This window comes from Phyllostomus discolor, chromosome 5, assembly GCF_004126475.2.
Source record: "Phyllostomus discolor isolate MPI-MPIP mPhyDis1 chromosome 5, mPhyDis1.pri.v3, whole genome shotgun sequence".
In the NCBI taxonomy this organism is placed as follows: domain Eukaryota; kingdom Metazoa; phylum Chordata; class Mammalia; order Chiroptera; family Phyllostomidae; genus Phyllostomus; species Phyllostomus discolor.
In genome coordinates this window covers 92220089-92359427 of record NC_040907.2, presented here as the reverse complement: position 1 = coordinate 92359427, position 139339 = coordinate 92220089, and the positions used below count along the sequence as shown (strand labels likewise).

At 42.4% G+C, this 139339-nt stretch overlaps 2 protein-coding genes across 11 annotated transcripts; one reads left to right on the top strand and one right to left on the bottom strand.

The window, feature by feature from the left end:
• Positions 1-22710: 22710 nt before the first annotated feature.
• Positions 22711-91117, bottom strand: LOC114496976 (eukaryotic translation initiation factor 1-like). The gene is made up of 2 exons (XM_036027497.1): positions 90976-91117; positions 22711-23251 (listed from the first exon to the last, which is right to left on the bottom strand). Exons 1-2 carry the CDS (start codon positions 91115-91117, stop codon positions 22824-22826), a joined length of 570 nt encoding a protein of 189 aa, XP_035883390.1. The 3' UTR covers positions 22711-22823.
• A 7178-nt stretch (positions 91118-98295) lies between these two features.
• Positions 98296-120870, top strand: TFAP2A (transcription factor AP-2 alpha). Of its 10 annotated transcripts, none has more exons than XM_036026557.1 (8): positions 98296-98422; positions 107455-107508; positions 107651-107971; positions 110921-110972; positions 112967-113198; positions 115104-115222; positions 117129-117270; positions 119200-120870. In XM_036026557.1, exons 1-8 carry the CDS (start codon positions 98390-98392, stop codon positions 119300-119302), a joined length of 1056 nt encoding a protein of 351 aa, XP_035882450.1. In that variant the 5' UTR covers positions 98296-98389; the 3' UTR covers positions 119303-120870. The 10 variants fall into 10 exon arrangements, with proteins under 10 accessions (XP_035882450.1, XP_035882449.1, XP_035882444.1 ...); XM_036026551.1 differs by lacking the exon at positions 98296-98422 and adding an exon at positions 102732-102860; XM_036026549.1 differs by lacking the exon at positions 98296-98422 and adding an exon at positions 104885-105188.
• The last annotated feature ends 18469 nt before the right edge of the window (positions 120871-139339 follow it).

The following is a 139339-nucleotide window of genomic DNA, read 5'->3' as shown; positions in this document are numbered from 1 at the left end:
AGATCACATGAAGGGTCATCAGTGGGGAGCAGGAAGGAAAGAATGGGGAGAAAAGGTAAAGGGCATAAGAAGCATAAAAGGTAGGCAAAAATTGGGGCAAGGTTAAGAACAGTATAGGAAATGGAGAAGCCAAAGAACGTATATGTACAACCTGTGGACATGAACTAAGGAGTGGGGGAATGTTGGAGGGTGGGGGGCAGTACAGAGAGGAGGGGCATAAATGGGAAAAATATTGGGATGACTGTAATAGGATAACCAATAAAATATACTTAAAAAATAAAAAAAAAATTTTAAACTTTGAAAACAGTTAGCTACACTAGACCAATGTCCACCACTGAGAATTGTGATTTTCCTTGAACTACAATTTTTCTCCTTAAGGTCATCTTCATTGTCCTCAAAGGGACTGCATTAAGTTCAGTTTTAATTTTTGCCTGTTCACTTGCATATACACAAGAGCAACAATCAGTCACATAAGATCCTTAAATCTGCTTTGCTGGAACTCACACAAAGAAACTTTAGATTGAGCCTTAGTGAACTCTTCATTCCTGCCATCAACTATTCCTGCAGTACATATCTTCCTCAAGTCCCTGAGGTTCCTGTCATGCCTTAATATTCTTCCTGGCCATCTTTCAGGAAAGCAGCCTTCGTTCCTTCTTTGGAACCACTGCCATGAACCAAACAACCAACCAATGTCCCAGGCCTTTTCTCCAGTGGGTTTTTATTAGCTTTGAACATCAATCTTGGTTCTTCAAGGCTTTCTGGTAACAGAGTCCAGTCATGTATCCTTCAGGCATGACATTCCAGTCAGTGTCTTGATTAATAAAACCACTGATGGCAACTGGTCTTACTGGTTTTATATGAAGAAACATTATGTCATCACTCACTGCTTCAGAATGCCAAATTCTGGAGGGGTCAGGTAGGGGGAAAAATACAAAGCATGAAGGAGTCCTTGTCCTTCTAATGTCTCCTAAAACTGTGTTTCCATGCCTTATACCTGCCTATTTTTTCCTTTCCTGCTTGATGTAAAGTTTTAATTCTTCTGGGGAACCTCATTTTTTTTCCCCAAACTGAAGAAAGGCAAAGTCCAAAATAAAGACAGTTGTAAAAAAAAGGGGACTGGGACTAGCCTTACAATCTTGTCTTGTTTCCCACTGGTCTCACTCACTGGTTGCACACGTGACCTTTGCTAGGTCCCACATGGCCCAGAACCTCACTGGCAGAGGTAATCTCTCATCTACCAGCTCCTCCACTGGTCTGGCAGAGACATGACCTCTTACCACCTGGTCTCATAGCAGAGACATGCTCTCTTGCCCCAGGCCAATTCCACCCACACCAAATAACTCTTCTTAGTTCCCAAATGGCCAAGACATTCTCTCCAACCAGTTTAACAGGTGACTGCTCCTAGGTCTCACTGGCCAAAAAGCAGAGACAGAGGATTCCGGATGTACCTAAAACAGCAAAGTTCAAACCACATCCCCATAAAGCAAATAAAGAATAACTACTCCCAGGAGCTCAGGTTTCCTATCCTCCGGGTTTAAAACTTTCTCAACCTTTTATACATCTCTACTCATTCAGATTTAACCATAATCCATTTCAGTCCTTGTTCTTTCCTACACTGGGAAGGACCATACTCAAAATCAGTATCTGGCAGCTAATAATCCCTAGATGTACAAGCACATGAATAAAGTAAAAGAAACATTGTCAGCTGCATTTGCACATGAAAAGATACCTGACAATTGAGGCTTTATATGCTAATGGCTAAAGGAGGAGTCGGAGCACAAGGACCTCAGATGTTTTAAGTCTAACTTCTCTTTGCTCAGAGAGTCCTCAAGTTAGAGTTTTGGGTGGATTTCAGAAGGTGGTTGTCACAGGAAGAAGGTAAACCGGGGGTCCAATCCCAGTGCAAGTGTGCCTTTTTCACCTTTCTAGATTTCTGCACTTTCTTTCCTCAACAAAGTCTGTGGATGAAAAAGGGGCCACATAGTAAACCTGACAAGCTCAGGGGAGGCCTACATGGTGGCCTTACAAACTCAGAGACCTAAAGTACCACATTGGATGGTCTTAGGGCAGGACAATAAGAAGCTAGGAAAATTTCTTGGCAAGTAGAATGGAATACTGACAGACAGCTGAGCAAGCTGGTTGAGGAATTTGTAGCCAGGTACAGAAAGTTATCTCCCTAGAGATACCATCTAGGCCTCAGTTGTATTTCAGCTCCAGGCCCAGAAAAGCAGGAAAGCCAGGTGAGCAGTGCCAGGACCAGCAGCAACAACCAATAACCTTCCTGCCCTCACACTGACCAATCAATGGAGACCACAACCCTGAAGGAACACATTTGGAAAACTGACAAATATTCTGCTAAAACCCTCCCCTGATACCTCCCCTAAAACCCCCTCCTGTAAGAGAGATAAAAGCCTCAAGACAAAGGTCCCAGCATGTGCTCTCCCACTGAGGAGCACACCTGCACCTTTTCCTTTCCCCTCTCCTTCCTCCACAGACACACATCACCTAAACTCTAAGGGATCCCATGAGACTTCCAACTAGGGGAGCAATGGGCAAAGGCAGCTTGACCCAGACTTACTCCCTGAACCTGTCCCCAAAGCTCCATTTTCTCTGACTTTCCAGTGAGTTAACGCAGCCCAGCCTTGGTTCATTTCTGTCCTGCGACATTTCTAGAGAACCAAAGCAGCCCCTCCTAAGCTCTCTCCAGTTGCTTCTACTATCCTAAGCCCTTTCTTATTTCACTGTCCCCAGCTTTAATAAATATACTCTCAAAATCACCTAGACTCCTGTTGTGACATTTTTCCTGCATGAAGTCAAGAACCCACACACTATTGGCTGGCCCTAGGCAGACCCACTCAGAGCCAGGTCCCCAACCAGTAATCACCTGAAATGAAAAGTTTCTAACTAAAAATGGTTCACAGCAGGCAGTCATGTTCTAGGCTGGTATTTTTCCCTAATAAATGCCAGTCTTTACCTTAACGGGCCTGTCTGTCATGTTTTTGCATCTAAGATAACATACCTCAGAAATGCCGGAGTGATCTTCTCCACCAGAGTAAAATCTCCCACCAGAGCAGGAGACCAGGAACTCCTCGTTGTTCTTTTGTTCCCCTCATTCCATCTCTATGTGTGATAACTGTTCATTGTCAACTACCCTGTGCCCACCTCTGTAAAAGAAGCATGTGTCCCTCCATTTTACTTTTTATTTTTATTTTTTTGAGATCCATTTTACTTTTTATCTAATCCCCGAGATTTCCACCTTTTGCTTTCCCCTGCCTCCCTAATTTATCAGCAATGAGTTTTATGTAACCCCCTTATGTCTTCCCCTTTGATTCTGATGTATAAAGCAAGTACTAAAACTGCCATTTTCCAGAGCATTTTCTCAGTCCATTGAGATTTTGCTTCCTGGAATTTGTTGTCAGTTTGGCTCAAATAAATTCATAAAAATTCTCTACAGGTTTGAACATTTCTTATATTGACAAGTTCTTGACTAGATTGTGAAGTTAAAGAAACTTAAGGTCACTGATGCAGTGAGTGTCCACCCTGCAAGGGAGACCTGGAGCTTCTGAGTGCTGAGAATAATGTGCTGAGTGAATGTAGCCATCCTTTCATCTGCATTGTGCTGTACAATCAGACAGAGTGCGAAGAAATAGGTCCCCAGGCCTTGGAATTTCCATGTCCCCATTTCTTCCCAAAGCTCACAATCTATAAGGAACTCACCAATGCCTCTTCTTTGCTTGGCCAAGCCACCATTGGATGGGGAAAGACCTTTACCAGAGACATGATCAAAGGCCCAAATTGAAAAAATAGGGATAATAGAAAAGTAGCTTTGTGTTTGGCAAAACCTGAATTTACTTAGTAAATCTAAGTAAATCTTTAGTAAATCTTAGTAAATCTCTAATTGTGGAAGATGGGTTTTACTGGAATTGCAAAACTACTTCATTTTTTATTTTAAAGATAGTCCAGGACTTCATTTTCAGCTTTATCTATTATCAAAGGAAATTCATACCTCACAGGAGTGTTGTGGGGAGTGACTAATTAATGAAGTATGTTTTAAACACCAGACAGGGCCAAGTACTTCATTTAATTCTGGAAACATTTCCCTGTGCCCAAAGTGTTACAGGGTGCAGTCAAGAGAGGGGGCCCAAACATGGATTTGGAATGGGGTCCAGAACTCAAGGTGTCCAGGAAATATTAGGATGTCCTCACTCCACCCTGCCACAGGTGTGAGTTGGGGGAAGGGACACATGGAGCAGGGTCATTGAGAGCTGTTTTGCATAGCAACAGCTTTGCAGCTAACCTCTAGTGTGGTCATTTAACATATCTATAACCTTTAACTGGTTGCATAGATATGTTTAATAGCTGTGGCCATGCTCTGAGCCAGGGGAATGGAAGTAACTTGCCCACCAAGATGTAACTTGGGGGGCAGGTCCCCCGAGTTACAGCATCTGCATGGGAGCTTGGAGAAAATTGGCTCCATGACATGAGGCCATGCCTGCCCAGACTCACTATGGCAGCCCAGTAAAGCTGGAAGGATATGGGAGTGCTGGCAAGTGTACCCAACTGTGGGAGGAGTTGGAAATGGGGCTGCAGAGGAAGATTGGTGCAGGGATTTAAACCGAGACACAGCAGCCATTGAAGGGAGAACCACGTGGCTTTGCCAGAGTGGGGACTCTCGTGGCCCTGGGAGAGAGAACCGTGCAGCTGTGGCAAAGCAGAGAGAGGACCACTCGCCTGTGGCAGTGCAGAGAGAGGACCACTCAGTCTTTGGCAGAGTGGAGACTCTGCAGCTTTAGAAGGGGGAACCACCACCTGGCTTTAGCAGAGATCCCAGCAACACAGCTGATGGTGCCGAGACCTGAGGGAGGCCTACCAGCCGAGATGGATTACTGGGAAGAACTGGGGGCTGCCTGAGCCACGGACTTCTATTTCCTTTCCTGAGATATGGTACCACAGACTGGGCAAAGGGGGAAGGAAGGACTGTGTGTTTGTGGGTGTTTTAAGGGACTTTGGGATTTTGATGAAGACATTAGGTCACTACTTTAAGTCTGTATAGCATTAAATAAAAATGTCCTTTCCTTTCCTTTCCTGGAATCTCTGGCACTGAGAGATGTCTTTCCTATAAGGCGGCGGACATAACAAACCTGGGGGCTTCCTTTCAGTAATAATATATTGCCTTTGGCCCCCGCCGTGTTCTGTAACAAAAGGGAATGGAGGAACATAAGCAAACTAGTAAGTTAGAAATGAAATGGTCCTTCCATGAAAAGTAAAAGTTGGGTCTAAGATTTATATGGATACTAATGATTTAACAAGAGAAGTAAAAAGCCATAGTCCCCAGTAGGTACATCACAAAATGAAATACTACACTAACACATGCTATTTTTTCTAAAAACCTTGGAAATAAAATCTCATGTACCATAGTCAAATGATTCATTCAACAAACATTTTTTTCTGTGTATTTACTGTATGTCAGACTAGATTCTGGAAATATGATGTAGCCCAAATAAGTACCCCAGCCTATGGGATATTAAACTGCGGTGGGGGGGTTAAATAGAGGTAATGTTTCAGGAAAACCCTCTCCCTCAGATCTCTTTCCTGTAATTTTCCAGCAAGCTGGCTCCTCCCTGCCTTCTCAAGGGGTTCCCAGGAGGATACAGTTGCCGGGAAGCGGGAAGCGTCCTACAGTGAGTGCTTCCTGCTCTTTCAGGTAAAGACAGGTTGACTGAGTTAACCATGGTGTTTAGAAGTGGAATAACAAAAGCTGGAATGTGGATATACAAAGTTCTGTGGCCTTTAGTCCCACCCCCAAAGGCCTGGCCTTTGCAGGCTTGAGAACTTTATCTTGATGTCTCAAGTTACTAAGGCCTAAAGTTACTAAGGCCTAGGTGCCACCACTACGTGCTTATCCCTCCCTACAGAATCCTGCAGGGCTTTGAATCTCATATTTCCAAACCCCAAAATGTTATAAAAACTAGCACAAGGAAATCACTGCCATTGATGTAGCTGGATTGCTCACTAGGACATGTGAATATAGAGCTCATGATCATTATTCTCAGCTATTTCCCTGACAATACCCTCCAATCTACCTACTTAGAGTCCCCTCTTCCCAGAGAAGGAACCTTTGGATTCCCTTCACAGACCTTTTCTGCTTCAGGTTCACCCTTAAATTTAGTTCCAGGTGGGAAATCCTATATCTTCAGATCCAAAGTGACCTTTAACAGATTTAGGCGTGCCTAGGAGGGAAGAGAAATCCCAGGTGGAAACACCAGGGGCTGTGAGTTAGAAGACTAGATTCTAGTCTCCATAATGCATGTTTTATATCTTGAGCAAGTCACTTTTCCCAGAAACTGAGGTTCCTCCTAGGCCAGCCAAACAGGAGGCCTATGTGTTCTTCACATACTCTTCCAAAAATGAATTATGATTCATGTTCCAGGGAACAGCCTACATGTTAGTATGTATTTGTGGGGCTTCGTTCTAGTCATGTCAAGAGATCAGCCATAATCTCTTTTGACCCACCTATATGGCAGGGTGAACTTCTATTTACTAAACATCTGCTTTTCTTACCAAGCTGCAGTGATCTTTGGAAGCCCCCAGGCCACCTTACCCCATTGCTATCTCAGGAGGTTATGTATACCATGTTCCCTTTCTGTCTCTGAACCTCTCCTGCATGTGGGGTCTCTGACTCTAATATATGTGGGGCTTCCATACAGATGCGTACATTAAATTTGGTTATTTTGCTAATCTGTCTCCCATCTATTTGATTATTAGACCAGCCAGATGAACTTTGAGGGCAGAGGGAAGTTTCTTCCTCCCTCACATATTTATCCAGATTTCATTCCCATTCATTCCCATAAATGGTTTGAGGCAACTTATAAAATTTGATGGAGTTAAAAAGCATTTTTTGTAGGAGTAGAGCTAAGAAAAAGCAAAAGAACAGTAAATCAACAATTCTCGATATTACCAATTGCTAGAAAGACTAAAAGAAGCCCAGCTGTTTTAACGTGTTGATGTAAGAACATCCAAACCTGTAGAAAAATTTTATGAGCTTATTAGAGTTTATTTGAGCCAAACAGAGGATAGGTCTGAAAGCAAAATCTCAACTGAGAAAAATGCTTCATAGATTGAAAGTTTGCAGTGTCCTTTATGCATTTGAAATTAAGAGAAGATTAAACAAAAGTGGGAAAAAGCAAGGTGGGAGTTGGATTATAGGATAGTTAAAAAGATTACTTGCTTTCCTGAGGGTAGTTAGCTGCAGGGGTCTGAAATAGAGGATTACTCTGGCATTTCAAAGATGTGTTAACCTAGAGGTATAAGAACAATGGACAAGCACACTTGCTAAAAGCGTTATATGCCTGGGGATGACTACCCACCATAACCTGCCCACTTAGGAATTTACTTCCCAAAACAGGACTTTTCAGTTTTATTACAGAACCCCTTTATTCCCACAAGAGTTTTCTTTTGAGTATTGGGATAATGAGAAATTACTGTCTTTTATATACTTTTCCCTGTTTTCTATATTTTCTAAAATGCTCATGAATTATTTTTCTAATTGGAAAACACAAATTTTAATGGCCTTGACTGTTTATCTTTTCCCTCATTCTGCGTATGCTCTGTTGCTTGTTTTAGGCCTAGATCTACACTTCAGCTTCCTTGTTCCAGAATCAAACCAGCAACACTTTGGTTTACAGGCCAGCACTCAATCTACTAAGCCACACCAGCCAGGGCTCCATATCCCTTTAGCTCCGATTTAGTATAACAGCCTCTCACTATGTAGAGAACATAGCTCTACATAGAGAACATTAGAGTCAGGAAAAGGAAGACATCATGCAGGCAGAAGCCTCCTTTCTGGCTACACAATGATGGGGAATAGACGTGAGAGGAGGTGAGCAAAACAGGCAGGAGGAGTCCCAGACTTCCCTCCTCTGGCCTTGGGCCTGGAGGGTGAGAGGTATGACACGCTGAATAATACAATAAGTAGAGATAACCAAGGGCCAAAGGCACTCTTGCCCCTGGTCCCATTTGTAATTCTAGGAAGATATCCAACTGGCTGCTCCTACCAACCTCTCTCACCCGCCCAACGTCTCTGCAAACTGTTTCTGTCATAAGAAACACCCATCTAAATCTTCCCTGTCACCAGATATTCTCCATCAGTACTCACGTCACAAAGATATCCCCTCCTCCAAAACAGCCTTCCACCTCGACACATGACACAGCTTTCCAGTGTCACAAGAAACTCCTGACCACCGACTGAAACAGAGAAGGAAGCTCTTGGAAACAAAGATCGCTGATTCGAGAAAGATAGTTATCATAAGAGTCTGTTCCAGTGACTGGGCTAGTTCTCATGAAGCTAAACAAATGAGTATTTGTAACATCAAGATACTAAGAGGGCTGGGGGATGAGCAACTTCTGACTAATTCTGCACATAGACATTCTCATCACTAAAGGAATATAACCTGTTGCCTAAAAATTACTGAAACAACCACTCTGCTCAAAACTACCTCCCCAAGGAGATAAGGAAGGCATTCATAAAAATAATTATTTTTTTATCAAAAGATTTGTAAGAATTTTTTGTCTGAGACCATGGCAACCAGAGTTTGAAGTTCTACCATCCCCTTGGACCTTTGCTGGTATCCAGATGTCTGCTGTCATCAATCACCCCCTGACCTCAAACCCCTCTTGTTCTTCTCTTTCCCTGACGTAAAACAAACCTGAATTCTGTACTTTCTCAAGATGGTTCTTTAGGACATTAGTCTGCCAACTTCTCAGCTTGCTGTCTCTCCAAATAAAGTCATTTTCTTCCCCCAAATTGCTTGCCACTTGTCTTACTGGATGTCATGTGATCAGTTTGAGCTTTCGCTTCATTGAAGCAAAAGCATCTACTTTTTTAAAGTAAGGTACAAATCAGATAGATAGGTAATCAACTAAAAATCAATTCCAAATGTTTTGAGAATCATTGACTGTGGCCTTTCTTCATCAAGTTTATGATAGCCAGGTGGATATTGACTCACAGTGGTCAGGGCAGTATTTTAAAAATGAAGAAAAACAAAGGGAAATAGTGAAAAGCAGTAATATGGCATCATCTGCTGGTTAATCTATGAATTACAACAATTTGTTTGAACTGAATGAAATTGCCATTTTTGTTTTCTGTTGGAGTCATTCCAGATCACATCAAAAGCTAACAAACTGGAAATATTAGAGGAAAATCCTAACCCCTTGTTTCTGCTTTAATATACTTGAAACACTTAGAAGCCAAAATAGCCCCTGCAGGATGTCACCCTAAGCTGGAGTCCTAGCAGCACCCAGGTACCTAGTAGTATCTAGCGGAATCCATCTCAACCTTAGGTCAGGATAGTAGATTCTGGGTGGGCATATGGACCAGCAGATCTCATGGTTGTGCTCACCTCATTCATTATTGAATGGATTATTTGGTCCAGGGCTCTGTTAGTCTGGATCCCAAGACTAACTCAGACACTCAGTGGTTCCTAGGAAAGGTTATTGATGTAGTGGATGAATGGGATATTCTGCATGATGTCCTTCAGTGTTTAAATGTCCTCACATGTAGTTAACACAGTCTTGGGGCAAAATGTGAACATGTATTATTAATTGCAAAGGAATGTATAATGCAAATGCAAACTGTTTCTAGTATTTTCTGACAGATATAAAAGAGGCCACATTTGCCATTGGGCTGCATCCCAAGTACCTGAGGCGATGTGATTATGCTCTAAGAAATATACCACATCTGGCCCAGTGTAGGCCTGCTACTTGCTTGAATTGCAATAGTCTACTCTTCTCTAGGACCCACCTGGATTCTGCAGGAGCCAGACAGGTTAATTTAATGAAGATAGAATTTGAAACACCCACTTGCCATTTTTTAGTTCCTTAAGGGTAGCACTAACTTCAACCATCTCTTTCCATCTCCTCTTATGCATCACATAATCCTCTGTCCTCGCTGTCCCCATATTTTCCTCTTCCCCCAGGAAAAAATATACACAGTAAATATTCTTCATTCACTACCTTGACTATGTGAATGGGGGCAGTTTCAGAAAATTCCACTTGGCTTTCTTCCATTGATCTCTCTCATCCCACAGCCCAAAGACCAAAAGTGAGGGTTGTGTCAAGTTCTAACATTATCTATCCCAGTTATACATTTGGAGACTGGGGAAATGACCTGCAGTGAGCTGCAAGAGCATGGGTAGGACTCCATTTACTACTTGGCTGCCATCTACCCACATCAAAAGTGTGAGAGGGTAATGACGATGCTCCAGGTCTCCATGTATCGATGCCACTTCCAGCGGCTCTCCAGTTCCCTGAGTTCTTGGGTCCATTTGTGGAAGGACTCAGAGCACCATGGCTGTGCCTATTTTTCCAGGTTTTGCAAGGTCCTCCCTCTTGGAGACCCAGCCCTCCTCCCAGTCAGGGATCCAGGGTTTTCAAACCCTGGCTCATATTTGGAAACTGGGCAAGTGATCTTGCCTTTTATTGGGGTACCCACCATCAGCCTCCTGACTTTTATCCATCCTTGATTTCTTCTGATGGTATAACTTGCATGGTGACCTTGTTGACATGTATTTTGCCCCTAAGCATGTGATGTTCTATCAACCATCTCTGTAGCTTTCTGTGGTCCAGCCTTCCTTAGCTGTCACTCTGACTTCTGAGGTCTAAGTGTCACAGCCTAGCCACTCTTGTTCCAGGGTCCCATTATCCCTGTTTCTATCAGTGAGCCCAGCTCTGTAAAAACCTCTTCTACAGCCTGCAGAGGAGAGCCCCTACATGGCTTCCTGGTGATGTGGTGCTCGTGCCTCCGAGAATGGGATTTTCTGAGTGCCCCTGTGGAACACAAAGATATGGTCAGTTTTCTGGCCTCACATAGTACATACAGTCTCTCCAGGATGCACACTTGTCTGCCATGGCACTGATGGCATTTTGACATTAGTTGGCATGAGCGCCCTTTCTATATGGTCTGGAAGCCATTGGCATTAGTTTTCTGTGGCTGCCATAACCAATTGCCACAAACCAGGTAGCTTAAAAACAGCAGAAATTGTTCTCACACTCTGGAGGTGAGAATTCTGAAATCAAAGAGTCAGCAGGGTCACACTCTCTCTCTCCAGGAGCTCGAGGGGGAGAATCCTTGCCTCTTCCAGCTCTTGGTGGCTCCAGGCACTCCCCTGGCTTGTGGTTGCATCATTCTAAACCTGCCTCCATCTTCACGAGATCTTGCCCTCTTCTCTATGTGCCTCTTATAAAGACATTTGTCATTAAGTTTATGGCCCATCCAGATAATCCAGGACGATCTCATCTTGAGGTCTTTAACTACCATATTTTGCTGTGTATAATGTGCATCCAAGTTTGGGGCCAAAATTTTCAGGAAAAAAATGTCATTTTGATTTTTTAATTCAATTTTAATGTGTATTTAGAAACAAAACTGGTTATCATATTCCAGGGTATCATTTTGCATATGGTTATTGTTCTTGCTTTTGAGAGTTACACTTTTAACTTACAAGCATAAATAAAAAATTAAAGGTGGATCTGCCTTTTGACCCAGCAATCCCACTGCTGGGAATATATCCAAAAGAACTCAAAACACTAATTTGAAAGAACATAAGCATCCCTATGTTCGTTGCAGCATTATTTACAATTGCCAAGATATGGGAGCAACCCAAGTTTCCATTAGTAAATGAGTAGATAAAACAACTATGGGGGAGCTCCACCTGCAGAGCTGCCCCACCCTGGCTGCCACAGATGAGAATAAGTCTACCAAGACATGATCTGCCTGGGGAGGGAAGGTGGCCAGTCTCTCGAAGGAGGAGGACCGAGAGCCTTTTCCTCAATGGACTTTTATTGGGTTCAATTTGCACAGGAATACAGGTAAAGCTCATCAATCATTGTCAGGCAGTAAGGATCAAACAATAGATAACATACAAAGAACTACCAGGGCTTATTCTGAGTCAGGGTCAGTTAGCTAAAGGGTTATAAAACTTTGGGAAACAAACTCATTTTCTGCTCGGACGCTTATCAGAAAATTGAGGGCATTTTTAGCAAAGCAGGTTTCACAGGATTTTCTGTATTCTTTCTTAGGCCTGATCACCCTGTGGAACCTGCCCTTTCCAGCATAGGGCTGCACCGCCCTCTGTCATTGTTTAAGGCTTAAGTCAGGCAGGGGAAGTAAGGCAGCCAAGAGATTAACAGACTTCCTGTAGAATGAGGCCTCAGGCTCTGTTGAAGCCAGGGGCGAAGGTCCATCATCCCCTTTTACTATAGCCCTCCCAAATCCTTCCCTGAGGGCCCCTGTGACTGTGCCTGTCTTAGGTCATCCCTCCCTTGAGGAATCTTACCTGTCATTGGCTAACCAGTCAGGCACTGGGGGCCAGGCAGGATGAAATAAAGGGAACAGAAGCAGTGCCCCTGCCAGGGAAATAAGCTTTGTCTCCTTAGTGGCTTATGGTTCCGAGGTCTCTCACTTAGCCTTAGCCCTGGGGGGTCACAGCTTCTGAAACCCGGCAGGGCAGTTCCCAACACCATGGGACATTTACACAAGGGAATTCCACTTGCCCATAAAAAAGAAGAAAATTTTACTCTTTTTGATGGTATGGATGGACCTGGAGGACATTATGCTAAGTGAAATAAGGCAGTCAGAGAAAAACAAATGCCATATGATTTCACTCATATGTGGGATCTAATGAACAAACTGAACTAACAAGCAAAACAGAGACACACTCATAGTGGGAGAACAGATGACAGCTAGTAGGAAGCAGGGGGGCAGACTAAGGGGTGCAGGGACTGAGCAAAAAAGAAAAAGGATTCCTGGACATGGACAGCAGGGTGTGAATGGCTGGAAGGAGAGGAGTATGAGGACACTAAATGGTAATGGGAAAAATATCATAAAGATTATATATATTTTTTAAAGTATTCAAAACATTTACATAGAGACAGAATTAGTACTATCCATGTATAATGCGCACCCTTATTTTTCCCTCAAAAATGTGGATTAAAAAGTGCACATTATACATGGCAAAATATGGTAAATTATTTCTGCAAAGATCACTCCCTTACATTTTTTTTTCAAATAAGGTTATATTCACAGGTTCTGGGGTTTAGGATATAGATGTGTGTTTGGGGAGGGGAGTACCATTTAACCCACTACATCATTCTAGTAGTGAGTTTATACCATCTTCTGGGGGGGTTACCAAGTGGTTAAATCCTGTATCTCTGAGCAGGGTTCTAAATTCAATAAATTCTCCCTTTTCCACACTTTTGTTCTGGCCCCTTGATCAAACACCCTCCAGATCCCAGTCCTGTATCTAGTCCTCTCTGCATTGCTGACACATGCTGGCTGGGGTGTAGAACTTTTAGGGACTTTAGCCCTTTATTTTCTTTGAAGGCCCAGCACAAGGTTGGCTAGGTTATGCTGCAGTTTACATTTAGTCGTATACCTGGGGGCCAGGGGGGGAGTTGGGGCATATCCTGGTGGTGAGGAACATAAGCTATCTCAAAGGCAAGGTGTATCTGCATTATCTTCAAGGAAGGAAGAGAGTGTTAGCTCTTAGAAGGAAGAATAGTCCACTTTTTAAAATTATTTTTTATTGTTGCTCAAGTAAAAATAGCCCACTTTTGTGGGGTTGGATAACTCAGAGAAAACTAGAAGTTCAAGATGGGGAAGGGGGTTATCAATACAGAAATGTCATCCTGTATGTCACAGGCCCATGGTTCCCCAGCTAAGGCTTTCACCTTGGCACAGCCGTCCTGCCTCGGTTGGGAGTTCAGTCTTCTTTGGGCTCAGATGACTCATTCCTAGGCCTGGTCCTCAGCTTTCTCTGGCCTCCAATGCAGATGACAGTTTCCCTGTAAAGTTCTCTGACTTTGGATCCTAAATTTCAATTGCCTGGCAATTGCTTTCTGTTTTTTTTGTTGTCATTTTATCATTTTTCTCCTTTAAAAAAATTGTGGTAAAATATACATTTTCTTCTCAAATGCACATAATATTTATTATCTTAACCACTTTTAAGTGCACTGTTCAGGGGTATTAATACATTCATTATGTTGTACAATTTAGATCTCTAGAACTTTCCATCTTATAAAATAGAAACTCTACACCCATTAAATAATCCCTATTCCTGCCTTCCTTGAGCAACCATCCTTCCACTTTTGTCTCTGTGAACTTGATACTCCAGGTATGTCATGTAAGGGAATCATACAGTGTTTGTCTTCCTGTGACTGGCTCATTTCACTTAGTGTAATGTCCTCAGGGTTTACCCATTTTGTAGCATATGTCAGAATTTCCATCTTTTTAAAAAATATTTTTAAAATTTATTTTGAGAGAGAGAAAGGGAGAGAAAAAGAGAAAGAGAAACATCAACCCAGGCATGTACCCTGACTGGGCATCAAACTGGCTTCAAGTTCACAGGCTGCCACTCATCCCACTGAGCCACACCAGCCAGGGCAGAACTTCCTTTTTGAGGGTGAATAATATTCTATTGTATGTATATACCACATTTTGTTTATTTATTCATCTGTTGATAGACACTTAAAGGGTTACTTCCACATTTTGGCTACTATCAATAATGCCGTTAGATATGTAAGTGCGAAAATATCTTTTTAAGACCTTGTCTTCAATTCTTTTGAATACATACCCAGAATGTCTATGGCCATACCGTCCTGAATGCAGCCCATCTCAACTGAATACATACCCAGAAACAGAATTGCTGGATCATATTGTATTTCTTTCTATGTTTTTGAGGAACCACCACAGTGTTTTCCACAGCAGTTGTAGTTTTGCATTCCCACCAGCACTGCACAAGGGTTCCAATGTTTCCAGGTCCTTGCTCATACTTGTTATTTTTTATTATACTAGTCATCCCAATGGTGTGAGGTCTCACCCATGTTTTTTAAATGGCTGATAAATGGCACCATCTGGTGAATTCCTTGCCACCAGGGCACACTCTTGAGGTGGGGGCACTGTCGGAGGAATCTGAGCTGTTGTGGAGCCACCCACCACAACTGCAGCTGAAATTAGAGACAGGCCCAGGGACATGATGCAGCCTACCCAAATCTTCTCAACTCTGTTCACATTCCTGGTTATTTCATAAATGTCAAAATCTTAAAATTTCTCCATCTACTTATGTTTCTTTCTAGACTTTAAACATTAAATCAGCTGTGCATAGGTAAGTGGCCTCCCACTTCCCTATGAGAATAAGTAGCATAGATGGTAGGTAGACAATAGACAGGGGGAGGGTGAATAGTATGGGAAATATAGAAGCCAATGAATTTATATGTATGACATACAGACATGAACTAAAGAGGGGAAATGTGGGTGGGAGGGGATGTACAGGGTGGAGGGGAGTGAAGGGGGAAAATGGGACAACTGTAATAGCATAATCAATAAAATTTATTTTTTAAAAAAACAGCCGTGCATTGGAAAGGAGAATTATTAGGACGCTTTTAGGATGAAGTTTAAGGAGAAAATAAAAGCAAAGAAAGAAAAGAAACATTGAAAGAAAATGAGGAAAAGAAGGAATCTTTAAAGTTTAGAAGAGTTTTTGTTTTAGTACAATTGGGGAAGGTGTGTTTCCCAGACATGAACATGAACATGAGCCTCCAGAAACTTTCTTATCAGATTCATATTTTGGGTAACTGTTTTTTCAGGATCTTTTGGGCTCTAATGACCAAACCTGGACCTTCTGCTGTTTATTAAAATTAGATTTGTTTAATGTGATGTAGTGCTGGAATTAGGTTTTAAATTTTTTGTGTTCTATTGGAAGAGAAGGAGTAGGGTGAAAATAACCAATAACCCTTATAAAATAACCAATTTAAAAAGGTAGGCTCTAAGTGTGCTAGTATATAGTGTTAAAATAAGTTTTCTGTCATTTTAAAAATTGTGGTAAAGTACACATAACATAAAATTTAACATCTCAACCATTTTTTTACCCTCACCTGAGAACATGCTTATTGATTTTAGAGATAGGGGAAGGGAAGGAGAGAGTGAGGGAGAGAAACATTGATGTAAGAGAGAAACATCTATCAATTATCTCTCTTGTACATGCCCTGAGGAACCCAGGCATGTGCCCTAACTGGGAATTGAACCCATGGGATGATGGATGCTCCAACCAACTGAGCCACACCCACCAGGGCATCATCTAAACCATAAATCATTTTTAAGTCTACAGTTAAGTAGTGTTAAGTACATTTTCATTGTTGGTGACCAATCTCCAGAAGTTTTTTTCATCTTGCAAAGCAGAAAATTTATATCTGTTAAACAACAACCATTCCAATCACATAGTCTTTTGACTAGAACATTTAATCCACTTGCATTTAAATTAATTGTTAATAGATATGTATTTATTGCCATTTTATTATTAATATTTTTATCCTTTAAGTCCTTTTAAAGCTAAATGATATTCTATTGTATGTATACACTATATTTTATTCATTCATTTCTCCATTGATGGACACCTTGGTTGTTTCCACCTTTTGGCTACTGTGAATAATGCTGCTATGAACATAGAAATGCAAATATCTCCTCAGGCCTTGCTTTCAATTGGTTTGGGTATCTACCCAGAAATGGAATTATTGAATCATATAGTAATTCAGTTTTTAATTTTTAAAGGAGACACCATACTGTTATTCATAGTGGTGTTACCATTTTACATTCCCACTGCAGTGCACAGGGGTTCCAACTTCTGTACATCCTCACCAACATTTGTTATATTGTGGAGGTTTTTAGATATAATTGACACATAAGATCATATTAGTTTCAAATGTACAACATAATTGTTCAATATTTGTATATATTGAAAAATGATCACTCTAAAAAGTCTAGTTGACATCTACCACCATACATAATAACAAAAATATTTTCTTCTTGTGATGGGGATTTTAAGACCTCCTGTCTAAGCAATTCTCCACTATGTAATATAATAGTAACTATAGCCACCATGCTGTACATTACATCTATTTTCAGTTCTTTTTATAGTAGCCATTTTAATGGATGTGAGGTGTATCTTGTGGTTTTAATTGGCATTTTCTTATGACTAGTGATGTTGAACATTTTTTTCGTGTGCTCATTGGCCTTTGTATACCTTTTTTGGAAGAATGTCTAATCAGGTCTTTTACACAGTTTTAATTGGGTTTTGTTATTGTTGTTGAGTTATAGGAGATTTTTGTGTATTCTAGATATTAATCCCTTATCAGATATATGATTTACAAATATTTTCTTTCATTCCATGAATTACCTTATCGCTATATTAACTGTGTCTTTCAATGTACAGAAATTTTCGGGGTCTTTTTTTTTCATTAAATTTATTGAGGTGACATTGGTTAATAAAATTATATAAGCTTTAAGTGTACAATTCTATGATACATCATTGCATTGTGTGCCCACCATCCAAAGCCAAATCTTCTTCCATCATGATATATTTGATCCTCCTTTACCCTTTTTTACTCCTAACCCTTTTCCGTCTGGTAACCACCATACTATTGTGTGTGTCCATGAGTTTTTTTGTTTGTTTGTTTTCTTGTTTATTTGTTGCTTTCAGTTTTTTACCCCATATGAGTGAAATTATATGGTTCTAGACCTTTTCTCTCTGACATTTTGCCTAGCATGATATTCTCATGATTCATCCATGTTGTTGCAAATAGCCGTATTTCATCTCTTCTTATGGTTGAGTAGTATTCCACTGTACATATGTACCATGTCTTCTTTATCAATCATCTAAGAAAGGACACTTTGGTTGTTTCCATGACTTGGCCACTGGAAATGATGCTGCAATGAACACAGTGGTGCATATATCTTTGTGAATAAAAGTTTCCAAGTTCTGGGGGTAGATACCCAAAAGAGGGGTTGCTGGGTCATATGGTAACTCTATGCTTGATTTTTTGAGGAATCTCCAGAATTTTTGGTTTTGATGTAGTCCAATCTATCTATTTTTATTTTGTTGCCTGTGCTTTTAGTGTCACATCCAAGAAATAATTTGCAAATCCAAAGTCATGAAGCTTTCCCACTATATTTTCTTCTAGGTGTTTTATAGTTCAGCTCTTACTTTTGAGTTATTGATCCATTTATGTTCCTTTTTGTACATGCTGTAAGATAAAGATATCCAAGTTCCGCCAACACCATTTGTTGAAAGGACAGTCCTTTCCCCATTAAATGGATTTGGCATCCTGGTCAGAAATCATTTGACTATATAAACAAGGATTTATTTCTGGGTTCTCTACTATATTCCATTGATTGGTATGTCTATTTTTATGTCAGCACTATATTTTTTTGACTGCAGTAGCTTTGTAAGAAATTTTGAAATCAGGAAGTATAAGACTTCCAACTTTGTCATTTTTCAAGTTCATTTTAGCTATTAGAGGATTCCTTTACAGTCTACATAAATTTTAGGATAAGTTTTTCTATTTCTGCAAAAAAATGTTTTGAAGAGTTTAATAAACATTGTACTAAATCTGTAGATGGCTTTGGGTAGTATTAACATCTTAGCTATATTGTTTTCCAATTCATGATTGTGAGATGTTTTTCCAATTACTTGTGCCTTCTTTAATTCCTTTCAGCCACATTTTCTATTTTTCTATGTATGAGTCTTTTGCCTCCTTAGTTAAGTTTATTCCTAAGTATTTTATTTTTTATGACATTGTAAATGGAATTCTTTCTTAATTTCCAGAAACACCCACCCTCCACACTCCAAGCAGCCCTGCATGACACACAATGTCATGGGTAACTGCATTACCCATACTTTTATAATAAAATAAAATACATTAAATTCACAACATGAAAAAATGTGTTGTTTGTTTTCATGTTTTGACAAGTAATGCAGTCAGATGAACAAATAAAAAGAAAGAGAGGATGTCTGAGTATGAATATTTGTGTATATACTTCATTTGTTTGCTGGCTCAGAATCTCATACTTGGAGAAAAAGTTCATTCTTATCCATGTGACTTACTGTGGCTATCAGATCACTAGAAGAATTAAGCAAGCAGAGGCTTCATTAGTGCTTGCACATTGCACTTGTGCTTTTCAAATCCACCTGCCATGGCATAAAGTTATCCTCCTTGAGGAAGACTGTGCAAAGAGGCCCTGGAGAATGAAGCACCCTGTGAGGAAAGAATCCATGTGGACCACCAAGGTGCTCTAGCTGAGCTCCCAACTGAGAGCAGCTGTATGAGTGAGCAGAAAAACCACTTCCCAGGCTGGCTTAGCTACTGCCCCTGTGAAATGTGAGAACTTCCAGCAATGAAGATCAGTGTAGATCTGTTGATACACCATCATTCCTCAAGGAGACTAATTGATGACCTGATGGAAAGCTAATTACATCAACTTCCATGCTGGAAGGCAGAGATTTGTTTTAACAAGACTAGATACACATTCCAGATATGAATTTGCCTCTCTTGCCAACAAAGCCTCCTCCAGAATCACTATTTGAAGCTAAAGGAATTGGAAGCTAAAGGAGTGTTTGATTCACTGACATGGGATTCCATAATCAGGGGTGTCCAACTTACAGCCCATGGGCCGCATGCAGCCCAGGATGGCTATGAATACAGCCCAACACAAAATTGTATTTGCAACTTAAACTCACTTAAAACTTTGTGAGACTTTTTGTGATTATGTATTACAATGTATTTAATGTGTGGCCCAAGACAACTTTTCTTCTTTCAGTGTGACCCAGAGCTGCCAAAAGTTTGGAAAGCCTTGCATACATTAAATATTGTGTCATAACAGTGGCCACCATGACAATGATATCAATTATATCATGTGTTGCGCAACTCAGAAGCTGTGCCTTGTAGGGCAATGGAATAGCTTGAAGAAGTCACATTTAAAGCACCAACTTAGAGTCAATACTCTATGAGATGGGTCATCATTTGCCATGATGCATTATTTACATCAAATCAAAGACCTTTTTATATGTAGCTGTCTCTCTAGTAAGAAGCATACATTGTTCTGTGAATCAGGGAATGAAGCAGGTGTGATTCACTTACCATCATTCCAAATGACCCTCTGGAGGACTCTGTGTTCCTGTCTCTAAAACTGTAGTTTCTGAAGTGCTAGAGATCCTGGAACTGAAAAGGGACACATTTTTTTGCAGGTGACACAGAAAGAGTGCCACTGAATTACAAGCTATGCCAGCTGCCTGGGTGCTTTGGGTTTCTTGTAACCAGGGACCAGCAATAGAAGAGAAGTTATTGTCTTGCAGGGGTAATTGACCCTGATGAACAGGAGGGAGAAAGAGTGCAGTTACACTGTGATGAAAGGAAAAAAGATGTGTGGCACCTGTGCTCCACTTGGGCAACTTGTGGTACTCTCTCACTCAGTTGTGGTGATAAATGGACAAGTACAGTAACCTTTTTGAAGAGGGCATGGTGACCAGAATTTAGACTTCATAAGGTTGAAGATCAAGGTCACATTACTGGGTAAACCACATAGACATGCAGAGGTGAGGGGAGGGAATCTTGAACGAACAGTGGAGAGAAGAAATGATGAATATCAATTGTAGTACTGAGACCAGCTACAGCAATAGAGGTTGTAATTCATGCTTCTAAAACTGCTTCTTTTGTTTCCCCCCAGGAAGAGAGGCCCACTGGAATGCTGGAGGAGCTTCTCTTCAAATGTAGATGAAGAAGTGTATTTGAGCAGCACAGTGATGCAGCAACTGGAGATGAACATGAAGATTCCCTTCAAGAAAAGACCCATCCCAGCTGCTGGGAATGCTGCGAGCAGACAGCCTATAGCTATCAAGTCTTTCAGAGTTTGCCTGCAGAAAGCTGCCTTGACCAAAGTCATATTTTGTTATGTAGCTCATTTCCAGTGGCTAATGGCTACATGGGCATAAGAGTCCAATGACTTTAGCCAAATGTTGGACAACACTGAAAGGCTGATTAAGAACTGGACTTCCTCGTGGGATTGGCCGATGCAATGCACTTTGACTATCCCTCTGCCCAATTCTACTTCTTTCCCATTCCTCCAGAAGTGTTAAATAAACATCTTAGTGAATATCCTGCTTGACAAACTCTCTCAGTGTCTGCTTTGAAAGACAGCTGCTGCCCCATCTTAGTAACTGGTAATGAGGCTGTAGCTAATAGTTTTAATTTGTTTGACATTCAGTGGCTCCTTTGCCTCCATCCAGGACCTCAGCTGGTTGAGATTATTTACTTAGTGGGGTAACCCAAACACATATTCCTGAACCTTTGATGGTCTAGCCTTTTTTTTTGTTGCCATAGGTTTTTATTAACTTTTTCTATGGGACAAAGAAGTATTAAGAGGCATTTGGGGAATCACTTGGGTTCCAGACACAGTCATCTGTATTTTCCAAATACAGCTACACAATTTTTCCTGTCTCATATCCTCTTCAGTGTGGCCTTGTTACCTTTCCATCAAGCGGTGAAGTCTAATTTCCTCTCCTTATTCTGGGTTGGTCTTACTAAGTCCCTTGTAATCGATAGAATAGGCAGGAGTAATACTGAGTAACTTCTGTGATGAGGCTGGAAGTGGTCTTACAGCTTCTGCCTTAGTTTCTTGGATGCCCCCTCTTGAAACTTTTCACCATTCTGAGAAAAACCCAAGCCACAGTGAAGACTGTATGTGCTATGGTTGACCATCCCAGCTGTGTTCAGCCTTTAAGTCATTCCAGCCCAGTTATCAGACGCCAAGTGAAGAAGCTCACAGATGATTCCAAGACCAGTTTATTCAAACAGTTTATTCAAGTCATCCTTAGCCATTCAAGGTTTCTTGGTGAAGGCCCCAGTCATGGAACAGAGACAAACCATCTCTATTCTGCCTTCTCTGAATTCCTAACCCACAGGATCTGTGAGCATAACAAATGGTTGCTTTCTGTCACTCAGTTTGGGGCAGTTTGAGTACAGCTGGAGAATACCAGAACTTTCTCTCTGCCCCTGTTATGTGAGAATGCCCAATTTCTTTTTGGTAGTCAGAGTAAACACCCCCAGCCAGTACAATAACTTCCTATTTTCTCTAATGGTTTAGTGGCATAAGGAGTCTCAGATGGCCAGATGACTGTCTCAATTTCCAGTTAAATGGAGCCTTGGATGTCCCATGATGGAAGAATTCCTTCCCTGGGAGCAAAGGCCTAAAAATAAGCAGAGTCTAAAGTTATGGATGAAAAGCAAAAATTCTATAACTGGGTTATTAGATAGCATAGAGAAAGTAGCCCTTTCTTTCACCTCTTGATAACTGAACTTATATATCCTGCTTATGGAAGAAACAGTATGTAAATTGACTGTTAATTTAAAGCATAAACTACATTCTGTAAGAGAGAATCCTACCTTTTTGGTGTGTTATCTCTCAGATGGCATCATAATTGGGTACTCAATAGGCCATTCCACCTTTTATTAGGTTGGTCTTCCAAGTGAAATAGCAGCAGTTAGTGTCATGTGTGAATCCATTACTGTATTTTGTCATTGTGTCATTGTGGTTTCTTTCATGTGCGTTGTGTGTTTTGTGTGTGTGTGTGTTGCCTCCCAGTTAGCATCACAGCTGGGTCTTCAGTAGGTAATTTCACCATTTTATCAGTCTTCTGAGGTTAAAGCCAGTGAATCCCATATGTATGAAACTACTGCTGCTTCTTTTTTTTTTGCTATTAAATTAATTTATTGATCAGAGGCAAAACTGTAAAGAATACCATGATGGCAAGCAATGCATTTTTGTGTGTGTGGCTCTTTTCAGTCTATTGTATGACGGCGTTACACTAGTCCAAGTTAAAAGCAGATCCCAAATAGTTACATCATACAAGCTGCGAGGTTTTTAAACTTGTGACAATGGACAGAAAGGAAATTCTACTCATTGTAAGGAAATCCTTACTTAAGCTTCAGTGAGCCAAAAGCACTTAAAACCCATGAATCTTAACCAGTCCAGTCTCTACCAGGAACTGGCATACGTTCTTGAGCTGGTCACCCTGTAGCTGAATTACTTCTCCACATGGCAGATGCCCAATTACAGTACCATTGCAGGCTAATTTCTTCTTAAACGACTTCACTAGTTTCTTTTTATCATAATCAGCTGCGATCCCTTGGACAGCAGTAAAGCTCTTCCTGCCGTTTCTCTGTTGAATTCCTATGTGCATATAATTCTCCGTGCCAGCAGGAAGTAGATTATCGCTCTTACTTGCATCAGCAAAGGGGTCGAAAGAATGGAAGTTCTGCATAGCGGACAATTCCTTTTCCTGGGTGGAAACGGCCTGTGGGAGGCTGTGGCGGGAGAAGGTGGGCAGGCGGGGCAGAGTGTCGGGAAATGAGGGTGGTCTTAAGGGGAAGGCTGCCAAGTCCTCGGAGGCCTCGGCGGTTCAGCAACTGGGGCCTAAGTAATGCATTCTTTAAGTTAAGAATAGCAATGTTATAAGAAGCATTGTGTGTAGGAAAGGCAAATTATATCCCAAAACACACATCTTTTCTTATGAGGACAAATCCTTGCAGCCTCCATAATATTTACACTGTTGATGCCACCAAGTGATGCCTCTCTTGTTTAGTGATAGGCATCTTGCAATTTGGAGGAAATATTTTTTAAGATTTTATTTATTTATTTTTGGAGAGGGAAAGGAGGGGGAGAGAGAGAGAGAGAGAGAGAGAGGGAGAGAGAGGGGGAGAGAGAGAGAGAGAGAGAGAGACATCAATGTGCGGTTGCTGAGGGTCATGGCCTGCAACCCAGGCATGTACCCTGACTGGGAATTGAACCTGCGACACTTTGGTTCGCAGCCCACGCTCAATCCACTGAGCTACGCCAGCCAGGCCTGGAGGAAATATTTTAACATGCTAAAAATACTGGAACCCCAGAAACTTAAAGTTGTTGGGCTCTGAATTCCATAGGGTTTACCTCCCACCTTATGGCACTCAGGTTTCTAAGGCATCCAGCATCCTTGTCACTGATGCTCATCAGGTTCAATTGGCATGTTTCGTCAATGTAGTAGAACAGTGTGATGTACTGAGATATCAAGATAGTCGAGATCTCTGCAAATTAGATTATGGCAGGTAGGAGAATTGACATTACCTTGGTATGATAACATGAAAATACACTATTGTGCCTACTAGGTGAAAGCAAACTGTTTATGGAGGTCCTTGCAATTTGGTTATTAGAAAAATTGCATTTTCTAGATCAATAGGTGCTTACTCAGGTCTATGTGCTGAATTGTTCCAATAAAGATACCATATTTAGGCCCCATCCAGGCAACTCAGAGCATTGTCCCAATGCAACAAGGTTGTGGGTATGATCCCCTGTCAGAGCTCATACAAGAAACAACCGATGAATGCAATAAGTTGTTTCTCTCTATCTCTCCCCACCCCCTGTCTCTCTCGTCAATAATAATAATTTTTTTTAAAAAAAGATATTATATCTAGACTAACAGCTGCAACAGAAGTCACCATCTAGTTACATTTCTAATGAATAACAATCATTCTCCCAGGTCTATATGCCTTCCATACAGGCCAAATAAATAAGTTAAATAGAAATATATTAGGAACCATCAACCTTGCATTTTTGGAATCTTTGATGTTGTCATTAATCTCAGCAATTCCCCTAGGAATGCATTATTGTTTATAATTTTTTTTTAATTTACCATGTTAGCAGGAAGGAAAAATCCCAGGATCTTACTCTTGGCTCTTCCAATCATAAGAGCTTTCATTGAATGGATCAGAGATAAAGTGGGGATTCTTCCAGATACTGCTATATCAGCTATATTGGGGGTTGGCAAACTATGTTGTAATTCAAATCTGGCCCACTTAGATGCTTCTGTAGATGTAGTTTTATTAAAACATAGTCATGCATATTTATTTACATACTGTGGCTGCTTTCATGATAAAATGACAAAGTTGAATATTTTCCACAAAGACCATCTAGCCTGCAAAGCCTAAAATATTTACTCTCTAAGCATTTATAGAAGGTTTGCCAACCCCTCAATTATACATTCAAGAATGACAGTAAATACGACAAGGTTGGTCCATAGATTCACTGTCATCACAGTGAGATGGACCTGCTTACAAACCCAATTTACCACTAGAAGCCCTTTGAACTGCAGCAGAGTTATATATGAGATCTCCCAGAATTCTCAGCAAGTCAGAGCCAGTATCTATCTACTAATCTACAAAAGATGCAGGCAATGGATCTGGATATTTCTCTTTCTAGATTCATAATATGTCTAGTAATGGTCACAGGGGACCATTACTGGGGAAGGCTTGGAGGAAGAAACACAACATTAACTTATGGCAGTGTTTCTGGGTCTTTCTCAAGGTGGTGTGGCCTACTCTTCATCAAGGGCTCCAGGTTTAATAACTGACAGTTCTAGAAACTGAATCAGAGACTGTGTCACCACCCAGCCTCTGACCCAGACCTAGAGTTTCTCTTGTAATATTTAAGTAAGCCATCATCTTTTTTTATTTCTAGGGACAATGTGAATGATTAGCTATCATCTAAAATCTCTGTGGGTCAAAACATTCTGATTAGCACTTCATCCCTGTTGTCTATTATGGCATGTATACCCACTTTGGCTCTGATAGTAAAGTTGGCTCTCATATCCAATATTCCACTGAAACCAGAAAGCCCACCTTGATGGCAACATCTTCCACTGTTACTTATTTATGGAGAGCACTCATTTTCTTTTCATTCAGCTTTTCAAGAATGCTGATGTTCCCACTCACATTTCTCAGTGCAATACTGTGGAAAATAAAATGTTTGAATTTTTTGGTGCTTCAGCAAAAAGCACTAGCCTATTAAAACACACACACACAACTGTACAATATAAAGATGAAGTTTTTTCACTTCCTTTAGAAATATTTTACTCTTTTCGTTCCAAGAGCCATTTGTCCAGTTAACAGCTCTAATCTGAAAGGGTAATAAAACTCTTCTTTCCTCAGAAGGACCAGATCATTACAGCCCAGAACACTGCCTTTGGCTAAGCCCCAAGACACTGGCAAAACTGAAGCACTACCTCCTTAGGAATTTGCACATTAAAAAGGGTGAAGCCTAGAATCTGGAGCCATCTCTGGGTTATAACAGCAAGTTTTAGATTAATGGTAGATAGATAGATCAGGTCATTGAAAAGACATATTTACATTCCAAAAGGTTAGGGTAAGACTAAGGACCCCTATGTTCAGTCTCCAAGGAGTTATTTTTTTTCCCCTCTCCTTTTGGGAGAGGGGAGGAATGACTATCCTTCTCTTGACAAAGACAAAATCCATTGATCTCCAATCTTTGTCTATAAGCTATAACCTGTTATGACATAGAAAGTTTCCATAAGCTCTCATTGCCCCACCTGTAGGACTAAGGTGTGGGGTATTGAATACTAGTGCTTCAATGTTACTCTGGCTGTTGATCTGCCTGTATCAATGAAGAAGAGCTGTTTTCCCTGGCCCAAGTGCCATGTGTTCCTGCCGTGTTTGCAAACAGAATGTACATAACTGTGCATGTGGAATAACATCTGAGATATTCCACAGTGCGTACACACAGTGAAGGGAGTGTCCTCTGGGCCCTCTCGGGGTGTGTGTTTGGGGAGAGGGGTATAGTAGCACGTGTTTAACCTTCCTGTCCATTCCAACATTTCTCTCTTCCTTAGCCTTTATTTAAATTCCTTTCAGTGTTACACTAGGAGGGTTTGGCATCTTAATTTTGTTGACTATAGACCACCAGTGAATCCAAATTTTAACCAACTAACCACTTAAATTGTTGAAACCACTCCCAAGTGCTCGAGCTAAGACACTGAATACAGAATCCCCAGTAAGTGCTCCCATTTCGTAAGGTGGCCTGAGGCCATGCCATGGTTTATTCAAACATTCCTAAAATCCAGTTCCAAACATATTTCCCAGGTCCCTACCAATATATAACAGTGAAACCTTGCAATTTTGGGAGAGTGTAAGTTCTCTTTTCCTAGGATGCACTTTGGGCTTTCCCCCATAAAACATGCTGAACTCTGACTCTAGAGCTCTAAAAGCAAAAAGGAGTGAAGAGGCAGATATTGGAAAGAATAAGAATCTTCCTGCAAGGTAAATGCCTCAGACAAAGTTATTACAAGGAATAACTTATTCCTATGCCAGGGAAAGCTTATTTCCTCACACATATGAGGAAGTGTTGCTTCTATTGATGAAAAAGACTGGGAGATTCAAAGTTCTCAGCTTTATCTAAGCTTACCCAGACACCTTGGTCCTTCCCAACCACTGCTCTTTCACCTGAAAGGCTTGAGACGTCTGTGAAGTCAACTTACATTGTAAATTCCACAATCCACACAATTAAAATTTTATTTTCAGTGAGATATGCCTGCAGCTAAAAAAAAAAGAGAGAGAGAGAGAGTATTTGGGGAGGGGGTTTCTCATAGATACACTCTGATTCTAGTTTGAGCTGAGTGTTCAGTAGTATTTTTTTTGAAAGCCTAGATATGTTTTATTTATTTTTTAATATATTTTATTGATTATGCTATTACAGTTGTCCCATTATCCCCACTTTGTTCCCCTCCACCCTGCACACCCTTTCCCACCCACTTCCCCCCTTTAGTTAATGTCCATGTGTCATAAGTTCTTTAGCTTCTACATTTCCCATACTATTCTTGCCCTCCCCTGTCTTTTTTCTACCTACCATCTATGCTACTTATTCTCTATACCTTTTTGCCCTCTCTCCTCCTCCCACTCCCCTGTTGCTGACCCTCCATGTGATCTTATTCCTGTGGTTCTGTTCCTGTTCTAGTTGTTTGCTTAGTTTGTTTTTGTTTTTGTTTTAGGTGTGGTTGTTAATAATTGTGAGTTTGCTGGCATTTTACTATACATGTTTTTTATTTTCTTTTTCTTAGATAAGTCTCTTTAACATTTCATAAAATAAGGGCTTGGTGGTGATGAACTCCTTTAACTTGACCTTATCTGAGAAGCACTTTATCTGCCCTTCCATTCTAAATGAAAGCTTTGCTGGATAGAGCAATCTGGGATGTAGGTCCTTCCTTTCATGACTTGAAATACTTCTTTCCAGCCCCTTCTTGCCTGTAAGGTCTCTTTTGAGAAATCAGCTGACAGTCTGATGGGCACTCCTTTGTAGGTTACTGTCTCCTTGTCTCTTGCTGCTTGTAGAATTCTCTCCTTCATTTTTACTTTGGCTAATGTAATTATAATGTGCCTTGGTGTGTTCCTCCTTGGCTCCAACTTCTTTGGGATTCTCTGAGCTTCCTGGACTTCCAGGAAGTCTATTTCCTTTGCCAGATTGGGAAAGTTCTCCTTTATTATTTGTTCAAATAAATTTTCCACTTGTCGTTCTTCCTCTTCCCCTTCTGGTACCCCTGCAATTCGGATGTTGGAATGTTTAAAGATGTCCTGGAGGTTTCTAAGCCTCTCCTCATTTTTTTGAATTCTTATTTCTTCATTTTTTTCTGATTGTATGTTGTTTTCTTCCTTCTGGTCCACTTCATTGATGTGTGACCCAGCTTTCATTCTATCACTATTGGTTCCCTGTGCATTTTTCTTTTTTCCACTTATTGTAGCCTTCATTTTTTCATCTAATTTGTGACCAAAATCAACCAATTCTGTGAGCATCCTGATCACCAGTGCTTTGAACTGTGCATCTGATAGGTTGGTTATCTCTCGGTTGCTTAAAAGTACCACTTGCGGTGCTTTCATTTGTTCTTCTGTTTGAGCCATCTTTTTTCCCCCCTTTTGTCTGGTCACACCTGTTACATATGAGGGGCGGAGCCTTAGGTGTTCACCAGAGCGGGGCACCCTAGTCGCTGGGTTGTGATGCTGTATGTGGGGGTGGGGTCCAAGAGGGGAAAATGGCGCTTGCCCTGCTCTCCGTCAGACCTCAGTCCCTTCCACTGTTTCCCCCGAGCAAACTGGGCCCCTCTGTTGCCAGTTCCCATGTGGGTGGGCTTGTGCACCCCATGAGACTTTCCAACGACCTCTCCTGTGAGGCTGGGAGTCTCTCCCTGGGCCTTAACCCCCACAGGTGTTTTCAACTAGTGCTCCAAGTCTCTATTTCCCAGCCCAGTGATCCTGGGTTGCGTTCAGTACCTTGCTTCACAATTGCCACCTCGCTGGGTCTTCTGGTTGTCACTCCTCAGCCAGGGCCTGCCAGCTGCTGCTTGCGCACCCAGCGTCTGCCTGCTGCGGTCTTGTGTGCCCCGGATGCCTTATGTGCCAGGTCCCAAAGCTCTCTGCTCTCTGCGCTGCAACCCTTGACTGGCTGCCTGACTCTGGCCCTCCTACCAGTCTGGATGAACGTGTCTATTTTAACTCCTTGGTTGTCCAACTTCCGTACAGTTCAATTTTCTGTCAGTTCTGGCTGTTATTCTGTTTCTAAATTATTGTCCCTATCTTGGTTGTGTGAGGAGGCACAGTGTGTCTACCTATGCCTCCATCTTTGTTCAGTAGTATTGAAACCAGAAAAGACACTGGTGTTCAGGCTGCCTGTCACTACCACACCCAATAAGTAATGACAGCAATTGAGTCTTTATGGTTGCTTTATTCCCATGGTTGTTGATCTGAGAAGATGGTGGGTTCATACCCTAACAGACCATCTTGTCTTCTCTTTCCAGGCCAGACTTTTTATAACAGGGGGAATAAACAAGGTGCAGTGAGGGCTTTGAGATTCAGAACCAGCAACATTCCTGTTCTGGGCAGTAAGCTGTTCCCAGGGGAGGGTGGTCATCTGTCTCTCCCTGGAACACAAAGATCCAGATGCCTCCAGTTGTCCCCAGGTGGTAATCTTTAGCAGTGCCCCAGGAGGTCAGCTGTTGTCCCAGGAGCTAGGTTGGGCCTTATCTGTAGTTTCTGAAATGAAAGCTTTAACATACACATTACTTGCTAGACTTAAAACTTTCTACCTTAGCTAAAATTTTCCAAGTCTTGAGTCTCTTATGAGTATGAGCTTGTCTTTTTTACTCCCTGGAAGCTGAGCAGGGTAGTCCAAAGTAGTCATTCTATCCATGGTTGGCAGAATTCTAAGATGGCCCCCAAGACTCCCACCCCCCTTTTGTATATACCTTATATCATTTCCTTCCCTGAATGTGGGTGGGACCTGTGGATATGATGGGATATCAGTATCGCGAGGCCAAAAGAATTTTACAGATGCAATTAAGAATACTCATCAGTTGGCTCTGAGATTATCAAAAAGGACATTATCTAGGGGGCCTAACCCCATCCTACCAGGCTTCTAAATCTGGGTCAGAAGTCAGAGAAAGAGGGAGCCAGAGATCTGAAGCATGAGAGGAATTCAGTGTAAAGGAGATTCTCCATTGCAGGCTTGAAACTGGAAGGGGTCACACGCAAGGAATATGGGTGGAGCATGGGAGCTGGAGATAGCTCCTTGACCACACCTTGATTTTAGCCCCATGAGTGTGTGCACAGAGATCCCAGCTATGCCCTGTCTGCACCACTTACCTACAGAACCCTGAGCAAATGAATGAATCTTGTTCTAAGCTGCTAAGTGTGTGGTTCTTTGTTATTTAGCAAAAGAAAACTAAGACACCAGTTTACGGCCCTTTTCAGATTATGGCTAATAAAGTGTAGCAGATACTTGGTCTCCCAACACTTGCTTCATTATGCATTGCAGCACAATCACAGGAGCTAATAATGTAATTCATCATGAGGCCACAGCATGACATGGGTTACTGTTACTCTTTTTAAAAATTTTTTACTTTTAAATTATTTTATTGTTCAATTACAGTTGTCTGCATTTACCTCCAACTCCCTCATCCCAGCCAAACCCTCCCTTGTTTCCACCCTGCTTTAGTTTTGTCCATGTGTCCTTTATAGTAGTTCCTGAAAACCCTTCTACCATTATCCCTTCCCACCTCCCCTCTTGTTACTGTAAGATTGTTCTTAAGTTCAATGTCTCTGGTCATATTTTGCTTGCTTTTTTCTTTTGTTGATTAGGTTCCTGTTAAAGGTGAGATCATACAGTATTTGCCCCACCTCACCTGGTTTATTTCACTTAGCATAATGCTTTCCAGTTCCATCCATGCTGTCACAATGGGTAGGAGCTCCTTTTTTCTTACTAATGCATAGTATTCCATTGTGTAAATGTACCAGTTTTTTAATCTACTCATTTACTGATGGGCACTTAGGTTGCTTCTACTACTTGGCTATTGTAAATTGTGCTGCTATGAACATTAGGATGCATAGGTTCTTTTGGATTGGTGTTTCAGTGTTCTTAAGGTATAATCCCAGCAGTGGAATTGCTGGGTCAAAAGGCAGTTCCATTTTCAGTTTTCTGATGAAATTCCATACTGTTTTCCATAGTGGCTGCACCAGTTTGCACTCCCACCAACAGTGCACTAGGGTTCCCTTTTCTCTGCATCCTCTCCAACACTGGTTTAATTGTTTATGATGGCCATTCTGACCAGTGTAAAGTGGTGTCTCATTGTGGTTTTAATTTGCAGCAATCTGATGGCTTAGTGATGCTGAGCATCTTTTCATATGCCTCTGGCCCTCTGTATGTCCTCCTTGGAGAAGTGTCTGTTCAAGTACTTTGCCCATTTTTAATTGAGTTGTCTGTCTTCTTATAGTGGAGTTGTGTGAGTTCTTTATATATTTTGGAGATCAAACCCTTGTCCTTGATAATGTAATGGTGGCATTGGTAAATATGTTTTCCCATACAGTTGGTTCTCTTTTCATTTTAATGCTGTTTTCTTTAGCCATGAAGAAGCTTTTTAATTTGATGAGGTCCCATTTGTTTATTCTTTCCTTTATGTCCCTTGCTTTAGGGGACATATCAGTGAAGATATTGCTACATGGAATGTCTGAAATTTTCCTGCTGATGTTTTCCTCTAGGACTTTTATGGTGTCATGACTTATATTTATGTCTTTTATACACCTTGAATTTATTTTTGTGTATGGTGTAAGTTGGTGCTCGAGTTTCATTTTTTTTTTTTTGCATGTAGCTGTCCAGTTTTCCCAACACCATTTGTTGAAGAGGCTATTTTTTACTCCATTTTATGCTGCTGCCCCCTTTGTCAAATATTAATTGACCATTGAGACTTGGGTTTATTTCTGAGCTCTCTGTTCTGTTCCATTGATCTATGTGTCTGTTCTTATGCCTGTACTGAATTGTTTTGATTACAGTGGCCTTGTAATACAATTTGATATCAGGTATTGTAATCCCTCCTACTTTGTTCTTCTTTCTCAAAATTGCTGCAGCAATTTGGGGTCATTTATGGTTCCATATAAATTTCTGAAATGTTTGTTCTATATCTGTGAAATGTGTCATTGGTATTTTAATAGGGATTGCATTGAATCTATACCTTGTTTTGGGTAGTATGGACATTTTGATGATGTTAATTATTCTAATCCATGAGCGTGGTACATGCTTCCATTTGTGTCTTCCTTAACTTCTTTCTTCAGTGTTGTGTACTTTTCTGAGTACAGGTCTTTTACTTCCTTGGTTAGGTTTATTCCTAGGTATTTTATTTTTCTTGTTGCTACAGCAGATGGGATTTTTTCCCCCTGATTTCTGTTTCTGGTATTTCATTGTTGGTGTACAAAAATGCCTTTGATTTCTGAATATTGACTATGTATCCTGCTGTTTTGCCAAATTCACTTATTAGGTCGAGTAGTTTTTTGATGGAGTCTATAGGATTTTCTACGTACACTATCATGTCATCTGCAAACAATGACAGTTTTGTCTCCTCCTTTCTAATTTGGATTCCTTTTATTTCTTTTTCTTGTCTGATGGCTGTGGCTAGGACTTCCAATACTATGTTCAATAGGAATGGTGAAAACGGGCATACTTGTATTGTTCCTGACCTTAGTAGGAAAAATTTTAGTTTTTGCCCATTGAGTATGATGTTGGCTGTAGGTCTCTCATATATGGCCTTTATTATGTTCAGGAATGCTCTCTCTATTCCCACTTTGCTAAGTGTTTTTAAAATATTTGGGTGCTATACCTTATCGAATGCTTTTTCTGCATCTATTGATATGATCATGTGATTATAAGCTTTCCTTTTGTTTATGTGATGTATTACGTTTATCGATCTGTGAATATTGTGCCATCCTTGCATCCCTGGGATGAATCCCATTTGGTCAGGGTGTATGATCTCTTTAATGTACTACTAGATGCAGTTTGCCAATATTTTGTTGAGGATTTTAGCGTCTATGTTCATCAGTGATATTGGCCTGTAGTTTTCTTTCTTTGTTATGTCTTTATCTAGTTTTGGGATTAGGATGATGCTGGCTCATAAAAACAGTTTGGGAATCTTCCATATTCTTGGAGTTTTTGGAATACTCCGTGAAGGATAGGTGTTAGCTCATCCTTAAATGGTTTGTAAAATTCTCCTGTGAAACCATCTGGTCCAAGGCTTTTGTGTGTGGAGAATTTTTTGATTACTGCTTCAATTTCATCTGCTGTTATTGGTTTGTTCAGGCTTTCTGTTTCTTCTTTTTTCAGTTTTGGAAGATTATATTTTTTCTAAAAATTTGTCCATTTCACCTAGGTTTTCAAATTTGTTGGCATATAGTTCTTCATAGTAATTTCTTACAGTCCTTTGTATTTCTGTGGTATCAGTTGTAATCTCTCCTCTTTCATTTCCGATTGTGTTTATTTGGGTCCTCTCTTTTGTTTTCTTGATGAGCCTGCTTCAAGGCTTGTTGATTTTGTTTATCTTTTCAAAGAACCAGCTCCTGGACTTACGGATCCTTAGAATTGTGGTTTTAGTCTCTATGTCATTTAATTCTGCTCTGATCTTGGTTATTTCCTTCCTTCTACTTGCCCTGGGCTGTCTTTGTTATTGTTCCTTGAGTTCTTGTAGGTGTAGGGTTAGGTTGTTTATTTGAAATGTTTCTATCTTTTTTTTAGGTAGGCCTGTATTGCTATGAACTTCCCTCTCAGGACTGCCTTTGCTGTGTCCCATAAGTTTCGTGTTGCTGTGAGTTCATTTTTGTTTGTTTCCAAAAACTCTTTGACTTCTTCCCTAATTTCATTCTTGACCCATTCATTGTTTAATAGCATGCTATTCAATCTCCATGAGTTTGAGTGTTTTGGGATTTTTCCTTTGGGGTTGGTTTCTTGTTTCAGTCCCCTGTGGTCAGAGAAAATGCTTGATATGATTTCCATTTTCCTGAATTTGTTGAGGCTTGTTTTGTGTCCTATCATGTGGCCTATCTTTGAAAATGTTCCATGTTCATTTGAACAGAATGTGTATTTAGCTTCTTTGGGATGAAGGGCTCTATATATATATCAGCTAAGTCCATTTCATCTAGGGCATTGTTCAATGCCACAAAATCTTTGTTGATATTTTGTTTGGAAGATCTGTCCATTTTTTACAGTGGGATGTTAAAATCCTCTAATATAAATGTGATGTTGTCAATATCTTTCTTGAAGTCCTCCAACATTTTCTTTATGTATTTGGGTGCTCCTCTGGTAGGTGCATATATTTTTACAATGTTTATATCTTCTTGATGGATTCTTCCTTTGAGTATTATGAAGTGACCTTCTGGGTCTCTTTTTATGGCCTGTTTTTTGAAGTCTATTTTGTCTGATATGAGTATTGCTACCCTGGCTTTTTTTTTCCTGTCCATTGGCTTGGAATATTTTTTCTTACCCTTCACTTTCAGTCTGTGTAGGTTTTTTGTTCTGAGGTGGGTCTCTTGTGAGCAGCATATGTGTGGGCCATGCCTTCTTATCCATTCAGCTATTCCATGTCTTCTGATTGGAACATTTAATCCATTTATGTTTAAGGTTATCATTTATAGGTACTTATTCATTGCCATTCTTTGTACTTGTGTTTCTCTCTCTCTCTCTCTCACTGTTTTTCTTCCTGTTCTTAAAGCAGACCCTTTAGCTTCTCTTGCAGAGCTGTTTTGGAAGAGGTAGATTCTTTGAGGCTTCTTTTGTCCAGGAAGCTCCTTATTTGGCCTACCACTTTAATTGAGAGACTTGCTGGATAGAATAGTCTCGTTTGCATACCCTTAGTTTCCATTACTTGGAATATTTCTTGCCATTCTCTTCTGGCCTAGAGCATTTCCACTGAGAAGTCAGCTATTAGTCTTATCGGGGTCCCTTGTATGTTACTTCCTGTTTCTCCCTTGCTGCCTTCAAGATTCCCTCTTTGTCTTGGAATTTTGCCATTTTAATTATAATGTGTCTTGAAGTGGGCCTTTTTGGGTTCCTCTTGATTAGGACTCTCTGTGTTTCCTGGATTTGTGTGACTTTTTCTCTCATCAAATTAAGAAAGTTTTCTATCAGAACTTTTTCAAACAGGTTTTCTATCTCTTACTCTTCTTCTTCTCCTTCTGGTATTCCTATTATAAGGATATTATTATGTTTCATGTTGTTGGGAATTTCCCTTAACCCCTCTTTGTTCTTTCTCAGACTCTTTTCCTCTTCTTGCTCTTTCTGGTTGTTCTTTTCTACCTTGTCCTCCAGCTCACTGATTTGATCCTCTACTTCATCTAGCCTTCTTTTGACTCCTTCTACTGTGTTCTTCATTTCCTCTTGGCTCTTGTTGATATTTTCTATTTCCTTTTTCATGTTGGCATAGTTTGCAGTGAGTTCAGTATAGTTTCCCTGTAGTTTTTGGTAATTCTCTGTGAGTTCATTGAGCTTCCTTATAACAATTGCTTTGAACTCAATATCCGGTAGTTGACTTGCCTCTATTTCGTTTAGCATTCTTTCTGAGGCTTTCTCCTTTCCTTTCATTTGGAAATTGTTTCTTTGTCATCCCATTGTTTGTGAGACTCTTCTTGTTAGCCTCTGCTTCTTAAATTGATCTGGCTCCCTGGACTTATGGTGTAAATTTCTATAGTAGGAGACCTGTGAGATTCAGTAGTTCAGTCTCCTTGGTCTACTGAACTTGCCGGTCTCGGGTTGTTGTTCATGTTGGCTCTCTGTATGTCTTTGGCTTTTGATTATTGTTGGATCTTTCTTTGGTGGGTCCTTCCCCCAGCCGGTTAACTGAGGCTCACTCCATCCATCACATCTTGGATTCTGTTGTGTGGGTGTGGACAGGTTGTGTTGAAGCTGATTCTTCTGTCTGTATGAGGTTTTGAGGCTTCTCTCTTGCTCTTGTTCAATTGTTTATTCTGGGTACTTTCTCCAGCATTTAGTTGTATTTGCAGGCTGGTCCTGGGTGGAAGTTAGTGTGACTTCCACTCACTCCTTCACTTTCTTCCATTATTATTTGTTGGTGGTTCCTTTGTTGGTGGGTTTTCTCTTCCAATAGGTATACTGGTGTTCACAGTTCCCACCTACTCTTTTATGTAGTCAGTTGGAGGCAGAAGGTAAAATGGATTAATATAGCAGAAGTGTATTATATAGTATTTAAAGTACCCATAGAGAAGAGATAGGAGATCCTTTGGATGTGTATAGTGTTAACCATGATATTTCACCCAACTAGCCACTTTTTAGAAAGGGTGGAAAAAAGATAAGACTCTTGTTAGGAGGGGGAAGGTATATGAGTTGGATCTAGAAAGCAGTGAGCTTGTGGGATGTCAGATTATGAGATATATTGAGCGTAAAGGATAGGAAATAGGTGTAGTGTGCAAGAGAATAGAGTTAACCACAATAGTAATAAAGTTCCAGAAACAATGAAGTGAGCTAGGATCTGGGAAGGGTGCTGTGTAGTATTTACAATTGTATGGAACAGCAATTATTTACCATGGTAATAGAGCAACAATCATATGACATAATCTATGTGATCTGAGTAGCAAGAATGGGAAGTATGTGACCTAGAGTAGTGCGCGATTAGAACAGAAGTGAAGAGAAAGACAGAAAATTAAAAATACACTATGAAAGAGAGAATAAGGAAAACCAGTCAAATAATGAAATTTAACAAACCAAGTGGAGAAGACTAAACAGAAAGAAGAGAAATAAGAAATACTAATAAAACAAAAGATGTAAAAATAATGAAAAAATACAAATATACAATAACTTGCAAGTTCTCTGGAATAGCAAAGTGAAATTTGTCTTGCTGTCTCAGTTGTTGGGATGACCCCTTTTTGGGTCTAACTCTGGTCTTTTCACAACTCCAGGTTTTATTGTCTCAGTTGCAGAGATTTAAAAGAAGGAAAGAAAGGAATTAAGAAAGAAAGGAAGGAAGAAGGAATAAAAAAAAATATTTTCTGCTGGCTTTAAACTGGCCCAGCCAGTTCTGCTGGTTTTCCTGGCTGCAGCAGGTTGGGGTGGGGGGGATTGGTTTCGCTTTCCTCCCTTCCAGTGGTTTTGTGGGGATGCGGGCCAGGTCTGAGCCGCACTCTTCACGGTTGCCCAGCCTCCAGCCCAGTTTCTCAGTTTGCTGCCAGGCCCCCAATGCCCTTATGTGCCCAGCCTATACCTCCAGTCCACCAGTTGTGCTCTCCTTGAGGTGCACCAATTAGGGGCAACTCACACACGACTTTCTTACTCTTTGCTGTCTTAGATGCTAGGGACTTTTAGAGTCTTTTCAGAGTAATTTAGCTCCCCCACTGAGTTAAGTCTTTCTGGGGATTGCTGACTCTCTGAGCCCTGCTGCTCCCCTCTGCGGGGGCATCTCTATCTTCCTCTCAGTGGGATGTAGGGCAGGGGCCCCACTGTGGCTGCTGTGGCAGACACTGGTGGGAGCCTTCTCTGATGCTTTGCCCTGGGTGGTGGGATTGGGTGGGCAGTGCCTCTGGGTGGCAGAGTCAGGTGTGCTCTGCCCGGGGGATGTGGGCATGAGCCCTGGGCCTCCGCTGCTGGGGCAGGATGGGCAGCTGATGGGCAGCTACTGGGCCGTGGGTTTGGGCACAAGCTGTTGCTGGGGCTTCTAGTGTGAGGGTGCAGCCTCCACTGTTGCTGCGCTGCCTGTGAGGCGTTCTGCCCCTGGGCTGTGGGCATGAGCACTAGGCCTCTGCTGCCACAGTGGGAGCACAGTCTTGGGCCATGGTGTCAGGTGCATGCCAGCCTCTGCTGCTGTGGGGACAGTGGGGTGGGGGCAGCTGGGTCTGTGGTACACCACTAGGGTCATGGGCCCGGTTGAGTGCTCTCTGCTGCTCCAGCCAGGGTTAGGGGCATAGCCATAGTCCTGGCAGCTGAGATGGGCCCACTGCTGAGGCTGTGGAGGCTGCATGGGCTCAGCCAGTGTTGGTGGGGGTGGTTGCTGTGGGAGAACTCCAGAAATAGCCACTGAGTACCTCTTTTTTTTTTCTTTTTGAAAAATTCCTCCTATTCAAGCCCACTGCTCCAAACAAGCACCTGGCCTCTCACACAGCCCAACTCTCCAACCAGAACAGGGACTGTCCAGGTCAGGGTCCCTCACAGTCCAACTTTTTCCAACCAGCATCCACAGTCTCAGCAGGTGCACACCACCCCTGTGTGTTTGCTACTTCATCCTTATTCCCCCCAACAACTTCAAGCATCCAGGTTCATCCTGGTGCTGCTCAAACTTCCTTGTTTGGCAGGGGAGGGAATCACTGGCCTGGCTCTCTCCTGAGAACCCTGTGTCAGACCTGGTGGGTGCTGGGCCTGGGGCTGCAGCTGCCCCAGTCCCTGAGCTGGTCCCAGGGACCTTACTGTCCTGGAGCACTCTCCTTACCATCTGATTTTTCAATGTCCTCTACAGTTTTGGCCTCCAACCTTCATATATGCTGTGATACCTCAGAAGATCATCTAGGTGTTCAACCTGTGTGCAGGGAGAAGTGGACTCCACTACCACCTATCTTGACGCCATCTTACCTAATTTCCTTTTTTTATTTTTCCAAATATATTTTTGATTATGCTATTACAGTTGTCCTATTTTTCCCCTTTATTCCTCTCCACTGTGCACCCCTCCACCAGCACCCCCCTCCCCCCGCTTAGTTCATATCCATACATATAAGTTCTTTGGCTTCTCCATTTCCTATACTATTCTTAATATCCCCCTGTCTATTTTCTGCCTACCATTTATGCTTCTTATTACCTGTACCTTTTCCACCATTCCCCCCACTCTTCCTCCCTGCCGATAACGCTCCATGTAATCTCCATTTCTGTAAATCTGTTTCTGTTCTAGTTGTTTGCTTAGTTTTTGTTTTTGCTTTTTTTAGGATCAGTTGTTGTGAGCTTCTAGTCATTTTACTTTTCATATTTTTTATCTTCTTCTCTTTCTTAAATAAGTCCCTTTAAAATTTCATACAATAAGGGCTTGGTGATGATGAACTTCTGGAACTTGACCTTATCTGGGAAGCACTTTATCTGCCCTTCCATTCTAAATGATAGCTTTGCTGGATAGTCATCTTAGATATAGGTCCTTGCCTTTCATGACTTGGAATACTTCTTTCCAGCCCCTTCTTGCCCGCCAAGTTTCTTTTGAGAAATCGGCTGATAGTCTTATGGGAACTCCATTGTGGGTAACTGTTTCCATTTCTCTTGCTGCTTTTAAGATTCTCTCCTTATCTTTAATGTTGGGTAATGTAATTATGATGTGCCTTGGTGTGTGCTTCTTTGGGCCCAACTTCTTTGGGATTCTCTGAGCTTCCTGGGCTTCCTGAAAGTCTAGTTCCTTCACCAGATTAGGGAACTTCTCCTTCATTATGTTTTCAAGTGAGTTTTAAATTTCTTGCTCTTCCTCTTCTCCTTCTGGCACTCCTGTGATTTGGATATTGGAATATTTAAAGCTATCTCAGAGGCTCCTAAGCCTTTCCTCATTTTTTTGAATTCTTGTTTCTTCATTCTGTTCTGGTTGAATGTTTATTACTTCCTTCTCCAAACCGTTGGTTTGAGTCCCATTTTCCTTCCCCTCACTGTTGGTTCCCTGTACATTTTCTTTTATTTCACTTTTCATAGTCTTCACTTTTTCCTCTATTTTGTGACCATACCCAACCATTTCTGTGAGCATCCTGATTACCAGTGTTTTGAACTGTGCATCTGATAGGTTGGCTATCTCTTCATTGCTTAGTTTTATTTTTTGAGCTTTCATCTGTTCTTTCAGTTGGGCCATATTTTTTTTTGTCTCCATGCACCTATTCACCATGGCAGGGCAACACATGCTAATGTGTTGTGCCTCTGTATGTGGGGGAGGAGTCTGAGAGGGAACAATGCTGCTTGCTCTGCTCTGGTTCAGCTTTCAGCCACTTCCTCCACTTCCCACAAACAAATTGGGCTCTTCTGGTGCTGATTCTTGAGTGGGTAGGTTTGTGTATGTTCTAGGACCCTGTGGGTCTCTCCAATGAACTCTCCTGTGAAGATGGGAGTTTCCCTTGCCACCACAACCTCCACAGGTTTTTATGGTCACCAGTTTTGAGGCTTTATTTCCTCACGCTGGAGCCCTCGGTTGCATGGTTTTTCTTGCTCCCTAGTTGTTCCTCCCGGTTTATCCACACACAAATGTGGGACTTCCCAGTTAGACAGCCACCACCTAGCCTGCCTTGGTCCTCTAGCTGCTGTCTTCCCACAAGTCCTCTCCATACTGGCTGCCCATCTCTGCCCCTCCTACCAGTCTGGATAAATATTTCTTAACTCCTTGGTTGTCAGACTTCCATACAGTTCGATTTTCTGGCAGGTCTGGTTATTTTTTGTTTTTAAACAAAAACAAAACAGTTCAATTTTCTGGCAAATCTGGTTATTTTTTGTTGTTATTTTGTTGTTGTCCTTCTTTTGGTTGTGCAAGGAGGCAAAGTGCAACTACTTGTCTCCCTCTTGGTTGGAAAGTTGCCTAGGAGCCTATCTTTCTTTCATTGGCCCTAATTTGGTTGCTGTCCCATTCATAAACTAATCACTGTGATGACAGTGATGAGATTTACTGAGTGACCTCAGCCAATCAGGGCCCATTCCTGGATCTGCAGATAGGGTGTTATCCCACACAAACTACCCAGCTATGAAAGGGAATGGGTTAATTCTCCACATCCCCATAGAGAAATCTTACCATTTCCCTGCCAATCTTGGTCTTATATATTTTAACTTTATTTGGCAAATATTTAATATTTTACAACCACTGACCACAGGTGATTTCTTATGTGCTTCACAAATATCAATCCTTATGAAATCCTTGTTCTACAGACAAGACAATGAGCATTAAGTGGTTAGGTAACTTACCCAAGATCATACAGCTAGTAAGTAGCTGAGCACTATACAATGTCAGATCCAAGATATGGACACAGGTGATCTTTGGACAAAGTTCCTGCTCTTACCCTGTCTCTCTATTTCACCTTTATGACTCTTTTTGCTAATACATCCTTATTAATGTTGGATGGTTATAAGCCTAATTTCCCAGTAAGTTATGAGTTTCTGGAGGGCAGGTGACACCACAGTCACATCTGTAATAACCAAGATTTGGAGCAGAATATAATGAACTGCTTATTAATTACTTTAGAACAGAAAAACTTAGCTCACATATATTGTTTTATTTCTACACACAATATATAAGTCCTATAAAACAATCCCCAAGAATGCTCCCAAAATGCCTGTTTGTTGGACAGTAGAGTTATTGTCCTACAGAAGTGGTGTCTGCCATATTCACAATGTTAGGCAGTTTGGTATGCTCTCTCTCAGATGACTCTTCTGTCAGGGTCCGCCTCCTGGACTTACTGAACAGCCTCTAATCTACACCTCTGTTGCCTAGGGGATAGTCTGAAAACTAGCCCAAAAAGCATTCTCTATACTGAGTGGGTCTCAAATCTTTATACAGTAGTAATTCAGTTAATAGTCCAAAATATTCCTCAGTCCTTTGAGCCTAACCACCCTACTTTTTGATAGAAAAGCAATCTATAATGACAAAGACACAGCAGGACATAGTGAATATTCAAATATTATTTATATTATAGTATAAAAACAGTGTCCTATACACTTTAATTATAACTATAATAATCACCTTGATATCAGGTTCAAAATTCTTAACATGTGTATAAGTAGCACAGCAGCCATGAAGTGTCCCTGTCTTAGCACAACTTGAAAAATTGGTATATACTTGCTTTAGCAAGAGGGGCATGGATTGCTCCTATTTCAGCAGCAATGCATACAACTTGTCTTCTAGTTTAGTCATTGAAAAGTATAAATCAGGGGGGAAGGGGGGAGGGTTGGGTGGGTGGGCTGGAATGGGAGTAGGGGGGAGAAAAATGTACTTGAACAATGATTAAAATAAAAAATATATATTTTTAAAAATGAAAAAAAAAGAAAAGTATAAATCAGAATTATACAAAGGTGTTTTGCTACACATTGTAGGGTTCACGAAACACACTATAAACTCAACTTATAAGCACAGAGAAAATGGACAGTATCAAGTAATTAAAAATCAATACCAACTTTGACCAGCCTTACCCTGGTCAACAGATGTGGACATAAAAATGCCTAAGGAGGTCATGCACACAGGGATGACCAAATGTTCTCTTTCAGACAAGCTAGTTTCATTTTCTAGATTATCTTTTCTGAGAGGGAAAGGGAAGCAGGTGAGAAAAGGGGAGACCAAGTATTCTGAGCCTTACTCTGGCCCAGGTATCTGGTCACTTCCCAAGAAGAACAATAGCACAAGGCTTCAAAAACCTTTCCTCATGGTGTGGGGAAGACATGGGCCCGCTGGGGATTATATCCCCCAGACAGCACCCAACACCCAACCAGACTTCTAATGTTAGTTCATTCCACAAGAGGGGTTAAGAAGTGTCAGTCATCTTGAGAGTACCCAGTTAGCTGCCTATAACTTAAGGGAAATGTTCCTAGAAATCTTTCTAAAACAAGGCCAGTTGTACATGAAAGATGTAGATACTATAAACAGATATTTTTGCTTTTAGATTCTTCATTCTGCAGGGGTTGGAGAAAAGGCAACAAAGAACAAGATATAAATCACCCCTAGGAAAACGCAGATAATGCTCCATCATTGCCGTAACACCTCCCTGTTGTTTATAGTTACTACAAAAACCATTTCCATTTGTTGCCTGAGAATGTTACCTTTTAATAAAACTAAGAGTATTTATTTTAAGTAATATAAATACGGGTACATATAATGAATGAAACATGTAGTGACTATAAACACTTTCTAATTTATACCATATACAAGCTACATAACAAGTTATACTTGACCAGATCTTTTAGTAAGTTTTGATACCCATGTCACAGGGTATTTAGAATTGCAAATCAGATCCTACCTCAAGATAAGTATTTTCCATTGAGCCACTATTGTTGTGCATTTTGTAATGTGTTTTATAGGGAACATTCTCAGGCACTAATAATTAGTTAAAACTCACAGAAAAAAACCCTTCTAATTGAAGAGACATTAGTTTCAGGAATAAACTACATTTATTAACCTAAATAAAGTGTTAATGCTAGGCTTTTACCTCATCTAATTAAAAAAATTACAGGTGTATGTCTATCATACCATACTTTTTTAAAAAAGATTTTTTAAAATTTATTTTCAGAGAGAGGGGAAAAGGAGAGAGAAGAGAGAAATACCAATGTACCGTTGCCTCTCACACACCCTCTACTAGGGACCTGGTCCGCAAACCAGGCATGTGCCCTGAATGGGAATCAAACTGGTGACCCTTTGGTTCACAGTGTGACTCAGTTCACTGAGCCACACCAGCCAGGGCCATCATACCATGCTTAAGACAATGGTGCCTGATCCACTAGCACAAACCAATAGATGCAAAACTGTTTCTTTAATATCAGTATTTTTAAACAAAATTTAAATAACAATAACAGCACAGTAGCAATCATTGAGAACCATAAAAATTCAAGATAACTCTGGCATGTTACCTGTTCAAAAGTCTCCTCTCCCATTGCTAGAGTTCAAAATATCTATGTGAAAATACACACAGCAGAAATGCAAAGTTGTCAAAACCTTCTTGCTGGAATATTGATTCAGAATGCTCAATAAATTGATTTTGATTTATCAATACCAAGGTTAATAACATTTAATAGTTTATTGCTTTGGTTACCATTAAAGGGGCCTAAGTCATACGTTCAATTGAAAGTTTATGTAATGGGTCTTCAGATCCAAAGAAAGAACTTCTGTTCTGAATCATTTCAAGGTTCCTCAAGATGATTCTTGTGGCTGAACTTGAAAATTAAGTCTTCAAGACTGAGGGTGGTTGACCAAAGCAATCTGACCCAGAAGCAGGAAACCTGCTTGAATCACCACAAGGGCTGCCTGCTGTGAGGAGGCATAAAGTTGACTTCCTTGGAGCTGGAATGTATTCAGGTGTTCTTGTGCTCTTTACTTTTTTGTGCATCCTGATATTAGATATACCACCTGACAAAGGTTGGAGATTCTGGTTCTTGTAACCTGAAATATCCTAACTTATGAATTTTCATTCTTTTTTTAAAATATATTTTATTGATTATGCTATTACAGTTGTCCCATTTCCCCCTTCACTCCCCTCCACCCTGTACCCCCTCTCCCACCTACGTTCCCCCCCTTTAGTCCATGTCCATGTGTCATACTTATGAGTTCTTTAGCTTCTACTTTTCCCGTACTATTCTTGCCCTCCCCCTATCTATTTTCAACCTACATTCTATGCTACTTATTCTCTATACCTTTTCCCCCTCTCTCCTCCTCCCACCCCTACTGCTAGCCCCCCATGTGCCCTCCATTTCTGTGGTTCTGTTCCTATTCTAGTTGTTTGCTTAGTTTCTTTTGGTTTTGCTTTAGGTGTGGTTGTTAATAATTGTGAGTTTGCTGTCCTTTTACTATACATGTCTTTTCTTTATCTTCTTTTCTTAGATAAGTCCCTTTAGCATTTCATAAAGTAAGGGCTTGGTGATGATGAACTCCTTTAATTTGGCCTTATCTGAAAAGCACTTTATCTTCTCTTCCACTCTAAATGAGAGCTTTGCTGGATAGAGCAATCTGGGATGTAGGTCCTTGTCTTTCATGACTTGGAATATTTCTTTCCAGCCTCTTCTTGCCTGTAAGGTCGCTTTTGAAAAATCAGCTGACAGTCTGATGGGAACTCCTTTGTAGGTGACTGTCCCCTTATCTCTTGCTGCTTCTAGGATTCTCTCCTTTGTTTTTACCTTGGCTAAAGTAATTATGATGTGCCTTGGTGTGTTTCTTTTTGGGTCCAACTTCTTTGGGGCTCTCTGCGCTCCTTGGATTTCTTGGAAGACTGTTCCCTTTGCCAGTTTGGGGAAGTTCTCCTTTATTATTTGTTCAAATAACTTTTCCACTTGTTGGTCTTCCCCTTCTGGTACCCCTATAATTCGGATGTTGGAACGTTTAAAGGTGTCCTCGATGGTCTTAAGCTTTTCTTCGATTTTTTGAATTCTTATTTCATCATGCTTTCCTGCTTGGTTGATTCTATCTTCCTTCTGGTCCACTGTGTTGTTTTGAGACTCAGATTCCTTCCTTTCACTATTGGCTCTCCTCCGTATATCTTCCTGCATCCCTTTTATGGTAATCTGCATTTTTTCATGTAATTTGCATCCAAAGTCAACCAGTTCCGTGAGCTTCCTGATCACCAGTGTTTTGAAATGTGCATCTGATAGATTGGCTATTTCTTGGTCACTCAAAAGGATGAGTCCTGGGGGACTGATCTGTTCTGCTGGAAACATATCTTCTGTCTTTTGCTGTCTCTCCTATTATTTTATTTATTTATTTATTTTTTCTCCGGTCTGGTCGCTCTTGTTATGGTAGGGGGCGGAGCCTTAGGTGTTCACCGGGGCTGTGCGCCCCAGTCGCTAGATTGTGACGTTATATGTGGGGGCAGGGGCGGGAGCGGGGACAGGAGGGATCAATGGCGACTGTTCCATACTCCTGGAGCCAGACACTTCCCTGGGCTTCTGGGCCGTGAGCTCTGCCCTGGTCCACAATCGCTGCCCCACTGATTCCCCCAGCCACTGCTTGCGTACTCAGGGATCACCGCTGCACCGCTGCGCTCCCACACCCCAGATTGCTGTCGTGCCGATTTTGTGCAAAATTTCCCCCGACCTACGCGCGCCTGCGACCTGCACCAGCCCCGCGCCTGCTCGGCTAGTCGTCCCCTACCAGTCTGGATGTACGGGTCTACTTCAACTTCTTGGCTGTCCGACTTCCATTTAGATAAATCCTCTGACAGTTCTGATATTATGACTGCAAATCATTGTTGTAAATTATTGTTGTTCTGTTCTTGGTTGTGCGAAGAGGTACGGTGTATCCACCTATTCCTCCATCTTGCCGGAACCTGAACTTGCATTCTTAAACATAGTTTCATCCTCACCATCTATTTTTCACTTGAGAGACTGCTCTGCAGACTTTTAAATTGTTTGAGCTTTGAAAAAGAAAATGTATTCATGTATCAATGTGTGCAATAAAAAGAAAGCAAGCTGGCTCCAAACTCTGTTTCTACCAAACCATCTACCCACTGGAAAAATTGCTTGTCTTAGAAAACTTTATGTTACACCCAACAGATATTTAAGAAATTGTTTTAAAACAGTGCTTCTCAAATTTTGTGGTTCAAATGAATTACCTAAAGATCTTGTTCAGGTGCAGAATTCTGAATCAGTAGGTCTGGGACAGGCCTGAAAGATTGCCTTTCTACAAGCTCCCAGTGGGTCTCAAGGCTGCTGATCCACAGAGCAAACTCTAGGCAACAAGGCTTTGATACAGCTGCTGCTCTTGAGGCATTTCTCTGCAACCCAGAGCATCAGTGTCTCCTGCCCTCCCTCACAATCACGTGCATTCACCGTTATAGGGGCTTCATATGTCCAGAGGATCAGAATATATGTGGTGGAAAATTGGCTGAGTTGTATCAAAATGCATTGGTTTGGCCTCCATCAACATGTTGCCTGTATCTGTAACTGTATTTCAATTCTAATAAATGCACACACATGGGTCTCAGGTAAACATATTGGTTTAAATGAAAATTCACTGGTTGGGAAACAAAAATAGGGTTGCACTGAAAACACATTGCATTAAGTATTTTGCATAATTCCCGCAAACAGATGCTAGAAAATAAATGTTTTGGTTTCAGTGGCAGTTCACTGAATTCATTGGCATGCTATTTGTTTCACTGAATATGTATGAGCTTTGATGAAAATGCATTGCTTGGAAGAAATCAGTCTGGCTCTTCCTCTACAGTCCAGTTGTAATGTCCTTTTTAATTTTATGGTACCATACCATCTTGGCTCTTGTTTATGAATACATATTACTTGTAATGTTCCATGTTGCTTACTGTGGCAGTAGATAAAACAATTTGAACTGTTTCTTGAGTTTCTAATGCCGTGGATACATTGAACACTAAGGAATATAAATGTAACTAAAATCTATGTTAGAATAACTATAAGACTTTTTTATCTCAAAATATTATTTTTTCTGAACCAATTTTTGTACAGAAAACTACATTCTAAAAATGTTGGACTAAATCTAGAGCCAATTTTGAAATCACAATATTATTAACAATATTTGATCAGATAGATGATGTAATTACAGTAAAGCTGCACTAGAAAGCAATACATTGAATGAAGGACAGAAGCATAATTGGTATCAAATCAATGCCCTGAAATGAGCCTACATTAAATAGAGTGCTCATTAGTATATTGCTAATTCCTATTGCTACCCAAAGATATAATAGTGGTGAGAGGGGAAAGAGCAAGGAAGTTTTCTTTATATTGTTATACTGTTTTTCTATGGTACTTTAGATACTTGAATGGATCACATATATAGCACATGTTCAACCAGGGGCCTGGTGCACAAAATTCGTCTGGATTCAGTGTAGAATTTAAAGGGGCAGGGAGTACAACCTACAGAGATATAGCTAGTTATACGTACTTATTTTATCCATGAAATCTAGCTTGATAAGAAACTCTTAAGCTTGAACATGTTTCACTGATAAACAAGCTAAATAGTACTTCTAGGATTTGGGAATATGGGTGTCATTTTGTTGTGCTAGTTATAAATTCCAAGTCTAGTTAAAAACTGCCAGTTCCCTGGCTGTCTGACTTACAGCCTATCTTATCCTTACAATTCTATGCCCCAAACACAGAGTCTCCATTAATGACCCAGAATAGCTAAACAACAACAAAAGCATCACTTTTCTCTTCTCAAAATCTAGCCTTGATGTATTATTTTGAGGAGATGTGTTATGAAATACAGTATTCCCCTCTTATCAGTGGTTTCACTTTCTGCAGTCAGAGTTACCTGCAATCAACCAAGGTCTGAAAACATTAAATTTCTGAAATTTCCAGAAATAAACACTTTATAAGTTTTAAATTGTGTTATTTTCTGAGTTATTTGAGGAGCTCTTGCACCATCCCACTTGGAATGTGAATCATCCTTTGTCCAGCATCTCCATGCTGTATTCTCTCCCCACCTGTTAGTCACTTAGTAACCATCTCAGTTATCAGATCCACTATCTCGGCATCACAGTACTTGTGTTCCAGTAACCCTCATTTTGTTTAATAATGGCTCCAGAGCGCAAGACTAGTGATGCTGGCAATTGAGATATGCCAAAGAGAAGCTGTAAAGTCCTTCCTTTAAGTGAAAAAATGAATACAATACAATAAGATATTTTTAGAGAGACCACTTTTACATAACTTTTATTAAAGTATATTGTTATAATGGTTCTATTTTATAATTAGTTATTATTGTTAATTTCTTAGTGTGCCTAATTTATAAATTAAATCTTATTGTATGAATGTACGTATAAGAAAAAACACAGCAAGACTTCCAGTCAAGTCACAGCATAGGCAGACATGACTAGCCCCTTCACACAACCATATCAAAATTACAATTGAAATATAGAACAACCATCTCTCAGAGCTTTCTGAAATCAAGCTGAATGGAAGTCTGACAACTAAAAAATTAAAGAAACCACATCCATTCAGACTAGTAGGAGGAGCACAGATGAAGAACAGGCTGGTCCCACAGTCACATGTGGTTGAAAAATTTGGAAGAAATATTTTGGGAGTGGCGAGTCTCAGGCCCACACCAGGCACCACAGCCCAAGGTTCCAGTGCCAGGAAGATAAGTCCCCACAACTTCTGGTTGCAAAACCCAGGATGGATTGAGTTGGTGGAAGAAACTTATGGAGCCCCAAGCATTTCTTCTTAAAGAACCCACACACAGACTCATCTACTTAGACTCACTCCCTCTGAGATCCAGCACCAGGGTAGTAGCTTGAAAGGCACTAGTGTCTAGAATCAAGGCAAGCAGGGGTCATTGTCCCTTTTCTAAACCCTTTCCCCATAGATCCACTGAGCCAACAAGCTGATGCCATATCTGAGACTCCACCAACCTGGTTAACACTGTTGATCCACCTTAGAGATCCCCAGAGACTCCACCCCATCCAACTTACAGACCCACCCGAGCTGCTTTTCCATATGAATAGCTGGTTTTGGCTCGTGCTGTACAACTTCCTAAATCCTCTCCAACAAACAACAGCTAGCCTAGATTCATAGCTTGACTTTGTTTGGGAATCTCCAAGCCCAGCACAAATAGCAGCCATCTAGATTGCTTTATAGGTAGGCATGATGACTCCAGGCAAAGCACAAGTGAGGACTGAACTTGGTCTGTACCACCTCCCTGTCCCTGCACAGCTGATCCTGCAATGAGAGCAGAGAATGGTGATAAGTGGTCACAGCAAATCCTTGCAGGTGGATGGCATGACTAAATCCCTCCCATTGACCTTCCAAGAGCAACCAAGGCTCAACTACAAGAAGAGGGTGTACTCAGCCCACATAAAGGGTGCAACTCCAGTACCCAGCTTGGGTGATAGAGGAGGCTATGCTACTGGATCCTACAGGACACCTACTACATTAGGCTATGGTACCAAGACAGGAATCATAGCAGCTCTACCTAACACACAGAAACAAATACAGGGAGGCTGCCAAAGTGAGGAGGTAAAGAAACATGGACCAAATGAAAGAACAGATCAAAACTCCAGAAAATTAACTAAACAAAATGGAGATAAGCAATCTGTCAGATGCAGAATTCAAAAAGGATGATCTAGGGATTTAGTGAGGACCTCAGCAGTACAAAACGGTCTAGTCAGAAATGAAGGATTCACTAGTTGAAATAAAGAACAATTTATAGGGAAACAACAGTAGAATGGATGAAGCCAGAATCAAATCAATGACTTGGAACATAAGGAAGCAAGAAAGAACCAATCAGAACAATAAGAAGAAAAAAGAACCCCCCAGAATAAGAATAGTATAAGCAGCCTCTGGAACAACTTCAAGAGGTCCAGCATTTGCATCATACAGGTGCCAGAAGAAGAAAATGAGCAAGATAATGGAAATCTATTTGAAAAAAATAATAAAAGAAAACTCTAATTTGGTGAAGGAAATCAACATGCAAGTCCAGAAAGCACAGAGTCCCATACAAGATGTATTCAAAGAGGCCTACACCAAGACACATCATAATTAAAATGCCAAAGTTTAAATATAAAGAGAGAATCTTAAAAGCAGCAAGAGAAAAGAAGTTATTTACCTACAGGGGAGTTTCCATAAGACTGTCAGCTGATTTCTCAGGAGAAATTTTGCAAGCTAGGAGAAATTGGCAAGAAATATTCAAAGTCATGAAAAGCAGGGGCATACAGCCAAGATTACTCTACCTAGCCAAGCTACCCTTTAGAATTGAAGGGCAGATAAAGAGCTTCCTGGACAAGACTAAAGGAGTTCATCATCACCAAACAATTAGTATATGAAATGTTAAAGGAATTTATTTAAGAAAACAATCAAAACTATGAACAATAAACTGGCAAACAATTGTCAACAATTGACTCTAAAAAACAAAGAAACAAGAACAGAGACAGAATCATGGATATAGAGCTCATTTTAATGGTTGTCAGATGGGAAAATGGTGTGGGGAAATGGGTGAAAAGGTGAGGGGATTAAGAAATACAAATAGGTGGTTACAGAATAGCCATGGTGATATAAAGTACAGTGTAGGAAATGAGTGCCCAAAGAACTTACAGGCATTACCCATGGACATGAACAATAGAGGGTGGATTGCCTGAAGGAGTGGGTGGTGCTCCGTGGAGGGGAACAAAGGTGGAAAATTCAGGACAACTGTAATAGCATAATCAATAAAATGTAATTTAAAAAATAAAAAATAAAAAACATAGTCTATATAGGCTACAATACTATCTGTGGTTTTAGAAGTACACTGGAGGTAATGGAAGTGATATATCACGGTGTCTACAATTTACTTCAAAATGGCGTAGAAGAAAATGTACTCCTGCTGTCTCTCCCTTTCTAACCTCATTTATCATCTATATATCTATACTGTATCATCTATCAAATATCTATCCATCTATCTATCTGTCATCTATCTATCAAGATACAAGCAAAAGTGGTAAAATAATAATTGTTAAATCCAGGTGAAGGTATTTGGGTATTTGTGCACCATTATTCCAGATTTAATGTCTGCTTAGGTTTACTTCTTTTGAAAGTTAGGAGACAAAAAGCATGACCTTAATTAGGTGTGAGGATAGAGAAGAATGGGCTGAATATGTCTGATTTCCTGATGTATCACAAGTGCCTGACGCACAGTCAGTCCAAATAAATAATTTTTTTATTTTTTATTTTAATTGTTGTCTCAGTAAAGTTTTCTGCCTTTTACACCCACCCCTGCCAGCCCAGTCCTCCCCACCTCCCTCCCATTTCTACCCCCCCTCCTCAGTTTTTGTCCATGTGTCCTTTATACTTGTTCCTGTAAACTCTTCCCCTTTTGCCCTGAAATTCTCTCCCCTTTCCCCTCTGGTCACTGTCAGCCTGTTCTCTATTTCAGTGTCTTTGGTTATATTTTGCTTGTTTGTTTTGCTGTTTAGGTTCATGTTACAGGTGAGATCATATGGTATTTGTCTTTCACTGACTGGCTTGTTTCGCTAAGCATAATGTTTTCCAGCTCCATCCACGCTGTTGCAAAGGGTAGGAGTTCCTTCTTTCTTTCTGCTGCATAGAATTCCATTGTGTAAATGTCCCATAGTTTTTTGATCCATTCATTTACTGATGGGCATCTTGGTTGCTTCCAGCATCTAGCTATTGTAAATTGTGCTGCTATGAACATTGGGATGCATAGGTTCTTTTGAATTGGTGTTTTAGTATTCTTAGGATAGAGTCCCAGCAGTGGAATTGCTGGGTCAAAAGGCAGATCCATTTTTGGTTTTCTGAGAAAATTCCATACTGTTTCCTTCAGTGGCTGCACCAATCTACAATCCCACCAACAGTGCACTAAGGATCCCTTTTCTCCACAACCTCTCCAACACTTGTTTGTTGCTTTGTTTATGATGGCCATTCTGACTGGTGTGAAGTGGTATCTCATTGTGGTTCTAATTTGCATCTCTCTGATAGCTAGTGATATTGAATATCTTTTCATGTGTTTCTGGATCCTCTGTATGTCCTCCTTGGAGAGGTGTCTGTTCAAGCCCTTTGCCCATTTCTTAATTGGTTTCCTTATCTTAGAGTGGAGTCATGTAAGTTCTTTATACATTTTGGAGATTAAACCCTTGTCTGAGGTATCATTGGCAAATATGTTTTCCCATACAGTCAGTCTCTTTTTATTTTAATACTGTTTTCTTTAGCTGTGCAGAAGCTTTTTATTTTGATGAGATCCCATTTGTTTATTCTTTCCTTTATGTCCCTTGCTCTAGGGGACATGTCAGTAGAAATGTTGCTGCTTGAAATATCTGAGATTTTCCTTCCTATGTTCTCCTCTAGGACTTCAATGGTGTCACAGCTTATATTTAAATCTTTTATCCACCTTGAATTTATTTTTGTGTATGGTGTAAGTTGGTGCTTGAGTTTAATTTTTTTGCATTTAGCTGTCCAGTTCTCCCAACACCATTTGTTGAAGAGGCTATTTTCACTCCACTTTATGTTGCTGCCCCGTTTGTCGAATATTAATTGACTGTAGGGACTTGGGTTGATTTCTGGGCTCTCTGTTCTGTTCCATTGGTCCAAAAACTGGCCTGTTTTTATGCCAGTGCCAGCCTGTTTTTATTACAGCAGCCTTGTAACACAGTTTGGTATAGGGTATTGTGATCCCTCCTGTTTTGCTCTTCTTTCTCAAAATTTCAGCAGCTATTTAGGGTCATTTAGGGTTTCATGTGAATTTTTGAAGTGTTTGTTCTATGTCTGTGAAATATGCATTGGTACTTTAATAGGTATTGCATTGAATCAGTAAATTGCTTTGGGTAGTATGGACATTTTGATGATGTTAATTCTTCTGATCCATGAACACAGTATATGTTTCCATTTGTTTGTGTCTTCCTTCATTTCTTTCTTCAGTGTTGTGTAGTTTTCTGCATACAGGTCTTTTACCTCCTTAGTTAGGTTTATTCCTAGGCATTTTACTTTTCTTTTTGCTATATCGAATGGGATTTTTTTTCTTGATTTCTGCTTCTGCTGTTTCATTGTTGGTATACAAATGTGCCTTTGATTTCTGGATATTGACTTTGTATCCCACTATTTTGCAAAATTCATTTATTAGGTCAAGCAGTTTCTTGGTGCAGTCTGTAGGAGTTTCTATGTACACTATCATGCCATCTGCAAACAATGACAGTTTTGTTTCCACCTTTCCAGTTTGTATTCCTTTTATTTCCTTTTCTTGTCTGATCACTGTGCCTAAAACTTCCAATACTATATTGAATAGAAGTGGTGAAAGTGGACAGCTTTGTCTTGTTCCTGATCTTAGTGGGAAAGATTTTAGTTTTTGCCCATTGAGTATGATGTTGGCTGTAGGTCTCTCATATATGGCTTTTTATTACATTGAGGAATGCTCCCTCTATTCCCACTTTGCTGAGTGTTTTTATCATAAATGGGTGCTGTACCTTATCAAATGATTTTTCTGCATCTATTGATATGATCATGTGGTTTTTGTCTTTGCTTTTATTTATGTGGAGTATTACATTTACTGATTTGCTAATGTTGAACCATCCTTGCATCCCTGGGATGAATCCCACTTGTTCAGGGTGCATGATCTTTTTAATGTATTGTTGGATGTAGTTTGCCAATATTTTGTTGAGGATTTTAGTATCAATGTTCATCAGCAATATTGCCTGAAGTTTTCTTTCTTTGTTGTATCTTTATCTGGTTTTGGGGTTAGGATGATGCTGGCTTTGTAAAAAGAATTTGGGAATCTTACATCATTTTGGATTTTTTGGAATACTCTGTGAAGGATAGGGGTTAGCTCTTCCTTAAATGCTTTGTAGAATTCTCCTGTGAAAATGGGTGGTCCAAAGGTTTTGCGTGTTGGGAGATTCTTGATTACTGCTTCAATTTCATCTGCTGTTATTGGTCTCTTCAGGCTTTCTGCTTCTTCTTCACTGAGTTTTAGAAGATTATATTTTTCTAGAAATTTGTCCATTTCACCTAGGTTTTCAAATTTGTTGGCATATAGTTCTTCTTACTATAAAGGATAGTAATTTCTTACAATCCTTTGTATTTCTGTGGTATCAGTTGTAATCTCTCCTCTTTCATTTCCGATTGTGTTTATTTGGGTCCTCTCTCTTTTGTTTTCTTGATGAGCCTGCTTCAAGGCTTGTTGATTTTGTTTATCTTTTCAAAGAACCAGCTCCTGGATTCATTGATCCTTAGAATTGTGGTTTTAGTCTCTATGTCATTTAATTCTGCTCTGATCTTGGTTATTTCCTTCCTTCTACTTGCCCTGGGCTGTCTTTGTTATTGTTCCTTGAGTTCTTGTAGGTGTAGGGTTAGGTTGTTTATTTGAAATGTTTCTATCTTTTTCTAGGTAGGCCTGTATTGCTATGAACTTCCCTCTCAGGACTGCCTTTGCTGTGTCCCATAAGTTTCGTGTTGCTGTGAGTTCATTTTTGTTTGTTTCCAAAAACTCTTTGATTTCTTCCCTAATTTCATTCTTGACCCATTCATTGTTTAATAGCATGCTATTCAATCTCCATGAGTTTGAGTGTTTTGGGATTTTTCCTTTGGGGTTGGTTTCTTGTTTCAGTCCCTTGTGGTCAGAGAAAATGCTTGGTATGATTTCCATTTTCCTGAATTTGTTGAGGCTTGTTTTGTGTCCTATCATGTGGCCTATCTTTGAAAATGTTCCATGTTCATTTGAACAGAATGTGTATTTAGCTTCTTTGGGATGAAGGGCTCTATATATATATCAGCTAAGTCCATTTCATCTAGGGCATTGTTCAATGCCACAAAATCTTTGTTGATATTTTGTTTTGAAGATCTGTCCCATTTTACAGTGGGATGTTAAAATCCTCTACTATAAATGTGTTTCTGTCAATATCTTTCTTGAAGTCCTCTAAGATTTTCTTTATGTATTTGGGTGCTCCTATATTAGGTGCATATATGTTTTTAATGTTTATGTCTTCTTTGTGGATTCTTCCTTTGAGTATTATGAAGTGACCTTCTGGGTCTCTCTTTATGGCCCTTTTTTTGAAGTCTATTTTGTCTGATATGAGTATTGCTACCCCGGCTTTTTCTTTTTCCTGTCTGTTTGCTTGGAAAATCTGTTTCCAACTCTTCAACTTCAGTCTGTGTAGGTCTTTTGTCCTGATGTGGTCTCTTGTATGCAGCATATGCGTGGGTCATGCCTTCTTATTCATTCAGCTATTCTATGTCTTTTGATTGGAGCATTTAATCCATTTACATTTAAGGTTAGTATTAATAGGTACTTATTCATCACCACTTTCATACTTGTGTTCCTCTCTGTTTCTCTCTTTTCCTTCCTTTCCTTAAAGCAGTCCCTTTAGCATCTCTTGTACAGCTGGTTTGGTGGAGGTGTATTCTTTTAGACTTCTTATCTCTGGGAAGCTCCTTCTTTGTCCTTTTATATTGATTGAGAGCCTTGCTGTGTAAAGTAGTCTTGGTTGCAGGCCTCTGGTTCTCATTACTTGGAATATTTCTTGCCATTCTCTTCTTGCTTGGAGCGTTTCCATTGAGAAGTCAGCTACTAACCTTCTCGCGGCTCCCTTGTATGTTACTTCCTGTTTCTCCCTTGCTGCCTTTAAGATTCTCTCTTTGTCTTGGAATTTTGCCATTTTAATTATAATGTGTCTGAAGTGGGCCTCTTTGGGTTCCTCTTGATTGGGACTCTCTGTGTTTCCTGGGTTTGTGTGACTTTTTCTCTCATCAAATTAGGGAAGTTTTCCATCATTACTTCTTCATATAGTTTTTCTATCCCTTGCTCTACTTCTTCTCCTCCTTCTGGTATCCCTATTTTATGGATATTATTACCTTAATATTGTCTTGCATTTCTCTTAATCTCTCTTCATTCTTTCTGAGCCTCTTTTCCTTTTCTTTTTCTTTCTGGGTGTTTTTTTCTACTTTGTCCTTCAGCTCACTGATCTGATCTTCTGCTTCATTGATTCTGCTTTTGATTCCTTCTACTGTGTTCTTCAGTTCAGGAATTGTATTCTTCATTTCCTCTTGGCCCTTGATGATAGTTTCTATTTCCTTTTTCATGTTGACATAGTTTGCAGTGAGTTCAGTGTAGTTTCCCTGTAGTTTCTGGTAGCTCATTGTGAGCTCATTGAGCTTCCTGATAACCATTGCTTTGAACTTAATATCTGATAGTTGAGTTGCCTCTATTTTATTTAGCATTCTTTTGAGGCTTCCTCCTTTACTTTCATTTGGTGATTATTTCTTTGTCTTCTCATTGTTTATGAGACTCTTCTTGTTAGCCTCAGCTTCTTGAATTGATCTTTTCTGGCTCCCTGGGTTTATGTGTGAACTTCTGTGGTAGAATACCTGCGAGATTAAGTGGTGCAGTCTCCTTGATCTCCCAAGCTCACTAGTCTTGGGCTGTCATTTAAGTTGGCTCTGTGTTTGTCTTTGGCTTTTGATTGTTGTTGGATCTTTCTTTGGTGGGTCCTTCCCACCAGCTGATTAACTGAGGGTCACTCTGTCCACCACTTCTTGTATTTTGTTGTGCTGGTGAGGGCAGGTTGTGTTGAAGCTGGTTCTTCCATGTGTACAAGGTTTTGAGGATTCTCTCTTGCTCTTGTTCAGTTGTTTGTACTGGGTAGTTTCTCCACTATTTAGTTGTATTTCCAGATAGGTCCTGGGTTGAGGTTTGTGTGGTTTCCACTCCCTCTTTCACCTCTTCTGTTGTTATCTGTTGGTGGTTCCTATGTTGTTGGGTTTCCTCTTCCAGTGGGTATCCTGGTGTTCACTGCTTCCACCTACTCTTTTGTGTGCTCATTTGGAGGGGGAAGGCAAAATGGTTTAAGGCAGCAAAAGAGTATTCTATGATATTTAAAGTAGCAGCCAGTAAAGAAGAGATAGGAGATCCTTTGGCTATATATAGTGTTAACCATGATCTTCCACCCTACTAACCAGGTTTTAGAAAGGATGGAAAGAAGATAAGACTCTTTTTGCGCAGGAAAGTATTGTGGGTTAGATCTAGAAAACAGTGAAGTTGTGGGAGGTCAGATTGTGAGGTAAGGTGAGAGTAAAGGATAATAAATAGGTGTAATGTGTAAGAGAATAATGTTAACCACTACAGTAATAGAGTTCAGGAAACTGTGAAGTAGGCTAAGATCTGGGAGGGGTGTTGTGAAGTATTTACAATTGTATGGAACAGCTATTATTTACAATAATATTTGAGCAACAATCATATGACAGAATCTATGTGATCTGGATAACAAGAATAGGGAGTATAGGACCTTGAGTAGTGTGCTAATGGAACACAAGTGACATGAAGGACAGTAAATTAGCAATACACTATGAAAAAGAGAACAGGGGAAACCTGTCAAATGATACAATATAACCGGCCAAGCAAAGAAGACTGTACAGAAAAAAGAGGAATACAAAAATTCTATTAAAATAAAAGATGTAATAATAATGAAAAAAATAATAATAATACAAATATGCAATAACCTGCAGGTTCTCTGTAATAGCAAAGTGAAATTTGTCTCACTGTCTCAGCTGTTGGGATGCCCCCTCTTTGGGTCCAACTCTGGTCTTTTCACAGTTCCTGTTTTGTTTTGTTTTTGTCTCACTTGTGGGTATTTTTTTAAAAAGCAGATGAAGGGAGGAAGAAGAGATAAAATTGGAAAGACAGGAAGAAGGAATAAAATAAGGAAGAAGGAAAGAGAGGGAAAAGGAACTGAAAGATAAAACAATAATACAAATTAAAAAATAAAAGATTACTTAAAAACAAAACAAACAAACAAAAAACCCCAAACCTCTTGTTGGTTTCAAACTGGCCAAATCAGTTTTTCTGGTCTTGCTGGCTGCAGCAGGCTGAGGGGCAATTGGTATGGCTTTTCTCCCTTCCTGATTTGCACACAGTCAGTCTCATGTGCACTCTCCCCAGAGCTAGCCTCGCGCCTCTCGCTGGGGCCTTGGATGCAGGATCCAGGTCTTCCTCAGAGCGCTCTTTTCCCAGGGTTACTGCTGTGGGCTGGGGTGTGGGTGTGTGTGCTCGGCCAGGCTGCCTCGGTACTGCCAGCTAGGGTGCGCACCCTTCCCTATGCTATGGGGGTGGGCAGGGCCTTCTGCACAACCTTGGGATCACTGCTCGGCTGGGTGGGAAATAGGCCTGAGTGATGGTTGCAGGAGAATTCCCCAAACAATGTCTCTCTTTTCACTCTTTACTTTTGAGAAATTCCTCCTACTCAAGCCTGTTGCTCTGTACATTGGCCTGGCCTCTTGCACAGCCCAATTCTCTAGCCAGATCAGTGACTACCAGGGTCAAGGCCAGTCACTGCCGCAACTCTCAACTCTACTGGTGTCCACAGACTCTGTGGATGCTCACAGCCACTGTGTGTTTGCCACTTAGTCCTTATTCCCCTCTCTGAGACTTCAGGCAACCAGGTCTCTCGCAGTGCTGCTTAAACCTTGTTTGGTGGGGGAGAGAGCAGTTGACCTGGCTCTCTCCCAAAGACTGTGGCAGACCTGACAGCAGGCGCTGGGCCTGGGGCTGTAGCCGCCCTGGTCTCTGAGCTGGTCCCTGAGACCTTATTGTCCTGAAGCACTCTCCTTACCATCTGGTTTTTCAGTGTCCACTACAATTTTTGGTCTCCTATTTTCATATATGATGGGGTGCTGTTGGCTATTTGCTCTCTTCCTCTGTAGATCAGCTAGGTTTGTCTCCTGTGTGTAGGAAGAAGTGAAATCTGCTCCCTTTTACCTCACCGCCATCTCCCTCAAAAGTAATAAATAATTTTTAAACTTAATTTTTTTATTTGTCAGGAAGAAAAGAAGGAAAGAAAGAAAAAGAGATGAAAGAGCAACAAAGAATTCCTAACAATGTAGTTTAACTTATGAAATATCAAATTTGTACCAGAAGTCAGTTAAAATAAAGAAAAGAAAGCCCTGGCTGGCGTAGCTCAGTGGATTGAGTGTGGGCTGCAAACCAAAGTGTTGCAGGTTCAATTCCCAGTCAGGGTACATACTTGGGTTGCAGGCCATGACCCCCAGCAACTGCACATTGATATTTCTCTCTCTCTCGCTATCTCCCTCCTTTCCCTCTCTAAAAATAAATTTTAAAAAATCTTAAAAAAAAGAAAGAAAGAAAAGAAACAGCCTTGGCTGATGTAGCTCAATGGATTGAGCATGGGCTTGCAAACTAAAAGGTCACTGGTTCAATTCTCAGTCAGGACACATGCCTGGATTTTGGGCTAGGTCCCCACTAAAGTGTATGTGAGAGGCAAGCACACACTGATGTTTACCTTCCTCTCTTTCTCCCTGCCTTCCTCACTCTAAAAATAAAATAAATAAAACCTTTAAAAAAAAGAAACAGACTTCTGCAGGGAAAAATCTTGCCTTGATTTTCTGAGTCACCCAGCTAATTGTCCATGGATATAGTTTACACCTTAGTACAAAGTGTCACTCTTGTCCCTCAAAATCTCTATGCAGTTGAATTCTACTCTGTTATTAAAGAAGCAAATGTAACCTATTAGAAAAGCAGAAGAACACAACCTTAAGTGCCTGAGATGTTGAACAATTAAAGAGCTTTAATTGCTTGGCAGTCTTTATGTTACTTACATAGGAAACTATAAAAGATAATAGGTCATCGTTTTTTGAGAAGTAACACATTTTTGGGGAAGAGAAATGTTTGTTTACTCCATCCTCTGGGAATAACAGACAACTAGAGTTCTTTCCAAGAGACTCCAGTTCCAACACACTTGGTGGTCAGCTTCAGACCACGCCAGAGCATTGCTCAACCACTCCTACAAATATCATACCTCAGACAAATATCAAAGAGCAGACCTGACAGGCACCAGAGCCCCACTATGGTGACTCCCACCCTGTGGGATAAGCTCCCACACAACAGCTTGTCTACTGTACTCATGGCCAGCATTTATAGTCATTTAGCCTGAGGGTCAGTCTTACCCACTGATGTGCCAACAGCAATCACATAATCTACACATGATACATGCCTGGAGTTCCAGGCTCAAATGACCAGGGAGACTTGTGCCACTGACCCCCTACAGGACATTTTCTATTTAAGGTCACTCTATTGAGACTAGTATATGTAGCAGCTCTATCTAATACATAGAAACAAGCACCAGGGAGCCTTCAAAATGAGTAGACAAAGAAACATGTCTCAAATAAAAGAGTAGGATTAAACTCCAGAAAAAAAGACTAAATAAATGGAGACAAGAAATATACCAGCTACAGAGTTCAAAACACTGGTTATAAGAATGCTCAGTGAACTTAGGGGAAGATACATGAACTCAGTAAGTACATTAACAAAGAGACAGCATAAAAAAGAGGCAGTCAGAATTTAAAAAATATAACTGAATTGAAGAATACATTAGAGAGACTCAACAGCAGATAGATGAAACAGAAGTTCTAATCAGAGACCTGGAAGACAAGATAACAGAAAACATTCAGTCAGACAAGAAAAAAGAAAAAAATTAGAGAATGAGGATAGTTCAGGGACCTCTGGATATCACGAAGCAGAACAGTATTTGTACAATATGAGGTACCAGAAGGAGAAGAGAAAGAGAAAGGAATTGGAAACCTATTTAAAGAAGTAATGAGAGAAAACTTCCCTAACCTGGTGAAGGAAATAGACATACAAGTCCAGGAAGCACAAAGAGTCCCAAACGAAATGAACCCAAAGAGGCCCACACCGAGACACATCATAATTAAAGTGCCAAAAGTTAAAGACAAAGAGAAAATCGTAAAAGCAGCAAAAGAAAAATCTGTTAGTTACGTGCAAGGGCACCTCCGTAAGACTGTCAGCTGATTTCTTAACAGAAACTTTGCAGGCCACAAGGGAATGGCACAAATTATTCAAAATGATGAAAGACAAGGACCTACAATGCATATTACTTTACACAGCAAGACTATCATTTCACGATTATCATTTAGAATTGAAAGATAGATAAAGAACCCCCAGACTAATAAAAAAAAGCTGAAAGAGTTCATCACAATGAAACCAGTTTTAGAAGAAATGTTAAAGGGACTTTGTTAAGAAGAAGAAAACAAGATATCAAAAATGTGAATAAGAAAATACTGAAAAAGGCAAATACTTAGTAAAAGGAACAGGTCAACAAACTATAAAGCTATTACAAACATTTAAAGACATAAATAGGAAGATGATGTTTAATTATAATAATATACTTATAGATATATACAAACACACAGGAAGTAAAAAATAATGACAAAAACAAAAATGAAAGGGGGTGTGTAAAAATTGTAGTGATTTTAGAATGTGTTCAAACTTAAGCAACCATCGACTTAAAATAAACTGCTATAAGCATAGGTTAGTATATATGAAGCACATGGAAATTACAAACACTACAGGCCAAGATGGAAGCATAGGTAGATACGCTTTGCCTCCTTGCACAAACAAAAGAAGGACAACAACAAATTTAAAAACAAAAAGTAACCAGAACTGCCAGGAAATCAAACTGTATGAAAGTCCAGCAACCAAGGAGTTAAAGAGAATGGTAGGAGGGACAGAGATGGGTTTCTGGGATGGAGAAGACTCACAGCAAGGTGACAGTGGAGGACCAGGGCAGGAAAAGTGGTGCTGGTTGATTGGTCAGCCTCACACTTGTATATAGATAAACCAGGAAGAATAACAGGGGAGTGAGACAGACCATGTAACCTAGGGTTCCAGCATGGGGAAATAAAACTTCAAAACCTCTGGCTGTAAAAACCTGTGGGGGTTTTGGTGGTGGGAGAAACTCCCAACCTCATAGGAGAATTCACTGGAGAGTCCCACAGGGTCCTAGAATGTGCACAAACCCACCCACCCAGGAATCAGCGCCATAAGGGCCCAATTTGTTTGTGGGAAGTGGAGGAAGTGGCTGAGAGCCAGCCGAGAGCCAAGCAAGTGGCGTTGTTTTCTCACAGACCCCTCCCCTACATATGGTGCCACAATGCAGGGATGTGGGTTGCCAGCTCTAGCAAATACCTAAGGCTCTGCCCCTTATTATGTAACAAAAAATATGTTTTATCTCAGACTCACTGAGACAAAAAAATATGGAACAAATGAAAAAACAGATCAACTAAATGATGAAGAGATAGCCAACCTATCAGATGCACAGTTCAAAACACTGGTCATCAGGATGCTCACAGAAATGGTTGAGTATGGTAACAAAATAGAGGAAAAAGTGAAGGCTATGAAAAGTGAAATAAAAGAAAATGTACAGGGAACCAACAGTGAGGGGAAAGAAAATGGGACTCAGATCAACGGTTTGGAGAAGGAAGAAATAAGCATTCAACCAGAACAGCATGAAGAAACAGGAGTTCAAAAGAATGAGGAAAGGCTTAGGAACCTCTGGGACAACTTTAAATATTCCAACATCCAAATTATAGGAGTGCCAGAAGGAGAAGAGGAAGAGCAAGAAATTGAAAACTTACTTGAAAACATAATGGAGGAGAAGTTCCCTAATCTGGCAAAGGAAATAGACTTCCAGGGAGTCCAGGAAGCTCAGAGAGTCCCAAAGAAGTTGGGCCCAAAGAAGCACACACCAAGGCACATCATAATTACATTACCCAACATTAAAGACAAGGAGAGAATCTTAAAAGCAGCAAGAGAAATGGAAACAGTTACCCACAATGGAGTTCCCATAAGACTATCAGCTGATTTCTCTTAAGGAACCTTGCAGGCAAGAAGGGGCTGGAAAAGTATTCCAAATAATGAAAGGCAAGGACCTGTATCCAAGATGACTCTATCCAGCAAAGCTATCATTTAGAATGGAAGGGCAGATAAAGTGCTTCCCAGATAAGGTCAAGTTCCAGAAGTTCATCATCACCAAGCCCTTATTGTATGAAATTTTAAAGGGACTTATTTAAGAAAGAGAAAAAGATAAAAAATATGAAAAGTAAAATGACAAGAAGCTCACAACAACTGAACCTAAAAAAGCAAAAACAAAAACTAAGCAAACAACTAGAACAGAAACAGATTTACAGAAATGGAGATCACATGGAGGGTTATCTGCAGGGAGGAGGAGTGGGGGGAATGGGGGAAAAGGTACAGGTAATAAGAAGCATAAATGGTAGGCAGAAAATAGACAGGGGGATATTAAGAATAGTATAGGAAATGGAGAAGCCAAAGAACTTATATGTATTACCCACGGACATGAACTAAGGGGTGGGGAATGATGGTGGGAGGGAGGGTACAGGACAGAGGGGAATAAAGAGGAGAAAAAAATGGGACAACTGTAATAGCATAGTCAATAAAATATATTTTTAAAAAAGAAACTACAAACCAAAAGTCTATAAGAGATTTACAAGAAATAAAGAGAAAGGAAACAAAACAAACATAACATTGTAGAAAGTCATCAAGAGAAGAGAGCAAAAGAATATGGAAAGAACAGAGAAAATGACAAAACAAACAGAAAACAATAAAATGGTAGTAATAATGGAATATTACTCAGCCATTAAAAGAATGGAATCTTGCCATTTGCAACAGCACGAATGGACCTAGAGGTATTATGCCAAGTGAAATAAGTCAGACAAAGACAAATACCACATGCTTTCATATGTATGTGAAATCTAAAAAACAAAGTAAACAAACAAACAAATCAGAAAGAGACTCATAGATACAGAGAACAAATTGGTTGTTGCCAGATGAAAAGGGGTTTGGGGGAATGGGTGAAAAGGTGAAGGGATTAAGAAGTACAAATTGCCAGTTCTAAAAATAGTCACAGGATGTAAAGTACAGCATAGGGAATATAGTTAATATTGTAATAACTATGTGTGGTATCAAACAGATACTAGAATTGTTGGGGTGATGACTTCCTAAGTTATATAAATGTCTAACTACTATCGTGTACCCTAAAACTAATATAATATTGTATGTCAACTGTAACTAAAAAGTAAATTTAAAAAATGTGAAGACCTGATAGTTTCAGATATTTACTTATTCTTTTGTTTAAGTATGTTTCCTCACAGAGTCTTCTGTAATATTCATGTTAGAATCACCCTCTTTATAGTTCAGAGTTTAGGAATGTCTCATTTATTCATTAAAAAATATTTTATTTTATTTTATTTTATTTTATTTACTTGTCTATTGCTTTTAGAGCTAGAGGAAGGGAGAGAGAAGAACATCAATGCAAGATGGAAGCATTGATCAGTTGCCTCCTGTATGCACGTAAACCAGGGATCTTATGTATGTGAACTAGGAATCACATGCACCTGGAATTGAACTGGAAACTTTCAGTGATGGAGGACCCTCCAACCAACTGGGCTATACCAATCAGAGCTTAAAAAGCTTTTATTTGGGCTCTATTATGTGCCAGCTTTGGGGAAACAGCACAATGGAGGGGCTCACAGATATGACAGATATATTACTTGCAGCCTACCCACACCCAATTTCCCCAAAATACCTCCTAAATATACAGAGGAAGTAGGTTTACAGTTTTTCATATGAAGAATCATACAATAAAGAATAATAATACAAGAATAAACTCTGTGTTTTGTGTGCTCATAGCTATAAACCTAATTTTATCCCACCCTGTATGTAAGGTCTAGTGCAAGCTCTTTACTAGAACTCCTAATTCAAGATCAATTTATCAATATTTTATTATAAAAGCTTTTAAACATTCTAAAAAATTGAAGAAATTTTAGAGTGAACACCTATATACTCACCAAATAGATTCAACAATTCACATTCTACTATATGTCTTTCATTACATTTTTATCCATCTATCCATCTTTTTATGCACCCACCAATTTCTCTTTTTTCTTTTGATGCATTTTAAAGTAAGTCTCAGGCAGGAATACATTTCTCCCCATATACTCTAACATGTATATCATTTATCAGAGTTCAGTTTTTGTTTACTGTTTTCTCCTTTGAGGTAAAATTTACATTCAAGAATAAGCACAGTTCTTAAGTGTGTCACTCAGTAAGTTACAAGGAATGCCATATATCTGTGCAATGCAACCCCCTGTCAAGATGTAATACATTAAGTTCATTCAAGGAAGTTTCTGCAGATCCCTGTCAGTTCCCATGGCCACCTTCCCACCTCCCAGAGGCAACCATTATACACCCTTGTGTAAGACTTCTTTCATTCAGGTTAGTATTTTTTGAAATTCTTCCACATTGCAGTATATATTAACAATTCATCCCTTTTTTAGCTATATAATATTCTATTGTATGAGTTTACTACAGTTATTTTATCCATTCTCTTATTGAGGGACAGCTGGGCTGTTTTCAGTTTTGGACTATTATGAATAAAGCTATGAACTTTTTTAAAGAAGCCTCTTTGATGATATATGCTTTCCTTTCTTTTGGGTAAATATCTCAGAGTGGACTTGTTGGATTATAAAAATACAAATGTTGAGTTTTAGAAGACATTGCAAGTTCCATTTCAAGATCCATTTTAATTTTCAATATTTTATTTTTTATGCTATTACAGTTGTCCCACTTTTTCCCCTTTTGCATCCTTTCCCCCCAGCCTGTCCTCCGCTTCCATAATCAGTCCCCTCACGATTGTCAATGTCCATGGGTTCTTCATATATGATCTTTGACTAATCCCTTCACCTTCTTTTAATCAGTCCTCACTACCTGCCTCCCTCTTACAGCTGTCAGTCTGTTCCATGATTCTACTGGTTTGAACCAATAGACAGCCTTTGGTTCTATTTTGCTTGTTCATTTATTTCATTAATCAGATTCCTCTTATAGGTGAGACCACATGGTATTTGTCTTTCACCAACTGGCTAATTTTACTGAGCATAATAGTTTCCAGTTCCAACCATGCTGTTGCAAAAGGTAGGAATTCCTTTTTTCTTTCTGCTGAGTAGTATTCCATTGTGTAGATGTACCAGTTTTTTATCCACTCATCTACAGATGGGCACTTTGGTTGTTTCCAAATCTTGGCTATTATAAATTGTGCTGCTGTCAACATGGGGGTGCATACATTCTTTTGAATTGGTGCTTCAGGATTCCTCAGGCATTAGTAATTCCCAGCTGTGGAATTAATGGGTTAAAAGGCAGTTCCATTTTTAGGTTTTTTTGAGGAAATTCCATACCGTTTGCATTTCCACCAGTATACATTTCCATCCACAGTACCCTAGGGTTCTGCTTTCTCCACATCCTTGCCTTGCTGTTTGTTGATTTATTAATGATGGTCATTCTGACAGATGTGAGGTGATATCTCATTGTGATTTAATTTGCATTTGCCTGATGGATAGTGATGCTGAGCATTTTCCCATATGTTTATGTGTCATATATATGTCCTCCTAGGAGAAGTGTCTATTTAGGTCCTTTGTCCATTTTTTTAAATCGTTTGTCTTCCTGATGTTGATTCAGATGAGTTCTTTATATATTTTGGAGATCAAATCCTTGTCTATGTATCATTGGCGAATATGCTCTCCCATAGAGTTTGTTCCTTTTTCATTTTGATGAGGTTTCTTTAGCCATACAGAAACTTTTCAATTTCATATAGTGCCTTTTGTTTACTTTTTTCTTTATTTACCTTGTCCTAGGAGATATATTGGAAAAAATATTGCTACATGAGATATCTGAAACTTTCCTATGTTTTCTCAAGGGCTTTTATGGTTTCATGACTTATATTTAAGTCTTTTATACATTTTGAGTTTATTCTGGTGTAGGATGTGAGTTGGTGCTCATTGTCTTTTTTGTATGTATTAAGAAGGTTTCCTATGATTCCCTGTCCTCATGGGGTTACCTTATATTGTAGGCATCCTGTGGGACCCATTGATGCTGTCTCCTTGCTCACCTGAGCTGGGTGTTCCAGGAATGCACCTTGTGTAGGTTATGTGGGTCTTCCTGTTGTAATTGGGTCTTTATCGTTATTGGCTTGTTCATGCATAAGGTTGACCCTCAGGCTGGTTGACTGTGAGGTCTTATCAACCCCAACCACAGTGTATGAGCTGGTGTGCAGATGCCGATCACACAAAGCAGAATTTGTCTCAGCAGGGTTTGGTGCCTGGAGAGAAATCCCTTTGAATATGCTACTTGTGAAGCTAAGTGGACCCTGCGCTGATGTTGTCTGAAGCTGGCCACTGGGTGTGTTCCTTCTGGGCCTCTTGGGAAAGACTCAGGTTCAGACATGTCAGATGCTCCCTGTGATTGGCCTTGGGCAACTTGTTTGGAGCTACAACATGATCTGCAGTTTGTGGCTTCCTCTGCTGGGCCTGGGTGTGCACTCAAGAAGTACCAAGTTGTGTACTAAAACTTGTCTTTACTAGCACCAGATCTGGGCACAGGTCAGCAAAAGTTCCAAGTCACCCTGAAATCCACCTCTGTCTGCTTCCTCCTGCTGGGTGCTTGTTAGGCTCCATCACTGAAAATATCTAGTGGTACTTGAGTTGCATGTGGTAGGTTCTCAGTGCATCACCAGGTAGGGGTGAGTGATGTTCACCAGATTGATACAGGTTCAAACTCATTGCCAGTGTTGCATCTGAAGCCCCTCTGCAAATGTCCCAAGGTTGTGCTTGCACAACTTTGTGCTGGGGCTAGGTCTCAGGGAGTCACCAGAGTGAGGTCAGTGGAATTTATCAGACCTAAACAGACCAAGATTTGGCCATGTGAAAGGAGGGCTGGGCACCAGTTGGGCATGCGAGGGGAAAATTTCTCCTATCATTGAGCTACATGACTCAGTTTGTCCCAGATTGTACCAGGAGCATAATCTCTGCAGGTCAGGTCAGATGAGAGTGAGGAATATAAGGCTAATAGAATCCTCAGGCAGGGGAGGTGCCAGTCAGACTTAGGAGAATGTCGGGTGAGTGGCCCCTGCTCCAGAACCACAGAACTCAGTCCCAGTTTCTGCCCAGACCTCAACAGGATGGAGCCACCAAGAGTTGGGAGGGTGGGGTCCCCGGGAGCCTAGAGAGTGAGGCTAGAGGAGCTCTTGTAAGGAGGAGGTGACAGTCAGGGTCATGGAAAAGTTGGAGGAATGGCCCTCACCCCAAAGCCACATGAGTCAGTCACTGATACCCCCTGAGTCTGCTCAGATCTATACATCCTGGTCCAGGCAGCTGATTCCTCAGCAGAGCACAACCTCTGCAGGATGGGGCAATAAGGAGTTCAGAGTGTGGGGCTATTGCTTTCCCCTAGTCTGATGCTGTATAGAGGGGAGAGTTCCACCCAAGAAAGATGGTGTCTGTGTAGCAGGATGACTCCTTCAGGGATCCTGGTGGCTATCCCTTCAGCTTTCTCCCTGGAGCCACAAACCCAAGTCTCTCCTCACATGGCTCTGGTCTGCTTTGCCCTCCAGCTGTCAGAGCCCAGGGTGAGTGGCTGTGGACAAGATTTTGTGTGTTGGCCTTTTAATGGGTACCTGTGTCTCTAGCAGACTCCTGTCTCTCCCTGGCTGACAGAATCTTTCCTGATTTTCACAGTCAGATGTTGTGTGAGTGTCTCTTTCTAATTTCAGTGCTTTGGGATAGAGATCCTGGTATGGTCTTGAATCTCCTCATTCCTCAGGAGGATGCTTTGCAGCTTGGATATCTTTCTGGAATATCAGCCACCACTAATGAGAGCATAGACACCCTTTTTTTGTGTCCACCCTTCCTACAGCTCTCAGTATGGCTTCTTCTGTAAATCCCTGGTCATCAGACTTCTCTTCAGCTAGTCTTCAGTTGGTTACTCAGCTAGATTGCTCTACATTTTAGTTGTAATTCCAGTTTGGTCCTGAGAGGAGTCAAGTGTAATATCCACCTACTCCACTGCCATCTTCTTAGTATCCACCCACACAACCTTTTATATAACCATTCCCTACAGAACTTGGACTTCAGAATCAGCAGGTGAATACTTGTTAAGGTCAGAAACCTCATTGTCCACTACTACACTCTGGAAAAAAAGCCCTTTGTGAATTAAGTAAGCCAGAACACCAAAAATCATAATTGAGAAATAAAAATAAAACTAATATACCATGGCCGGGCAACTCTGTTGGTTAGAGCATCATCTCAATGTGGCAAGATTGTGGGTTTGGTCCTGGTCAGGGCACATATAAGAATCAACCAATGAATGCATGAATAAGTGGAACAAGAAGTTGATGTTTCTCTCTGTCAATCTCTCTCTTTTCTTTTCTCTCTCTTAAAAAAAAACAATAAACAAAAAATTAAAAGGTAGTTGCACATTATTTATAAAACAATAAGTTAGCCCTGGCTGGTGTGGCTCAGTGGATTGAGTACCAGCCTGTGGACCATGTGGTTGCTGGTTCGATTCCCAGTCAGGGCATGTGCTTGAGTTGTGGGCTAGATCCGCAGTTGGGAGCATACAAGAGGCAACCAGTCAGTGTTTCTCTCACACATCGATATTTCTCTCCCTCTCTTTATGCCTCCTTCCCCTCTCTAAAAATAAATAAATAAGTAAGTAAATAAATACATACATTTAAAATAATGAATAATAAATTAATAAATAAAAATAAAGCTAATATGAATGAGACTTTTAGGCATCTTTAGGACCAGAAGTTTTTTATGTATACCTTTCTGTCCACACTTACTTTGGTCAAATTCAGAATGGGCCTTGGAAATAGGAAAAAAACAAATTTATCATGTTAGAATATTTATGTATTTCTTTGAGGGATTAAATTTTTTAAATTATTCAAATTTACACCCATTAGAAAGAGAAAATTAAGCATTGCAGTACATGAAATATAGTATTGACAAAAAATGTTGTGCAACAAGTGAACTTTATTTTTTAATTTAATCTTTATTATATATTTCCATTACTATTTACCCCTTATACCTTCTCATCCCCAGCAATCACCACACTGTGGTCCATGTCCATGAGTCTTTTTTCCTTTTTGTTCAATCCCACCACTTCCTTACCTCCCCACCACCTCAGCTGTCCTACTCTTCAACTAGGAGTCTGTCCCTTTTCCTCAAGTGAACTTTAAACAATATTCCAGTAGATGGCAGTATTGGCCAACTTTTTCCTTAAGAATGGAAGGCTTTTCAAGATGCTCATTAAATTTTGTTGGGCACGTTGGATATGTTTTTTAAATTTCTAAATAACACTTGAATATATTTTATTATATATTGTGCTCTACATTGTAAAAATAAGAAAAACCTTCAAGTGGTAATGTAAACAACAATAATAGAGTAATTGAGAGATTAAGATTATTGAGTGCAAATAAGTGCTAAGGGAATTGTATGGACCTCCCCAAATTCATTTGTTAAAGCCCCTACCCACACTCTGACTGCATTTGTAGACAGGGCCTTTAGGGTTATAATGAAGTTTAAATAAAGTTGTAAGGGTGGGGCTGTAATCCACCAGAAATGGTGTTTCTGTAAGAGGAAGAGATGTCAGAGAGCTCTCTCTGTCTCTGGGCACAAAGAGAAAAGGCCCTGTGAGGACACAGCAAGAAGGTCACAGTCTACCAGCCAGGAGGAGAGTTCTCACCAGAAACCAATCATCACGGCACCTTGATCTTCGACTTCTAGCCTCCAGAAATGTAAAAAGTAAATTTCTGTTATTTAAGCCACCCAGTCTGTGGTATTTTGTATGGCAGCCTGAGGCCACAGACATCCTGAGGTAGAAATTACTATCCCCGTTCTACCAAGATCACTTAAGGTCAAACTTAAGATGCTTAACAGTATCTGCATTTTATGTAGTGAATTTGTCTATAACTGTAGGGCTTCCTGATTACAATGTCCCTGCTGATTCCACCCAGACAATGACCTCTATGTGGCTACAGCCAAGGGTCTACTTCCTGCAATCATTGTGCTCAGCCTATCAGCACCATCTGACACAGGATTTCACTCCCTCTTCTGGAAGTATGGCTGCCAGAGTCCATGCTTAATGGTTTTCCTTCTACTTCTTCAGCCATTCCTCTCCAGTGGGCTTCGTTGGTTTCCCTGCATCCCCTGACTCGACACCCCAGGGTTCAGTGTTGGGCCTCTTTCCCTGTTTATTGGCAAGCCCTCCCTGGTGATCTCAACCAGCCTCATGGTAATTGCTACGGCCTCCAAACTGGTTTTCCTGCCTCCATACTTGTGCCCCTACAGTGAGGAGCGGCCAAGGCATCCATGCTAAAATATGAGTCTCTTCATGCCATTCTTTGGCTCAAACCCCTCCAAAGGCTCTCCTTTACCTCAGAGAAAAAGCTAATGGTTCATGAGGACCTGTACTATCAACATTGCTAGCCCCCTCACCCCACATCTCTTTGGCTTGGTATACAACTCTACTCTTTTCTTGCTCACCCACTCCAACCTCCTAAGCCAGTCTTGTTTCTGCCTCAGGGTGTTTGCACACGCTTATTTCTCTGCCAGCAATATTTCCCTGGTAATGCAGATGTTATCATGTCCTTGGGGGCATCCCTATCTCAATTGCAAATCACACACTCCCAGTATCTCTTAACTCCCTTTCTTCATTTATATTTCCCTTTCCCTCATATAATAGTTATCCAACATACTAAATATTTTACTCATTTATCTCATTTATTGCCTACTTCCTCCCCTCTAGAATATAAGCTCCATGGGGGCAGGAATGTTTGTGTTTTATTTCCATGTTCTAGCCCTCAAATCTAGAGCAGTGCATACATGGTACATGGAAGGTACTCAATAATTGAAAGACCCATACCACACTGCTTCACCTAGAGAAAATGACTAAGAATAAGGAAGGTTATTGTGGAAACTTCTGATTCTGGAAGGGAAGATGGCAGCCAAGTTGGTGGAAGCCAAGTCTACCTGCTCTTGCCCCCAACTCGGATACTCAGCTGATCTTCTGAAAAATAAACTGAACATTCAGTGGAATTTTAGCTAATATGAAGTTGGAAGTCCAGGAGTACAGAAGATGCTTCACAACGGGTGGTGAGAAGACTTTATAGAGTGAAGGGGAAATACTCTGTGCATGGTACCTGCAGCTGCAAAGAGCATAGTCAGAAATCACAGCTTTGTGGCTCTTTCTCCTCCCAGGACAGGCAAACCCCAGACCCAGGCCAGGAGTGACTTGGATACACAAAGCTGGAGCGATCCCAGCTACACATAGCTGCAGCAGAAAACACCAACTGGGAAAGTACCAGAGAGAGAGATTCTATCTGCATCTGGGTCAAATGGAGGCAGGCTACAGCCAGCCATGGCTGTGAGAGATTTTTGGCTTTTTAGAGAGGTGGTGTGTGCTGGAAAACCATGGGTGTGCCCAGAATGACTTTTTAAAAGGGGAGCTGAAGTGTGCTGGGCAGGGACCCGGTGAATAGTGCCTTGCCAGCACAGGGAAAATATCAAAAGTGTGGTTTGCTCCCACTAAATACAGCTGAGTGGAGAGATCAGACAGGTGCACAGCAAAGGGATTTCTTGGCCCCAGCCCAGCACAGCTAGCAGGCTGGAGGCTGCAGAGAGTGGAGAGTTCAGGACTATGTCTGTGATGAGAACAGTGGGGTGGGAACTGGATGAGCAAGAGTTGAGCACTTGAGATTATTTAAAACCAGGCAGAGCCTCTTCCCCTGGCAGAGATCAAACATGCGGGAAGGGAAGGATGCACATTGCCCCCACCTCCTGTAGGATTGTAAACTCCACAGAATCCAATGGGGAAGCTCTGCACCCTCAGGCTCAAACACCCCCTGCAGGGTGCATATCCACAAGAGAAAGACAGAAAGGGAAATGTCTAAAGGGCCCATTTTGAACTTCTCTCAGGGAGACAAAATACTCTGGTTCCTAGGGTCCTGTTTTACTGAGGCCTGCAAAGCAGGGAGATCTGAAATCCGTGCAACAAAAAGGAATCGGGGCCCCACCCTGCCTTGGCTTGCACACAGAGCTGCCATTAGCACTAAGCAGGAAAGAGCTGACTCTCTTAAACAGATTGGCCCCTCCCTTGAAATGGACAGCTAGTTCATCAGAAACTACACATTAATGAAATAAGCTGGCACAGATAAAAACAGGTGGAACAGGGGCAGGGGAATACACCCACAGTTTTCCCAGAAGACTGAACAGTGCTATCCAGGGGAGACTGAGGGATCCCACCTTCCAGATCACAACAGAAGTCCCCTCTAGAGAAAGGTGAAGGTGATACAAATGGTGCTGCCAGAAGTTGGACGATCCACCCCTGGACCTTGGGTTGATAAAAAGCCAGAGGTGGATCTAGAAAGAGAAGATATGAGGCAACACCAAACTCTGCTGAAATGAATTCTACCTCATTCTTCCTCAGAATTTGTTATTTCTTTTTTTCGCATCTTGTCTTACTCTATTTTGCTTTCTTCCTGCCGTTTCTTATTTTTGTCTTAAATTTTATTTCCCCCCATGCTCTGCCTTGTTCCTATTCCTTACTGTTACTATTTCTCTTCCCTCTATCCTCTCAAAATCATCTTTTAGTCTTTAATCATTTCACATTCTTTTTCCCCTTATAATATTCTTATTTTCTTTCCACCTTTATAAATGTTTGTAAATGCTTGTTTGGTATAGATATTATGGTTATTGCTGTTCTTCTTCAATTATATTCCTATTTGTTCACTATTTTTTTATTTCAAATCTCATAGGTTACTCTTTCCATCTTACTCCATTTGGCCCTCCTCCTGCCCTGGCTTACTTGAGTTTGGGATTTTACTTTTTCCCATTCTTAGCCTGCATTCTATTCCTTACTCTTATTATTTCTCCTCCATCTGTCTTCTCAAAATCATTTTTTCTTTACTGTAGACATCTCATATTCTCTTTTCTCTTTTGTATGATATTTTTATTTTTATTTTCTTTCTACCCTTATTATTCTTTGCTCAGCTGTCATTGTTATAGGCCCCCACTGTGGTTTTTCTACAATTCTGTTCCCTTTGGTTCACTATTTTTCACATTTTATTTCAAACTTCACATTATATTTTTCCCTTTTTTTACTCCATTTGGCTATAACTTTTTCCAGTTTTACTTACATTTTAAATTTTATTTTCTCCTTTTCTTCACCATGTTTCTATTCCCTATCTTATTATTTCTATTCCTTCTTGACTCTCAAAACCATTTTTCTTTCCTTCACTCATTCCATATTCCCTTTTTCTTACTTTATAATATCCGAAATCTCTTTCCATCTTTATTGGTCTTTGTTCAATTGCTGTTGATATTGCTGATGTGGTAGGGGGGTATTTTTGCTACTGTGGGTTTGGTTTTCTGGGTAGTATTGCTTTGTTAACCAGCACCTGTACAACAAAATACATGGCAGGGATTGTAACAGCCAGCCAGAGGGGAGAATCTTTGATTACTGAATAAGTGATAAATAATGAAAGCCCAGACCTTTCAGTACCCCCACCCAAGAGAAAACAGCCCATCTGCAATACCCCTAGGAAATACTCCTCCAAAATTGAAAGCTCAAGGTATTCCCATTTATTGTATTTTAATCCTCATATTAAGAAAGGTTGTTTTACAGAGTGAGTGCTGAGCAAGCCTCTAGCAGCCAGGCAGTAGCATTGTCCCCTTTCTGACCCCTCCCCACATACACAGCCAGAAAGTGATGAAACAGGTTACTGTGCCCTGGAGTACTTAAGGCTCCACTCCATTCAACTTAACAAGTGCACTAAGACAGGGAGTCAAAGAAGCTCTACCTAACACACACACACACACACACACACACACCCCACAAAGAGGCTGTCAAATCAAAGAGACAAAGAAACATGGTCCAAATGAAGGAACATAACAAAACCCCAGAAAAAGAACTGAGTGAAACAGAGATAGACAATCTATCAGGTGTAGACTTCAAAACACTGGTGATAAGGATGCTTGAGAACTCATTGAGTGCATCAAAAACATAAAGGAAAAAATGAAGGCTACATTAAATGAAATAAAGAAAAACCTACAGGAAACCAATAGTGAAGGGAGAGAAGCTTGGGTTCAAATCAATGATTGGGAACATAAGGAAGGAAGGAATAATCAGCCAGAACAGAATGAAGAAACAAGAATTCAAAAAATGAGGAGAGAATAAGAAGACTCTGGGACATCTCCAAAAGTGCCAACATCCAAATCATAGGGATGCCAGAAAGAGAAGAGGAAGAACAAGATATTGAAAACTTACTTGAAAAAATAATGAAAGAAAACATCCCCAGATGGCAAAGGAAATAAACATACAAGTCCAGGAAGCTCAGAGAGTCTCAGACAAGTTGGACCCAAAGAGAACCACACCAAGACACATCATAATTAAAATTCCAAAGGTTACAGATAAAGAGAAAATCTTAAAAGCAGTAAGAGAAAAGCAGATAGTTACCTACAAAGGAGTTCCCATAAGACTATCAGAAGATTTGTCAAAAGAAACTTTGCAGGGAAGAGACTAGCAAGAAGTATTTAAAGTGATGAAAATCAAGAACCTACAAGCAAGATTATATTCAGCAAAGCTGTCATTAGAACTCAAGGGCAGACAAAGTACTTCCCCAACAAGGTAAAGCTAAAAGAGTTCACCATCACCAATCTATTATATGAAATGTTAAAGAGCCATTTTTAAGAAAAAGAAGATTAACCAGGAACAGTAAAATGACAACACTCACAACTATCAACAACTAAATATAAAACTCAAGAACAAACTAAGCAAACAACTAGAAGAGGAACAGAATCATAGATGTGGAGATCACATGGAGGGTTATCAGTGAGGATGGAAAAGGGGGAGGATGGGAGGAAAGGTACAGGGATTAAAAATCATACTTAGTAGGTGCAAAAGAGACAGGAGAATGTTAAGAATAGTATAGGAAATGGAGAAGCCAAAGAACTTATATGCATGACCCATAGACATGAACTAAAGGGCAGGGGATGGATGGAGGGAAGGGGAATACTGGGTGGAAGGGGGGAAAAGGGGGTAAATTGGGACAACTGTAATAGCATAATCAATAAAATATACTTAAAAATAATCAAAGCCAAGGCACAATCAGAGAGCCCACATAAATTGAATGAAGGTCAACCTTAGAGCATCCAGAAAAGGGAATCAAAGTGATGGCACCACTGAGTCCCACAGAAGTCCCATGAAGACAGGCAGGCAAAGCAGAGCAACCTGAGATGCAGGAACAAGCAAAAAGAGTCACCTAAAATGGAGACAAAGAAATAACCCCCAATCAACGGAAAGGAGGAATCCATAGAAAAAGAGCAAAATGAAACTGAGGCAAGCAATCTATCATAGAATTCAAAATAATGGTTATAAGGATGTTCAAGGAACTCAGTGAGAACTACAAGCAATTTATGGGAGCTACAAGGAACTTAGTGGAAACTACAACAGCGTGAAAAGGGATGTAGAAACTATGAATAAGAACCAGGAAGAAATGAAGAATACAACATCTGAAATGAAAAATACAGTAGAAGTAATCAAAAGTGGGCTAGATGAAGCAGAGGACAAAATCAATGAGTTGGAAGACAAGGTAGAAAGAAATACACAGCCAGAGCCACAAAATAAAAAAAAGACTCTAAAAGAAGAAGGCTAGTTTAAGGGAGCTTCAGGACAACATTTCATGTTATTACAACATGAAATGTAACAATGTTCACATCACAGGAATATCAGAAGGAGAAGAAAAGGAGCAAGGGAGAGAAAACCTATTTGAAAAAATAATGACATAAAACTTACCTAACCTGGTGAGGGGAAAAGTCTTACAAGTTCAGGAAACACAGAGGGTCCCAATCAAGATGAACAGAAAGAGACCTGGTCCAAGATACATCATAATTAAAACAGCAAATTTTAAACACAAAGAGAGAATCCTATAGGCAGCAAAGGAAGAAAAGCTAGTAACATACAAGGGAGCTTTGATAAGGCTATCAGCAGATTTCTCAGCAGAAACACTACAAAGCTGGAAGGGATTGGCATGTTCCAAATAGTGAAAAAGCAAGGACCTACAACCAAGACTACTCTATCACGCAGGGCTCTCATTTTAAATGGAACACTAAATAAAGAGCTTCCCAGACAAAAGAAGGCTAAAAGAATACAACTCTGTCAAACCAGAATGCAAGAGATCTTAAAGGAACTGCTATAAGAAGAAGAGGAAATACAGAAAGAGAGCAAGGTGGGGTAGGGGGAGGGGGAACACAGCTATAGAAAAAATGGCAATGGATAACAACTTATCAATAATAACCTTAAATGTAAAAGGTTAACTGTGCCAATCAAAAGACAAGGTAACTGAATGGATGAGAAAATATGACATGCATATATGCTGTCTATGACAGACCCACCTCAGAACAAAGGATCTACACAGGTTGAAAGTAAAGAAAAGGAAAAAAAGTATTCCAAACAAATGGGTGTGAAAAGAAAGCTGGCGTAGCGATACTTATGTCAGATAAAATAAACTTCAAAACAAAGCCCATAAAAAGGTACAAAGAAGGTCACTAAATAATATTTAAGGGAGTACTCCAACAGGAGGATATAACTCTTGTAAACATATATGCATCCATATAGGAGACATAAGTATGTAAAGAAAATCTTGAGGACTTCAAGAAAGATATTTACAGCAACACAGTCATTATAGGGGATTTTAACACCCCACTTTCAACAATGGATTGATTTTCGAAACAAGGAATCAACAAGGATATTTTGGCAATGAATGACACTGTAGATCAATAGACTTAGTTGATTATATATATATTTATATATATATATATGTATATATATAGAACATTTCACTCCAAAGAAACAAAATACACATTCTTTTCAAATGCACATGGAACATTTTCAAAGATAGACCACATGGTAGGATGTTGGGAACTACCTTGCCTCGATTCAGAAGTTGTAACCCCCCATGGCTAAGGCTGAGTAAAGAAACTTTGGGACCATAAGCCACTAAGGAAACAAAGCTCATCTCCCTGGAAAGGGTGTCACCTCTGCCCCTTTTTACTTCACCCTGCTTGGCCCTGGGTGGACAACTGGTTAGCCAATAACAGGTAAGATCCCTCAAGGGAGGGATGACCTAAGACAGGCATGGTAGCAAAGAAGCCCTCAGGGAAAGACTTGGGGGCTATAGAAAAAGGGGGTGATGGACCCTCACCCCTCAGCTTTGACATAGCCTGAATCCTCATTCTGTCTGTAAGAAGTCTCCTAATCTGTTAGCTGCCTAACTTCCCCCACCTGACTTAAGCCTGAAACAATGACAGAGAGTGGTGCAGACCTGAGCAGGAACAGGCAGTTCTCCAGGGCGATCAGGCCTAAGAAAGAATACATAAAATCCTGTGAAACCTGCTTTGCTAATACCCTCAATTTTCTGATAAGGGTCCAAGCATGAAATGAGTTTGTTTCCCAAAGTTTTATAGTCCTTATCTACCTGACCCTGATGCAGAATAAGCCCTCATAGTTCTTTGAATGTTATCTATTGTTTGATCATTACTGCCTGACAATAATGAATGAGGACCTTCCTTGATGTAATGCTCCCAGAAAGCAATAAAAGCCTGTCCAGGCAGGGGTTGGGGCACTGTCTCACTCAGAGAGTGGCCATGCTGTCCCTTTTCTCCACCAGACTTCTGCAGTCTGTGTGAATTTGTTTGTCACATCCACAGCATCACGGACACCACTGGCTGGAGTCTGCATCAGTAGGACACAAAACAAGCCTCAAAAAATTCAAGAAAATTGAAATCATATCAAGCATCTTCTCAGATCACAATAGACTGAAACTAGAAACCATCCTCAAGGAAAAAATCTCAAAAACACTCAAATACATGGTGAATGAGTAACATGATATTAAATAATTAATGGGTCAACAATGAGATCAAGAAAGAAATCAGAAAGTATTGTGAAACAAATGAAAATGAACACACAACAACCCAAAACCCATGGGACACTGTGATAGCAGTCCTGAGAGGGAAGTTCATAGCAATACAAGCCTAACTAAAGAAGATAGAAAAATCTCAAATAAACAGCATAACCCTACATCTACCAGAACTAGAGGAACAACAACAAAGCCCAGAGCAAGTAGAAGGAAGGAAATAATCAAGATCAGAGCAGAACTAAGTGACATAGATTCTAAAAGAACTATTCAAAGGATCAATGAATCCAGGAGATGGTTCTTTGAAAAGAGAAACAAAATTGATAAACTTTTAAGCAGACTCATCAAGAAAAAAAGAGAAAGGACCCAAATAAACAAAATCAGAAATGAAAGAGAAGTAACAACCGGTGCCACAGAAATACAAAGGATTGTAAGAAATTACTATGAGCAATTTATATGCCAAGTAATTGAACAACCTGGGTGAAATGGACAAATTTCTAGAAACATACCATCTTCCAACACTGTCAAAAAGGAGCAGAAAGCTTGAATAGACCCATAAAAACTAGTGCAATTGCAGCAGTAATCAAAAATCTCTTGGCAAACTAAAGCCCTGGACCAGATAGCTTCACAGGTGAATTTTACTAAACATTTAAGGAAGATCTAACTCCTATCCTTTCCAAACTAATCCAAAAAATTCAAGAAGAGAAAAAACTCCCAACTCTTTTTGTGAGATCAATATCATCCTAATTCCAAAACCAAGTAAAGACACAAGAAAGAAAGAAAAGTATAGTTTAATATCTCTGATGAACATAGATGCTAAAATCCTCAAAAATATCAGCAATCTGGATTCAGCAATACATTAAAAAGATCATACATGATGATCAAGTGTGATTCATCCCAGGGCTGAAAGGATGAGTCAATATTCACAAGTCAATAAGCATAATACACCACATAAACAAAATGAAGGACAAAAATTACATGATCACATTAATAGATGCCGACAGAGCATTTGATAAAATCCAGCACCAACTTATGATAAAAATATTCAGCAAAGTGGGAATACAGGGAGCATTCCTCAGCATAATAAAAGCCATGTACAAGAAACCTACCGCCAACATTATACTCATCAGGCAAAAACTGAAAGCTTTCCCTTGAAGACCAGGAAGAAAGAAGATAAGGTTGTCCACTTCCACAACTCATTCGACATAGTTCTGGAAGTTCTAGCCACAGTGATCAGACAAGAAGAAATAAAAGGAATCTAAATTGGAAGGAAGAAGTAAAACTGTCATTATTTGCAGATGACATAATAGTGTACATAGAAAACCCTATAGTCTCCACTAAACAACTATGTGGCCTAATAAGTGAATTTGGTAAAATAGCCGGATACAGTCACTATTCAGAAATTGATGGCATTTTTGACACCAACAATAAAAGGTAAGAAGGAGAAAGTAGGGGGGAAAATCCCACTTACTATAGCAACAAGAAAAATAAAGTATCTAGGAATGAATCTACCCAAGGAAGTAAAAGACCTGTACTTGGAAAACTATAGAATGCTGAAGAAAGAAATTAAGGAAGATACAAATAAATGGAAGCATATACTTTGGTCATGGATTGGAAGAATTAACATCATTAAAATGTCCATTTTTACACAATTCCTATTAAAATACCAATGGCATATTTCACAGATCTAGAACAAATATTTCAAAATGTATATGGAACCAAAAAAGAACCTGAATACCCTTATCAATCTTGAGAAGGAAGAACAAAGTAGAAGGGATCACAATACCTCATATCAAACTACATTATAAGGCCACTGTAATCAAAACAGTCTAGTAATGGCATAAGAACAGATACATAGAATAGAGAACCCAAAAATAAACCCAAGTCTCTGTAGTCCATTAATATTTGACAAAGGGGAAAAGAGCATACAATGAAGTTTAAATAGTCTCTTCAATAAATGGTGTTGGGAGAACTGGACTGGTACATACAAAAAAAAATGAAACTAAACAATCATCTTACACCATACACTAAAATAAACACAAAATGAACAAAAAACTTAAATATAAGGCACGACACCATAAAAGTCCTCAAGGAAAACATAGGCGAGAAATTTTCAGATATCCCATGTGGCAATATTTTTGCTGATGTGTCTCCTATGGCAAGGTAAATAAAGGAAAAAATAAATAAATGAGGCTATATCAAATTAAAAAGTTTCTGCACAGCTAAAGAAACCATCATCGAAATGAAAAGGGAATTGCCCTTGCTGGTGTGGCTCAGTGGATTGAATGATGGCCTGCAAACCAAAGAGTTGTGGGTTCCAATCCCAGTCAGGACAGATGCCTGGGTTGCAGGTCTGGTCCCCAGTAGGGGGTGTGTGAGAGGCAACCGCACATTGTTGTTTCTCTCCATCTCTTTCTCCCTCTCTCCCCTTCTCTGTAAAAATAAATAAATAAATAATAAAATCTTTAAAAATAATGAAAAGGGAACTGACCGTATGAGAGGATATATTTGCCAATGACACATGAGACAAAGGTTTGATCTCCAAAATATACAGTAAAGTCATCTAACTCAACACTGGGAAGACAGACAATCCAATTAAAAAATAGGCAAAGGACCTGACTATACTCTTCTCCAAGGAGGACATACAAATGGCCCACAGACAAATGAAAAGATGCTCAACGTCACTAGCCTTCAGACATGCAATTTAAAACCATAACAAGATATTACCTCACATCTGTCAGAATGGCCATTATTAATGAATCAACAAAAAGTCCCAGTGAGGATGAAGAGTAAGGGGAACCATAGTGCACTGTTGGTGGGAATGCAGACTGGTGCAGCCACTGTGGACAACAGTATGGAATTTCCTCAGAAAACTAAAAATGGAACTGCCTTATGACCTAGTGATTCCACTGCTGGGAATATACCCTAATAATCCTGAAACACCAATTCAAAAGAACTTAATGCACCCCTATATTTATAGCAGTGCTACTTATAATAGCCAAGAACTGGAAACAGCATAAGTACCCATCAGTAAATAAGTAGATCAAAAAGCTGTGGTATATTTACACGATGGAATATTACACAGCAGAATGAAAGAACTACCTTTTGCAACAGCATGGATGGAACTGGAGAATATTCTGGTAAGTGAAATGAGCCAGGTGGTGAAAAACAAATACTGTGTGATCTCACCTATAAGTTAAATCTAATGAACAAAATAAACTAATGAACAAAATAGAACCATGGGCACGGAAACTTGGAACAGACTGAAAGTGACCAGAGGGGAGGGGGATGGAGATAATGGTGGGAAGAAGCGGAAGGGACTAGACAGAGAACATGCATGAATGACACACGGACATGGACAACAGTGTGGGAATTGGCTGTGGGAGCTGGGGATGGGATGGGTGGAGGAGGGCAAAGGGGGAAAAATTGGGACAACTATAAATGAATAACAATTAAAAAATGATTAAAAAAATAAAAACATTTAAAACAAAGTTATTGGGCAAAAAAGAATTCCCAACAGCTCTCTACATCTCACACAGGGAAAACAAGAAAAATTATATATAAACCACTATGTGAAAAATTAGATTGAATTAAAAAAATATCAGATGTTGAGAATTCTTAAGTATTGCAATAAGCTATAAAAAATTACCAAATCTCTGGAGATATTGCAAGACAAGACAGTTTCTAAATTTGTTGGCGCTACTTACCATCACTGTATGTAAAGGAAAAGGAAAGGATTGGCTGGATTAGGTGGTCTTCCAGGCCCGGGTATCTACAGATAAAATAAATGTATTCTTTATCTGACTTTTGTGCATTTAAATATTCAAATGCAGTATTGTTTTACATGCTAAGAGGATTTTGTAGATAATGAAGACTATTGTAAGACTAATCCTGCTTTTTTAAAATACAACAGCAAACTTGCCTATAAAGATTATTGTATGTAATCCATTCATAGACATGTCTGAATCACTTTCCTTAAGGAAATGTCATAATTTTTTATGATATTCTTGAATAGTATTGGCATGTGTTTATAAAGCTCTCTTCAATAAAGTCAATAATATGATTTACTGGCATATTATTTCCACATCAGGCAGAAATTATCTGGATTTTATAAGTTAGAGTATAAAGTGAAATACAAATAAGTGAAAATGCTTTCCCTAAAAACAATATATCTAAATTAGAATTGAATCTCATATGTACCAAATTTGTTACTTAAGTGCCAACTGAACGTGACTCAATGCATTAGATGATGTCTTCCAGTCTTGTGACTTGTTTTTTAATTGCATGTTTCATTTCTAGAGCCATTGTTCTGAAAACAATGTTGTTTTGGAATTCAATGTTGTTTTGAATCTGACTCAAGGGGCTTGTGGGGCTGGAAGGAGCCTCAGAAAACAGTAGGATGGACACTCCAGCTTCACGAATCAGTAAGTGTGGTTTGGAGACATGAAGCAATTTGCCCAATGACATAGAGATAGCTTGTGGCAAGGCTGACGCTAAAGTCCTGTTCTTCCGATTCCAGCCTGGGTCTCTTTCCTTTATCCCATGCTACTCATAAAAACCTATGAACCTTCAAAGCACTGTAAATTGAGCATTGTCCTACCTATGATAGCAGCAGTTTTCAGAAGGATATATATTGTATTTAAGCAGATCATATGGCTTTAGGAAAGAATGGGCACAGTATGGGAGTGGGCACTGGCATTTGGGAGTCACTGTAGCACAAATAAAACCCTGGTGATGAGGAGTGGACTGCCATTCTCCCCTGCACTTTGCTCCTCCACCAAACTGAATGGTGGCTCTGTCACTCTGCACCTGACCCTAAGGACACATATCACATCTGTCACCTCACTAGTTTTAATTATAGTTGGTAATAATGCCTATAAATTTCATTGGTTTCCTGTACAGAGAAAGATTTCAAATAAAAGAGTCCTTTTTGAGATAATGACACAAATGTTTTCTATACCGTAGGTCTGTTTTCTATTCAGTTATACAGTAGTAGCCTATCCAGTAATGGAGAAAATGCTTTGAAAACCCACCTAAGTTAATCTGGAATGTTGCATTTCCTGCCTTTGGGATTTGGAATTTTTAAGTTTTATATTGTAATAGATGGTGATCAGGCTAAAAGTAATACCTCTCTTATACCAGAGCATATGTTTCAGGGTACATATGCATGCAATTCAAATAATAAGGTGTGTGTTTTACTAACATACAGGTATGTGTAAAAAATACAAGAATATCAGAACAGAACCCGGTTTTTCAAGCAACAAATAGTACATTCACTTATCTCATTGTTTTGTCAATCACAGTATCTAGCATGTGAAAATTCTAACACTATGATATGGCATTCAAAGTAGGGTTCCTAAATCAGAGTATGACTCGGAACCCTGTGTGTTAGGTGCCTAGCTATTGTGTTAATGTTTTATGTGTTCCACAAATAAGACACAGAGGAGAAGAGTTAAAGGGCTTCACAGTACATCAAGTGGTGATGTGCACATTAATGATGAAAATGATAACAAAAGCTAAGAGTAAAGAGGAGGGCCTCAAAAACACCTTTTTAAAAGAATAATATATTTGGGGTATAGGAGTTTTCAAATATTTCAGTCACTGAAGCTAAACAACTTTTAAGATGTTAAAAAACAATCAGAAAACTTATATGATGTTAATCTTAATGATTTACATATTCAGGGAAAGTGGTCATGAATTTTATGTCACTAATAATTACACAAAAGGTAATGGTAGTAAAAAACAGTAGTTGTACATATCATGACAGTTAAGGGATTGAGTTTGTATGAATTGTAAGGTTTGCTTTTTAATTTTAATGTTATTCAGGTCAAATAAAAAATTTTCTCTTGTAGGTTATTTCTGCTCCAGTCCTTGTTTTCTATTTGCAAATAAATGAGCTGCTTTATTCTGAAAACCTAAGTGAAAGGAATAACATTATGAAATTATATCTTCATGTATTTCACTATGTAAACATATACACATTCATATAAAATTATATTTATGAAACATCCCTATTGAATACTAACAAAATCCCATGGGATTCTAGGGGTTCCAAGAACATAGTATGAAGAATCCAATTTAAAATAAGTGCTTTTTTAGAATTGTAGGATACCAGTTGGGATGATTTTGTTTCCAACAGTTAAATGTGTTTTATTCACATATTAAGTCCTGAGGTAGAACAGCTACAGGTCAGTTAATTCAGCAATTTAACAAGACCATCAAAGATATAGAATTCCTTTCTTCTTTCTGCTCTGCTACCCCTTGCATTCGGGGGTTTCTTTCATGGTGACAGTGTAACTGCAGCAGTTCCAAACACCACATCCCTCATATTTCCATAAGGTAACAACCAAAGCCTAGAAGAGAAAGAGAGGACACAGCCTTATGTTCTGTGGCTTCCTAAGAGTGAGGAAAACAATCCCAGATACCCCAACCCCAATTAGATGCCCCTTAAAAGGGGCATAAAATTGCATCATGTGGTCATTCGGTTCCACTCCCAGTCAGGGCACATGCCTAGGTTGTGGGCCAGGTCCCCAGTAGGGAGTACATGAGAGACAACCATATATTGATGTTTCTCTCCTTCTCTTTCTCCCTCCCCTCCCCTCTCTCTAAAAATAAATAAATAAAATCTTTAAAAAATAGCCCTGGCTACTGTAGCTCAGTGGATTGAGTGCGAGCTGCGAACCAAAGTGTTGCAGGTTTGATTCCCAGTCAGGGTACGTGCCTCTGTTGCAGGCCATGACCCCCAGCAACCGCACAATGAAAAAAAAACTTTAAAAAATATAGATATATGTACCCTCCTGTTTACTACAGCATTATCTATAATAGCCAAGATATGGAAACAACCCAAATGTTCATCAATTGATGAATGGGTAAAGAACATGTGACATATAAATATAACCTCATATATACATATATAAACACATACACACAATGGAATATTATTCAGCTACAAAATAGATGGAGTCCTGGCTGGTGTGGCTCAGTGGATTGAGCACCAGTCTGCAAATCAAAAGTTCGCCAGTTCAATTCCAGGTCTAGGCATATGCCTGTGTTGTGGGCCAGGTCCCCAGTTGGGGGTGTAAAAGAGGCAACTGATGTATGTTTCTGTTTGTACATCCATGTCTCTCTCCTTTTCTTTCTCCCTCCCCTCCCCTATCTCTGAAAATAAATAAATAAAATCTTTTCTGAAAAAATTAAAAATAAAAAAATAAATTAAAAAAGAAGGAAATTTTGCCACTTGTAACAAATGGATGAACACTGAGGTCATTATGCTAAGTCAGAGAAAGACATACCATATGATCCTACCTAGATATGGAATCTAAAAAACCAAAAATATAAACCAAGCTTAGAGGGTGCCCTGGCTGGGTGGCTCAGTTGGTGGCTCAGGGCACATACCCAGTTGGGGCGAATATGTGTGGCAACTGATAGATGTTTCTCTCTCACATCAATGCAGATAGGTGTATGCCAGAAGCAGGGAATGGGGAAGTGGATGAAATGGGTGAAGGGGGATCACAAGATACAAAACTGCAGTTATAGAATATGTCCTGGGGATGCGATGCACAGCATGGCAACTAAAGTTAATAATACTGTGCTGCATATTTGAAAGTTGCCAAAGGAGTAGGTCTTAAAAGTTCTTATCATAAGAAAATATTTCTGTAACTATGTATGATGATGGATTTAACTAGACTTATTGTGGTGATCATTTTGAAATATACAGGGTGGGGCAAAAGTAGGTTTTCAGTTGTGAGTACTTGAAACAGTTTATTCCTGTATTATTATTTATTAGTTATTATATTATTTTCCATATAACTGTAAACCTACTTTTGCCCCACCCTGTATACAAATACTCAATTATTGTGTTGTACACTGGAAAGTAATATATCAGTTATACCTCAATAATTTAAAAAGCAATAGTTACAATAAAACTAGAACTTTTTAATTAAAAAAGAAGTAAGGGAGAGAAGAGGCTGACAGTGACCAGAGGGGAGAGGGGAGGGAATTTCAGGGGGAAAGGGGAAGGGTTTACAGGAACAAGTATAAAGGACACAGGGACTAAAATTAGGGGGGGGAGTGGAAATGCGAGGGAGGTGGGGAGGACTGGGGGGTGGGGTGGGATGGGAGTAAAAGACAGAAAACTCTACTTGAACAACAATTGATAAAAAAATAAAATAAAATAAAATAAAATAAAATAAAATAAAATAAAATAAAATAAAATAAAATGAAGTAAGGGTTGAGAACCAGTCTAATTCTTAGGTGAATTGAGCTTGATCCCCTTGGGTAAGAGAGACCCTTTCTTGATACTTGTGGTTTCCTGATAACTGAATAAAAATGGGGTTCTGTTATCAACTAAGTAGGGAGAGAATGCCTTTGTTAGGTCCATCAGGACATTACAGAGAAAATTTAAGAACTAGTCAGCTGTAAAAGCACCTGTTATGGATATATACTATAAACACTAAAGATTATGTTCATTTTTGAAGTCACAAGCAGTCTACTGCATAATCATTGGTCATTAAAGGAAATGAATTCCTGTGCTGGCTGGCGTGGCTCGGTGGATTTAGTGCTGGCCTGCGAACCAAAGGCTCACCGGTTCCATTCCCAGTCAGGGCACATGCCTGGGTTTCAGGCCAGGTCCCCAGTAGGGGGCATGTGAGAGGCAAGCACACACTGACTCTTCTCTCCCTCTCTTTCTTCCTCCCTTCCCCTCTCTAAAAATTAATAATTTTTTTAAAGAAAAGAATGAATTCCTGTGGCCACTGTGGCTCAGTGCCAATGTGGCTCAGTGCCAGTGTGGCTCAGTTAGTTGGTTGGACTGTCATCCCATAACTGAAAGGTTGTGGGTTCCATTCCCAGACAAGGCAAATATCTAGGGTTGTGGGTTTGATCCCTGGTCCAGGCACAGGTGACCCTGAGCCTGAATGTGTATGATCCCAGGTCCTGGCTCCAGTACTGGTTCAGGCGGGTATGGGAAACAACTAATCAATGCCTCTCTTTCACATCAATGTTTCTCTCTTTCCTCTCCTCTCTCTCTAAAAGTAATGAGAAAAAAAAAATGTCCTTGGGTGAGGATAAAAAAAGGAAAGAAAGAAAACGAATTCCTTCTTTCTACTGAGGCTCAGAGCTACTCAGATTTTGAAAGCAGGTTTGTCAAGATGACAGAGGACCAAGGCAATAGATTTCAATGATGAAACAGGAAATGCAGTCATGAGCTTTTGGCATACCTCCAAATTTACTTAGCCAGAAATGGAATAACAAGATTTTCCTACTTATGCTTTATTATCCTCAATGAGAATGCCCAAATATTAGACTAGATGGAACCAAGTATTAGATGGGACCTTAAAGAAAATCTGACTCCCATACTCTTCCCATCCCACCAACCTGCTACCCATTTTAATGTTTGAAGAGACTGAGGCACAGAGAAGTTATATAATTTACTGGAGATTACATCAGGAATCTGTGGCAAAAGTAGACCTTGTCTCCACCTTTCTCCCACCCTGTTTTTGGAACTCTTAACAATTAGAGTGTTTTTCTGATTGTAGTTCTGTGTATCTCAACTGTGAGCGCTGTATAAGAAAGAGATGCTGAATAAACAATTTAACTTTAACACTCAGTTTTCTGAAGGGACACATGGGGGCAGCAAAAGTTTAAGAAAAAAATTCCAGTTCTAAGTTGTGCAGGCTATATACAGGGATGGGCAAAAGTAGGTTTGTAGTTGTGAATGCACAAAACAAAAAGTTTATTCTTGTATTATTATTTATTAATTATTGTAACCCTATTTTTGCCCACCCCTGTATATACATTTGGAAACATTTGGAAAAGGGATACTGGGGGGGGGGGGGGTTGTTTGTTTGATGATGCTGAGATTGCTTATGACCCATTTGTGTCAACAAGGTATTGGAAATTTCAGAGAAAGTGGTAGTCACCAGGACTCAATTTTGCTTTCAAATGTGTCACTGCTAAGAGATTATGAAAAGTACTCCTTATAAATAAGAAGTGTGTCTTCAGAATGTTTATGAATACTGAGCCATGCCTTCCTTGTAGAAGTTAGTGAGAGTCTATGTGTTACATAGACTGGAATAAGTAAAGACAAATATATTGGTAAAAATTTCCATTAGCTATTATTATCACCCATTTCATTGCTATGATTACTAATGAATAAAACATTCTCCTTTCATAATTACATCTATTTTTTATTTCCTCACTCTTGAATATTTGCTTTCTTATTGTCAGTTACTCCAAATAGTGATTTCTGAGGGATTATTCCTGCTTTCCTTCTATCAAATTGTTACTGTAAGTGGAGTTCTTGCACTGGAATTCTGTGTTATAAAATATTAGGCATGTGTCCAAGCAGTGTTCAAGACACATTAAAGAGACAGGAACTGCAGGCAAATTCAGACTAGAATTTTCTGGTTTTCTTGCAGCTTTTAGCAGAGGTTAAACTCATTTAAGGGAAACAGTTACCAATGAAACATCAACATCAAACCCAAGAGCCATTTCTCTAGCATCATCCAGAATCCAGGCTTTGAATGTTGCTTCTGTCAACACTGCACATTTCCTATGTACAATTAACAAGGGATACACTGGTCATTTTAATTCCAACCCCTTTAAGGCAGACTGGATGGTTTACAAACATTTAGTCAAAAGGTATTTTAATTGGGCCTTAATCCTGAGAACAATCCTGGGCACAGTATCTAGTGGTGTGGACAAACTCCATGGAACCAGTGTGGTAAGGTAAAGGCCATCACCCTGGACACAGTCTTAACTGCTTTAGCCACCAAAAAGCTGAGTGGTGCTAGGCTCAGAATATATACCTGTGGTGAGGGGCATTACAATGAGAGTGCTAAGGCTCTAAAATTCTGTGATTCTAATAGTTTCTTATTGAAGATTAAACTGTGGAAAACATACTGAATTCCCTCTCTTTGGGAAGTTTGAGGCAGGCTGCTGTTGAACATAACAAGTAAGATTTTTCCTATCTAGTATTGGCACTGGGACAGTGGAGAACTGCCAAGGCCAAGGAAATTCTGTTATTTGAAAAAGTTTTAGTTGTTAACTTTTCTTTCTAGCAGTAAAAATAAAAGGAAAAAGGATGTTAAAAATATTTTCCATGGGGGAGGGGTTTTATTATATATTTGAACATAATAAGAATATGTAAATTGGGATGTATTTTTCATGTTTTACTTAACCTGAATTTTATATAATAGTTGCTTAAGTGCTCAAAAAAATGAAAGGACACAATATGTATTTAAACAGTTTTTAGGTATTTTTTTCCTTTATTCAGTGCACTTGAGAAGTTCACTCAAGCTGCAGTTTTAAAATTTAAAAAATGTTAAGATAAATGGGAATGGATATCAGTCAAATGCTATTGTCTGAATGTTTATTCAACTCCAATGAAAGCTACAAGAAACCAGAAAATTCTAGTCTGAATATTCCTGCAGTCACCTGTCTCTTTAATATGTCTTGAACACTGCCTGGTGTCTTAGCTGATTTTGTCTTTAAAGTTATTGAGATAAACGAAAGTTCATTTTTCAAAACTGGAAATAAAATATTTAAACTAAAGACCACAGTTAACTTAGTATCCTGTAACTTTGGTGTTTTGAGTAGTAATTCTCAACAAGGAGAGTCAAGTCAGAAAGAGAACTATGTGTGTTAATTGTGTTTGTTTTTAATCACTTCCCAAGAAAAAACTTCCTTTTCATTTTTCTTAGCACTATACTTCAAAGGAAAATTGTGTAATTGTACCCACAGCATTAGGGCTAAAATTATCTAATTAGAAAGGTTGTACATTTTACATTGTAAGATTCAGAAAGAACACATTTTGAGTTTGGAAGCAGATGAAGTGATATGTGCCATGTCAGTTTTTAAAAAACCTCGTGTACTTGATCTGGCCTTGTTAACTTGTCAACCCAAATTTTGAATGCAACTTGTTATGTTGAAATAAATAAAGAGCAACACAATACCACTTGAACAATACCTCCCCAAGGTTCTAGAGCTGTGGTATTGTTTTATTTGGAAAAAAATTAATGGCTTGAAAAAGAAACACTTTAGACTTAAGCAAGACACACTCATCTCTGATTTTTAATATGTAATTGGAATTCCAGAGGTAGCTGGCCTGTCAGTTTTAGATTTTGATGAAACACTCTTGCACAGCCTCACAACAATGCTCCGCAGAGCCCCTTCACTGTAGAGCTAGCCTTTCAGCATCACGTGCAAACGCAGCAAGTCTCCAATATTGAGAAATGACAAGATAGTAAAACATGTAAGTCTCACAGGTTTTAATGGCAACCGAGGTATGTGCTCTTTTAAGGTCTGCGGTCGCGTTGAAAAGCGATGGAATCCGGTGTCGGCGGGTCCCCTGGAGCACCTCGTCAGGAGCTTCCTTGAGGAAGGCAGAAAAGGCAAAGCGAGCCATCTTCACGTTTTAAAATAAGGCCTTCTTACTACTAACTCAGAGTGACAGATCCTCGAAGAGATCTCAGGGCACACCCTTTAGAGCCTGTTTCGGCACAAGTCAACCAAGACAAACTGAAAGTAAACGGAGCCGGGCGGGTGTGGATGCACGACCCCGGACCCCTCCGGACAGCGGGAAATGGATCGAACATTTAACGGCCTGAACGAAGGGGACCCAGGACCGAGCCGTCGCGGTATCCCGGGCTTTGCAAAGCACAAAGTCGCGAGGCTTCCTTTCCAGACTTTCAGGAGACTCGCTTCAATTTAGGAGACTCTCTGTCTCCACCACCCTCTAAATTCTGAATGTGAATGAGCCCAATCGGCTCCCCGCCCCCCGGGCCGCCTGGGTCTGGCGCCAGAGCTCCCTCCAGACCCAGGCCGGTGCGCAGCGGGGACCGTCCGCTCAGCCAGGGCGCCCCAGGCTCCAGGGCCCGCCCTTTCTCCCGCCGACCTCGGAGGCGCGGAGGCACGGGGCCCTGCCTACTTGAGCGAACCCCGTCGGCAGCGCAAAGTAGCGGCGGGACCCCGCGCGGCACCTCTGCGCTGCCGGAAAGCGACGCCCACCTGTTTGTCCAGCTCGTGCCGTTTCCAAAGAAAGACAGAATGTTTTTCCTAGAGATGATGCGTCCCGAGGGGTCGCCTGCGGTTCAATCCTGCAGCTGGGACTGTGGCTCCTTACCCCACCCTCCCCAGCCGCTCCGTGGCTCCGGCTCTCCAGAAAGGCACCCTTAGTGGCTCCATCCAGCCAGCCCAGTGCCCTTTCTAGACAGATGTGGCAGATTTGCCCTAGGACGAGCGTAGGAAGGTGATGGAAAGTGCTGCGACTAGGAGTGCACCTCAATAGTACTCTTAACCTGACCAGTTTAGGGGGTATGATGCAGTTGAGGGCGGAGATTTCGCTCTTTTAAGGTAGGAAAAAGTCGGCGAGTGGGTGATTCTCTGTTTTCAGACTTTACATTCGGAGGACAAGTTCCAAGCACGTGTCCTGAAAGAGTGAGACTGAGATGCCAAGTAGGGCTCAGGGTTCGATGAGCTGGGCAAGGAGGGAGAGGGAAGACTCAGGTAGAAGGGAAGCCGGGAGTTTAGAGGTTGAGTACATGTTACATCTAGCCCCAAGGTACCCAAGTAAAATCCAGGTGTGGTTCTAAACCTGTATCCTTCAAAAACCTCCAACGCCTCCCAAGAGAGAAGGGGAAAGACTGGGCTTGTGGGCTCTTGCTCTGCAGTAATATTGAGCTTGTTCTTAAGATGGTTGATTCCAATGCAGACAGTTTGCTTGACAGACACTCGCTGTGCCTAGGACTGAGAATCTCCCTGTTTTCCTTAAGGATGAACAGGTAAAAATGAAGTCTCGAGTTTTTCACCAGGCTGAAAGTGAAAAATAGCTGCAGATTAGAAAGCCAATCCCCAGATGGAGGCACACATTTCCCCAGATGAGTGGTGGTCAAATTTGGGCCCCACCCTCAGAGTTTTTGGTAGAACCAAAGTGGTGGCTAAGAATTTGCATTTCTAATAAATTCCCAGGTGATGTTGATCTTCCTAAAATTACCTGTGATACATTTAAACAAATTGTAATGGGTCCACTCAGGCATTGGCATTTTAAAACTCTATGTGATTCTGATATACAGCAAAGTTCAAATGCCACTCCCCTGTGCTATGCATTGCCCCAAGACAAACCTCTGGGAGGAGAGGGGACCGGGACCTTTTTCTATCGGCTCTTGGTGATTCTACCAGCATTGGATGTATCTCCCCAGTCTTTGAAAAGGAAAAATCCTCATTTTACAGATGTTTTGCACAGTGCCACAAATATAATGTTGACTCTCCACTTTTATCAACTATGAAGAAATTATAAGAGATGAAACAATTCCTGAGACCTTGAAAAAACACAAATGATAATTTAACATTGGTAATTCTGCCCCTCATGTATGGAAGCTTCTTCTTCCACCCCAGCTCAGTATATCCCATTAGGAATCAAAGTTTCCTTAGGATTAGTGACTGCAGATTTTCCAAACTTGAGTTACGGAGACCAAGAGTCCTAAATCCAGGCTGGATGGCAGGCACTTGCATGCTAACTTGACAAATACATTAATGTGGCCTTCAGGGGAATCTTGCCCTTGGCCAAAAGAGTGCAGGAGGGGAAACAGTACTGGATGTCCAGGATGGCTCTTGAGCAAACATAAACTCTGGTTCTATCAAATGGCGAATTGCTGATACCAAGACTAGAAAGGTCTTCACAGCAGGCATCTGAAGGGAAACGGGGGCGGGGGGGGGGGGGGGGAGAAAGGATGAGAGGGGGAAAGCTCTTCCTCTTCATTCTTCCCCAGGACGACACGAGAGACAGAGGCACCTGCACCCTAGAGGAACTGCCCAGGACTCCTCTGTGTATGGTTTTGGCTGCCTGAAGGATTTAAAACCTCATTCTAGACAAGCCAAGATAGGGACTGAGGTAACCTGAAGGGACTGGGTCTCCACACAGATTGCTTATAATTTCCCAGGACTTCTGCCTGTCCCGCATCTCCTGGCCTTTGGGTAGGGACTGCCAAACACCTGCTCCCTTCCTCCAAAAAACAAGTGCGTGGAGAACACATGGGGAACAAGAGGAGCAAAACCCTTCCCGACTGGTTAGGAATTCCCGAAGGCTGTCTTTTGGGCCCTGCAGTGCTCTTGGAAGTTCAGAAGAAGCCTCCGTTTCAAGAACTCTGTCCTCCCTCACTCTGCACATCTATTGGCTGGGGAGGCAGGGGAGGGTAGGAACATCTTTGAAAACACTAGAAAAGAAGACATTAGAGTAGGAAGCTGCAGATGGGTGGATCTCCTAGAGCCAAGAGAGCAATTCGGAACTCTGCCCAGCGCGGTCCCAGGCTAGGCTCCCCGGTCACACCCCAGTGCCAGAGCTCGGGCTACCCGGTGTCTTTCTCCAGTCTGAAGGGGCGCGGCAAGTCGAAGCGATTCACCCAAGAAAGGAGTTAGGAGAGTTCCCCTTTCCTCCTCCGCATCCGTCCCCGCCCCTCCACCCCAACTCCCCACGTTCTTCGCTAGGGATTCCCTCCAGGGCAGATTACTTTATGACAGGGTGTGATAAGTGGTGATTTTGTTCCTCTTTTGATGGCAGGATTGCTTTGTAAACAGAAGCGCAAACTCGTTCCGATAGTGGTTCCGCACCAGTGCGCGGCTGCTGCCCTGGCACAGCGGGCGGCCGAGGCTGTGGTGGCTGCACCTGTCGCCTGCGGCCTGTAGGAAACCCGGCCGCGCCTGGAGGGGGGCGAACAGAGCAGGGTCGAGGTTCTTTAGCCTCCAGGGCATCTCTATGTTTTAGGCACTTGGGCCTCCCTGCCTCCTTGGGCCTTCTGTCTTTGTTGCTCCAGAACTCCCAGTTTGAAAGAACGTGCCTGGGAGGCAGGGGTGGACACACGTCAGGGTTGGGGCCTCCCTTCGGTGCTCTCCCTGGGCACCTTTGGTAAGATGTTTGGCTTCTTTCTTTTGTAGTTACTGTAACCCTATTCCTTCTCCCTAATCTTGCTGCAGAGTCACTGACTTTTGTGCACTGGTGGAACCGCTCCAGGTGAGGGTTTCTGGTGTGGCAATACTTTACTCAACTGCCCTCGCCTTTTTCCCTAAGTGGCCCAATCTTCTGCCTTCCTGCTCCCATCTTGGGGGCCAGTTTAATGCTCTGAGGGACCTAAGAAAGACCCAAAGTTGTCTTAGGCCCTTCCCAAAGGCAGGGAAGATGAGCCTCTGCAGAGGAATAGGCTGAGGTGCAGTGAGGGGTCACTCAACCTGTCCCAGTTACCCCTGACTCCTTTAAAGGGAAAGTGAAGGCCAGGTCATCATGGTAGTGAACTTCTAAATTAACCCATTGTTCAAATTCAGGTCTAGATTTCCAAGTACCTTAGGAAACTTGAAGGGGTCACTGGGCAGTTTGACATTCGATAATGAATGAAAAGGTAGGAGAAGAATCCTAGAGGTTCTGACATAGGGTGAACGTAGTTCAAGCACAGATTTATCCTAAAGGAAAAATTGTTCCCATTGCAACTTGGGGGCTGATGAAGCTGGGAGGGAGGTGGGGGAAGAGGTACTGTAATAGAAGTAGATTTCATCTGGATATTCCTGGACACTAAGGGTCTTAGAAGGCCTGGGCTCAGTATTACCTGAAGCTGGGAGCTCTGCACAATCTGACACCAAGTCATCCAGCTCTTTCCTGCAGCTCCAGTCATCTGCACTGAGGGTGCATGGAAAAATTTGCTATTGGGGCAAGAATTTCAGGACCTGTTAGCGGTGCAACCTGCTTTGTGTGTGTTGAGGGGTGAAGGGTACTTTTGCTGCTTTTTTTTTTTCACTTAAGTTGGCTTAAAAACAAAACAAAACAAAAACAACCCGCAGTTTTTTATGACTAGCAAGAGACCAGTGTCACAGTTCTGAAGATTGCTTGGGTGCTGAGGTGGGTCACCAAGTCGCCTTGGGCCTGCTGTGGTACTGGGCTCAGCTGGCTTGCTAGAGTAGCTGACTGACACGTGGGTCCCAGATGAAGCTGGGAGGTGGCTCGCTTCCCCTAATCCCCTTTCCAGGGCTGCCCAGTTGAGGCATCAGAGTCAGGCTGGTGGGGCTAGGGAGGAGGTCAAAGTGAGGAAAGGCCCCTAGGGTGAAGAAGATGTTTGGGGGGGCAAGGGGGAGAACACACACCTGGAAAGGAAAGGGTTCTGAGGGGGAATATCTGGAGGTGCAGTTGACCCAATGTCCAGCTTGGGTGTAACTAAGAAAGGAGCAATGGCGTTGACCTCATCTGGAATTGAACCGGTCTTGGGTGAAGGTGGGGGATGGATAGAGTAGATTGTCTTGATCGAACTCAGCAGCCTTTCTTGAGAGCACAAGGTGGGGCCAGGTGCTGTGCTAAGCACTCTGTGCACATTCTCCTAGTGAATTCTCACAACAAATTACCCATTTTACAAATGAGTAAATGGAGGTTCAGAGACAAGTTCAGTGACCAGCCCTAGATTACACAGCTCATGAATGTAAATGACAGCTGAGTTTGAACCCCAGTTATATTCCAAAGCTGAATTCTAGCTTCCACTGCCCTCAGATCCCTCCTTCCTTCTGTCCCTACTCCAACCAGCTCTGCACCTGACATCTGATCAGACGCTAAGGTCCCTCACTGCCAAGGCCGAGGCTGCTTCCTTTCAATCTTCCTGCCCCTCTCCCATCCAACCCTGAGAGGCAGCTGGTTTCGGGATCAGCCCACACTAGCAACTTTGCCTCCTCTGTTCTGCTACTACCTCTTACCCACCCCACCCCCCCAAAAGTACCGAAATTGGAGGTGGCTCTCTTAGTGCTCCACCCGGCCCTGGCACATGCCCGCGCGTCTTTCCGGGGCTCGGTGGGGCCCAGCCAGAGGGGTCCCAGGTTCCTCCAGCTCCTTTTTCCAGCCATGCCCAGGAGAAGGCAAGGCTGCCTCAGCCTGAAACCCTGCTCATTTTTAAGAGACTACAGCGCCCCCCGTCGGAATATCGAAGAACTACAGGCACATTCTCAATAAGTCTTGCACTTGGAAGCACTTGGATTTCACCAACCTATTTCGACAGTCTGGAAAAAGCCAGGGAAGTGAAGTGTAGATATTTATAAGTAAAAACGCTGTAGTTTTAATTATTTAAAATCCACTGCGAGCCCCCCCAAAACAAAAGCCAAATTTATTGAGCAAAGTTCTAAAGTAAGTCCAAGGTAGTTTCAAATCAACAACAGAATAGGCACCTGCATGAAAGTCCCTCAGCCCAGGGACAATTAAAATGCCTAGACGACACAGTGACTCCCCAGGCAGACACCATCATGCTACCCCTGGAACTGCCAGGAGGAAGCAAGGCCATCTGGGTGGGCTACCAGTAATGAAGGATCAAACTCAGGGTTAAAAGGGTAAGTACTGGAGTGGGGACAAATCTCCACTTCTCACTGCGCAGCTGACTTTTTACACACATTTACCTGATGTGCCAGAGAAGACGATTCAAACTAGTTCTTTGTTCATCTCTCAGCCCCCTCGACGGCAGCCGGGGAGGGTAACTGTGCCTGGCCTGTCCCACGTTTCCCAGGCCCAAGTCCTGGACAATCGGATTTCTTGGCAGTTGGGATGTAGCTGGCTCGGTTCTGACGAGGGCGCAGCCTGAAGCTAAGCTCCTCACCCTCCTCTCCCTCCCAGCTAGGTGTGGTTCCTGCTGGGTAGGTGAACTCTCCGGGAGCCCAAAATCCTGTGGCTTCTTTTAAAGCTCCCTTCTAATTAGAAGCAGCGGTGAAATCACTTGAGCGATTTTATCTGTCATGGGAAAGCAAACCCCAGCCCAAACTTCAGTTGCCCATCCCAGCACCACTGACGCCCCCATTTTCCCTTTAAAAAGTTCTCAGTGGAAAAGATAAGGAGCTGGGGAGCCATAGAGGAGTGGGGGAGGGGCAGGAGACTGTGAAAGTAGGAAGAGAGGGTGGACCTTAAATAGAAGTATGCGTGTATGAGTGTGCAATTTGTGAGTTTGTGTGTGCATGTGTTTGGCTCTCTGCGGTGGGAGGAGACTATACTTAGAAGCCAGAAATGAAAGAGAATCGTGAACCTCTTCACCTACTCAAAAACTCTTTGATCTGGGATCGGACGCAGAAACAGCCTTAGGGGTTGCAGACTCGGATCCGCGAGGCCTGAGACTGTCTTGAACCTCGTGCGGACCGGTGGGGAGGGCCGGACAGCATCCAGGTGCACAGGACCAATCCAGACCGGCCCTATCTTAGGGCTCTACACTTCCGCCGATCCCATCTCGGGGTGGAAACTCACCCAGATCCAAAGTTTCGAGGGCGAGGAGAGTGTAGACGCCCCCATTGCTTGAGTGCGAAAACAGCCTCTCACACTCGCAGGGCGCCAAGAACACCCCAGCAGGAACTCTGCCTCAGTTCCTAGGTCTGGGACTGACCAGGAAAGCAGCTGGGGCTGTTGCGGAAAGCGGGAGCTGATGGCGAGATTGCCGCGGCTATAAATCCATCATTTCCCAGGTCAGCTCCGCGAGGCGCAGCGACTGGGGCTGGCAGAGTGAATTCCTGGGCTAGCGCGCATGCGTCGGCAGGTAGCAACCCAGCTCTTTATGACCAGGTGAGATGTTGGTGAGCAGGTAAAAAAAAGGAGGAGTTGCCTAAGCGATTCCAGGGAGCGGGCCCAGTGGAGCCCTACAGCCCATGCCCGGCGGGGACCCGTCGCCAGGAGCGCGAAGCCGCGATGTCCATACTTGCCAAAATGGGGGACTGGCAGGTACGGGGGTTTGTCAGCGCTGTGGCCGCGGTGGGCGGGGGTGGAACGGGGGAGGGGGCCGGAGGAGGGAGGCGAGAGGAGAGCCTTGGCCCAAGGCTGAAGAGTCGTAGGTGAGGCGCGCCTGGCGGCGTCCAGGAGAGTTCCCAGGAGGGAAAGAGAACAGGAAAAACGCGAGCGGGTGGCGGCCGGGCGCTGGGGGCACCAGTCGCTGCTCGAAGACGGCGCAATGGGGAAAGTCCGGCGCACGCTCCACAGGTGGCCCCGGGGGGTTACTCATGGTTTGCGAGACAGCCGTCCCCCACCCCCACCCCAAGTAGAAACAGGGGTAGATGACAAATTCAGGAAGGAGGTGGGCGCAGGGTGGGGGCTGCAGTGCGCATTCAAGAGAGTTCCCTGCTGACTACGCCTTGGATCTTCCCCCAAACCCTAGAGCTGCGTGTGAGGGGGGGTTCTGGTGCACCTGTCTCTCTTTGTGTCTCCAAGTTTGGCGAACCTAGGAGGTGTGGAGAATGGGAAGGAGTTCAGATGGAAGGGTCGCGCGGCAATCATGGTCTTTTTAGGAAACACTTGAGTTTGCAAAGTTTAGCTTCTCAGTCCGCTTTTTTGAAGCCAGTTTTTGCCACTTGGGCTATTGATAGTGGTGACTGGATCGGGGGTGGGGGAGGTGAAGCAGCAGGTCTAAAATTTCCCGAAATCAACGCCTGCCAAACTTGGCCCTGCTAGGCCGCGGGCACCGCAAGGCCAACTACGCTCCGGATTCTGCCCGCGCTCAGCCGTGGACCCCGACCCCGACAACCGGAGCATTAGTCCAGCGCTGCCCTTCTAACAGACGTTTTCCCTATGGGAACCTGGGTGGCTCTGGCCAGATTGGTGAGGGTAGCAGCCTCTCTCCTGTCGCCGATTTCACAATGGGAACCCCAGGGCCCTTTTTTCTGCCCCAGCAAAGCAAGGCTTGGTTAGGGCGAGGTTCCACATACCTAAAAGTCTACGGGGCTATTTGAACCAAACGCCTGATCTTCCCAAAGAAAAGTCGAGGCCTTGCTCCTTCTAGGGCGAGTTCTTTCACTTTGTCCATATTTGGAGCTATCAAAAGTAAAGTTCAGAGAAGTCCTGTCTTCACTACATTCCCTGGAGTTGGGGAAAGGAAGTCATCTTGCGCTATCCATTTCTTTCCTTGCAGTTATATTTTTAAAATCAACGTGAGTTCTTTTATACCACCCCTTCCCCCCCCCCCCCAGTAAATCTCACTAAATAAAACTTCATTCCCAAAGTTACATTAACTTTGTGGTTTAGGGGTGCAAACCTGACACCATATACAAATCCTGGGAATGCACACCTTTCTTTCCCTTGCTCTGGTGGGCATTAGAGCCTTTCTTCATTCTCTTCCTTGGAGGGTGAAGATTGGATAGAGGATTTTCTGCTTCCTCCTGGAGCGAAAGACCTTTGTTGCAGAATTCCTCGGTGGTAAGAAGGTGCTGGGATGTCAGGCTGGGCCTCCAGTGAGCCCAACTACGGTTCTGAAGCAGTGAGGTTACAGCCGGAAAGGGGAAAGGAGTTAACCTTGGGCCTGGCTCCTGTGGGCTCTCGATTTGGCAAAGTGGTGGAAATCTTGGATCTCAAATAGGACGCTGAGGATTTGGAGCCAGGAGGGATGGGATGCTCTGGGGTTGGCTTGTCTGGCTCCCGGGTCCTACTGTGTGGTTGCAACCGGAGAAAACAGAGTCTTTCTGGCCTCTCACTGCCTCTTTGTTTCTCTGGGTATCTCTGTCTTCACAGAGATACTTGTTCTTACCCCAACGCCCTCTCCACGCCCCCAAATTGGGCCTGGACCCCCTTCCGCCCCTAACCGCAGGCTTGGCGCTGCTGTCCTGGGGTTTTGGCGAGGCCCAGGCATTGACATGCAATCGAGTGACTTGTCGTGGTAATGACGCTCACACTACCGCGGCTAGGTTGGCTCCAGGGTCGACCCGGGTGCTTGCCTAGGCGTTTTTTCAGTGTCCAAAACACCGGCGGCCGCGCAGAGTCCCTAGGCCCCAATCTGCACCTCAAAGGCGTCCTCGGCAGGAATACAACAACAGTTTAGCAGCCCTGGCGGGTGTGGAGCTGGGGATGTGTGGGGTGCGGGGCAGCAAGGGGGAGGGAGAGTGGAGAAGATGAAGAGCCAATGCCTACCCCAGCCCGCAAACTGAAAGAAGGAAAGCGAAACTCAGAGTTCCCTTAAGCACGCTGTGGCGACACTTGAGGGTAGAAAATTCATGCTCCCAGGCCTGGGTTTGGCCTATTGATCACGCTCTGCGTCTGCGGCTGCCTCCGGAAGAGTGTCAGTCTTCCCAGCGGCCCATCTGCCTACTTCAAGCAGCTGGTCTGGGCGGTAGGCTCCCGGGCAGCCCACAGAGTGCGTAGTGCTAGCACTAGAGGTGCATAGTGCTAGCACTAGAGGTGACCCATTACCTGGGTGGAGTGCCGCGCGGAGCCTGGAGCAGTGATCAGCCAAAGGACTCCAGTAGTTTTCCGGAGCGGGGGGGGTGGGGGGGGTGGGGGGGGGGGAGTGAAGAGGAGCGCCCAGAGTGTGTGTGTGGTGGGGGAGTGGAGTCCTCCGGATCTAAATCCTCCTTCTAACTCTAGTCTTCTTTCTAAGTTTTTGTGGGGCCTCTTGGCCTACTCTGCCTGGCTAGGGAAATTTGCTGCGGTCCTCTGCAGACAGAATTGCCCTGCCACAGGCTCGCGGGGAGAAGTCCTCTCTCCTCTTGCCTTCTTTCCACCTGTTAGGGAGCAATCCGATTTTCCACAACCTGTGCCCCACTTCAAGGACACTATGGAAATCTGGAGGGCTTGGAGATTTTCAAGAAACAGGCCCAGAGGGAATCAGAAGTCTTTAGCAGAGCACTGTGAGGCACGACCTACTGTTGTTGGGCAGTTTTTGGTATTCAAATGGGAGAAAGAAACTTTTTTTGTGGAGGACAAGTGAGGAAGCTCAGCCAGAGAAATTAACTACTCTGTATTTCGAATATCACATCTTTGTTTTCTCTTTCTTCCTTAAAACTTTTGCTAAAACAGAAGAAGAAATATAAAGCGAGCAGGCCCCTGTGGGAGTGGGAGATGTTATACTGGCAAACGTGCAGGAGGAGAGAACTGCCCTGTCTCTGGGCTCCTCGTCAGCCAGGCACTACGAAACGAGCGCGCCCGCGTTAGTAACATCACCAAATCAGGAAGGAACTCTCCCTACTTTAATTAAAAAGGGGGATCTTGGGAAAACTGGAGCAGATTAGCACAGTGGAGAGTTGGTTCCCAGCGATTTATTTTGATGCATGCATGACAGGGTGCACACATGTCAGTATTTCGGCTCAACTCCAGAAGTGACTATGGAGTCGCTATAGGCGTTCTATATCCTTGTCCACATTGCACCTAGGAAACCCTTATCCCAAACGCCACGTTGAGTTATCACTCGGCTCTAGCTTCATACAAAGGAGAGGAAAATCATTTAACTCCTCGAGCTGTCAAGCAACCTCTTCAGGGTACAATTTTTATTTTACACGCAGCAATTAAAGGATCGCAACCCCCAGCCGAGCGACTGGGGCCGTTTAGCAAAATCTCCAACCTGGGGGTAAAGAGCAAAGCCAATAAAACTCCCAAAGCTCTGAGGCCTGAGGTGCTGGCTGCCCAGAGTGGAGGCGATCTCTTGTTGGGCAAAAATCCTGGAGTGACTTCGCCAGTCTTGGTTTGGTGATTATATTTAATTGCGAAAGGGATACTAATTTCTAATAAAATTGGACGGGGCCCGAAAGGACAGCGCCGGTTTGGGCAGCAGGGATGGGGAAAGGTGCTGAGGGCTTGGCCTAGGGCACGGGCGCTCAGTTTCTGCGCCGTACGGGCCTGAGCGCATGACACCTCCTTCCAGGACCGGACGGCGAGGAAGAGGAGTGGGGAGGAATGCGGGGCGGGGGAGGGGGGGGGAGGAGCGTGTGTGGTGGGGCTCAAGGGAGACCACTGGCTCGCAGGCAGTCGTGAGCTCTAGGAGCAAGTTCGCGGCTGCGAGAGGCCTTTATACCTAGGTCGGAGCGGCCGACGGCAGAATGTGGTGCTGGCGAGCAATTGGACTATTGTTGATATGCTAATGAGGCGATTAGACTGTCGGTAAAGAGCTGGAAAAGGGAAAAGTTTCTACCATTAGAGGGAGATCTCCGAGCGCACACGGGAGCTCTTTCCCTTCTCGCCTCCTCCTCCTCACCCTCCTCCTCCTCCTTTCTGCCCTCCTCCTCCTCTCCCTCCCCCTCCTCTCCCTCCTCCTCCTCTGATCTCCGTCGCAGCCGGCACTTTTCGCTTACCCAGAGAGTAGCTGCACTTGGGTGCCGAGGCAGAGAGGGGGCAAATCCGTTCACGCCGATCCATGAAAATGCTTTGGAAACTGACGGATAATATCAAGTACGAGGACTGCGAGGTAAGCGCGGCGCTGGCTCAGTTATTCTTGCGGCCTCAGGCTCCGAGCTCTACCCTCCTGCACCTCCTCTTCTGGCAGCCAGCTGAGAAATGTCGGTGGGACAAACTTTCCCCCGCGCAGCGCCTGACTCTCCGATTCGCCCGAAGAACGCAGGGGAGAGTTGGAGAGGGAGGATGTGGACGCTCCCCTTTTCATTCCCCCCCTTCGAAGCTTGTGTCCCACTTTCCCACTTTTTCTGACCAATATTGTCTGTGCCTAACAGTAGACACAAGATACGAGCATGGGTTTTTGAAGCAATTGCTGGCAACTGGGCACGCGCCTGTACACTCCGCGTGTCTCTCCAGTGAGATTCTGGGGGACAAATTCACCAGGAAGAGAAAGGACAGAGAAAAACCACTTTTCCTTCTTTAACTTCCACAAGGATCCTTAAATGTTCCTTTATTTATTCCTCCCTCAACCTCTCAAAAATGGATCATTTCTATTTGGCCCCATTATACTACCCTCTAAGCTGGGTTGCGTCTCTCTTTTAGCGGGTTCAGTTTGTGCGCACTCACCTCTCAGACTGCTGCGGGGCCCGCTCCAGGTACACTCTGTTATTCATGAAGTTCTAAGCCGCTTCAGTTTCTCTGAACTACTTGGCTAGCGCGTCCTTGAGGTGGGTATGGGGGACTGCGCGGCGCGGATCGTGCTGGCTCCGGGCTCCCCACTCATCTGCCCCTGCAGCCGTCCAACACTCAACTGCGTGACCGTGGGAATCCTAGTGGGGCTGCACTCGACCTCCGGTGCGGGGAGCTAGCGGAGCCGATAGAGCGCGTCGCGCCGGAGCCCATTAAAAAACCCAGGGTCCCGGGAGCTCGGGTTCTTGCGGCAGCCGGGGAAGCCCCAGCACCACCGGTTCGCCCGCTGGAGGCGCTGAGACCCGGCCTGCCTGCCGCTGCTCCTACCGCCCTTACAACTCCAGCAGAAATGAGTCGATGAGTCACGGAAGGGGGAGGGGGCCACTGCCAGAGATTACCTAAATAAATAGGTGGCAGTCCGGCTTTTGCCATTTTTCTTTTCTCTTTTTGGCTTTTGGAGCTGAGCATGTCAGGCGTGGAGGTCTGTGAGGGCACAGCGGCAGAAGTCTTGTCTTCACTTGAAATCGGAACGTGGATTTATGAGGGGGACCCGTACCCCTTTCCCCTACTATCTCTACATTATTTTAAATCTTTCTCCTTCCCGGGCCCTCTCTTTTCGTTTTCCCTACCCCTACAAGGCGCGGGGTGACATCCCACGGGGACCCTCGTTTCTCTGAGGGCTCACGTCGTGTGCGGTGCGGGGCGCAGACACCCCACGTCAGACTAGCTGCTTTGTTTTCAGGACCGGGGTGTCTTTTGCGAGCTAGTTGGGGTGAAACTCAGTCCCTACGTCTTGTAGGGTGAAAGCCCAAGGCTCCGGCATTCACTTTGGCGGGGGCACAAATCCAGCTGCGGACACTGAGCTCCCTGCCAGCAGCGGAGTCCTTCCGCGCAGCGCTAGGAGGCTACCGGACGTAGGTGGGAGGCAGTGAACTTGCACCTCCAGAGAGGGACCCTATAAGGGTGCGAGTGAATGTGTGTATGAATGACGCCGAAGAGAGAGAGAGAGAGGGAGAGAGAATATGAGAAACAAGACCGCGAAGAAAATAAATAAAGTGAAGGTTGTTTCAACAACTTTGACTGGGGTGGGCGAGCGCCGGAGCAGGGATTTCGGGTTTCCGAGCCGGCTTCGTGCAGTCTCATTATGTCGGGGCTCTGCAGGGACACGCAGGAGGCGAGGTGCCGCTTGTTCTGACAACCCGGCGGGCAGACTGGCAGCGGCGGCAGCCTTTCCGAGCTGGGAAAGGACGAGCCTTGTCAACCAGGGCGGGGGTTGGGGGGGGGGGGGTGGGCGGGAGTGGCCCAGCCAGTCGGACGGGTTTGAGCCCGGAGTCGGTGCCAGCGGCGCCCGGGCTGGGCCGCCTCGCGTCTCTGCGCGCCCGGGGCCGCGTCCCGGCTCCCCTCCCCGAGCCCCAGCCTTGGAGAGCCGAGGGTGGGGCAGCAGCTGCGGCCGAACGCACAGCCCCGGGTGTCCAAGGGAAGGTAGCGCTGCGGCCGAGACGTGGGCCGGTCCCGGGTGGGGCGCCGCACGATGGAGGAGCAGCGAGGCAGCGGGCAGCCGAATCCCGAGTCCCAGGCCCGGCTGCGAAACGGAGGAGCTCGTGGCCGGAGAGGGCAGGGAAGCACCTCCGGTGCCGAGAGCCGGATGAACGCCCGGACGCGGTCCCCGGTAGCTGCTGCCGGTGGCTCGCGGCCCCCACGGTATCCCGAGGTCTGCCCCAGCCTTTTAGGTCCGATTGTCCTCACTCGCTACCTTTCCCCCCTTCCCCCTCCCCGCGCCCTCCCCCTCCCGCTCTCCCCCAGCCCTCCCCTCCCCCTCCTCCCCCCTCCTCCCTCCCCTCCTCCCTCCCTCCCTCCCTCTTCTTCTGCTCGGGTCCCTCCTTTGTCCTCCCTCCTTTCTTCCCTCCCATTCCCTTGCTCCTCTCCTTTGCCCCACTTTCTTTCTCACACCAGCCCAGAGACTTAGACCCCTCTGCCCTCTCCCTGCTCTCCTCGCCTCCCTCTGTTCTCCCTCTCTTCTTTCTCTTTTACCTCTTTTTCGCCCCTGCAAAACCTTTTAAAATGTTGGCCCTTCCCTGTGATTCGCCAGACGCTGCGCTGCGGCCCCCCGCGCGCTCGCCCGCTCCCTCTCTCGCCCGCTTTTTGTCTCTGGCGCTCCCGCTCCCCACCTCCGATTTGCTACACTGAGGCTCCCGTCAATGGACTGCATTGAGAGCCGGCTCCAGCGCGAGTTGCCTCTCCGCTTCACGCTCGATTTCCAGGCATTCTTCCCTTATTAAGTATTCGTGTAATATTAATAGTCATGAATATCTGCTATTAGGAGGCTCCAGGAACGCTGCCCAGCGCGGTTATTAGAAGCTCAAGCGAAGCCGCCGCTAAGAAAAGAGGGAGACACGGATTAAGGAACACAGGCGCGCGCGCACACACAGACACACACACTTTTTCTTTTTGGGGGCTTTTCATTTTCTAAGGAACTTTGAATCAAAACCGATTACGGCAGGATAGAGACCGTGGGTTCGACCAGCTGAAGGCGCCGCTAGAATCCGTGGTTCAAGTTCGGATGGACCAGAGCGGGGCTACAGCGCTCGGGGGAGCGTCGGCGCGGTGACTGGAGTCCAGGGTGGCTCGGGGCTCCCGGCCCCTTTTGTGTGGGGCGTACTCGGGCGGAGGGGCAGCCGGTCTCTCCGGGCTTGCTTTTTTTTTTTTTTTTTTTCCACCCTGACTCGTTACCCCAGACTCTTCGCAGATGTTAGTTCACAGTTTTTCAGCTATGGTGAGTCCCATCCCCACCCCCATTCCTGTTTCCTTAGGAATTCTGTTCTGAGAGACCTCGGGTTTCACGCCCAGATTTCCATCGGGGCACCCCTATTTGCATTTCCCTCTTCCCACTTTTCCATTCTCAAATGCCTTCGTCCCTGCTGGACATCTCCCAGCTCGCAGATCTCCCTCGCCGCTACTTCCCAAGGGGTGTTTCTCGCCACGTTTATCCTTATTTCCTTGAGTCTTCACTTGTTCCCGAGATGTGCTTCAACATTTGATGCTATATACGTTTGCTGAAAAAAAATGCAGCCCAATGTGCCCTCCTACCCCCGAGGACGGGCCGAACCTCCGAAGGCTCGAATTCCCTGGAATCAACTCTGTTAGCTTGTTCAGCAAGCGAATTTCAATAGAGGAACAGAAAGTCTGGCATTTCTTTTGCCCTTTGGGGATGGGGTGAAAGGGGCGGGGGTCTCCGCCCCTGGGTGCCCCTCTCTCTTTTAAACCCAAAAAGGCGGGCGGAATATTTATATTTTAAGCCTTGACGTCCCCTTCTCCACATCCATGTCATAAATAGACCCTGTGGAGAAAAGGGCTTCTAACTGAGGAAGCAGAAAATACAGACCGCCCCCCCACCCCCGCTGCAGTTAAAACCTTCTTTAAGCTGGCAATTTAAACCTGTGCTTTCGTTATAGTCCTGTGAAATATTTCTATTTAAATAGTTACGAAATGCCAGTAATCTTTGAACGTGTATGATTTTCCCCTCCAAATAAATGGAACCAAGTAAACAATAACACAGTGTAAGGCAGGTTCAAATCCGGGAGAAAAGAAAACGCCGCTTCTACTGTTTAATATTTAGTAGGAATTTTAATTTTGCTTAAGGGAGATTTCACACCGCAGCTTAACGGGCTCTATTCTGGGAGGTCCTTTTCTACACGCCCCCCACCCCTACCCCATCACCACCGCTTTTGAAAAAACCCGCTAAGGAGAATCCCTTATGCTCCCGTATTTGCACACTAATTCCCTGCGTTTTGGGAAGGGCCGGGTTCACTTCTGGAGTATTTTCCGAAACAAACAAGTTGGAGCTCATTTCTTTCTGCGGCCTGCCGATGGGAAGGGGCGGTTTCCCACGCAGCCTGGCGGAGTGGGTTTCGTGTGGACAGCTCTAACTCGCCGCCTGATTTCTTGTTCGTTTTGCTCTTCCTTTTGCTCTTTTCTAGGACCGTCACGACGGCACCAGCAACGGGACGGCACGGTTGCCCCAGCTGGGCACTGTAGGTCAATCTCCCTACACCAGCGCCCCGCCGCTGTCCCATACCCCCAATGCCGACTTCCAGCCCCCTACTTCCCCCCGCCCTATCAGCCTATCTACCCCCAGTCGCAAGATCCTTACTCCCACGTCAACGACCCCTACAGCCTGAACCCCCTGCACGCCCAGCCGCAGCCGCAGCACCCGGGCTGGCCCGGCCAGAGGCAGAGCCAGGAGTCAGGGCTCCTGCACACGCACCGGGGGCTGCCCCACCAGCTGCCGGGCCTGGATCCTCGCAGGGACTACCGACGGCACGAGGACCTCCTGCACGGCCCGCACGGGCTTGGCTCGGGACTCGGAGACCTCCCGATCCACTCCTTACCTCACGCCATCGAGGACGTCCCGGTAAGAGGCCGCGCGGACGGTGCGAGAGGCAGTGCAGCGCCTACTCACCCACTCCCAGAGAAGATGCCGGGGACACACAGCCGGTGGGCCCGGGTTTTCCTCAACGCTGTTTACTTTTTTCAAAATTTCATGGGGGGGGGGGGGGGGGAGGCGGGCGCTTTAGGGATCCACACAGAGAACCGAATTAAACAAATTTAAAAAGAAGTTGAGAGTTCTGTCCCAGGAACAATGGTTCCTGGAACTCCTTCAAACAATGCCCGCATTACCATTTCCACCAACTCAAATAAATCAGACAATGTCACAATATCTTCCCCTCTCCAAGACTGTAAACTGTTTCGATTGGGAGAGGATCTAATTCCATCGCTGAGTCTGGCATGGGGATTGCTCCCTGTCCAGAAAAAGATGTTAAATTGAACCGAAAGAGCTTATTAAATGCCCTGGCAATTTAAAATAAAGTGTAAACGTCATACTAAAAAATTATTTTTACCAGATTTAGTTATGTGTATCCCCTACCCTGATTAAAGAATAAATAGCAAACCTGAGCAGAGGGACATTAAAATGCAGCCTTCTTCTCTTCCTAGGGGTGCTAAGTGCTGACCTCATAAATCATTAGCTAGGTTCCCAACGCCCATAAGAAAGAACCTGCTACACCCCATATTACATTAAATATTTTGAGACTATTGGGCAACAATTACTTAAGTTTGAATTCAGTTATCAATAAATGCGGTATAAAATGGTCTCTTAATAAGCATGGTATTAGCACATTTACTATTACAATGTAAAGCAGCTATTGATAATTTGAAAATACTTTCTGAAATTAATTTTAAACCTCCATCTCTGCTTCAATTCTGCATATTTATGGTTTCCTCACAACCTTCCTGAAATGGAATTAGAACAAGCCAATAATTTTATTAAAGCTGTAAAGGCTCTGTTAATGCTGCTTTTCTTTGGAGAGGAAATGTATCTGGATGTGATTTTTGCTAAAATGCTATTTCGAATTACTGCATCAAATATTGCAGCAATATGTCCGTTGACAGTTTAATGATTACTGCATTAGATTGCAAAGAAAATGGTCAGATGAACTTACCTGCTTGCTTGGTGAATTTAAAACTTTATTTAAGTCACATAGGAAAATAGAAAATTTATTACATCTCTTATTTAGCACAGTTAATCACCGAAATTTGTTGGTTATGTTTAGCAGCCTCGCATGGAAAGCAGGAAAGTAGGAACTTGACTCAATGTGGGGTTTAGTAAGCAGTGTATGTGTGTGTGTGTGTGGGTGTTCGAGCATGTTTTTAGAAACTTGATACTAAACAGTACATTTCTTGGGAAGGAAAATAAGAACAGCAATAGTTGGGGAAAGAGCAATTAAAAAACAAACCTAGAAGCTGTGATCATTTTAGTTCTTCCCAAAGATTCTCCAAATCCTTTTCCTAGCCTGGTCTTTGGAAATATTTGAATTGCAAGATAATGTTGCAAGCTTTTAGGATTACTGTGAATTAGAACTGCTCTACTTTGCAAAAATTCCAAAGTGGCTGGTGTGAATTCTTAACACCTGTATAGTTACTCTTTGCAGTGAAATTGGTCAGTGGAAGAAATTAACCAAAAGATTAAATAAAAACAAGGAAACCCAGTTGCTGCTCTCCCTCTCCCTCTCCTCCCCCAGCTTAAAGAAAAATTCTTTCAAAGGAATTTGGGTCAGGAAAAGGGTTGTTTTCAATTTTCCCATTGCTGCAACAGTTAACCTTTAATAATGATTGCTTAATATTTAAGAAAATCAAATTGATGGTGAAAATTATTTAATCATTAATATCTCAGTGGGGTTTTAAACTTAACAGTTTTTCCTGTATGGACAAGGTCTAGAAATAACACAAATAAAAGTATTATGCCACACTACATTTACTTTATGAGTTTAGGGTGCATGCATAAAGGGATCATATTTCCCCATATAGTTAAAACACAAGAACTGCAGCAGTACTCATTTCTGAACATTTCTCAATTTAATTATACTTAAATCCAGAAGCACTTTAGGCAAGTTACAAATGAGAGCATTGAGTATAATAAAACCTGTAATAAAGCAACTTAGTACCATCCACCCGGAATCATTGCGATCAGGCACAATTAACAGGAGCATAAATCCAAGACAGAATGGAAAATGTTTGAATCAGTATTATTGTTGGACAAAGACTAGAGAAGGAAGTAATAGTTTTTTAAATGGTAATGCCTGTGTTTGGTAACGATTGCGAAATCTTCTATCTCAGCAGCCCTGGTGCTAATTTGTAAACACAGCCAGACATTATATTGCCTGTCAGTTTCTGCATTAGAAAAAACATGATTTCATTTTACTTTCTAATCACGTTTTGACTGTGACACATAAACCCATCCGTCTGCAAAAAGAAAAAAGAAAAAAAAACCCACGCCAACAAACCTGCTGGATGACAGGAAAACAACCTCAAAGGTTGTTGTTTTTTATCATTCATATTCCTGATAGCCAAGTTAGGCAGTAGCCCTTCATTTTTACAAATTATGTTCATTTTTCGGTAAGGTGTGTGTATGCCTTTGCTGTTTATCACACTACCTAAATCGTATCCAACACTTCCCTGTTACTCCCACCTCTGTCATTTCTATTGTTTTTCTGGCTTTTGCTGCCTAAGCTTTGGAATCACTAAAAGTCCGAAGCTGCTGAGGCACCAAAGTAATGCTAGGTGCATTTTAAAAGGTCAAACTAATTATGAAAAGGATTAGGTATTCCAAAACTTGATTTTAATTTCCAAAGAAAGTTTTATCGCCCACCCCCACCTCTTTCAAATGTGAATTATTTGCTGTGGGAGGAGTTGGCCTTGGGTGTGCAGTGAAACCTCTTGAGTTGCAAAGCCCCAAATTCCAATAAGCCAAGATGAGTTGTTTATATATAATGTCACTATAAGGGGGGAATTTCTATTTTACTCCTTCCCCTCCCCCATCTGCAGGGAATATTCATTTCCTTTTGTTTTGATTATACACTTACATCCATGTGTATCCTTTTGTTGCAGCATGTAGAAGACCCGGGTATTAACATCCCAGATCAAACTGTAATTAAGAAAGGTAAGCCATTTCCTTTTGCATTCCAAGCATGTCTGTACAGGCTCTTTAAAAGAACTTGCAGAACTGTATTTTTTTCAAATACGTTTTCCTAAAGGCTCAGAATTAGCAAATACATAGGCATACAATAGCGATGCCTAAATGATTGGCTTTCAGTAGGTTAGCAATGGCAACAGGCTAGCTTTGTTCTGATTCATGATTTGACCATTTAATTTAATGCTATCGTGACAAATGCACACGTGTAAATAGTTGAACTGATTTGGAAGTGGCATTTCAATTGTGAAACGGTTTTCATAGTGTAGTTAATCCATTGTGTGAGTGGCCACGAGTGTGAAGAAGTGCAACATGCTAAACGAGTGCAAATAAGTTAATATTAATATAAGGGCAGATGATAAAAAGATGTAGCACTCCTTAGCAGAGGGGAAAAAACCACTCATGTTTTTCAATTTAATTTCTCATTAGTTCTTTAAGGGTTTTTAAAGTTTGTGAATTAGGTTAACAAAATGTTGGCTTTTGGTTAAAATTAACATCTTAAAGATGCCAGGAATGTTAGCTTAATTGTTCATAGCAAAAGTTGTTTAAAGTGTCCAGTGATGTTAATGGATTGTAACTTGTGTTTAGTGAGTAGAAATAAAGTTTACTGGATTAAACAATATTCCCAGAAGCTTTTTTGTTGTTATAATGGCAATGTTACATTTCAGGACTCTAGGCACCACCAGAGGATGATGCTATATAAAACTGTTCTCATTTCTAACCCCAATCAGTATATTGTTGCTAGTTTAAAGTTTCATTTTTACATCTGTGAAGTCTTTGTCACATCAAATTAGATGTGCAAGGGATAAATCTTAAGAGATGCTCTTTCCAAGTCGACATGATAATTGGCTCTTTTATTAGTAATCTCTCAAGAGTTCGTTTAACTCCTATTGTCTCTATTAGCCTCCCCAGAGCTATTAATGTCACAAGTGATCTATCCAAAACCTAGAGCCCCCACCTTCCCATACATCTAGAATATCCCCATTAAAGATGGAGGAGTATGATGATATGAATGCATGCTTAATATATGTCTCAACGTGGAATTAAAAACACAAATACATACTGTACTGAAATGGCTGTGAATGCATCTGAATTATACTGGTGTTGAGAAATGTAACATTAGTACACTTTCTTCTGGACTTGAATTTTCTCTGACTACTAGTATATCCTCCCCCCTTCCCAATGAAGATGCTTAAGCTGATTATTAACTATTTGCTCAACAAAAAGCCATATTACTAGTAGTCTATCATAGGCCTGTTTACCCTTCTTTCTCCCAGGACAAGACGCAGCTGGGAATGGTTCTCCAAAATTCGAGTCTTTCTCAAAACTAACATGGAAAAGGGCCTATTTGTTAAAAGGAGGGGGCATGTGTGCTGTGTGACAACAGAATTCACCACTTCTCAGTTGATACCTTGACTGAAAATGCTCATTTACGGGCTGACTGGCGATCTAAATCTGGGCTGATTTTAATTATAGGTGTATAAAGCAATTTCTTCCCAACATTAAACCCCTCACTCCACAAAATTCCAAAGTAGACATAGCTTGATCTTAGTTTGTAAACGTAGCCCCCTCCCCTGCATCCTAAACCGTGCTCAGGCACCTTATCTAGGGCCCACTCTGCTCGGATGCTGAAAGTTCAGAGGGTCACAATTTCACCACCATCTCTCGACAGCACCCTTGAGGCTAAAAGGAAAGGATGCAGGCAGAAACACAAGTCTGGCTGATGGGGCTGGGTGGGCACAACAACTCCTGCCCGAGGGGTGAGGCGCGCCGAGAAGCAGTCTTGTTCCCCAGGACGGAATAGGGTAGGAAACGGGGAGAGAGCCATGGAATTTTTAGGGATGCAAAAGTGGGGGTTGCAGCGCAAGCCTGGGCGCCTGCCCTGGCCAGGGAAGAGTCGTGTCCAGCAAGACTTGGGAGGGATCCTCGACGCCCACACAAGGCCTCCCGGTCTGTCTCCACAGGCCCCGTGTCCCTGTCCAAGTCCAACAGCAACGCCGTCTCCGCCATACCCATTAATAAGGACAACCTCTTCGGTGGCGTCGTGAACCCCAACGAAGTCTTCTGTTCAGTTCCGGGTCGCCTCTCGCTCCTCAGCTCCACCTCGAAGTACAAGGTCACGGTGGCGGAAGTACAGCGGCGCCTCTCACCGCCCGAGTGTCTCAACGCTTCGCTGCTGGGCGGAGTGCTGCGGAGGTGAGGCCCTGCGCGGCCCTACCCTCCCCGCCCCGCGGCTGGGGGAAACACTGCGCCTGCGCCCGAGCAGCGACGCACGCGAGCTTCGCGCCACGGCCCTCCTTTCGCGGGAAAAGAAAGGGGCGGGGGGCAGGGCGTGGAACTGGATGGCTGGGAGCGGGAGGTGGGGCGAGGCGGCGCGCGCCTGCGCCCTTCGCCGGCTTCCCCCGTGCGGTGTCCGGGGGGCGGGGGGTTGGGGGTGGTTCTGGCGCGCGCTCGGGTAGATAGCGGCAGCGCGCTCCCGGAACCATCCGGCCCCGCCCTCCCAGCCCTGCGCGCACGCGCACGCGCAGCGTGAGTCGCCCTGCTCCCAGTCCCCGCAGCTGCAGCAGTGGGGCGCCGTGCAGCTGCCTTTTACCTACTTGCGCACACCTTGCAGGCGCTGGAAAACTTTCTGTCGGGCACTTCACTTTTCCTTACCTCCCTGTAGGATCTCCGACGGCAACCCGTCGTTTCTTGAATAGGGTTTTAAATAGAACACAGTGGCTTGTTCTCGAGTCTGCACGCCACGCCCGCTGGTGGTTGCCTCGGCCAGCGGGACTCCCCTTGCCCAAGGCACTCACTAAGTGGTTGTGTGTAAGGCCTTCCCGGTGTGCCAACTAGCAGGCAACTTTTAAGTGTACTTCGCATAGTCTGCCGACGAAGGCGTGTTGTCGACGCGGCCAGGGATTCTCATTATCACCTCCAGAGGGTGCAGAATGATTCATGTCGTAGATAAGGAAGTTTGTAAGGGTCAGCGAGATTGAAGCATCTTCCTCAAGGGTAGGTTTTTCCTTCCTGTGGGCTTCTTTTTTCCAGGGTTACCAGTCAGTGTTGTGGAGTGGTGGGTCTTGTGTTTGAACTTTCCCAAGAGCTTATTTTCTTTCTTCCTTAAAAGAAAATTAAGAAGTAAGGCCAAAACTTTATCTTTTGATATTACTTATTTAACCTATACTATGAGACTTAGTTCTGCTGATAGGGTATATCACATACGAAGCCCATAAAAACATTTTTTGGGAGAGGTTTTAACATCAGCTTTTTTAATCTTTTCTTCTTCCTTCACAGTCCTCTTGCTGTCCTTTGTATCTTCACTGTCAACAGATCTGAATCGCCCTCTGCCTTTCTTCCCTTCCCCCATCCCCAATATTGGAGACTGTTTACCTAGGGGAGTATAATCTAATCCACACAATTAAAGAGCACTTGAGTAGGGAATAAAATACTGAAATTAATTAATTTGCTGTTTTATTTAAACAATTTATCTTAACCACTTTCTGATTATGGAATCTATTTAGACATCTATTTAGAATTGCCTCCATTGTCTCTGAAATCAGTGAAATTTTTAAAGGCTGTTATCAGCTTTTGACGATTTCCAGTTAGGCTGATGACATGGCATGTAAACAGTTGGTGAAATGAATTCCCCACTGGGGCTTAAGCCAGAGCAAGAAACGTGAGAGTGATGATAACTTTGGTTACTCTGAACAACCTAACAGCAGATCTTACAAGACAATTTAAAGACCCCATTGGGATTTATTGAGTGTAACAACAGGGAAAATAAACAGTATCAATTGAACTAAAAAATACCTCAAACCCTAGAGGTGAGAGCTGTTTTTGTTTGTGGTTCTTTAGAGAGTTGGAGTCAAAACCTTCCATCCTGCCACAGTAGTTGCAATAATAACTGAACTACAGGGTGCTTTACAGTTTAATAAGCGTTTATCTCCTATGATCTTCTGTCCTAGTCCCTTCCTAGGTTTCCCTCCCTTGAATGTCTCTGGGCTATGATTCCTAATTTTTAAAAGCACATTTTAGGAACTTGTCAAATTACTGTAATGTGATGCAGAACAACCCAATGTTTTCTAAATCCCTTTCTCGCCTATATGTGTGAAACAGGGCGAAGTCTAAAAATGGAGGAAGATCTTTAAGAGAAAAACTGGACAAAATAGGATTAAATCTGCCAGCAGGGAGACGTAAAGCTGCCAATGTCACCCTGCTCACATCACTAGTGGAGGGTAAGCGAGTCTACTTGCTAACAAGAAGGGAATTTCTTCTGGGAAAATGGATTAATACTTAGTGACCAGATGTTTGGCTGTACTTTGTGTCAATTGGGCAGTTTCATTTTTTCCAGAGAATAAAGCAGGAAGTGAGTGGAATTCTTGCATGTCAAAAAAATACTTGCATTTATTCCTATCCTCCTTTTCTCTCTCCCCTCTGCCACAAAATTAGGCCTCCCCAGCCCAGTTCTGACCTAAACAATGTGAAAATTTAAGAACTGCATATTCTCCAAGTTCCTGTCTCCTTTATAGAGCTCAGCGGTAAATCACTTAAGGTATTCTGACATCTGCATTGAGAAATGCGTGACCATTACTTCCTGAATTAATTTGGGAATCTTTGACCTGCATCCTGATTTAAGACCATCCTGAAAGCTCAGGGTTATATGCCCTTTGAGTTTTTGTTTCCAAACATATGCGTCCGTATCTGTCCTTTAATTGTGCGTCTTTACTGGAGGGAAGAAAGTGAGTGATTTTAGACCCTGAATTGTTTGGATGGGAAAAGAAAGAGAAATATAAGCATTGCAAAAAGTTTCTCCTGATAGTTTTAAACATACATATGCATGCACACACACACAACACACATGCCATACCTGCTTCCAAACCTCTCGGAACAAAAGTCGACCCTGTCCTCACTCCCTGCTCTAGATGAACTGTCACCAGAATCTTCTCACATTCCTGCTTCCTCTAGATGTCTGTTAAGTTTTTCTGATACAAAATTGGCTTAGTTTGAGTGTGTTTAAGTAACTGTGTAGCTCTCTTGCATCTCCCTCTGTGTTCTCTTGGAAATGCCTTATGGCTATAGGAAAAAGGCATGTTGATTATCAGCAGATTTCAAAACTGCCATTTATATTTAAAGAAGGTATTTTATCTTATTTAAATTTTGTATTTGAGGAGATAAAATACAGCTAATTCAACTTTTGGCTTTGTAAATAACTAAAAATGTTTTAAAACCATAAATTTTAGGAGGAATCCTATGAACCATTTGTTAGTGGTGTGAAAGATGACAATAACATAACTGTTAAATAATAAGCAACTGTTCAGTGCTAGAACTATCTACAGTAGCATTATTTTTACTAAAAGTAATACCAGTACATAGAGAACCCTCTATCCATACTCCAAAATAACTATACCCAAAGAAAATGGTAAGTAGTGGCTTCAGGTGTAGTGTGAGAGTGTGTATGGGCTTGGGGGTTGAGTCCTGTAGCAAGGAAGCAGTTTCTGGAGAACTGTTATTGTTTGTGATCCGCTCCATTTTATGGAAACAAGCTCTGTGGAGAGGGCTTTGATGCTCTAATTGGCGCATGCGTTCTTCCGGAGCTGGACTAATGGCAGGAACCCTGCAGTAAAAACCAACTGGTTCAGGAAATTAAAACCAAAGATTTGAAAATCAACAACACAGACGGACTCAGTGGAGTGACCCTCAAATCCTCTTGTTAATGCGGTTTGGATGAACAGATAATTATATGCGATCAAGTTAAATGTAACCCTAAGTTGTTACCCTTGCAGAAAAGCTCAGAGTAATTATGAATACGTTTATAAATGTGGTTGATAGGTATGAGATTGGAATACAAGAAATATTCTAAAAAGAGAAGTTGGGAAAATGTTACCAGGGTGGGGGATGAGACTGGAGGTTAGTGGATGGGATTTACATTTCCAAATTATCTCAGCCTTCTAAGATAAGTAGCCATTTTTTCTGATAACTACATCCACCAGATCCTACAGAGAAGGAAATAAAATGCCTGAAATGAGAAAACAAGTATTTTTGTGTTTCTTTCAACATCTGGTTTAAGAAAATAAGGGAGTTGGGAGGAAGTTTTGATCTCAACTCTACATTCTCTTGCACTTGCCTCTCACCTCTTGCCAGGAGAAGCCGTCCATCTAGCCAGGGACTTTGGATACGTGTGTGAAACTGAATTTCCTGCCAAAGCAGTAGCTGAATTTCTCAACCGACAACATTCCGATCCCAATGAGCAAGTGACAAGAAAAAACATGCTTCTGGCTACAAAGTAAGGCGTTTACCTCTTCAGGGTCTCTATGTCTCATTGTGAAGAAAAACAAAAATCAAAAATGTTTTTTTGCTCTCACTTTTCTTTTCCTTTTGTGTTATCAGTTTGTTGTAAATATTAAAATTGCAACACAATCTGATAAACCATAATCTATTTTAAAGGGGAGTTACAAGTAGGATTGCTCATGTATTTCCATCTTTTTCCTCTCTCCTGCTTTACCTTCTCATTCAAAAATAGTAATAATAAATGTGTTGGGGGGTACAGGATAGTATGGGTTTGATAGAAGCTGAGTGTGGATTTGTGACTGTTTCTTTAGAAACACCAGAATCAAGTCCTTAAAGGGGTAGCAGGCTTGCCTTTATCAGTTTTTTGTCTTGCTAGGGTCAGTTTTTGTCTTCTATCAAGTGTTCTCCCAGTGCGAGGATTAAGTAGTGGCCTACAAAATATGCAAGCCAGAAACTGTCCTAGTTTCAACTCTAATCTCCTTATCCCACTTCCTGCCTTCCTTTCTCCTCCTTCCTGGAAAATGCCACACACAAACATATAGACACACACATTCCCCATGAGTTCAGCCCACAGGTGAGATGTCAAGTAGGTTTCAAAATGGCCCCAAGTTATATTCCCATGGGTGCCTGGGCCGAATAGTCTCCAGGTGGTATGTGAAAAGAAAATGACTGTACTGGTATGTTTTCTGGAAATTAAAGGCTTGTTTGGAAGCCCTTAATTATCAAAGTTGATGTCACAGGAGGGCATGGAACCAAAGGGCAGAGGCTGAGGCCTCAGGCAAGACAGTTCTCGCCTGGGGACACTGGCCAACTTTTGGGAAGGTAGTTCTGTCAGTGTTCCCCATTCTCCCTTCTCACCACCCCCATCCTCAAGGCCCCAGCTAGTCCTTATTTCCCAGATTCAGAGGCAGAGCTCCCAGTGTGCAGACCTTATCTGACTGTATTTCAACTCTCCTCTCCTTAGCTTCACAAGCACACCCATACTCACAATTTCCCCCAAAGAGTTTTATGTTATTTCATTTTGATGTGTAGTAGGACTTCATTTTGATGTGTAGTAGGAAAGATGTGGAATGGGGAAATTGATAGTTCTTTTCCCAAAACCCTTCTAAATTATGCCCAAGTAACAGGTTTTTCATGCTTTGTAAAAAAAAATGCAATATAATCCCAATAAAAGTTTTGCTTTTCTGTTCACATGCAACTGACTTGAAGGTGAGTGAGTAGAGACTTCATCCACAGACTGCTACTGAGCTCTCTCTGGAAGATCAGAGAAGAAGGGCTGGACAGCTTCTGGCTGCTTGCTGTTGGCTATCAAAAAGGGGCTTGTGTCCCAGCTGGTGTAGCTCAGTAGATTGAGCGTGGCTGCGAACCAAAAGTGTCTCAGTTTCGATTCTCAGCCAGGGTACATGCCTGGGTTGCAGGCCATGACCTCCAGCAACCGCACGTTGATGTTTTCTGCTCTCTCGCTCTCTCTTTCTCCCTCCCTTCCCTCTCTAAAATGAATAAATAAAAATCTTTAAAAAAAAAAGAAAAGAAAAGGGGCTTGTGTTTGACTTTTTGTCCCTCTTACTCTCCTTTGTTGCTCTTCTCATGTGTGAAATGTTTTCTGGTGTCTGTGATGTTTGGTGTGAGCTGATAGAGGAGTGGGTTAGAAGTTTGGTGTAGCTGAGTGGAGGAGCTGGGAGAGAAACAGCAATTGGTGGAAATATCAGGGAAGGAGAGGTGTTGTAGTTGACACTGCTGGATTTTCCAGCATGTGTCCACTGCAAGGCTGTCTCTGGGGCTGGACCCTCGGGTGGATCAGGTCAGTGTCTGCTGAATCCCGGAGGAAGTAACTGCAGGGAGAAAGGTTCTCTTTGCTGCTGGTGGTGCTGCCGCAGGAGAGTCTCATGTCTCCTTCTTTTTCTCTGCTTCACTTGTGCTGCAGACAGATATGCAAGAGTTCACCGACCTGCTGGCTCAGGACCGATCCCCTCTGGGGAACTCCCGGCCCAATCCCATCCTGGAGCCTGGCATCCAGAGCTGCTTGACCCACTTCAACCTCATCTCCCACGGCTTCGGCAGCCCAGCTGTATGCGCAGCAGTCACGGCCCTGCAGAACTATCTCACCGAGGCCCTCAAGGCCATGGACAAAATGTACCTCAGCAACAACCCCAACAGCCACACGGACAACAGCGCCAAAAGCAGTGACAAAGAGGAGAAACACAGAAAGTGAGGCTCTCCTCCTGCTCTGCCCCCTTCCTTGGCTCACCAGCCCCCTTCCTTCCCCAAGAGCTCACCCACTCAGTCTTCCCCCACCAACCACCACCAGCAGGTGACAGCTCCGGGATCAGCAACCCCCCACTGCTGCTGCTGCTGCTGCTGCTGCCACCGCTGCTGCCGCCCGCCTTCAGTCCTCTAGTCATCCAGTCTGGGAGTCTGGGGATGGCTCTCCACTGTCAGTGGGGCAGCTCCTGCTGACTCAGGCCCCTGCCTCAACTTCCCCCATCAGAACCAACTCCTTTGCCCTCCTGTGGAGCCTAAGAGAACAGAACAGACTGGCTATGAAGCCAGCAAAGAAAAGTTCTGTCTGGATTTGTGAACTTTTTAAAAATTTAAAAAAAAAACAACAACCACAAATCAACAACAGCAACAAAAAAAATTAAAACTTTTTTCTAAAAAAAAGAAAGTAAAATTAAAAAAAAATTATATGAGCTTCATGGGACTGAATCACCACCTTCCCTTACATACTTCAGTTCAGATTGTAGCCATACTTAAAAAGGCAAAAGGATAATGACATTTTTATCAGTATTGTGAATAAACTTGAACACAAATACGAAGTTCCATGTCATGTCTCAGTTGTAGAAGTTTTTCCTCTTGAAGGTAAAGCAACCAACTTGAACTTTCTCTGGCAACACGATTCAGTTATATAAGGGAATCAGTGTTCATGTCTATGTATATATTTATTTATGTGTAATTTAATGGGAAGTGTAAATATGGTGCATCTGTTTTAAGCCTTTTTTTTTTTAATTTATCTGGTGATCTTGTTTACCTCTTGTTTAGTGGGTTTTGAATCTTCCCCATTAGTTCTTCATGTGATTCATGATACTTATTTAGAAATTCAAGGTTTGGGGGATTCTTTTTTTCCTCTGGGATTCATGAATTTAGCATGTTAAGATGACAATGAAACAGCTAAACAAATAAAAAAACAAAGTAAAATTTTATATACAATTAGAATTACTTTAGCTTCTCATTGAACTGAAAGAAAATTTGATATTCGACCCTGGAAAGATTTTTAAACTTGAGTGGTTTCATAACCCTTTAATGTATTGTGAGGAGGAGGAAAAAGTTAATTTTATTCCACTCTCCTCCCTTAAAAGCATCATTTGAGCAATAAATGAGTATTGTCTTTAAACCAAGGGTTAGGGATTTTTCCTCTCTTTCTTTTTGTTCAAAGAACTTCAAACATTTGGGACCACCTGGTATTCTGTATTTTCACTGGCCATTTTGGAAGCAGTCCTGGTTGTATTGTATTGAGTTGTGCTGGCAGTAGTTTCCATGCCTGTCAATGTATCATAGTCCTTTGTTGCCCAGATAAATAAATATTTGATACGCTTTATGTCGATTTGTTTTTTTATTCAGTGCTGTCTTTACCCAGGCGTATTTTTGTTCTTGGCAGTATTTTTTATTCAGTATGGTTACAGTAATTGAGTTTAACTCTCCCTTGGCAATTGCTCCTTGCAATAAGCAGCTGAACCCATTGTTTCCCTCAAGTATAATAAAAACTTACTTTCAACTTGGAGTTCAGAGCAGGGTATCATTTAGATATTCCACTGAGTCTGTATTCAGACAAATGACACAATAAAATCCAATGTATTCTTTTGGATAAAAGATTGTACCGCTAAAGGAATGGCACACTATTCTTTCCTTACTAGAAACATTAATTTTATTATTAAAAATAAAGTTTTATTTCATTTATGTTGATCCTTTAGGTTTTCATTTGTGTTTTGGAAACCGAAATATAAACCTTCACAACTAAACATTGAGCATGACAAGAAAGATGGAGAACAGAACAGAAGATTCTCCCCTACCAACTATTTTGTAATCTGACTCAGAAGATAACTGAAATTTAAATTGTTAGTTCATTCACACAAAGGAAATAACCACCTCAGCCTACACTTGCTAACTCAGACTTCTCAGTGGCTGAGACATGTTAAATGAACTAAAAACTAGCTCTAGTTTTCTGAGAGGAAAAGGAATAGTGGCAAGAAATGTATGTGGGGGCCGAGAAAGAGAAGGCAAACTGTCTCCCATTTATTTTAATATTTTATTTGGAGGTAAATTCACTCCTGTGCTGTTCTCAGTAGTATTGTAGTAATAGAGGGGAGTAGGAAATTATGTTGATTCCCAGACTTGTTTCTGTTTGCTCCTAAATGCCAACCCACCTCTTTCTATCACCACGGGACTCCTCCTAGAACCTTTTAGAAGTATAACATGCTCTCTGAAGTTGAGGTACCATGGTGAGGCTGGGGGAGGGCCTTTGCAGACCTCTCCTATCTGTCTTCCACAATAACAGGACTATGTGCTTAGCTGTTACAGAGGAAGAACTTGCTGTACGTAAAAATGGTGAATTCAGAGCTCTTTTAACTGATTTGGAAAGTCTGCTTTGGAAGTGAGAAGGATTTCTAGTGATTTTTTTTTTTCAGAAGAAAATGAAGGTGGTTAACTGTAAGGCTTATGGAAAAAGTCATAGAAAAAGTATCTAGGTACAGGTATAATCTACCTACCAGAGGAGATTTAATGTTTGTTCATCCAGTTTGACATTCCAAAGGACTAAGGGAGCAAAGCATTAGGCAGTGTCCATTTTGCAGCCTTTTGCTTTCTAATCTCCTTAGAGAAGGCAGTGTAAAATCAATCCCGGCAAATGAACGAGAGTTGGTGGAGTCTAAATTCTATTTCCAAAGCCAGAGAATTCATAACAATGGTGGTGTTTTTTTTTTTTTTAATTCAGATGGAGAGTGTATCCTCAGAACGCAAAGCAGCAATTGTTTTTTAAAACGGTTATTTATTATTTCCTAGAGAGACTGTTTAACTGTAACGTAGATGTAACAAAATAATGAGGCGAATGAACCCTAACTGTACATACTCTTGACAGAAATGAAATGCACACAGCATCGTAGCAGGTGAAGTGAAGCATTGTCTATCAGGGCTGTTTTTCTTGGCTGCATCTCAGATTGTGTGGGGGGATCCTAACCTCAGGCACAATAGCATTCATAAACAGCCATACATTGCTGCTCTTTCTCCAACGACACATAAATACTCATTTTAAAACGAAAACAATCTTATTAAATACCATTCATTCATATCTGGATTTACAGATGCTTGTTATGTTGGAAAACCTGAACCCAATATAATCCTTGCATCCTGAGAAAGACAGAAAGGAAATAGTGGGTTAGAACATTACAAGGTCATTATAAACAATGGTTTCCAAAGGCACAGAATTAATTATTTTTATTCCATAGTTGGACATTTTGAGGACTATGATATTGCACTTCTTTTTCTTTAGCAAAAAAAAAATAAATAAATAAAAGAAGTTATGTCTTTTTTAAGAGGTGGGAAGATTAGAGGGGTTATTATTAAAAATAATTTTTATGGCACTAACCAAAGGCTATGTGGACTTTGTTTTTTTCTGTTGTAACCAATGTGTATTTTCTAAAACACATGGTGATTATTGGACAGGTAACATGCTTATTATAAACTAACAGAAGTGATTATCTTCGAATTAAGTCAAATTAAGATACATGGTTGAATTGTAAGAATGCTTGCTAGGCTAATGCTAATTACCACACCCAATTTTTATGGAAACACAATGCTTCTTCATTACCCCTTCTATTCTTCTACACCCTTTGAAAATCATGATCCAACCCATTCCTCCCCAAAATCGAATATTAATATAATTTGAGTTCTTGATGGAACTACCATCAGGACTGCAATGCCCCGCAGCTGAAATAATATTTAAAATAGAAGGGATTTGACATTTGAGAAGTCAGTGGCTTGAAATACCCAGTTGTACTTAGCTAATTCAGTCCTTAACCTCTGGTTTCAAATAAATCAATTACAGTCGATTCCACTTCAGTTCAGAAGTGCACAGGGTTTTAGTTAATTGAATACATTTTATTCACTTGCTAGGAATATTCATTTATCAAAATTCCAAATTTAATGTACATTTCTTTACAATTCAGTTTATGTTAAGCTGTAGAATCAGATCAAATTTGCCCTGGTTCTCCCCAAATCCTGCTTAAAATCTAAATTTCACCACTCTTTATGGAACATTGTCTCCCATTCCTTTCTCAACCAAAAGTAAATTTATAGTAATTTCATGTCAGGTAGGAGAGCTGTTTTCCTCTACAAAGAAAAAAATCATGTGGTCATCAGCCCTGCATTAAGTTTAAATAGGCTAAGAACAGAGCTGGATTAATTAAGTTTTTTAAAATTATTGACCTGAAATAAAGAAAAAATTATGCATGGTTTCCATTAGAGCTTAATTTTGCTGTAGCTGACAGGTATGACAGCTTTTTGTGGTCTTAAAGCCACAGGCCCCTTTTCTTAACCCTCTCTCTTTCTCTGCCTCCCCACTCTGGGTTTTGGAGAAGTGCTTGAATAAATACTGAATTGTTAACTGAAAACAATACGGTTAAATGTGCCTAAATGAAGTTGTGCTTTAAACAGATATTGATGTATGCAGTGTTTTATACTTATTGTTTGTAGCATCCTGCTGGCAGCAGTTTACTATTTGGAAAGGAAAGGGGTTAATTAGCGTCATTATCAATCACTAATGCTTGCCTAACGTGTCCAAAGAATAATCAAGTTAGAGGACGGCATGAAGCCAACAGCTGCTTCATCCCAGTTACAGATCTCCTCCTAAGCCAGTTATGGGGTGGGGGGTGGGTGGAATGTGGGTGGGGGGATGAAGTGAGGGGAAGAATCCTCATTGCTTGGGTAAAGGGGCTATAAAAATCAGGTCAACTCACTAGAGATCCAAGAGGCAGAAAGTACAACATAAATAACTAGCATTTTCATTCTCAGAGTTACAGGTGCAGAGATGGCAGCCATCCTGAGGCCAGAGTACTAACATTTGTCCTTTAATTGGCTTGATTATCCAAGTCGGGCACTTGAAAAAACACGTATTTCCCTATTACTTAGTGCTGTATGGTAAAAAAGATACCTAAAATGCAAGGAGGAGGAGGAAGTGGGGGGAGAGGAGGAAGAGGAGGGGGAGGAGGAGGAAAAGGAGGAGAAGAAAACCCACAGATACCACAGACAAACCCAAGTTAACTCCAAACATCACCCAACCACCAAAGGAATGAAAGCACAGAACACAGCAGGTAATAGCAGTTCTCACAGTTCTGCATCACCTCTTAGAATGCTTAGGGATATTTTTCCTTGTGAATGTCAATGAACAATTCTTTTTTATGTTAAACTTGGTTGCTGCACATGTATGCCATCTCAGCTTTCTATTGTTACTACTCTTAATGATACTTTTGATACATCCATCATGAAAGAGGGAGAAAAATTTTGACTCATTATGGGTGCCTCTTTAGAAGCTTGTCTTTAAAAATGTTATTTGTAAGTTAACCATGAGTTAGAATGAAATACCCCATTAATGATCAGAGTTTACCCAACTGTTTTTCTGAAGGCAGAGACAAATTAGTGCAAGGTGGAGTATTTATAAACAGAGAGAAGTTGTATGATTGGACAAGACATGGGTTTCTTTCTATAAAAGCATTAGCCCAAACTCATGTTTGTCTACATGCACATAGATGAAAAACCTTCTCAATCAAATCATGACATAAGTTAGGTCTCCACCAAAAAAGTAACTGGTGTTCCCTTGGAGTGCAGCAGGGCAGCCATGAGAATGGGAAGAGAGAAGAACGTTGGGATGGAAAACTGTATAATTCATGTTTATGGGAAGTTTCTGTGTTTAAAAAATAATATTCTGTTCCTTAGAATCATGATTGAAGAGAAGAAAGGAGGGAATACAAGTGACTTTGGCTGAACCTGGGGCCTCGTAACTAAACATTAAGTATTATTCATGTGTAAAACTATTTTTCATCTTGGATGCCTGAAAAAGTGCAGCACTAATTTTGATTTCACAGAGAGATTTATTTCTTAACAAAAAAGCAACACCATATTGCTGAAGAAATCTGTTTAAGAAAAAGGAAACTCAGGGAGATGACCTTTCTATAGTGGACACCTGAGAATACTTACAAGAAGAATTTCTGTTTTCTTTCCTTCCTTCCCTTCTTCTCTTCTTTCCCTCCTTCCCTTCCTGCCACTCCCCTCTCTCCCTCTCTTCCCTCTCTTTTTCCTTCCTCTCCTCTCTATGTGTTCTTTAAACACAAGAATGAATCTGACATCTAAGAGCAAACTTCCTATGATTAGTTTGACTTTCCATACTAACGTCCATTTAGAGGTAGGAACATTTTCAACAGCAAGGCGGGCATTCTTTTTAAGTGGCCCAATTTCATACTATGCTTTCGCTACATGTGATTTTACTATGGAAATAAATATTATATCCAGTAACAACACTAAACACAAGCCCTCAAAATGAAGGTGGAGTCTCATGGTCTAGCCTCTCTCTGTGCGATCCTGGCACGCTGTTCTGTTGCCCATCACAACTCTCAACTTTTACAAGTGAAAAAGCAGGGTGCATGCTCCGTTTTGTCTGGGCGTACATCTCTCCAAGCTCTCTCTTGTGTTGTTCCCTCTCATCACCCTTTAAAATCCAGCTTGTCCTGGGGAAATATGCACATATGTATGTATAGATTTATATTTATATTTGAAGCATTTGGTCAAACTAAATTTAGCTAATATGGCTTAAAAGATTTTTTTCCCCCTGAGGCACTGAGTTCATGCTAGGATCAAATTTCCGTTTGCTTTGTCAGCTACCAAATCCTATTTCAGGATCCCCCCTCCCCTGTCTTTTTTGGAGTCCCCAAGTCTGGTCTGAGCCTTTGTCCACAGCATGGAATCGGTCCCAGCGCCTGATCTCAGCTCCGGGAGCCAGGACCTCCCGCCCAAGAGGAGGCAGCGCGGTCCGCGCCCCTCACTGCGTCTGGTTCGGCCCACCCAGACCCCTTCCGGCCTCCCAGGCGCGGGCCTAGCTAAATTCCTCGAAAAAAATCTCCCACGCACTCCTTTGGAGTAGAAGCAATTCGCAACTTGATTCTGATGGCCTGACGTTGGAGGTGGGAGGCGGGCTCGGGTGAAGGTGGAATGGGGGACAGGAAGTTTGAGCTTGGGGTCGGACGGAGGTGGGGTCGGTGTGCAGGGACCTGGAGGGCAGCCGGGGAAGGTGTGGGAGGCCTGGGAGGAGGTCACCCGCTCTCGCGTCAGGGTTTGACCCAATTAAGCCGCAGTAATTCCTGAGAAAGAGGTTTGGGAGTTGCCTGCGCCTCCAGCCTCCCTTCGCGTGCTTACAGGGCCAGTGAGCGGGAGCCGGGAGGCTCCAGGTCAGAGTTTTAAGGGCCCTTTTCACGGGAACAGCGCTTTAATTAATGACTGGAGGCGGAAAGATGGGGAAAACTTCCTGGCTCCAAGCCTCCGAAGGCTGCACGAAATTTCAGCCTCCTTGGCCCGGGTGTCTAAGCAGATAGAGCCGCGCGAGGCTTTACTGGGATCACCTGCACCCCTTTTTCTCCTACCAGGCCTTCCGGAGCTTTGCACCCCTCTCCTATTTTACTAGACGGCTAACTGCGGAACACCGCTCCTGAGGCAAGGCCTTCCCTTTACCTAGACCCAGGGCGCGGCAGGGAACCCGCGCAGCGGCCCCAGCTCCGCCTGCCCACCGCAACATTGACCGTTAGCCACTTGAGTCTTTGAAAAGTCATTAACACCTTGTTTTATTGCAACAATTTGGTTGACCTTCCAATACTCGTCAGAGGAAACATCCAGGACTGAACTACCTTAGCAGTGTGAAATTTTATGGGGAGAGCATTTACATGACCCAAGCACAGATACCCCATTACGATGACCCGAGAAGAAAGCCTTGGGTGGCGCTCCTGGCCAATCCCAGGCCCATTTGCACCTCTGGGCTTCCTTTCCTCTCTCCTCCTGGCTCCCACCTCCCAGCTTGCCTTCCCTCCCTCCTCCCCCTTCCTCTCTTTGTAAAAATGCACTCCGACTTTGGGGCGGGGATGGGGAGGCTGGCAGGGCTGGGCTGAGGAGGGGGGCTTCGCAGATAGTTGATATTCCGAGTCCAGCCGCTCTCCGCGCTCCCATTCTCTAAGCTCAGCCGGGGGGAAGTGTCGCCCCGGGCCAAACATATGCTTCTTTCCAGTGCGCTAATCCACCTTCAGCGTGGAGACATAATTGCTCGAGTGTCCATGGATTCACGGCGCTTTGTCCCTCGCTGGCTCCCATCAGCCCTGGCACACGCCATTTCAATCAAATCTTTTCAGAAAACTGTCTCCTTTTATCAAGTCCCAGCCCTTGCGAACGATGGGAGCATTTAACAAAACACCCTCCGTCTTAGACGCCCGCCTCCTTCAGCCGAGGCAGAGCAAGGAGCTGCGATTATTGCAACAACTTTTCATTGAGTTCAGCATCTGAGAGGGGGCTGTGGGGGTGTGGGAAGAGGAGGGGAGGGGAGGGGAGGGGAGGGGAGGGGAGGGGAGGGGAGGAGACACAGAGAAACAACATCAGCATCTCAGACCGACCCCAAACACATCTCTTTTTCTGAAGCCTTTGGTGTCAGGTGGTCAGGTGTATGGAAGGAAAGGTCAAATGTCACCCTTAAAGAGAAAACATATTTCATTTCAATTATTTTTTTTCTTTGAAATTACAGAATCGACTGCCTCTCTGGAGTGTTTGGGCAGTCCACTGAGATAAAAAGACAGGCAGAAACAAGCTCAGCAAAATGGACAGAAACTGGGAAGGATACTATTGGTAGTCTAGCAAAAACTCTGACAAAAAAAAATTTCTAGCACTGATTCCTAGATACATATGTAATCTCTCTTTTGTGGCTTGTGACTGGCATAAACAAAAGTTGAATCTGAAGATCTCTGCTTTATGATAATACCCTCTTGGTAAATATGGAATTCTTACACACCCCTGATTTCATATTTTGACTGGATTCCTAGCTTCAGGAGAAAAAGCTTTATTGATTAGGAGAATAAAAGGGGGGATGTCAGAGTGAGAGACAAACTCTGGAAAAGACCTTAGAAGCTGATATGAAAAATATTTTTGATGTTGTAGAAAAAAGTAATAAAGCCAAATGCAAAAGATGAAGCATGAGGTTTGATTTTGTGTAGCAATTATTATGTAAATACACACAAACAGAATAGATTATAGTTTCATTATAGAAACACAGCTTTGTTGCTTGTTTATAAAATGAGAACGTTAGAGTTATGAACAGTTTTCTTCACAATCTCAAATCACCACATATTGAGACTGATCTTAGGGACTTAGGTAGTTTTCCTTCTGCAACAATTAATTTCATGATGATCAAGAAGAAGAAAGTCAACATAAACAGCATTTGTTATAAGCCTTAGAATACCGCAGGCCTTAATGGCATAGAACTCCATGGGGCTTTTTGGTGTTTCCCCTTAGTCCTCACACATCCAAGCTAAGGAAGTTTATGAAGTGCTTGAAAGTGATAAGTTCCTCCTACTCACATGGGCCCTTCAATGCCAATCCCACTATCCTTGGTCCACTTCCAGAATCAGATGAAGTCCTTGAAGTCTCAGGGAGTAGCCAAGTTTGCTGTAATGTCAAGGTCCAGGTATTCATTTTAACTCAAATCCTCTACCACAACAATGTTAATAGGTGATTGGACATGGGCTGCTTCAGTTGTTCTAAAATATTCAGGCTGTGGGATTGGAAGAGATAGGAATTTGGGGAGAAGGCTGTCCTGACTCATCCTGGAAACTGGAAAATGAGGCTCATGTGAACTTCATAGCTTGAGAACAAGAAGTTACTTTGTTATGGTTATGAAACAGTAAAGAATGGATGAAATCCTTCAAAGCCTAAACCTCATCAGGGGATTTTCAAGGGAAAGAGAGAGAGTGATTTTGAAATTTTTATTCATTTGCTTATATTATGATCTTTTTATAATTATAGAACAAAAGAAAGACACAGCAACACCAATGTCACCTCCAATCCTTTTTTCATCCCTGCAGTAAGATGTGGGTGTGGATTCAGTAGGAAGCAGTAATCTTAGAAAGGAGAAAAATGTTAAATACTAAACACCAGGATGGCAAAGAACTGTAAGAACCCTCTAGTGGGAAAGACTGCACTCAATTAATACAGTCTTGCATATTCTCTTTATTTCTCACCCACAGTTGAATGGAAGGACCTGAGATGATAGGTTCCAAGTAGGAAAACTGTTTTCTGGAATATCAGGGAGAATGGGAGTGATGAGTCCTAATCTGGAGGATATTTCTCCAATCCAAAATGGTCTTAAAGATACTGATGAAGTCTGAAGGCTGGGAACTGAGTGGGTTTCTTCTCTTGCCTGAGGAAACAAAAGCAGGTGGCTCTTGCATCTTGAGTTGCCTGACACAAGGTGGGGGTGGGGAGATCCATTATGAGAAGTTGATGAACTCCAGGGGACTTCTCATCATCCCTATCACTGCACCTATAAAAGCCCCAGGAACAACAGAATAGAGAAAAGTACTGAAGAGGAAAACCTACAATTAAACTAGCTCATTAATAATGAGACCCTTCTTAGAGTTTTTTAAAAAACACTCAAAGAGATATGATCTATCCAGACTCCATGTAGACCACTGATATCTAACTCTGAGGCTGGGGAGCTTGGACTGGCACTGCCCCTTCAAGCACTAGGAAAGCCTTGTGTTCCTCAGTGACATGGCTTAGAAAAGGGAGGATGGACCTGCGTGTTTCTGAAGAGGAGTTCTGCCACTAATTCAGTCAGGTCTGAGGGGAAGGCTGGAGCAGGGAGTTGCCTCAGAGAACCTTGGCATGGAAAATCCCTTGATATACCCTCTAGTATAACTCCCAGTCCTTGGAAGTTAGTGCCACATCAAAAGAATCAAGTCACTGATCTGTGACTCTGTGAAGCTAGAACTGCTAAGGAAAAGTATCTCAATGAGTGTCAGTAAATTTGGAGAAAGCTCTTCTAAGGAAAGGGAATGAGAGTTCAGGGGATTCTCTTGAATTTCTCTTCCAACTCATCTTCTTCCCCTCTTTCCCACTGAGTATTTTGGCTGAACTTAGAGTTTCTTTGTATTTCCCTCCTTTGCTGAGAAAAATCTTAAGAACCTTCCTGAAGATTTAACCACAACCCTTACTGAAACTGGCTTATGAAAACCAGACTTCTCTGAGAGACGGGTCTTCTGGCAGCAATTAGTCTGACTTTTCTTTAACAAAATTCTTTGTAATGCCATTCAGAAAATGGTTGGTAGGAGTTTGTGGCAGGGAGTATGTATGTGTGTGGGTGGGTATGGGAGGAGGTAGTTGAGGTGGGGGATGGTGTCCGCAGAAGGCCAATTTGTTTGGTTTGGTGGGAAAAAAAATCCCAATGTTAGCACATTAACTTTGGGAGCTGTGAAATATTTAATTAGTGCACTGGTCGGGATCCTATTAAAACTGGCTCTATTTCTGAAGACTGCCCTGAAAATCAGCTTGTTCCTTTTCTATGTGCAAAGTATAAAACAACATTGCCATCTCTCCTTGACACTGAATTATTCCAGTTTACCAAAGGAATTTATCTTTAAAAGCAGGATTGCCTGGAACAAGCAAATTTGTGAATATTTGAAGGTAGAGGCTATGGGTGTATATGAGAAAAGAGTGAGAGAACCCAGAGGAGCGAGGCAACCACAGTCTGTCACCATCCCAGCAGTCACTTCTCTGTTTCTGACTCCTGGGCCAGCGACACAGTCCTAGAAAAGCCGTCCTAGAAAAGCCTTCCTATTGCTCTCCTTTCCTACATGTATTTAAAAATCCAACCCCACAACATACACACAACAAACAAGAGACCTATTCATTGAGTCTGCAAAGCCACCTTCTTCTCCTGGTTATGAAAATACTAAATTAAATCAACTGGCTATAGCGTTCCATTGCTGAAATATGATAGAAAAAAGTTGAATATTCCAAGGAAATTGATTCCAACAGTTCTTTTTCCATCGATGTGGATATCTGTGTGTCTGAAGGGGGAGACACAAATACATCTTGTTAAAGTTGTGGCTGTCATTCTCCGAAGCAGCCCATGGCTTTAGACCTCCCGGCCCTTCCTTCCTGGGGAGATAAGAATTTGAGCCATTTAAGATGCAACGCAGAAAATTCTGGGCAGCGGGTCGCTAGTACAGAGGACTCTCCTCTGAACTCCCTCTCATCCAGGTTTCCCCAGTGTTGACAGGACCCGAGGTCCGATGGGCCAATTTAATTGAGTCCATCCCAGGCCAGAAGACAGTCAGCTCCGGCCTCCAATCTGGCCCAGGGGAAGGAAGGATTGAGGAGACTGACCGGAGCAACACACACGCTCCCCTTCTTCTTCAGGCCTTGGGGACAAGGATTTTTCTTAGGCTATAAAGAGAACTCAGATCTCAGTCTCGTTCCTGAACACCGGGGGACACTCTGGGATGTTCCTTTTCCTCTCAAGGCCTCGGGAGTCGATGACGTCGCGAATTTGCGGGCAGCCTTACTTGGCGCGTCAGTTTCCCTACTGCAGTGACTAAGGAGAAAAGTTCCTGAGGAGGCCTGGGGCACTTGTTCTTCGGGAAATCAAAGTGGGGGCCGAGGGAGAATGAGGATCAGCCTTTCTTCGTGGTTCAGGGCGGTGTTCCCGGACGCTGGACCCTGAGCAGAGCCCCATTAACTCACCCCCTGCCCAGCACAATAAGGGAGAGGCACAGCGCTTGTTGTCTGCCACCATCTCCATCTTAAGTATCGTAAAAAAAAAAAAAAAAAAATCCAATCTTTCTACATACCCAATACATCATTTCAATAAGAATGACTTCACTTTAATAAAGATTTAATACGTTAAATCTGTCTTTGTCGCTGATTGATGCTTCTTTGTCTTGAAAACGATTTGGGTTTTACTGATCGAGAATTTGGGGGGAAATGCTGTAATTCAGAGTCAGGGGTTGTTATATTGTTTGGTAACACTTGCAGAGGAGCAAAACCCCGCGTGCGCACTGGCACATACACGCGCTCGCACACTCAGAGGCCCGCTAGCTTTCTCTCCTTGGGCTCTCCAGCAAGGAAACCTGGAAAGCTTTCCTGAGCTGCCCCGGACGTGGGGGAAGGGGAGCGCGGGGATGGGAGGGGGCGCGGGCCCGGAGGGGAGGGGGTACAGAGCGAAGCGTCTGTCGGAGAATCATTTGCCCTGAATCGCAAATTTTCACGGCTTAAAAAGAAAAGGTAAAGCTAATGTCTGGCTCAATTAATAAACATGGTAATTTCACACCCGGAGAAGGACATAATTTCATCCGTGCGCTATCGGCGCCATCACAAAGGGTCAGGGCGCAGCTGCGGCGAACCCGGGTCATTACGGAGTCTCAGAGCAGCTCCCGCGCCCCGGCTCCGCGCGCGCCTCCAGGCGTCGGATGGCTGCGGGCGAGGCCGGGGCTTCCCCCGATAAAGGACTTACCCACGGTGCGGGAAATGGAGCGGGTTGCAGACAAGGAGTAATCAGCTCGCAGACGGAGCTCCCGCCACGGTCCCCCGCCCCCCGCCACTGACTTTTTAAAAATAAAAGAAAAACAAACAAACACATTCTGACCATCATCTCAGTCTTTTTCATTCTCTTGTCCTTTTATAGTAAAACTACGACCAATACAATATTGATATACACACATTTTTATTTTTTAGAGGTTGTCTTTGATTGGTCTTCAATAGAAACCTATTGTATCTGTAAATTTCAGGTCAGTTGTAGTTGATAAATTTCTGGTGTCAAGATTTGAGGCCAGGAGCTGGGAGACAAGATATTAGCTTCAATCTCATAATCTCTTAATCACATTATACTTTAAGAGAGCACGTGTAATTTCACCCATCAATGATTTATTTAAGCATTTGGAGCACAATTACTTGTCTCATACACAAACACTGACTGGAGCATTGTTTGCTAGAAAGAAACCCTGAGATTTCGGGAAAAGAAGAAGTCTTTTCCGTTCCATTACGTGTCCCACCTCGGAATCAAAATTCATCTGTAATCGAGACCCGCAGGCCCCTCTCCTCAAAGGAAGGCCTCCCCGCCCTGGCCCGCAGGCAAATCCATCCGTACCACAAGAGGGGCGCCCCTCCCCCTTTTCTGGGTTTAGGTTTTTGAGCAGATCTTCAAAGCTAAAATAAATGCCCATTAAATAGCCGCATGCAAATGGGTTGGAGCCGGGCAGCTAAACACACAAAGCCCATCTCACATAAAACAAAAGCATGATTGATGGCAACCCGGATGCGCGTGTGTTTGGGAAAAAAATTATACTTGTCCAGTCTTCCAGGTGTCTAAATTATTGAAGAGAGACGTGCATATTTCAACGGGAGAAAGGTGGCCGAGGTTAGGGACCCGCGGTCGGCGCCGCAAATGCCACAGGGTGGTATATTTAGGTCTGGGGAGACTCCAGTGCAAAGAATCTTAACACATTCTTCTCTAGGCGGCCGAGGAGGCAGCGCTAAACTGACAGCTCTCGGGCAAATGGTTAGAGAAAATGGATCGCTTTCCTAGGCCAGGGACTCCACTTCCCCGCCGTGGGCAGCCGGTCCCTCTGCAAGGCTGACCGCTCCGCTTGCCCGGCAGGCCGCAGAGGGCAGTGGGCAGGGCCCCGGCGAGCTGCAGCCGGGAGGGTTCCGTGGTCCCCATACCAACCGTGAACTTCTCCCCGCGACGGTGTTGGGGGTCTTCGCCGCGGAGCTCAGCCCAGGGGTTAGACTCTGAGGGCGGGGCCCGGGGAGGTCAGCCACTAGGGGAAGCGCTCCCGGCGTGAGTTCTTTGTTCTGACCCTTTCAGGGCTCCCGGCGAGGCATCCCTCTAGAGGAGCGACGGGTCGCTCCGTCGGTGGGGGAATCCGACTGTGCGGGACGGGCTCTGAGCAGCAAGCAAGACTGGGGCAGCTAGGGACTAGGCGGCCACTTGGGATGGGGCGGGGGGAATTGCTAGGGCAGGGTGTGGTAAAACAAGTGAGAAATGGAGGGAAATTTCCAGCATCTCATTTTAAATATGAGAAGGAACACACTTGAAAATAAGCAAGAATCACTCCCTCTCTCTCTCTCTCTCCCTCCCTCCCTCTCTCTCTCTCCTGCTTTTCGCTTGTCCTCAACTCTCCAGCCCGTCTCTCTGTTCCTCTTTTTTTCTTCTCTCTCCCTCTTTCACCCTCTTTATAAATGTGCTAAAGGGGAAAAGGAGCCTCAGCAATAGCTGAGAGTGAATGTGCCTTATGGGAACCAGGCTTCACAGCCTCTGGTCTTCAAGGAGACCCCAGATCCTCTTTCTGAATGGGCCGGGTCAGTGTAGGAGGAGAGAAACGTGGGCCTCTTGTCCTCAGCGTCGGGAGAAAACAGTATTTCCCACGCATCGAATCCTAACCCCAAACTTGAATTCTTCTGGTTGCTCCAGTGAGGCTCGGCGGATTTATAATAGCGACGACAAAGAGTAATTACATATTAGAAAACAAAACAATAATTACACCACTAAGTCGACGCACCACCAATCAGCGAGGCACAGTCGCCCGGGCTGGAAACAGCAAAACCCGAAGCACCCGAGGCTGACTCAGCAAATCGGAAAAGCCCCTGGACCGCGTCCACCCCCGCCGAGGCGAACGACCTCTCCCGAAGCTGGACTGCAGATGCGCTCCCGCTCCTGTCTGGGTCACCTGCTAACAGGTCTTAAGAGTTCTCCTTTCATAAAATTTGATTTGAAGGTTTTCTGGCAGATAAAAGCACCACAAGGAACAAATGACCGGTTTGTTGGAGAGCCAAGTTCGGTTTTTTAATCAAGGTACTCACAGATTCTTGGGGTTGAACGACACTTTTACAGTTTTACATTTAGAATAGAGAAAGGCGGTCCTTACATATTGCTTTCCCCCAGCACCTGTCACCTTCTTGTTTACTTTACAGCGCCCTCGGGCCTCGACGTCTTCGGGTTTGGCATCACTTTACTTTCCCAAGTGTTAAGTTCGCGGAGCCCTTTTTACTTCTTCCCTGGGAGCTGGAGGCGGGATTTTGGGCCCAGCTTGGGACTGAGTGCGTCTCTAACCAAGGCCCATCGCAATAGGTGAGCCTTGGGGGAGGATGCTCTTCCCGCTTTGCTCCCACTTGCCCTCTTCAGTGGCTCCAGCGTGTCCTCCGGTTCGTCCCAGCGCCCAGGCCTGGAGGGCGCGGCTGGAGAGGAGAGGCATCGCCCGGGTTGGGACACGGCTTCCAGCTCGCTTTCATTGCCCGACAAGGCGGTGACCGCGGTCCCGGTGTGAAAGCAAACCCAACAGACTTGGGACACGAGACCGTGGCTAGGGGATACAACTAAGCTTGAAACAAGGGGAAGGGCTTTTAAAAGACTAAGCGGGGCCTCGTATTCGAATCTCTCCTCCCACTTCCCCCAGGCCTTTCTTCCCGGGGTTGGAGCCTGCCTGCCTCAAAGGCAAGGGGTTGGTGTGGGGGGGGGGGGGGGGGGGGGCGGGGGGGGGAGAGTGGCGTAGGGGGAGCCGGTGCACTTTTGCCAAGGGGGCGTCGAAGGGTGAGAGCGGATCCAGGGACTGTGCTCACCAGACGGGGATGTGACGTACCCTCGCTTAGGAGGAGGCGCGGAGCACCCCCTTAGGTTCCAGGTGTGAGCTGCGTCAGGCCTGGGAACTAGCCGCACGTTCCCCTTAGTCAGGAGACACCATCCACACGCGGTAAAAAACGTCAGACTTGGCCAAGGTGGGAAACGGCTGTAACAACTCAGAGTGGGTACTTGGCACTTGAGCCTGAAAATTCGGCGGGTAAAGCGAGCGAGAAGCCCGCGCTGAGTCTAGCGCCCTCTATAGGGCTCACGAGTCTCGCCAAAGGGGAACCGCTCTTCTTTCATCCCCCTGGGCTCAGGGAAAGACAAAGGACCTATAAAAAAAATGCAACAAAAAATATCAGCTTGACCCCCAAAAGAACACTGTTTAATGAGGTGGAAAATTCTTCCACACAAATTGCTTTTTCTACTACTTTATGAGAGTTCATAAATGTTAATGAAATCCAGTTACCAAAAAGTAGCATACATCATTGCAACTGAAGGGAGGCAGAGGAAGGAAGGTGGTGGTTAAGGTACAATCATAATTAAAATAGCAGCAGCAGCAGCAACAACGCGGCCTATGGCTAATGTGGTCGGACGCTCAGTCCAGCGTCGCACCACTATATCTGGTGCGGGTTGGCTGCTGCTTGTTTCATTGGATAGGAACCACGACAACTTAACTGCGGCAGCAGCAATACAGCCAAAAATGTAGAGGTGTAAAACCTGTGTATTGGAGTGTAAAGAAAAACGAAACGCTCCTCTGTTTCTTTTCTTTTTCAGCAGAATGCGTGTTATTGACTTAAATGTCTTCAGAGTTCATGCAGAAAAAGGAGCCCAATGGAAATGCCCAAGAGAAGAGGGAGGTAGCAAGTTCATTGTCTTTCACAACCTGCAGAAGTGATTTCTTTTTCCTTCCTCTCCATGCATCAGGCTGTAAACTCTTGGAGCAAGACATTTTATTCTATTTCAAGCATCATTTCTATGCTTAGCACCCAGCCCAGTGTTTGGCACATAGTAGGTGCTTAATAGGTGTGTGTTGAATAAGTAAATGATTGAATGGACCAATAATAGAAAGTTAAATAACTCAATGGACAATCTTCTTGATAACATCTGAAGGTGGACTGAGAAGCTCAAGCTCTCAACATTTTCAATATCTGACAAGTATTTTTTTGTAACTTACTGTGTGCAGGAACTGTTCTTGATGATGGGGATACAGCAAGTAAACAAAACAGACAAAAATTCCTCCCTTCATAAAGCTGATTTTTTTTTGTGTAGATGTATTGTTTTACAGGGCTGTACAGATGGTTTCCTATCAAACTTTGGAAAAATGCTTTAATTTTTCACCTTTCAAATTCTTATTTACTTAATTGAGTTTAGGAGAACAAATGTGAGATTTATTAGTGAAAGTAATTGTATAAAATATACTTTTTTCTTCCAGCTTTATTGATATATAATTGACAGATAGGAATTGTATATATTTGGTGTACAACTTGATGTTTTGAGATATACTTATGTAAATAGTGCAATGATTAGTGCACTCAAGCTAATTAACATATCCATCACCTCACAGTTACCTTAATTTTTTTTTCTTTTTTTTTGTTTGTGGCAATACGTAAGATCTACCCTCTTAGCAAATTTCAAGTACACAGCACAATATAAACTTAGTCAGTATGCTGTATATTAGATCTCAAGAACTTACTCATAACTGAAACTTTGTAGCATTTGACTAATATTTTCATTTCCCCCTCTTCCCAGCCCCTGGCAACCTACCATTCTACTTTTTGCTTCTGTGAATTCAATATATTAGATTGCACGAATAAGTGAGCTCAGGCAGTTTGGTCTCTCTGTGTCTGGCTTATTTTACTTAGCGTAATGTCCTCTATTTCATCTATGTTGTTGCAAATGACAAGATTTTTTTTGAAGGCTGAATAATATTCCACTGGAATGTTTTGAAGGAAGATATTTTATATTTCTTTAATGGGATCATTTGATCTTATTACTTTATCTCTGAAGGAGAATATTATCCTGTTTCCTTGAGAACTGCTAAAATAAACTCATTTTGGCTTTGCAACACATTGCTTACTATTTCATGTGTAAATATGGGTCCCAATACTAATAATTATCACTTTTTCAGCCCTTATCTTTTGCCAGTTACTGTGTTCAGTGCTTTACTCCATTTAAACTCTTAACAACCCTTTGAGATAGGTGCATTGTTGGTGTTTCTTTTTCTTAAATAGGGGAAACAAGGCTGAGAGAGGGTAAGTAATATATTTTAGGTCACTGGTGAGTAACTGGCAATGCCTGATCTGGAACCCAGGACACTAGAATGGAGAAGGCACTGCCATAGGACTTTCATCCATTGTGATCAAGGGCAAGCCACTGCCCCGAGATTTCTTATCTATAAAATGCAGTTGATACCTGCTTAGTCTGTATTGTTCACAGTGTGGTAAACATAAAGTCTGATCCATTTATAAAACATGTTGTGAATGTTAAAATGCTGTGTGAATACAGCGAGTTGTTTTGTTATTACATGCACCTTCTTATCTATACTTGCTAGTACCCCCAATAACCTACTCTCCAGTAGTAATCACTAAAACTGGTTGAACTTTAGCTGATTGTTTTGGGATGTGTGTAGTGATGAATCTGGTGAATGTGAGGTAGCAAGACTGTGCTGGCTGAGTGGAGGAAACACCATTGGAGATGATTGAGCTCTTCCTAATGAGTCTTCCTGTATCCTATGGGATCTCAGGTTCTGCCAGGAATGGGTGTCTGAGGCCACTGCCCACCCTTCCCCACAGGTAATTGCATGGTGCTCTGCCCTGCCTTGTCTGGGCCATTTGCCCTGCTGTGGGCCATCACTCTTCGGAACCAGCCCTGGCACAACAGTGAGAAAAGTTAAGTTGTTAATTTTTGTGAGTAAATTTGTAATGCTGCTTTGAGACAACATAATTGCTACTTCGCATACCTTATTGTGTCTCATACAGAAGCAGTCGCAAAGACATCAAATGAGCATCAAGTCTCTGACACTACTACCTACTGCACCTGTCATCCTCCAAGAAGTGGGCAAAATCTTGTGTGTGTTTGAAAACCTTGAATACTTTTCATGCCAGTCATTTGCCTGGGGCAGCACCTGGAGATGTCTTTAATTTTTAAAACTAGGGTCAGTCAGTCAAAGAATAAAGAGGCAGAGCTATTAAGGACACAGTGGCTTCTTAATTGTTATAGTGATCCGTTTTTATACTTCATTCATTCATTCAGGCTTTCATTCATTTATTCAACTCTTTTGAGTTCTTTTCTTGGAATTCAAAAATTTCATTGAGAGGCTTCCAAGCTGGTAGGGAGGCAGATGAGTAAAAATGTAATTACAGACCAAGGG

Coding starts and splice junctions, on each gene's coding strand:
- LOC114496976 (XM_036027497.1), bottom strand. CDS start 91,117: ATGGCTCGCTTTGCCTTTTCTGCCTTCCTCAAGGAAGCTCCTGACGAG. Junction 23,252..90,975: donor CTCGGTTGCCATTAAAACCT/GTGAGACTTACA, acceptor AGGACTTGGCAG/CCTTCCCCTTAAGACCACCC.
- TFAP2A (XM_036026548.1), top strand. CDS start 105,009: ATGGAGGAGCAGCGAGGCAGCGGGCAGCCGAATCCCGAGTCCCAGGCC. Junction 115,223..117,128: donor GCTCACATCACTAGTGGAGG/GTAAGCGAGTCT, acceptor ACCTCTTGCCAG/GAGAAGCCGTCCATCTAGCC. Junction 117,271..119,199: donor AACATGCTTCTGGCTACAAA/GTAAGGCGTTTA, acceptor CTTGTGCTGCAG/ACAGATATGCAAGAGTTCAC.